Consider the following 144,179-nt stretch of genomic DNA (forward strand, 5'->3'; position numbering starts at 1 on the left):
TTTTTTTTTTTTGTGGATTGTTGATTTAAGCTTTTAAAAAACAAGATTAAAACTGAATGCGATCACATGGTTTTTTTAAAAAAAGTCAAGTAACCAGGGAGAGCACAGTAAATGTAAAGATCCGTCTGCAGTTTCCTTGGCCAGCTCCCGCTCCTGTCCATTTGATGTGCTGTAGAGCGTGATTAGAGAACACAGTGAATGGTCCCCCCACCCATCCCCAAATATCTTCCGCCGGCCCTGCCATACTGTACAGAACTCTTTGCTGAGCTGGAAAGGTAGCATATAAAGAGGCGATCATTTATTAACAACACGGCTTAAACTGTTTCATCCATGCACTTCTCGCTTCCGAGTTTTGATCAATCTATTTCTTCAGTCTAGAATGACTTCCCCATCCTATTTATCCATCCTTCAAATTTTAATTCAAACCTTTCCAGACGCCCCCCCCCCCCACCATGGTGATGAATCCTGCCTGCTTCCTGGAGAGATAGCTGATATCCTAGTGAGCATGAACTGTGTCTCAGTAGCCTCTATAGTACCCATTACGGGACAGTCTTTCAAACACAGTACAAGCTCAACACATGTTCTTGGACTGGATGTATTTAAGGCAAAGCGATTAACTACCCCTCCAGGGTGCTGGCTACCAGGACAAAGTACTCCTGCAATGCAGCCATCAGCCAAGTCGACTATAAATTGCCTACAGGGAAAACATTGAGAAATAAAGGTTATATTATGCAGAATAAACTTGGAAGCAAACAATCAAAGATGAAATACAATGTGCTGGGGGAGAGTGCATTGTTCGCTATGTAAAGCGTTCATGTTGGATTATTGTAGAGATTGCATTTTCTATCCCAGCAGCCACCCAAATGGCTCCCACCTCCTTCAGCTTCGCTTGGCCTCTAAGGAGAAAACAATGACAGAATTTTAATTTCCAGCCTACCCATTTTCTGCATCCACACAGAAGCAGATCACCTCCTACACTCCCAATCCTCTTTTCCGGGCAACTGTGGAACTAGCAAAACAAGATCCCTCTTTAAAGAAACCACAGTGTGGTTGGTGATTAAGTTATAGCATAGCTCTTTCCTCTGTTGACAACAACCAAATAGCTAATTAACTGTCCATGCATTACTTCAGAATTTTTCCTTTTTCAAAATTTTATTTATTTATTTGAGAGAGTGAGAGAGACAGAGGGAGAGAGAGAGAGAGAGCGAGAGCACGAGCAGGGTGAGGGGCAGAGGGAGAAGCAGACTCCCCGCTGAGCAGGGAGCCCCAGGCAGGGCTCGATCCTAGGACCCTGGGATCATGACCTGAGCCAAAGGCAGATGCTTAACCAACTGAGTCATCCAGGCGCCCCCAGAATTTTTCTAATAATCTACTTGTTGACAATTATAAACAGGGACAAATGTCTTTGCAAATAGCAGTTAGAAGACCCTGACCCAGGCTGTTGATGAAATCACTTTCTAACTGCTGTTTCTTCTCTGACCCATGACGTTCACTCCCATTCCATCCTCCCTGAAGGAACGAAGAAACCCTTTGTCTACTCAACGGAAGGGAGCACACCATGCCTGTCTTGCCATAACTTAAGGAATTGGTTAATCATTTCACTTGCTTCCCTACCTCCCTGAGCATGTTGGGGATATGTCAGTCCTCACTGTAATTCTGCAAGGTTCAGCATCGTTCACCCCAAGGCTCAGGGAAATTGAGTGACTATTCAAAGTCTATAAATAGAAGGAGTAGGAGTCCAACCTACTACGAGGTCTAACTTCAAATGAAATAACTGTGCCATTTTAAGTGCTGATCATTTACAGTGGAGAAAGGTAAGCCCACAGTCCCCTCTGCCACTCAGACCTATACCTGCATCCCATTTGCAGCCCACAGCTTTTCCCTCCTCCATCCTGCAAACTTCCCGATTGCTTCCTTTTCTCATGTGATCAGTAGATGCCCCAAATTAGCCCTGGGCGGACAGGCAGGTGGAAGAGAAAGAAAAGGAGAAGGAGGACTGTGAGCAGTTCCACCAACGCCCTCCTTCTCAAGAGTAGACAATACGTCCTGCAGATTGCTCACCATCCTACACTTTTTCTTTTTCTATCCATTCTCATGACTAATTCTCCACACAAGCTCCCCATTAATTCATGTGTTAAGCCACGGAGCAGACCCCAAAGCGCTATAGAATTGATGGCATTTTTGTTGAGTCAGATTGTCACATGCTCTAATTACTATGAAGGTCGTTATGTGATTTACAGCTGCCTGTAGAAGAAAAAAAAATCTCAATAGCATTGTTTTCCCATTCATCCTCGCTCGGATGCTGGCAAATCGATTCAAGCACAATCTGCTCTCAAAATGAGAAAAATCTGCCCAGACATACAAGTTTCATATTAATCATGTTGGAACTGGACCCTTTCCCTGGCTACATAAAAGGTTTATGAAGGTGTTTTTTTTTTTTTTTAAGATTTTATTTATTGATTTGACAGAGAGAGACACAGCAAGAGATGGAACACAAGCAGGGGGAGAGGGAGAGGGAGAAGCAGGCTTCCTGCCGAGCAGGGAGCCTGATGCGGGCTCGATCCCAGGACCCTGGGGTCATGACCTGAGCCGAAGGCAGACGCCCAACAACTGAGCCACCCAGGCGCCTCTTTACTAAGGGTTTTAACCCAAAAGGTTTCTAATTTCCTCTAAATTTTATTTCAAGTCCACAGGTGTGGGATTTTATTCTTAGTCAATAGATACAGAAAGATGAGGTGAAGAAGAAAACCATCTAAATGATTGTTTCTCCAGTAAAAGCCATCCCCTCAAGTCAAATGGAAACCTCTTTAGAATTGAGTTGGGAATACTTCTGAGTCGTCTACTTGCTGATGCCTGTTTTCTCTGTGCCTCAAGGCTGTGTGCTGTGGGAACGTCCTGTGGGGAGACTCCCCCTAGGCTCCGTTGCTGTTGTCACACGCAGACAGGCGGCTTCACGACTTCACTGTGTGTTTCGGGTTGTGCTCTCTTCCTTCTAAATCCATGTGTTGAAGTCCTAACTGCCAACACCAGAGGATGATCTTATTTGGAGATAGGATCTTTCTCTCATTGGGAGATGGGTCATCACTTTAAAGTGAGGTCATTAGGGTTCAATAGTACTTCTGGGAAATATGGACACAGAGCCACACTGGAGAATCCTTTGTGAACGTGAAGATCTACAAGCCAAGAAGAGAGGCCTGGAACGGATCCTACCCTCACAGCCCTCACAAGGAACCAGCCTTGCCGACACCTTGATTTCAGACTTCTGGCCTTCAGATCCAACACAAAAAATGTCTGTTGTTCAAGCCCCCAGTTTGTGGGACTTGGCATGGCGCCTGAGCAAACAGATACACTGTGTGCTTTAATGTCCACGGTCACTGTAGAGCTGTGAGTAATAAATGATGAGCAAACTGAAGCTTTGAATTCTCACTGGTTTAACAGCACCTTTTTCAGAAGAAAGGAAATACCCTCATATTAAGCATATTTACCACTAATGAGACGATTGTAATCATATTAACTAGCATTTCTTTGAGTGCTTATGGGTATCAGGCATTGTTCTAAGCTCTTTATGTGTGTTGACTAATTTAATCCTTACCGTAATTCTATGAGGGAAGTAAATGATCACCCCCATTTTACAGATGAGAAAACTGAGGCACAAAAAGGCAAAGAATTTGCCCAATTTCACATAAATATGGCAGAGCTGAGTTCGTTCATGTGCTTATAAAGAAGTTAGAGGAGGCAAAGAAATGGCCCACGTTCGGTAGCTGTTGTCTTAGCTGAGCTGAGAACCTATGTCTTCTGATTGGATGTCACTTCCTTTCCACATCACCACATCAGATAACCATAATCCTTGTAGATATAATCTTCATAATGAGGAAGTTAAATATGTATCTGATAATTGGTAATAGATTTGGGGGTGGGGGAATATGATATTATATATACTTTACTGCATACACTAAAGTGAATTCCTAATGACTTAAGAGTGTTTAATGTAAAGAATTAAAACCATGAAGGACAAAGAAAAAAACAATGGAGAACATATGTTTGTTCTCAGGATAGGAAGAACTTTTTGAGAGTAAAGGCATAGAAAGAAACCATAAGAAAAAAAAGATTGATAGATCCACATATAGGACAACCACACACCAATGAATACATAAAACACATAGAAATAAACACAATGCAAAATCAGCTTGGAATATATATCGTGACTGTTGGGGGAAAAATTAAAATGAAATCTCCAGTCCATCCTGAGAAATATTCTCCACACCTATACAGAATAAAGATAACAGGTTTATTATTGAATTCACAACGGAACAGACTACCACACACATCACAGAGAATACGCTCATGACATTATGAAGACAGAAAGGAATGCCACCTTGTATATAACCTAGCAAGTGAAACCCATCACTCCCAGGTTCTCAGGATTTGTGGTTTTCTCGGAGGACGGCCTGACAATATCATTTGTTAAATATTCACCTGGTAATTGGGGTAGCCCTCTGTGCCTTTATCTGAAGGGAAAGGAAACTTCCCCTTGTATTCCTATGACAAGCAGGAGGTTTAGAGCCCAGAGGCCAGGTTAACGTCCCCAGGCGACGGAAGTTAAAGGCATGCTCTTCCTTGATATTTGCATTGCAAAAAGAGGGCTCCAAGCCCTTAAGAGAAACATTCCTGAGTCCTAAGGCTGGCAAGAGGCTTATTTAGCCTCTAAAAAGATTTACATAGACATCAAAGGAATAGAGGAAAGAAGTTATTTCCAAGGAAATGCTCTGAAAAAAGAAGTGGGGGAAGTCTTTTTCCTTTTTAACAACAGGGAAAATTCAGTGTTGTCTTTTGTGTTTTGTTTTTTACCTTTACATAGAGCAATGATAACATCCATATAGAGAGAGCTCTTAAAATCAACCAGAAAAAGATAAGCATACCAATAGAAAAATAGGCAGATGATTTGCAGATTCATGAAAGGACAAATTTAAATGGCCTTTCAATATATAAAGATGGATTCATGTCACTAATTACCAAAGAAATACAAATTATAGGACGCCTGGGTGGCTCAGGCGGTTGAGCGTCTGCCTTCAGCTCAGGTCATGATCCCAGGGTGCTGGGATCGAGTCCTGTATCGGGCTCCTTGCTCATCAGGGAACATGCTTCTCTCTCTGCTGCTCCCCCTGCTTGTGCTCTCCCTCTCTGTCAAATAAATAAATAAAATCTTTTTAAAAAGTAAAAATAAATAAAAATAAGAAAGAAATACAAATTACAATGAGAGTTCATATTTGACAAAAATCTGGCAATTTGACAAAAATTGGGGGAAAAATAGATAATACTTAATAGTGACCTGAGTGTAAGCAAATAGGGTGCCTTTATAGTCCTTCTGGTAGGGGCATACATTAGCACAACTGTTCTAGGGGACAGTTTAGCCGTGGGTGTCAAGCCTTATAAATGTCCAGAATCTGTTTTCAGTGGCTCATCCAAAAACAGTATCAGAGATGTACATAAAGATTCATGTATGAATGTACTGAAAAATAAGTGAAATTTCAATAACAGAATTAGTACTCTTTCAATATATCCATATGATATAATACTGTGTAGCTATGAAAATTTAATTTTCTGAGCTGAGCAAGGAGCCTGATGCAGGGCTCAATCCCAGGACCGTAGGACCATGACCTGAGCCGAAGGCAGTCGCTTAACCGACTGAGCCACCCAGGCACCCTGAAAATTTGATTTTCATAAAACATTTAATGACAGGAAAACATTCATGATGCGAGGTTGGTTGAAAAGAACTTGAGAAGGAGAAAAATACTTGAATCTATTGGCAAGTGCTATCTCTAAGTAATGGGAGTGATTGTCCTATTATTTTCCCCCCTCAAGTTTCCTTCCAATAAATACGTATTTATAATTAAAAAAAAAAAACCCACATTTTTTGAAAGGGTTGTTTATACAGTAACAGCAACACAAAAGGATTCAGCTAGCTGACATCTGCTGTTCACTCCAAGCTTCTATAAAATGCAGGCTCAGGTAGACGTCTTGGTAACACTTTTATGCCAGTGATCTCTCCACAGAGCTGGGACTGACAACTCCAGACTGTGGTGACCTCTCTTCTTTCATATTCTTGGGGCATTGCTGTGTGAACTATCCACCTTGTCTCAATACTACCTGGTGTCCAAATAAAAATCACAGCTATAGAGAATTTAAAGATGATCTGGCTCCATCCCAGAATGCTGCAGCTGGGATAAGTGAGCCCAGAGAGACTGATGAAGTCAGCGTTCATTTCTCTATCAGGATTTTTTTTAGGATGCTAGGGAAAGGTGAGGTACTTAGGTTATTTCAAGGTAGCCATCCATGGGTCAGCTCAAGGGAAGGACAGTGGCAAGTAAGAAACACAGTGGACACCAGATATACTTAGGTCATTTAGAAGGCAATTTGGTGACCAGCTTATCTGGAAGTGTCTTCGATGACCACCAGCTTCCACTCAGAACTTTAATACTTGATATCCCCATGACTCAGCCACTCTATTTTTAGTCATGCTCCCCCTACTATCCCTCTCTTTCCCTGATGATTTCTACTTATCATCTTTTCTACTGCTCTTTGTCTCCCACTGTCTTTCTAGGTATCATTCAGTATCTGGTGGCCCCATTAACAGTTATGTTCTTTCTTTTTTATTTTATTTTAGTTTTTAAGATTTTTTAATTAATTTATTTATTTAGAGTGGGGGAGGGGCAGAGAGAGAGACTCTCAAGCAGGCTCCACACTGAGTGCGGAGCCCAACGTGGGGCTCTGTCTCACCACCCTGAGATCATGATCTCAGCGGAAACCGAGTGTCAGACGCTTAACCAACTTGAGCCACCCAGGCACCCCAGGTTATGTTCTTTCTATAGAACATTTGACCTCCTCCTCACCCACCCTGGAAAGGTCTGATTGACTCAGGAAGTTACCAGATGTGCCAAATCCACTTTTTCAGGGCAGTAGGGCATTTGGTATGCTGAATGTTTACCAACGCATAGGAAATTCCTCAGAAAGGAGCTGAGGCCCACAAGTATGGAAGTTCTCCAAAGAGGGCAATATGAGGTGCAAATTCCTTCTTTGACCTTTTCAATACTAGATCCAACCTTTTCCCAGTGTACATTCCCAAGGGGGCTCCAAACAAGCCACCATCCCATTCAATTGTATTCCTTTTCTTTCTCATTCAATTGTATCAGAAATGCAAAGCTGAGAGAGGGATGAACAGCTCCTCTCATTTACCAGTAAGAGCAATATACTTGCAAAATTTGACAACTCAAATATTACTCGGGGTGGTACTGAATTGGCTTGGCTGGGCCAAAGTATCTAGATATTTTGGGTTAGATGTTGCCATGAAGGTATTTTTTTTTTTTCAGATGAGATTAACATTTAAATCAGTAGACTTTCAGTAGACACTTCACCATAATATGGGTAAGCCTCATCCAATCAGTTGGAGGACTTAAGAGAAACAGACTGAGGTCCTTCAAAGAATAGGGAATTCTGCCATCAGACTCCTTTTGAACTTGAGTTGCAACATCTACTCTGCCCTGAGTAGATGCCAACCTGCCCTGAAGATTTTGAATTTGCCAGTCCACACAATCATGTGAGCCAACTCACATGAGCCAATTCCCTAAAATAAGTCTTTCTCTCTAAATATATATAATTAATGTATACTAATATATATCATATACAACTATATATTTATATAATATGCACTTATATATAATTAATATAATTCAATATAAATCATATACATACATATAACATATATATCTACATCAATTATATATATTCTGTTTTTCTGGAGAACCCTGACTACTACAATTGATAACAAATTACTTGGGACTCAGTCATGATTATGAATCAGTGAATTAATAACTTTTCCCAAAGTTGTCTAGTTTGTTAGTGGTAGAATCAGTACCAGATCTCGGGACTCCCAGCTCAGAGTTCTTTCTCATGCATCATAATCAAATCAATCAGTAATTCCATTTATAGGCCAGCTCTGTGCTATCCATTATTGAACTATGAGCTAAGATTATCATCTGAGCAGGTCACTATCTTTAGGTTCATAAAATCTGTTTGGAGTGACAAGGCAAACACAAGTGAAAAAATTAGAGAATGACAAAATCATATTCTAAAAGCAAGACCTGTGCTTTTCCAATTCAGGAGATGCTAATCACATGTGGCTATTTAAAATTAAGTTATTAAAGTAACATAAAATTAAAAGTTCAGTTGCTTCATTTCATTAATCAGTCACATCTCAAGGGCTCAGTAGCCACATGTGGCTAAGGACCACCATATTGGGCAGCATAGATAAAGAACACTTCCATCACCTCAGACAGTTCTGTTGGACTGCCCTAGGCCGAAACTAGAAAGCCAATGTGAATTCAGGGACAAAAGAAACCAAGCCATATTAAAAGTGTCCAAGGCATAAGCCTCCATACTTCTTAAATTTCTACAGAAGCTCTGCAACACTTTCTGAATTCAGTGCAAAATCCTTATCAGGGCAAAAGAATCCCTTAAAAATCTCATCCCCTGCCAAGGAGACTCCATGGCCACACCACCTTTTCCTGGATAGAAAAGGCTCTCCGGGCTAAATTTTACTTTCTTCATAAAGGCCCAAGGAGGTGGTCAGTTAAATGTGATGGATAGAAAACATGTATTTGTCTCCTATCCCTCCCCAACTCCTGCTAAGTTGACAGCAAAGGAGTTTTTAAAACATGAATGACTGAGTGAATAAACCAAAGGCATACATAGATAAGGGAAAAGGGTCAATGTACTAACCCACTTTTAGAAGATGGGAAAGTGATGGACAAGTGGTTAGCAGTGATGGACAACTGAGTTAGCAGTCAGTTAGCAAAGATGAAACCTCAGCCTGTTGGAGGCAGCGTCTGGAAGTCAACAGGACTTCTGCTGGTGGCAGATCTAGAACCTTGGAAAAGTCCCACACGGAAGCACTAGGTAAGCACAAAGGCATGAGTGCCTGGTGGTGGTGAGAACTAGGAGACCTGACTAATGTCTTTGGAAGGAACATTCCCCAGATGCCTATCCCCGCTCTATAAAACCAGGCTAATATCTCCCTCATACCATAGAGCTTATGAGTAAACCAAGACATTTTTGGAAGAGGGGTAATTCTTCCTTGTTAATGCAGAAACATCAGCATGGTCCCATGACAATGTCCTGAACACTGTGTTGGCACCAGAGTCATAGAAGAGATATAAAATGCAGTTCTCGCTCTCAAAGAGCTTTCAACCAAGAACAACTAACATGTAATGATGCAGCATTCAACCAATTACACCGATCATTTATGAACTCCATTGAGTATGCAAGCCCTGTGAATTTTGGAGGCATTTAGAAACAAACAAAAACCCTGGAACCAAAGTGGCCAGGGAAAGTTTGGGAAAAAAGAGTGATCGAATTTTGAAGATGGTAAGATTTGGACAAAACAGTCATTTCTATTACTTATTTCTAAGAAATCAGAATTCTTTAGTGGAACTCAACAGGTGTTGACTTGCTTGCTCAAGTGGTCAAAATGAGCAGCCTATGTTCTATGTCACCCGTGAGGACTGAATTTTTTAAAGCCGGCTTCAAATCTGACACACCATTTGGGGGATTTTACAAATCAATACAATCTTAACATTTTGCGATATTTTCTTTTTTGCAGAGAATTGTTTTGCTTTGAAGGTCGTCCGTACCTCTTTTCTACGAAACCACCGGAGCTAAATGTGGCAGTTCAACCAGGGCGAGAAGATGAGGAACAGAAATGGAACTACTTGAACTCAAAGGGACGCCAGGAGGTATGTCAGCACAGAAACCTGGAATGACTTCTACCCACTGAAGACCAATCACCTTACCTGTGAATTCAATTTCAGGATAAATAACCTAGTGCCAAACGGTCTTATATCATGGCAAAATATGTCTGAAATTTTTTCTTTATAATTTTTTCTGTTTGGGGCTGTTTTTTATTGCTATTTTTAGTTATGGTAAAAAAATAAAACAAACCACACTCTGTTTACCAATTTACCATGTTAACCATTTCTAGGCGTACAGTTCAGTAGTGTTAAGTATATTCGCAGTGTACAACAACAGATCGCCAAAACGTTTTCATTTAGCAAAACTAAAACTCTCTACCCATGAAATAACAGCTTCCCATCCCCCCCTCCCCAACCCCCAGCAACCACCACTCTACTTCTGGTTTCTATGAACCTGACTACTTCAGATACCTCATAGAAGTGGAATCATCAAGTATTTGTATGAGTGTAAGGTGATACCTCACAGTGGCTTCTATTTGCATCTCTTTAAAGATAAATGGTGTCAAGCATCTTTGCATAGGTTTGTTGGCCGTTGGCATATCATCTTTGGAGAAACCTGTATTAAGATCCTTAGCCCATTTTTAAAATTGGGTCCTTGTTCTTTGCTATTGTTGGATTATAGCTCTTTATACATTGTGGATGTTAACTCCTTATTAGATTCATGATTTGCAAATATTTTTCTCCCATTCCAGAGACTGCTTTTTCACTCTGTTAATTATGTCCTTTAAGGGACAGAAGTTTTTAAATTTGATATAATCACAGATTTTTAAATTTGATACAAAAACAGAAGTTTTTAAATTTGATATAATTTGCCTATTTTTGCTTCTGTTGCCTGTGTTTTTGGTGTCATATCCAAGAAATCCAGGCCAAATCAAATGGCATGAAAATATCCTCCTCTTGTAATGTATGGTGATTAACATAACATAATAAGAAAAAAAAGATATCCCCCTCTGTTTTCTTCTAGGCCTTCTTTAGTTCACCTCTAGTGCTTAGGTCTCTAATCTGGTTTGAGTTAATTTTTGTATATGGTGTAAGGATCCAACTTTATTCTTTTGCGTGTGGATTTCCAATTTTCCCAACGCCATTTGTGGCAGAGACTGTCCTTTCCTCATGGAGTGGTCTGGGCACCTTTAAGTTCATCTGACCATATACTTGAGAGTTCGTTTTTATTCATGTTCCTAACCTGCTGAAAATTATTTTTTGAGATTGTCTAATGCCAAGGAACAAAGAATGTTGTTTTTTTTTTAATTATTCAAAGTTGTTCAACAGATGCCATTTTCTTTGGCAGTTTTCTTTCTTTTTTTTTTTATCTCACAGAAATATAAAAGACACATCAGGATGAATTACACCATTTAAAAGTTCATTCAGATAGAAATGTAATTCTCTTTAATCAGACTCAATACAAATTTGGTTTCCACAGATGGCAAATCACGAGTGATCATTTGTCTTACTGAATGAATTACTTAAATTCCTTTTAAATATCAAAGGTATAGCCATGAAGGAAACATTGTGGAATTTATACTACATTCTAGGGACATTTAATCTTACTTCAATCTGAAGCAATGACAATATGGGGGTTTTTTCCTCAAATAGTGAGGGCATATTTGGCCTATGTTTCTGCAAAAAATACCCTGTCTTTTTAAAATTTTCCAAACCAATAACATTTGAAACAAAGAGGATGGCAAAAACTCAAATCATCAGTAACTCCTATAGTGGTTAGGATTATATTCAACTACACAGGATAGTACAAAATAATTGTGGCTTGAACAAGATGAAGTTTACTTTTCTCTTACATAAAAGAAGTCTAGAAATAGGTATCCTAGAGGGGTGCCTGGGTAGTCTAGTGGGTTGAGCATCCAACTTCAGCTCAGGTCATGATCCCAGGGGTCCTATGATCGAGTCCCATATGGGGGTCCCTGGTCAGCGGGGAGTCTGCTTGTTCCCAGCCTCTTCCTCTACCCCTCCCCCCTCTAGTGCTCTGTCTCTCTCAAATAAATAAATACAATCTTTTTTTAAAAAAAAGAAACAAGTATCCTGGAAATGACATTGTATCTGCACAGGGGTGGGACCGCAGACTTCTCTTGGTGTTCACCATCCACCTTCCAGCAAGCAGTGAAGAAAGGGAAAGACAAGCCCCTTCCCTACACACTGTTGCCCCTTACACCCTTTTGGCCAGAGTTTAGTCACCTGATCCTGTGTAATTAAACAGTGGTGCAAGTCAGTAGTTAGAAAAGGTTTCAACAAAATGATAAATCCTTAATGTTTTATTCCACAAATGCTGACTAGTATAGGAAAATTATTAAAACCTCTTCCAAACAGTCTCTTTGAAGCTGGGTCACCTTTCCCTTCACTGCAAAGTATAAGGAAGTCTATCCTCATACCTGTGGAGTACTGGTCTGCTGGGAACTTCTTTTCCCACCAATCACAAGGCAATTCTTAGGCTAATTCTTAAATTGAACTTGTCTATTGAATGGACTAATGAAAAGTTTATTTTAAAATCCAGTTCTAAAGACTTTTTTACACCACAACACCTGGGTGTATGGGAGACTGTAAATGTAGTCATTCTCCAGCTGTCCACGGATTCTATTGCTACGGAAGAAAGGGATGACCCATGTTAGGGGATAATTAATCATCTCTTTTATAACCCCCCCCCCAAGTGTCCTGTCCCTTGCTAAAGTCCAAACAAGGACAATAATAATAAAGTCCCTTCTTGTGATATATCTTTTGGCACATCCTCAATGATACAGCAGAGGATTTTCAAAATAACACAAATCTCGGCATGTTCTTGTACTTAAAACCTGTCAGTGGCTGCCCAGGGCTCTCCGGGATAAAGGTTTATATTACTTGACAGCCAAAGCCATGTTCTTTCTTTACATTGCCCACCTTTTCTACTGCCCTGACCTTATGTCCCCTGATGGTCCTGCCCTGTGCTCACATTCATCCCTAGTCTACTCCTGTCCTTACATCTGTCCCTGGTCCAGCCCTGTCCCTACACCCATCCTTTCCTCCAGCCCCATAGAACTACTTGCAATTCCTCAAAACCACTCTGCTTTTACCCCTGGACCTTGGCATATGTTCGTCCCTCCACCCTATCCCTTGGCTGAATAAACACCACCTCATCACAGACCTTTTGGTATTGATTGAGCTCACTGGGATACTTGAGGAAATCATACCAATTACTTGTACCGGAGGGAAATGGTACCTCCCCCAAACTGCTGACCCAGAAAAACTAAATCTCAAATAGGATTTCCTGGATCTGGCAAAGGATACTGTGGCCTCTTTATCATTCTGGTAAATTCCCCAGGCAAAGCAGGGATAAGACCAAACACTGTGTTCTAGAATGTTGTGGACCATGTACCCAAGCAGTGGTGGGATGGAGTGAGGTGGGTGCAGAACGAGGGTCACATGGCAGGTAGGGAGTTGCTGAGGGCTTTATAATACTTCACTTGCAATTCCAAAGTCAAAAATGATCTGAAAACTTAACATTTTTTCACAACTCATTTGGCAACAAATTCGAACCTGAAATAGTATGAGGCTACTTTAATCTTCATCCCATTTAGTGCAAATATTCATGCATTTTACAGAAGACATGTTAATGTATTTGATTTCTGGGTTCTGCCTTGGGCCCTGTTGGGGTATTATATAATATAAAACCCCCCAAATAATAAGCTGACTTATAGCCTCGAGGGCTTTACCTAAGGGATTATGGAACTGTGTTTCATTTCTGCACAGTTAATACAATACTAGCCCCCAATATCGCGTCTATATTTGAGAGGAGTACATGTATACCTTTCAAAGGAAGCAGAAGGAAGGGAACTGGTCTGCTGGGAATATAAAATAAGAACTTGACAGGAGGATTCATATCCACCCCTGACTCTGTGACCTGATATCAGTATTCCCCTGGGTGTACTTTTGTCTTTCTCCCTTCGGAATGAGTTTACTGGCCAGACAGATATGTTGAGAGGTGAACCTTATTTCCTGAGGTCCTGGGTGTCTCAGTCCCTAGGAATCAATCATCAGCTCCAACTCATTCACCCTTTGTCATGTCCCCATGCCTTGCCCCCTGGCTTCTGGCAGAATGTGCTCAGGCATAAGCAGGTAGACAGGTGGGTTTGCAACTCCTATAAAGCTTTGCTTGTCTTCTGAGATGTGGTCCATACCTTCGAAAAGAAAAAAACAAAACAAAACCAACAACACACCCTGCTAGATATTTACCTGGCTAGAGACTTAATTTAGGTATTGCATGTTTCATTAATAGCACTCCATTAAATTCATGGGATAAATTGGTAACTGTATTTAGGTATCATCATGGGTGTATGGGATACATGATGATTAGGTATGATCATCATAAAAGGTAACATTTATGCATTTAAAAAATCGATACAGGGCACCTGAGTGGCTCAGTAGGTTAAACATCTGCCTTCGACTCAGGTCATGATCCCAGGGTCCTGGGATCGAGCCCTGCTTTGGTCTCCCAGCTCAGCAGGGAGCTTGCTTCTCCCTCTCCCTCTGTCACGCCCCCTGCTTGTGCTCTTTTGCTCGCTCTCTCCCTCTCTCAAATAAATAAATAAAATCTTTAAAAAAATCGATATGATTTCTGTACAGGACCTGGAAGCAAAAAATCGCTTTTTTATAGATTTACCCATGTTCAGAAGCACACTACTTTCTTGAACCTGGCAGTATTTGACCAAGGCAAAACTGATTAACATATTATTAAGCTATCATAGAAGGACAATTATGAGATTAAATTGGAGTTGTAATTCTATTTCTTCTGGTTTCTATGACTTCCAGACTTAATAACTGTTCCTAAGAAAATGAGCTATTTCGGATAATAAACGATGATCACAGTCAAAGATTTGCCAATATTTGACAATACTGATTCTAATTTCTTATTAAGAGTAGTTACTTAAAAAGCCAGAGAACATTTTCAATTTTGCATAGTACTGGCCTTGTGCCTGAAAAATGAGATGTTTGCTCAGAGGTAGCCTTGGGTTTTTGGAGAAATGAGTTCATTTCTTCAATATACTTTACTGAATTTTTACCATGTGTCAGGCATTGGAAATATAAAGAGGAATGAGACAACAGCACTTCCCTTGAGGCGGGATGGACCTGAGAACACTGAAAACAAAAATAGAAAGAACAAAAAACCTTTAGGATTTAATGATACAATGTGTCAAACTGTTTTCATTTCCTGCCACAGGTAGAGACCGTCTTACTTCTGTTCCCTTAGTGTCCGGCAGAATAGAGCTGGGTTTACAGAATCAGGTTGGGCTCATTCATTGAAACAGAAAACTGCAAAGAAATTAATAAATCCATCATTAAGTGAACTAGGAGGAAAGTCCCTAGGGGCACGGAGCCTTTCTCTTTTTCTCTTTTCTAACTCATTACCTCACTTCTGAGCTTTGCCCTCACCCCAGGGAGCTCTCAAAAAAGTACTGAGTTGAGTGAATGGAATGAACCCAGGTTGTCCTGTTACTGTCCCCAGAGTTAGGTCACTAAAGCCTGTTTGATGCATAGAGGCACTGTGGTGGTATGACTCTCTTTTCCCCTTTTGCAGGCTCTGGGTTACCACGGTGATTACAACCAATCACTCCCTTCCAGTTATTTATTTTTCTTCTAGTTGCACTATAACTGCTTCTGTGTTCCATTTGTGGGAGAAGAGCTGGGAATACGACAATGACAGGTCGCCACTCAAACGCCAGTGCCATTTCAAAACCAAGAAATAACATTCAAAATTGAAACTTCATGTCCTTATAATGAGTCTTACACTGTCCTTTTCATCGCTAATGCTAGTCTCCATCTATAGTTACAAGTACACAGAAATATACTGAGGTCCAAGGGCGCCTGGGTGACTCAGTCAGTTAAGCATCAGACTCTTGATTTCGGCTCAGGTCATGATCTTAGGGTGGCAGGATCGAGCCCCGAGTCAGGCTCTGCACTGGGCATGGAGCCTGCTTGGGATTCTCTCTCCCTCTCCCTCTGCCCCTTCCCTATCCCCCGTTCATACTCTCTCTCTCTCAAAGAAAAGGAAGAAAGAAAGAAGGAAGGAAGGAAGGAAGGAAGGAAGGAAGGAAGGAAGGAAGGAAGGAAGGAAGGAAGGAAGATACTGAAGTCCAGAAAATAATACAAACTATACTATTGACATACAAAGAAAAAGTCTCCTCTGGCACCTCCAATCATTAGGTGGATTTCAAAAACCCTAAAATGAGAGCAAGTTGGGATGACAGTATTTGAGGAGGAGAATTTGGTTATAAAAGAGAGCCAACCCAGTATGTGTTCTGTTTGAATTGCAGCCTGTAGGAAATCTGGATGGGATGACGACCTTTAATATAAGTGCATCCAGATTTGCAAACCTCGGAAAGAAAAGCAATTTCCTCTGTAGCCAAATGTGGCCAGGTTTAAAGCAGTCCGCTCATTTTCCCCAGTTAAGAATCAGGAAAATAATTTCAAGGCAGAATAACAACTTCAAAGTTTAATTTCCTGGTTATAACATCAGACTAAATGTGCTTTCAATATTACCTTTTTGAGGGGCTCCCAGTTTCCCAGCTTCACTATAGAAAGCCATTTAGCCCGGATTTAAGAGATTATAATCAAAGAAATGGAGGAGGATGAAAGGAAACGGTGAGGGGAAGGGGGAAAGAGGGCATGGAGGTAAAGGGGAAGAGGGAATAAAAGAAGGAGAGATGAAGAAATTTATAGGTCACATCACTCAGTTTAGTGCTTTCCTTGAATAGGGTACCTTGATTAACATTTGCTGTTCTGCTGTTTCAAAACAACCAGGAATCAAGTGTAAGCCACAGGATATAAATACACCGCCAAACCTTCTTGCAGCTTCTCTGCCTCGCCCAGGGACATAGAGCTACAGATAAATACTTCAGTTCCTTGGAGCAGAGAGTCCCAGGTTGTTCCGTTAGGTGTTGCAGCTTCCAGAAATGGTAATAAATAATAGCTAATACTTCTATAACTCCTACTGTGTGCAAATCCTTCCCTAAGTGCTCTATGTGGTGTCAGTTAATCCCCAAAACAACCCTAAGAGATAGTTTTACCATTATTGCCCCCATCTTACAGATAAGAAAAATAAGGCACTGAGCAATTAAGGCCAAGAAGTTGGTAAGTAGAACTGGAGTCTTGTTCCGGTATCCTGGCTCTGAACCACTATGCTATTCTGCCTCTCAGGAAGGCTTGTCCACTGGACATCCCCCAGGTTCTGGCCCCAGTATTCAACACTGAGTTCCAGAATGTAAATATAATGAAGAAACATAATAGAAATAAGAAAGGTTTTTCCTGGATTTTAAGAATACCTAAGATCCTTCTTCATCCTCGATCTTGGGAGCCAAGTAGTACTTTAAATGTCCCATGTCAGCAATTTTATACTCTACAACAAGGGGTACATCTGCACACATACTCAGTGTTACTGTAGGAGAGAGCTGAGTGGCTGTTGTAAAAGTGAGTGCAAAAGTTAGCTGAAGTGGCTCATTCATCTCTATGGTAACAGCTTCCTCCTCCTTACTGACATTGCTTGCCAACACGTACTTGAGTCTGTCACCAAATTTGTACCTCTGAATACATATGTAGATATCTTCTGTAAATAACCTATTTTTTCCTTCATTCTTTACAATTTGTTTAAAGAATAAAGTCCAAAGTCAAATCTGGTCTTGTTAATCTAGGAATATTTCCGCCTTACCCAAAAATGCTTGTGATATTCGTAACAAAAGGGTTTTGACTCTTAAATACAGTTTTAAGATTTTTTTCAATTTAAATAAAAGTTATCTGAATTTCAAACATCAAAAAAAAAAGAAAAAGAAATAAGAAAGGTTTGAAATCACAACGGATAGTAGGAAATTTGGTTTACATTCATTTAAAATTTTCCATAATGAGTTGCCTTTGCACGTTTTTTGGTTTTTGTTTGTTTGTTTGTTTTGCTTTGACCCTGGGTCTCCCCCTGACCATGAAGGAAGTGTGGGGGCACTCCAGAATATAAATATTTAGGAGCAACGTGGTAGAAAACCTTCCAAGATCTAATCAGAATTATGTTCTCTGAAGGATCCTATTTCTCCAGGACCTCCAGAGTATTTATATCTTGAATATTCTAAGTAAATGCAGGTAAATATAACTTGTAGTATTCACAGAACATAACAGTTTTCAAAGCAGAGAAACACAATTTTAAGCAATTTGGTGAAAGAGCTCATTGGAGCGCTAAATACCTGGAGAGGGTTGATAGTGAGTAAAGCCGAGACAGACCTGGGTTTCAGGATTCAATAACCAAATAACCAGTGTATCAAGGACTTACTACATTAAAAGCGCTGCTAGGAACTAGAGAGTACAAAACTCAGACTTCAAGGACTTTATATCCAAATATAAGGGAGGGGTAATGTATTTTCTGAAATTTTGTATACCTTATGAACATATATTCCTTTTTGAAAAATTAAACTCAGACTTTGGTTTTATTTTAACAGTTGGCAACTCGACTGGAATTTAGTGGGGATTGGTGGGTCAGCCATTACTGCAACTGAGATCTCTGTGTGTCCCTTGGATTCTTATAAATACACAAAACTCATTACAGTAACAAGGAACGGAGGCAAACTGATTCCAATCGTCTTCTTTGGTCTTTCTCTCGAAGTTTCTACAGATTTATAGTTTGCATCCTGCAGGGTTGCGCTCAACTAGATGTCATATTGTATTACTTGTTCGTTAATCTTCCTCCCACAAAGTGTTAGATACCCTGATTGCAGAGACCATTTATTCAACTTCTGCAATATTTATAAAAACATGGCTGTTCTGCTTCAGTCTCAGAAGGTGGTAGTCCACACATCAAACAAGTATTTTCAACCTGCTTGAGTCTCTTACCTTTTTTGATTAAATGTCATGAAGGAAACACAGTTTCTTTTTTTTTTAATTTTTTTATTGTTATGTTAATCCCCATACATTACATCATTAGTTTTAGATATAGTGTTCCATGATTCATTGTTTGTGCATAACACCCAGTGCTCCATGCAGAACGTGCCCTCCTCAATACCCATCACCAAGCCAACCCATCCTCCCACCCCCCTCCCCTCCAGAACCCTCAGTTTGTTTTTCAGAGTCCATCGTCTCTCATGGTTCATCTACCCCTCCGATTTCCCCCCCTTCATTCTTCCCCTCCTGCTACATTCTTCTTCTTTTTTTTTTTCTTTCTTAACATATATTGCATTATTTGGGAAACACAGTTTCTTAACACTCCCTCTTTCCCCCCTCACACTCACTGCCATCCTGCATTGCTGCTTCCTCTGTCTCTTATGGAAAAAAGCGAACAAACGAAAATCCTCACCGCTAACAATTCTAACTCTTACGTCTATCGGAAGACTCTCCTTGCCTTCCTTTTTCCCCCTTTCTCCTTAAATTGATGTATAATTCACATACCGTGAAATTCACACTTTAAAAAAAGTGCGCAATCCAGTGGTCCTAAAAAGTATATTCGCAGAGTTATTACAGCCACCAGCACCCCATCTTTCCAGAACATTTTCATCACCCCAAAAAGAAATCCTGTACCTATTAGCAGCCACTCCTTTTCCCCATCCTCCAGCCCCTGGCAACCACTAATCTACTTTCTTTCTCCATGGATTTGCCTGTTCCAGACATTTCATGTAAATGGAGCCATATAGTAGGGAGTCTTTTAAATCTGGCTTCCTTCTTTCCTGCTTTCTTTTAAGATTTTATTTATTTATTTGAGATAGAGAGTGAGAGGGAGCGCGAGCACGAGCGGGGTGTGGGGGGTGGTGGACAGAGGGAGAGGGAGAAGGAGGCTCCCACTAAGCAGGGAGCCCAATGCGGGACTTGAACGCAGGACCCTGGGATCAAGAACTGAGCCGAAGGCAGACGCTCAACCGGCTGAGCTACCCAGGCACCCCTCGTCTGGCTTCTTTCATTCAGCACATTTTCAACATTGATCTATAGTGCAGCATACACACTCTCTCATCGCTGTGTATGACTGCATAGGATTCCACATCCGTTTACTCGTTCACCAACTGATGGGCATTAGGGTTGTTCTTGCTTTACTTTTTTAAATAAAATTATTAAATAATGATATCAGCTACCTGTTGGTGCAGAGCAAATTGCCCTAAAACTAGGCAACTTAAAATACCAAATATGAATAATCTCACAATGGTTTCTGAGGGTCAGATGTTTGGGAGCAGCTTGGTGAGGTGGTTCTGGTTCAAGGTCTCTCATGAGGGTTTAGTCAAGGTCTTGGCCAGAGCGATGGTCATCTGAGGAGGTCATCATTAAGAGACCTCAGACTACTACAGTGCACCTCTGATCCTTAAAGATGCACACCTGTCCCACATGCCAAATATGTTCACCCCATCCCAACGACCCCCAACGTGGCAGCCTGTTAAAGTATGAACTCCAAAGTCCAAAATCTCATCTACATTATCTAAATCAGATATGGGTGAGACTCTGGCTGTGATCCATCCTGGGCCAACTTCCTCTCCATTTTTAGATCTGTGAAACTAGAAAATGTTTTGTTTTCCCCAAATGCAAGATGGCATAGGCATGGATACTAATAACTGACATTCCTGTTAAAAGGTGGGGGTGTGGGGAGGGGGAGGGGGAGGGGAGGGAGGGGGAAAAAAAGGAATCCTCAGTCCCAAGCAATTTCAAACTCCAGCTGGGAAAACAACATTAGGTTTAAGTCCTGGAAATAATCCTTTGTGGTTCACAGCTCTGCCCTCTGGGCTCAGGTTTTACTGTCTGGGCTTTCAGCCCTGCCCTCTGAGTCCTTTTTTTTTTTTTAAACAAAGGTAGCATGTATTAGAAGCTGAGTAGTTTTACCAGCCTGTTTCCTGTCTGTAGAATTTTAAGAGTCTGATAGCCTTCTTTCATTTTACTTTTGTGTCCCTTTTGGTCCAAGGTATCAGTGTTTCTGGTGACATAAAATTTTCCAGAACCTGTGGGTCTCCTGCATGGGTCATAGAGAACAATTCCATTAGACAAGAGGCTCATCCACCGGTCTTTTCTAGATGATCCCCCCTCTATTTTTGGCTTCTGCTGAGAGGGCTAAGGAGATCCATGAGTCACATACCCAATCCCTTCAAAGAATTCTCCGTGTGGCTGATTACTGAGACCTTTTGTTCCTCCCAGGCACTAGCAAAATGCTGTCCAGCTACTCTCTTGGCTTCCACTCCGGAGCACACTTTCCTCCAAATCTCCAAATTCTGGCATTTTTTTGCAGTCTGGAATAACTGTGAATTTCCCAAATCATCAGGTGTTAGAAGGCAGAGGAAGGACTATAAAGTATCCTCCAGACTGAGAAGGTACTTTGAGACAGGAAAACAACACAAGCCCCTCTGTACCATTTACAGAGTTTTATTCAGGGTGACTTAGTGATGGGGGTGGGGGGTGAGATCAGATGGACAAGCGATCCAGGCATTAGGCAGCTCTTCTTCTGCCCCCATCTGGACCTTCATCCACAGGTTTTACAGAGCGAGGGGCATTGTGGTGAGGTCAAAGTGGTACCACCTGGGCCCCAGTCAGCTCTACTAGTTATCTAACCACCTGTGTGTCAGGTTAGGGAGGCTCAGAGCAAGCCTTCCTGCATTCCAGTCAGGACACACATTAACCTCCAAGGGGCCTGGAACACGGAGCCCCAAGGAAGGTCACTGCGTGCGCATGAACAAGATGGCAGCCCAAAGATGGACTCAGTGTTGTCAGCACTCCTATAGTCAGGCACTGATTTAATTTTGCTTCATAGTTCTTCCCTCAGTTGATCTCTTTCCTCTCACGTTTTCCTGTGAGAAGAAGAGAGCAGGCTGCACCTTCCATACTTTCCTTGGAAAGCTGCTCTGTTAATATCCGAGCTCATCACTTACAAGTTCTCCTTCCACATAACTTTAGGTCACAATTCAGCTTAGCATTTTACCGCTGTCTGGGTTCTCTTTTCTTCCCGTTTCCAAAAACATGTTCTTCATTTCTTTCTGCTCTCAGCAGCAGCACCATTAACATCCGTATGTCTACCAGCAGCCTATTTATGATGATTTACATACTCTGTAACATTCTAGGATTTCTCTGCGATGCTCCTTACTTCTCTCTGTATTCTCGCCAGCGAGTCATTTATATCCATGTTTCTACCAGCAGTCTGTTCAACGCAGTCTAGGCTTTTTCTGCCATGTTCCTCAATTTTTCCAGGCTCTACCCACTGCCCCATACCCAGGCCCCTTCCATTTTTTAGGCGTTTGTTACAGCAGCGCCCCAATAATGGTACCATTATATTGCATCTGCTTCCTATTGCTGTTCTAACAAATTATCACAGACATAACAGCTTATTTGCTTATAACAACACAAATTATCTTGCATTCCCAGTGTCAGAAGTCCAAAATGGGTCTTACAGAGTTAAAATCAAGGTATCAGCAGAGCCATGTTCTTTCTGGAGGTTCTCAGAGACAATTCATTCCGGTGCCTTTTCTGGAATCCAGAGGCTTCCTGAATGTGTTGGCTCATGGAATTCCTTCCTCCATCTTCAAAGCCAGCAATGTAGCATCTCTCTGATCCTGCTGACCCTCACGTCTCTTTCTCTAACCATAGCCCAGGAAACCTTCTCTAATTTTAAGGACCCATGTGATTATATTGAGCTCACCTGGATAATCCAGGATACCCTCTGCATCTCAAAGTCCTTCATCACTTCTACTAAGTCCCTTTGGCCATGTAAGGTTCCAGGGATTAGGACACGGACATCATTAGGGGGGCATTATTCTGCCTATCATAACATGTTTCATTATATTTATTGCTAGGCATTGAGTGGTTGGGTTTTTTTTAAGATTTTATTTATTTATGAGAGAGAGAGGGAGCTAGCAAGAGAGAGCATGAGTGGGGACGGGGAGAGGGAGAAACAGGCTCCCTGTTGAGCAGAGAGCCCGACGTGGGGCTGGATCCCAGGACCCTGATCTGAAGGCAGATGCTTAATCAACTAAGTGACCCAGGCACCCCAGCATTTAGTGGTTTTTGATACTACTGGAAATGTTTTTATAATTTCGGACTTCAAATGTTTCTAGTAAGTAGAAATTCAGTTGATTTTGCATATTAACCTTGTATATAATGACCTTCCTAAAATCATTTACTACTTAATGTGAACCATGGACTCTTTTGTATAATCTGTATACATAATGACATTATTTATGAATAATGATCGTTTTAAAGTTTATTTCGTTTACAATTTAACATACATTTTTTTTCTTAATGCACTAACTAGGAACTCTAGCACAATGTTAAATAGGAGTGATTAATGGTGGACACCCACGTCTCAACTCAGGGGGAAAGCATTCAGTGCTTGCTATTACTTATGTTGTTAGTGATGGGTATTTTTTTAAAAGATCTTATTTATCTATTTGACAGAGAGAGAGAGAGAAAGCACAAGCAGGGGGAGGGGCAAGGGAGAGGGAGAAGCAGGCTCCCCGCTGAGCAGGGAGACTGATAAGGGGGCTCGATCTTTTTTTTTTTTTTTTAAAGATTTTATTTATTTATTTGAGAGAGAGAGAATGAGAGAGAGCGAGTACATGAGAGGGGGGAGGGTCAGAGTGAGAAGCAGACTCCCCGCCGAGCAGGGAGCCCGATGCGGGACTCGATCCAGGGACTCCAGGATCATGACCTGAGCCGAAGGCAGTTGCTTAACCAACTGAGCCACCCAGGCGCCCCAAGGGGGCTCGATCTTAGGACCCTGAGATCATGACCTGAGCTGAAGGCAGAAGCTTAACTGACTGAGCCACCCAGGCACCCCAGTAATGGGTATTTTGTGGATAAGCTCCCTGGAACACCTTTCTGGCTATTTCCTGCTATTCCTAATTGTTCTGAGTTTTCATCATAAGACAGTGTTGGATTTTATGAAATATCTTTCTGCGTTTATTGAAACGAGCATGTGCATTTTTTCTTTATCTTATTAATACGGTCAAAACACTGATTGATTTATAAATTCATAGAATAAACCCATCTCGGTCATAAGAAATTATTCTTTTTATGCAAAGCTGGATCTGATTTGCTATCATTTTGCATCTGTGTTCCTGAGGAATATTGGCATAAAGATTTTTCTTTATTGTAATGTCCTCATCTGGTTTTGTGTCAGAGTTACACTGACCATATAAGGGAGTTGGAAAGTGTTCCTTCATTCTGAATTCCCACTGAGACAAGCGGAGAATACCACCTCTGCTGGGCAGGCTCAGGGCTGGCCTCCAGACTTGCAGAAGCTGAGCCCATATCAGGTTCATTCCCACCACTTGTGATAAAATGTAAAAGGAGAGAGATAAATTGAGGAAAGAACTATTTCACAAAAAAGGAAGGAAGACTGAGAGATTTAAAAAAATTCTCAGCCTCTTCAGATGGCGCCAGATGCTGCAGCGGCTGTCAAAAATCATGTCACGGAGAAACAGGGTGAGTGTGGGACTGACAGCACAACTTCTGCTAAACCACAGGAAGGTCAAGAGAGGGCACAAAAGGCCCTTTCAAAGAGATCAAGGGTGTGCCTCAGAGAGCCTCTCAAACAAAGCAGATGTCCTCTGGAAGCCTGCAGGGCTCTCAGCCATCTGAGCAGAAGCTAAAGACAGAGAGGGGCTTATCTCAACAAGATTTGTGGGTGTGGATTTTGGCTAATGGAGTAAATCCCCGTGAAATGAAAGCAGTCTGCAAAGTTCTTGAGAAAAGTTGTTTCAGCATAAATACTGTGCAAAAATTTGTGATTTTTTGGTACAAAAAGGGACAGAGAGAATATAATGAAAGGGAGGACGTTGGACCCCCAAAATCCAACTGGTAGGAAATAGGCTGATAATATTATTCAATTATAAACAGCTACTACATTTCATGAATAAGGAAGGATGACTCAGAGGGTGGAGCCATGAACCCACAGTGAGGAGCCAAGAACACAAATGAGGGAGCCACGAGGCCAGAGGGTGGAACCAAGAGCCTAGAGGGTGGAACCAGGAGACCAGAGGGTGGAGCCATGAGGCCAGAGGGAGGAGCCAAGAGCCCAGAGGGTGGGGCCGCTAGCCGGTCAAGCCAAGTGCCGCAAAGGATCATTCCTAGGCCTGGAGACCTAAATCAAGAACAGTTCGCCTTTTGCCCTTCTCTATTTCAGAGCTCATACGGTGTAGGCCCTCCATTTTACCTTCCATTCTCTCACTGTTTGGGCTGGAATGTCTATACTTGTTATCCTACACTGGTCCCACAATTATATTTTCAGTGTATTGGGGTCAGATAACTTGCTCTTTAGTTCCCACAAGCCCACAAATGGATTGCACCCAGGAATCTCATCCACCCTGAATTAGATAATTTGAATGATTTTGTGGACTTTGAGCAAATGCTATTAACAGGATAAGACCCTAGGGAATCTTGGGAGACCATGAATGTATTTTGCATGTGGGAGGGACTTGAATCACAGTATGAGCAGTGGGAGGGGGTTGGGAAGGGACTTCCAAAAAAGTGGTAATGGTTCTATTTGCTAAGTTTGGGTGCTGAATGTATCAGTTTCCATTCTACTGTTTCACTTTATACCTTATACATATAATAAACAATTTCTTACTTATGCAATATTTAATAAAAACAACTTATTTTTAAAATATGAAAAATTTAAGACTTTTAGCTTAGTGTCCCTGGGTAGTGGGGACTTCTAGGTATCTACCAAAATACAGTCTTTCCTTTCTCCATAGTAGATTGATAGCTGGGCTTGTGGAAATCTCCATCGCCTATGCCCCTGGGAGTGCATTTATCACTATGAGTTCTCCAATGGCAAGAGAGTAGAAGTGAAGAGTGCCGCTTTCAGGTCTGGACCTTAAAACATTGCCCGTGCACATTTCTCACTCCCTCCACTTTTTCTTGTGCTGGAGTACAGAAAAGAGAGATTTATTTCAAAGAATTGACTCACAGAATTGTGGAGGCTGGCAACTCCGAAGTCTGTAAGGCAGACTGACAGGCTGGAGACCAAGGAAAGAGTTTATGTTGCACTTTGAGTCTGAAGGCCATCTGCTGGTAGATTCCCTCTTTGTCCAGGGTTCTCAGTCTTCCATCTCTTAAGGCTTCAGCTGATTGGACGAGGCCCACCACATTATGAAGAATAATCTGCTTTACTCATTGTCTATTGATTTATCTTTTTTAAAGATTTATTTTAGAGAGAAAGAGAGGGCACACAAGTGGGAGGAGGGGCAGAGGGGGAGAATCTTCAAGCTGACTTCAAGCTGAGTGTGGAGCCCAATGTGGGGCTCAATTCTATGACCCATGAGATCATGACCTGAGCCAAAACCAAGAATTGGCTGCTTAACCAACCACCCAGGTGCCCCCTCACAGTCTACTACTTTAAATGATAATTATATCTAAAAAAATATATTCACAGAAACATTTAGACTACTACTTGACCAAATAATCTGGGTACTGTAGCCTATTCAAGTAAAATTAAACATAAAATTAAACATTTCCCCCAAGTAATTAAGAGATTCTTCTGTTTTCCTTTTTAAGCTTTATGATTTTAGCTTTTATATTTAGACATAAGGTCTATCTCAAATCAATTTTTGTGTATGGTAAGAGTTGAGTTGAGGTTCATTTTTTTTAATATGGACATCCAGATATTCCAGTATCATTTAATAAAAACATTTTCCTTTCCCATTTATTACTTTGGCTCCTTTGTCATAAAGCTAATAACTATATAAGTCAATCTTTATCAGTTCTCTGTCAGTTCTTTGAACTAGTCGAAATATTGTGTGAGTTTTTTTTAAGATTTTATTTTTTTTATTTGAGACGGAGAGGGAAAGAGCATGAGCAGGGGAGTAGCAGAGGGAGAGGGAGCCTGTCGCGGGACCCGATCCCAGGACCCTGGGATCATGATCTGAACTGAAGACAGACACTTAACCAACTGAGCCACCCAGGTGCCCTTGAAATATTGTTTTTATACTTAATGTGTTCTGTGCCTTTCTGTGTGTGTATGTGTGTGTGTGTGTGTGTGTTTTAAAGTATAGTTGACACACAATATTACATTAGTTTCAGGTGTATAACATAGTGATTCAACATCTCTATACTTAATGCTGTGCTCACCATTAAGTGTGACTACCATGTCTCACCATACAACACTATTACAATATCATTGATCATTCCCTATATTGTACCTTTCATCCCAGTGACTTATTCATTCCATAACTGGAAACCTGTATTTCCCACTCCCCTTCACCCATTTTGCCCATCCTCCCACCCTCCCTCCCTTCTGGCAACCATCAGTTTGTTGTCTGTATTAATGGGTCTGTTTGTGCTTTTTGTTTGTTTATTTATTCATTGGTTTTGTTTTTTAGATTCCACATATAAGTGAAGTCATATGATATTTGCTTTTTTCTGTCTGATTTATTTTTGATTAGCATAATACCCTCTAGGTCCATCCATGTTGTCACACATGGCAAGATCTCATCCTTTTTTATGGCTGAGTAATATTCCATTCTTTATCCATTCATCTATCAATGAACACTTAGGTTGCTTCCATATCTTGGCTGTGCAGAAGCTTTTCATTTTGGTATAGTCTGAATATTTTATTTCCGCTTTTATTTCCCTTGCCTGAGGAGCCAAATCTAGAAAAAATTTCACTAATGCCAAGGTCTAAGAGATTACTGCCTATGTTTTCTTCTAGAACTTTTATGGTTTCAGGTCTCACATTCAGGTCTTTGGTCCATTTTGAGTTTGTTTTTGTGTATGCTGTAAATGTGCCTTGTGTTTCAGATGCTTGTTATACAAGGAACTACAGGGAAAGGGGACAGAATCTAGGCTGAAAGTGGAAATTGAACAGATACTACTATGCTTCTTAGTTATGACTATCTTTTTAATGTAAATTTATGTAGAATTCAAAGAATATTCAATTGAGTTGAAACAGACAGCAAGAGGACAGTAAGAAAAATTGGACTAAGTTCAATAAAGTGCCTGGTCTAAATCCAACTCAGTTTGGTAGTGATCTAATTATCATTTCATGCTTATTCATGCTTTATATTTCTATTGGATTTCCATAGCAGAATTTCTTAATATAATGTTCATGGGTTGTCCAAACCCAATTCCTAAATGACATTTTGTTTTAAAATTTCTGTCCACTTGACAAGTTCAGGCAGGAATTTATAGATAATAGTGGTATAATTATTAAAGCAGAATAAATTAAAATTACATTTAGGTCCGATGCACTTCAGCGAAGTAGGTTTCGGGTTGGAACAACATATTTAGGAAAAGCCATCTGCTCTCTGTCAGTGTAACTAAAGGACACACATGTACACATATATATGTAAGTGTATGGGTATATCTTACACAAGTTATATAGAAAGACTTATTAACCCTTTATAGATAATAAATAAATAAATAAATAAATAAATAAAATATATAATCTTGTATAAAAGGACTATACGTTCCATTAACCATATTTCTGTTATTTGTTAATATTTCTAATGCATGTGGAAAAATGATATCACTCTTCTACTTAAGTTTCTACTTAAGTACTTCTACTTAAGTTTCTCATGACAAATGTAATCTCTGCCAACTGGTTGGTTTGAAAGCATGGCCCAGTTGAATGTCTGTATTAGATTTTTGCTTCAGACCTCCTGACCTTATTCCCCTACCTCACCAGTGAACCTCTTCTAGAGAAAATCCCCAATCCATCGTTAATGCTAAAACCTGCTAGAAATCTTGAATGCTCATTATTTTGAGGTGAAGGAGAATAGATAAATGTAACAACCACTACAAAGACTATAAACACGCCCTGAGGTGATGATGACTGGCCAAATATTCATGTCTTTATATAAATTATCTCTGTTAACTTTGTAGAGAAATGTAGATGTGAGGATGATTGCCATTATCTCTTTATTTAGCGATTAAAAAATACTGCACTGAACTTGTTACACCCAACTAAAGCAAAATGTTTTCTGGAATCCACTGCTAAAACTTATTTTCCTGGAAAAATCTCTTGTGAGTGAAACCAATACACTTACCAACATGCGTTTTAAGTATTTTCAATGATGATTTGATTGGAAAATGCCCAGTTTGATAGAGCTGGCATTTTAAAAAAAGGCAAATCTCACCCACAGTTTAGAATAAAGTTCAATGCAGTTGATTAGTAAAACGGGAAGGTAATTCCTTGCTTCTGATGGAGACCAACTTCCTGTACAAAACATTTTGCAAGTGTAATTTCACAAATGAGAAATTTACCGTTAAAAACTCAGCATCAAAGTTTCCATGGCAATATTCCCTTAGTCTCCTTGTGCATATATATATGTGTAATCACTTTTCATGATATGGTCTAGCTGACCATGGGACATATTTTTATATAATTTGAAATGCTATGACTAATTCCCCAAACCGGGTATAATATAGAACTGGGGGAGAAAAAAAGGATATTTTCTTCTTATTCACTTTTAACTCTAGAAAAAGCAATGAAAAGAGAGGACATAACTTCTAATGTTTATTTACCACTTAAACTACTGGTGCTTAGTTCATAAAGAGCAATAATGTATTAATTAATGATAGCTGGATTAAGAATTTCTTGGGGAGGAACTCTGGGGGCCTTAGATCCAGTCTCTTTCCTCTAGAAATAACTCGAAGAGCATGTTCTGGGGGGGGGATAGGAGTGTCAGCCCCAAGGATCAAGAGCAGAAGTGTAGGTTCGTGGGGAGTAGTTGGGCCTTACGAGTTACCTGTTTGGAGGAAAAAAGAGGATACTGACCAAGAAGGTGAACAGAAGCTTTTATTTTTTAAGACTCCCACAGAGAAGTGTGTGTCATTCACAGGGGAGATTCTAACCATCTTATATTTTAGATAAATATTACTTTGAGTCATATGAAATTGCTTGTATTCGACCATCATTTTACTAACAAACAGCAATTTCATATGATTGAACTGAATTTTTTTTAAAGATTTACTTATTTATTTGAGAGAGAGAGCATGGGGGGAGGGGCTCAAGGGGAGAAAATCTCAAGCAGAGCGCAGAGCCGGATGCAGGGCTCAGTCTCATGACCCTGAGATCATGACCTGAGCTGAAACCAAGAGTCAGATGCTTAACCAACTGTGCCACCCAGGCACCCCTCAACTGAATTTTTTAAAGTACTTTTTTTTCTTTTTTTTTTATTATGTTATGTTAATCACCATACATTACATCATTAGTTTTTGATGTAGTGTTCCATGATTCATTGTTTGCGTATAACACCCAGTGCTCCATGCAGAACGTGCCCTCTTTAATACCCATCACCAGGCTAACCCATCCCCCCACCCCTCCTCCCCTCTAGAAACTTCAGTTTGTTTCTCAGAGTCCATCGTCTCTCATGGTTTATCTCCCTCTCCGATTTCCCCCCCTTCATTCTTCCCCTCCTGCTATCTTCTTTTTTTTTTACAGATCTGTACCTCTGAAACAAATAATACACTATATGTTAAAAAAAAAAATTAAAGTACTTTTAAAGTATTTTTAAATACTTACTAGAAAGCCCAAGTAAAAAGGGGGGTCATTACAAAGTTTTTAATGATTTATATGCCAAATCCTTAATCTTTATCTTTGCACTTAAAGGGACACTTTGGGCATTTTTACTTCTTACCATTCTGGCCAAGTTTGTTTTGATAATTGAAAACCACTACAAAAGCCTCCCCTTCCCTGATCTCCAAATACATAAGTGCTACATCTATTCTAAGAGTTGCTCATTCAGGGAGGTTTTTGCCATTTAAAAATCTGGATTGAAAAGGCAGTCTTGGGCACCTGGGTGGCTCAGTTGGTTAAGCGTCTGCCTTCGGCTCAGGTCATGATCCCATGGTCCTGGGATCGAGTCCTGCATTGGGCTCCCTATTCAGCAGGGAGTCTGCTTCTCCCTCTACCTCTGCCCCTCCCCACTGCTCGTTTTCTCTCTCATTCTCTATTTCAAATAAATAAAATCTTTAAGAAAAAAAAGGCAGTCTTTTAGAATTATAAAAATCTTAAGGCCACTGACTTAGGTCTATCAACTTATTTTTGAACAACTACTCTACTATTGTCTTAGACACTAAATATGCTCATTGTTTCAAATGCAGCTACCACTATGAATCATTTTCATTATTGATTATCTGTCACTTGCATCTGCACTTATGTGGTTTTCAGCAAGGAACAAATATATGTCTCGGTGATTTAGAAGTCCTTGAAAGATGACAAAGTAATAGTGACAAGAAGCTATTATTACCAAGCCCTTAGGTTTCATTTTTAAATATATCACCAAACACATTATAATTATTTTGTAGGCATGTTTCAGAACAGCCTTATAAGTATACTCCGTGACTTTGCCTTCAAAGGACAGACCGCTTGAAAATACTGAAAAACCTTGAACTAAGATGTCCTTTAAAAAGTAGTTCACAAGGGGCACCTGCGTGGCTCAGTTGGCTAAGCAACTGCCTTCGGCTCAGGTCATGATCCTGGAGTCCTGGGATCGAGTCCCGCATCGGGCTCCCTGCTCAGCGGGGAGTCTGTTTCTCCCTCTGATCCTCCCCCCTCTCATACTCTATCTCATTCTCTCTCTCCCAAATAAATAAATAAAACCTTTAAAAAAAATAAAAAAATAAAAAAAAATAAAAAGTAGTTCACAAATTCTTAATTTACACATCTGGAAAAACTGGATGGTAATGGTTTACCTGTTTCCACAGTTACTGTAAGAAAGTTACTCTAATGAATGATTTATATGGAAATGATCTACAAACTTTAAAGTACCCAGTAAAAGTGGGAAAAAAGTGTAATATGAAAAAAAAGTAAAAGATATTTAAAAGAAAATAAGTGCTCTGATGGGGTGCCTGGATGGCTTAGTCAGTTAAGCGTCTGCCTTCGGCTCAGGTCATGATCTCAGGATCCTGGGATCAAGCCCCGTGTTGGGTTTCTTGCTTAGCCAGGAGTTGGCTTCTCCCTCTGCCCCTCCCCCTGCTCAGCTTCTCTCTCTCAAATAAAATATTTTAAAATAAATAAATAAATAAAAGAAAACGGTGCTCTGAAATTAAGTGAATAGCCATTCTAGAATGAAAACACCTAGCATGCCACCTACATTCAAGCATCAGTAACAAAGAAGGGAGGAAGGCTGGTGTTTGGTTTACCGTGACAATATTTCTCAAGTTGAAGGTGACCATGCTCTTGCATCCAGAGAGCAGTGGGGAGCTGAGGAGAAGCAGAAGGCATTGACTGGTGGCCAGGTTGACTGCAAGCCAGGGCGATACACTCTTGAGCTTCAGATGCACCTGCACCTGCTTTGGATCACAGTATGTTTTGAAACCTTGAGACCAATTAATTCTGCTCTGCAGCATTTCTCCATCTTTTTGGTCACCTTGTGAAATGTAGGCTCCTTTCTATATCCAACCTCTTTTGTGCTCTCATCTGTAGTTTGTTCTGGGCTTCTTCTCCTCTATCTGTAATTTCCACTGCTCCTCTCCCGTGCAGAGTTTCTCATTTACCCTCCATGACCTTTACCAAAGCCACTTCACCCACCTACTCCCGCATCGGGCTCCTTGCTCAGCGGGAAGACTGCTTCTCCCTCTCCCTCTGCCTGCAGCTCCCCGTGCTTCCACTCTCTCTCTCTGTCTCTGGCAAATAAAGAAATAAAATCTTAAAAAAAAAAAAAAAAAGAGCTTGGCCAGGGGATGAAAGATGCCCCTGAAGGGAAGACAAAGCAAGCCAGCACACCCCCTGATCAATCCTCCCTCACCCCAGCCCCATTTCTCCCTTCCCTACCCTTGGCTGCCTCGTGGTTCCTCCATTTAGTCATCTCACAAATATTTATTTCACATCTACCCCATGACAGGCACCATAAAAGATTCTACAGCTTCCACATGAGCACAATAGACACAGTGCCTGCCCCTGTGGAATTTTACAAGTGGAAGGATTTATAGAGCCCTTATTCTGTGTCCCATGATGTGCGTGCAAAGCCCTTTACATGCAATGTCTTATTTATCTTCCCAACTCCAAGTGCTTGGTACATTTATTATTCTCATTTGTACAGAGAAAGAAGAAACCAAGGCTTAGAAAGTTCATAGAATTCTACAAAGTTTGCATTAATAACAGGTGAGGGAAATGATATTTGAACCTAGATGATCTGACAGAAGTCCAAGCTCTCATTCCTCACACAAGTGTGTTGTCATCGTTTACCCTACAACCTGTGTGTTTGTTGAGGACAGGGACTCAACATTTTTAAATACCCAGAATATTGCCTTATTTTTGAAACGGAGTAGATATTTAATACATCTTTTTCATTTCACTTTTTTTTTAAATGTTTTATTTATTTATTCATGAGAGTCAGAGAGACAGAGAGGCAGAGGCAGAGGGAGAAGCAGGCTCCCCTCCTAGCAGGGAGCCCGATGCAGGACTCGATCCCAGGATCCTGGGATCATGACCCGAGCCAAAGGCAGACGCTTAACCATCTGAGCCACCCAGGCGCCCTTCACTTTTAAAAATCATTATCGTGGTATAATTTACATATAGTAACATTCATATATTTAAGCATACAGATGATAACTTTTCCAAGCATATACACCTGTGTAACCACCATTCCAGGCAACATACAAATATTTCCCTCTCCCCAGAAAGTTCTTCTTGACCCTTTGCAGTCAATCTCTCTCCCACCACAGGCAGCCACCAATCTGATGGCTACCACCGCAGATTACTTTCACCTGCTAGAACTTCGTATTTACAAAACTATATAGTACATGTTATTTCGTGCCTGACTTCGTCACACAACTTATTGTCTTTAGATTCATGCATGCTGTTGTGTGTATCAGGAGTTCATTCCTTCATTACTGGGGACAACTCCATTTATGAATTCATATAATTTAAACAAATTGTATTATAAATAAAGCTACCATAAATGTTTGAAAACAAGCTTTTTGGTGACATTTTCCTTCTTTGTTTTTAAGAGCTCTTCCTCATTTATTTATTTATTTATTTTAGTTTTGTTGAGATATAATTGACAAATAAAATTGTAAGACTTAAAGACTTTTTAAAAATTTATTCATTTGAGAGAGAAAAAGAGAGAGAGAGAGAGCACGAGCGGTGGGGGGCGGAGGGTCAGAGGGAGAAGGAGAAGCAGACTCCCTGCTGAGCAGGGAGCCCAATGTGGGGCTCGATCCCAGGATAAACTCAGTCCCAGGATCCTGGAATCATGACCTGAGCTGAAGGCAGATGTTTAACCAACTGAGCCACCCAGGCGCCCCTAACTGTAAGATTTAAAGTATACAGAGTGATGATTTGATAACTGTATACATTATAAAAGCCTTCCACCCATCAAGTTAATGAACACATTCAACATCTGACATATTTAGTTTCTTTGTTTCTGTTTTTGTTTTTGTTTTATTTTTGGTTTTGGTGGAAATACCAAAGATCTCCTCTTTTAGCAAATTTCAATTATACAACACAGTGTTTTCAACTCTAGTCAATGACTAGAGTTTTCATATTTTTGGAATATATACTTAGAAATAGAACTGTTGGGTCACAGGATAATTTGCATGATTAACTTTATGAGGAAGTATCAAAATGTTTCCCAAACTGGTTTGCAACATTTCATATTCCCAGCAACAGTGCAATGAGACTCCCAGGGACTCTACATCTTTGCCAACACTTGATATTGCTAGTCTCTTTCTCTTTTAACTTTTCATTTTGGAATAATTTTAGGTTTACAGAAAAAGTACAAAATAGCACAGAGAGTTCCTCTATGTTCCTCATTCTGCTTACCCTTACGGTAATAGCTTGTATAACCATGGTACAATTATTAAAAATTTAGAAATTAACATTGGTACAATACCATTAGCTAAATTACAGACTCCAAGAGAGGAGCTTGGGAAGATGGTGGAGTAGGAGGACCCTGAGCTCAGCCCGTCCCACGTTTTCAACGAGATATCATCCACATCCAAGTCAACAAACCTGAGAGCAATCAGAAGACTGGAAGAACAAATGCCACAACTCAATACAAAGAAAAGCTGCAGCTGAAAGGTGAAGAAGGTCAGAAAGGTGGAGGGAGGCTACCCACAGTGGGGAGGGAGCTGTGCACACGGAGAAGGCAGAGAAACAGGCCCTTGCACCAGGGAGCTCACATGGGGAAGACAAATCCCCATAACATTTGGCTTTAAAAACTAGGGGGGCTGGCTTCCATGAGTTTGTATAACCAGTGGGATTTGGGGCCTGGAGCTTTAAAAGTCAGCTGACTCAGCACTGGGTGGGCTGGGAGGATAAGTGATCGCTGGGTCCCACTCTTAAAGAGACAGCAGCCTGCATGGAAAGGCAACATATAAAGGACAATTTGCACAATGCCAGGGGCAAACAGGAGACATATCTGTTCATACTCATTTCAGAGCATGTTGGGGGACTTCTCCAGAAATGAGGGAGCTGGCGGGGCAGTGCCGTTTTCCTCCCCTGCCCTAGCATAAACAGAGCCACCTGCAGGAGGCAGCACTGCTCAGACAGTTGCTACCTAGCCTGCTAGCAATGCGCCCTGCCCACGAGTTCTCCAGAAGTCTTGCCCACTCCAAGCCTGCTGGCCTTGGCCCTGGGCTCACAGCAAATTTTGTTAAAGCTGCACAGGTGTCCTACCCAGCCGACCTGTGCATAGCTGCCATTGCACACTGCTCACATCCACCGCTGCACCACACCCAGCCCCCAAGCAAGACCCGGCCACCACGGCACTTCAGGGGATCCAACGCAGGACTAGTGGCTCAGTGCAAATTTTGCTAGAATCACCACCTTGCTCCCAAGTTCCCCAGCAGCCGTGCTCCCCTCCCCCACAGCTGCCCTGCCTGGGTCCCACTAATACCGCACAGAGCAACAGGCAGAGGGTGGGTGCAGATGGCTGCGCTGAAAGGAAAAGTGACTCAGACACAGTAGCAGAGCATGAGCAACGCACACAGGATAGTCTCCCAAAGAGCTAGGTTCTGGGGAACAGGGGACACTGCCCTACAGGGCAATCCAGGACCTCCTCTTCATTAAAATCACTACTTTCAAGAGCAGAAGACACAGTTGACTTTCTTAACACAGAAAAACAGACACAGAGAGGCAAAAAACATGAGGAGACAGAGGAATTTATCCCAAATGAAAGAACAGGACAAGGCCACAGCCAGAGATCTAAGTGAAACAGATAGAAGTAACAGGCCTAATAGAGAATCGAAAGCAATTATCATAAAGATACTCACTGTACTTGAGAAAAAAAGTGGAAGACATGAGTGAGACCCTTAGCACAGAAATAAGGAATAACATAGCAGAGATAAAGGGCACAATAAATGAAATGAAATGAGAAATACACTTGATGGAATGAAGGAAGAAGTGGAGGAATGAATTAGTGACCTAGAAGACAGAGTAATGGAAAGTAATCAAACTGAACAAAAGAGAAAAAAATTATGCAAAATGAGAATAGCTTTAGGGAACTCAGTGACCCTATCACACATAATAATATTCATATTATAGGGATCTCAGAAGAAAAAGAGAGAGAAAGAGGGGCAGAAAACTTACTTGGAGAAATAATAATTAAAAACTTCCCTAATCTGGGGAAGGAAACAAAGACCAGGTCCAAGAGGCACAGAAAACCCCCAATAGAATCAACAAAAACAGACTAACACCAAGACACATTGTGATTAAATTTGCAGAATATAGTGAGTAAAGAGAAAAATTTAAAGGAAGCAAGATAAAAGATGTCATTAACTTACAAGGAAAAGCCCATAAATCTAGCAGGAGATTTTTCAACAGAAACTTCACAAGCCAGAAGAAAGTGGCAGGATATATTCAAAGTGCTAAATGGGAAAAATCTGCAGCCAAAAGTACTCTATCCAGGGGCGCCTGGGTGGCTCAGTCGTTAAGCATCTGCTTTCAGCTCAGGTCATGATCCCAGGGTCCTGGGATCGAGCCCCACATTGGGCTCCCTGCTCACCAGAAGCCTGCTTCTCCCTCTCCCACTCCCCCTGCTTGTGTTCCTGCTCTCGCTGTCTCTCTCTCTGTCAAATAAATAAAATCTTTAAAAAAAAAAAAAATACTCTATCCAGCCAGGCTATTGTTCAGAATAGAAGGAGAGATAAAGAGTTTCTCAGGCAAACAAAGGAGTTCATGACAACCACAAAACCAGCCCTGCAAGAAATATTAAAAGGGACACTTTGAGTGGAAAGGAGAGACCAAAAGTGACAGTATAAAGGTAGGAAACAAAAAAGCAGTAAAAATGAATTTTTCTGTAAAAAAAATCAGTGAAGGAGGGTCACGTAGGTGGCTCAGTCTATTAAGCATCTGCCTTCAGCTCAGGTCATGATCTCAGGGTGGGGTCCTGGGATCCAGCCCCAAGGTGGGCTTCCTGCTCAGAGGGCAGTCTGCTTCTTCCTCTCCCTCTGCCCCAGCCCACTACTTATGCTCTCTCTCCCTCTCTCTCTCTCAAATAAATAAATAAAATCTTTTAAAAATTTTTTTAAATTTCAAAAAATGAGTCAAGGAATTCACAAGGAAAGTAAATAAAATATAATAACATATACCTAAAATGTGAAGAGGAGAGGAGCAAAGAATGGGTTCAAACTTAAGTGACCATCAACTTAATATAGACCGCTTTATGCAGAAAAGGTTATATACAAACCTATGGTAACCATGTATCAAAAACAACTAATAAATATGCAAAGAATAAAGAGAAAGAAATTCAAATATATCCCTAAAGAAAATCAGCAAAACATGTAAAAAAGAAAGACAAGAAAGGACCAGAGAAAATCTTCAGAAACAACCACAAGACAAGTAATAAAATGGCAATAAATATTTATCTATCAGTAATTACTTTTAACATAAATGGACTAAATGCTCTAATCAAAAGATGTAGGGTGGCAGAATGGATAAAAAAACAAGACCCATCTATATACTGCCGACAAGAGACCCATTTTAGACGTAAAGACACCTGCAGGAGTGCCTGGGTGGCTCAGTCAGTCAAGTGTCTGCCTTCAGCTCAGGTCCTGATCTCGGGGTCCTGGGATCAAGCCTCAAGTCGGGCTCCCTGCTCAGCAGTGTGTCTGCTTCTCCCTCTCCCTCTGTCCCTCTCCCCGCTCATGCTGTCTCTCTCACTCTTTCTCTCTCAAATGAATAAATGAAATCTTTAAAAATAAATAAATACATAAAGACACCTGCAGGTTGAAAGTGAGGGAATGGAGAAACATCTATCATGTACATGGATGTCAAAAGAAAGATTGGAGTAGGAATACTTATATCGGACAAAACATACTTTATTTATTTATTTTTTTTATTATGTTATGTTAGTCACCATACAATACATCATTGGTTTTTGATGTGGTGATCCATTGTTTTCGTATAACACCCAGTGCTCCATGCAGTACGTGCCCTCCTTAACACCCATCACCGGGCTAACCAGTCCCCCCTCCCCCCTCCCCTCTAAAACCCTGTTTGTTTCTCAGAGTCCATAGTCTCTCATGGTTCACCTCTCCCTCCAATTCCCCCCCCCCATTTTCCCCTTCCTTCTCCTAATGTCCTCCATGTTATTCCTTATGTTCCACAAATAAGTGAAACCATATGATAATTGACTTTCTCTGCTTGACTTATTTCACTTAGCATAATCTCCTCCAGTCCCATCCATGTTGATGTAAAAGTTGGGTACTCATCTTTTCTGATGGCTGAGTAATATTCCATTGTATATATGGACCACATCTTCTTTATCCATTCATCAGTTGAAGGGCATCTTGGCTCTTTCCACAGTTTGGATACTGCGGACATTGCTGCTATGAACATTGGGGTGCATATGGCCCTTCTTTTCACTACATCTGTGTCTTTGGGGTAAATACCCAGGAGTGCAATTGCTGGGTCATAGGGTAGCTCTATTTTTAAATTTTTGAGGAACCTCCACACTGTTTTCCAAAGTGGCTGTACCAACTTGCATTCCCGCCAACAGTGTAAGAGGGTTCCCCTTTCTCCACAACCTCTCCAACATTTGTTGTTTCTTTCCCTGTCCATTTTTGCCATTCTAACTGGTATAAGGTGGTATCTCAATGTGGTTTTGATTTGGATTTCCCTGATGGCTAATGATGATGAACATTTTTTCATGTGTCTGTTAGCCATTTGTATGTCTTCTTCAGAGAAGTGTCTTTTCATATCTCCTGCCCACTTTTTGACTTGATTATTTGTTTTTTGGGTGTTGAGTTTGAGAAGTTCTTTATAGATCTTGGATACCAACCCTTTATCTGTAGTGTCATTTGCAAATATCTTCTCCCAATTCTGTGGGTTGCCTCTTTGTTTTGTTGTCTATTTCCTTTACTGTGCAGAAGCTTTTTATCTTGGTGAAGTCCCAAAAGTTCATTTTTGCTTTTGTTTCACTAGCTTTTGGAGATGTGTCTTGAAAGAAGTTGCTGTGGCCGATGTCAAAGAGGTTACTGCTTATGTTCTCCTCTAGGATTTTGATAGATTCCTGTCTCACACTGAGGTCTTTCATCCCCTTTGAGTTTATCTTTGTGAATGGTGTTAGAGAATAGTCGGTTTCATTCTTCTGCATGTGGCTGTCCAATTTTCCCAGCACGATTTATTGAAGAGACTGTCTTTTTTCCATTGCATGTTTTTTCCTGCTTTGTCAAAGATTATTTGACCATAGATTTGAGGGTCCATATCTGGGTTCTCTATTCTGTTCCATTGGTCTATATGTCTGTTTTTGTGGCAGTACCATGCTGTCTTGGTGATCACAGCTTTGTAATATAGCCTGAAATTGGGCAACGTGATGCCCCCAGCTTTGTTTTTCTTTTTCAACATTTCCTTGGTGATTCGGGGTCTTTTCTGATTCCATACAAATTTTAGGATTGTTTGTTCCAGCACTTTGAAAAATGTCATTGGAATTTTGATCGGGATGGTACTGAAGGTATAGATTGCTCTGGGTAGCATAGACATTTTAACAATGTTTATTCTTCCGATCCATGAGCATGGAATATTTTTCCATGTTTTTGCGTCTTCTTCAATTTCTTTCATGAGTGTTTTGTAGTTCCTAGAGTATAGATCCTTTACCTCTTTGGTTAGGTTTATTCCGAGGTATCTTATGGTTTTTGGTGCTATTGTAAATGGAATCGTTTCTCTAATTTCTCTTTCTACAGTTGCGTTGTTAGTGTATAAGAAAGCAACTGATTTCTGTGCATTGATTTTGTATCCTGCCACATTACTGAATTGCTGGATGAGTTCTAGTAATTTGGGGGTGGAGTCTTTTGGGTTTTCCACATAAAGTATCATGTCGTCTGCGAAAAGGAGAGTTTGACTTCTTCTTTGCCAATTTGAATACCTTTTATTTCTTTTTGTTGTCTGATTGCTGTTGCTAGGACTTCTAGTACTATGTTGAACAACAGTGGCGAGAGTGGGCATCCTTGACGTGTTCCTGATCTTAAGGGAAAGGCTCTCAGCTTTTCCCCATTGAGGATGATATTCGCTGTGGGTTTTTCATAGATGGATTTTATGAGCTTGAGGAATGTTCCCTCTATCCCTATACTCTGGAGAGTTTTAATCAGGAGGATGTTGTATTTTGTCAAATGCTTTTTCTGCATCAATTGAGAGGACCATATCGTTCTTCTCCCTCCTCTTATTAATGTGTTCTATCACACTGATTGATTTGCGAATGTTGAACCACCCTTGCATCCCGGGGATAAATCCCACTTGGTCGTGGTGGATGATCCTTTTAATGTATTGTTGGATCCTATTAGCTAGGATTTCGTTAAGGATTTTGGAATCCATATTCATCAGGGATATCGGTCTGAAATTCTCCTTTTTGATGGGGTCTTTGCCTGGTTTGGGGATTAAGGTAATGCTGGCCTCATAGAATGAGTTTGGAAGTTTTCCTTCTGTTTCTATTTTTTGAAACAGCTTCAGTAGAATAGGTATTATTTCTTCTTTGAATGTTTGGTAGAATTCCCCAGGGAATCCATCAGGCCCTGGACTCTTGTTTTTTGGGAGGTTTTTGATCACTGCTTCAATCTCGTTACTGGTTATTGGCCTATTCAGGTTGTCAGTTTCTTCCTGTTTCAGTCTTGGCAGCTTATAGGTTTCCAGGAAGGCCTCCATTTCATCCAGATTGCTCAGTTTATTGGCATATAGTTGTTGATAACAATTTCTAATAATTGTTTCTATTTCCTTGGTGTTAGTCGTGATCTCTCTCCTTTCATTCATAATTTTATTAATTTGGGTCCTTTCTCTCTTCTTTTGGATAAGTCTGGCCAGTGGTTTATTGATCTTATTAATTCTTTCAAAGAACCAACTTCTAGTTTCTTTGATCTGATCTGCTGTGTTTCTGGTTTCTAATTCATTGATTTCTGCTCTAATTTTAATTATTTCTCTTCTAATGCATGGCCTAGGCGTCGTTTGTTGCTTTTTCTCTAGTTCTTTAAGGTGTAGAGTTAGTTGGTGAATTCGGGATTTTTCTATTTTTTTGAGTGAGGCTTGGATGGCTATGTATTTCCCCCTAGGACCGCCTTTGCAGTATCCCATAGGTTTTGGACTGATGTGTTTTTGTTCTCATTGATTTCCATGAATTGTTTAAGTTCTTCTTTGATTTCCTGGTTGACCCAAACATTCTTGAGCAGAGTGGTCTTTAGCTTCCAAGTGTTTGAATTTCTGCCAAATTTTTTCTTGTGATTGAGTTCCAGTTTTAGAGCACTGTGGTCTGAGAATATGCAGGGAATAATCTCAATCTTTTGGTATTGGTTGAGACCTGATTTTTGACCCAGTATGTGGTCTATTCTGGAGAAAGTTCCATGTGCGCTCAAGAAGAATGAGTATTCTGTTGTTTTAGGGTGGAAGGTTCTGTAAATATCTATGAGGTCCATCTGGTCCAATGTATCATTCAAAGCTCTTGTTTCCTTGTTGATTTCCTGCTTAGATGATCTGTCTATTGCTGAGAGTGGAGTATTGAGGTCTCCTACAATTAATGTATTGTTATCAATATGACTCTTTATTTTGGTTAACAGTTGGCTTATGTAGATGGCTGCTCCCATGTTGGGGGCATAGATATTTACAATTGTTAGATCTTCTTGTTGGATAGACCCTTTAAGAATGATATAGTGTCCTTCTGTGTCTCTAATTACAGACTTTAGTTTAAAATCTAATTTGTCTGATATAAGAATTGCTACCCCAGCTTTCTTTTGAGGTCCGCTGGCATGGAAGATGGATCTCCATCCCTTCACTTTCAGTCTGGATGTATCTTTAGGTTCAGAATGAGTCTCTTGTAGACAGCATATGGATGGGTCCTGTCTTTTTATCCAATCTGCAACTCTGTGCCGTTTTATGGGAGTGTTTAGGCCATTCATGTTGAGAGTGATTATTGAAAGATATGAATTAATTGTCATCATGTTGCCTGTGAAGACGTTGTTTTTATAGATTGTCCCTGGAAATTTCTGTTGTATATCACTCTTGGGGTCTTTCTCCTTTTATTGAACACCCCTTAATATTTCTTGCAGGGCCGGCTTAGTGGTCACATATTCTTTCAGTTTCTGCCGGTCATGGAAGCTCTGCATCTCTCCATCCATTCTAAATGAAAGCCTTGCCAGATAAAGTATTCTTGGCTGCATGTTCTTCTCATTTAGTACCCTGAATATGTCTTGCCAGGCCTTCCTGGCTTGCCAGGTCTCTGTGGATAGGTCTGACGTTATTCTGATGTTCCTCCCTCTGTACGTGAGGAATCTCTTCCCCCTAACTGCCCTTAAGATGGTTTCCTTGGTTCTAAGATTTGCAAGTTTTACTATTACATGCCGGGGTGTTGGCCTGTTCTCCTTGATCTTGGGAGGGGTCCTCTCTGCCTCTAGGACTCGAATGTTTGTTTCATTCCCCAGATTAGGGAAGTTCTCAGCTATGATTTGCTCAAATACATCTTCTAGTCCTCTCTCTCTCTCCACTCCCTCCGGGATTCCAATTATTCTGACATTGGAACGCCTCATGGTGTCACTTATTTCTCTGATTCTATTTTCATGGATTCTGAGTTGTTTTTCCCTGGCCTCCTCTTTTCCCTTTTTATCTATTATATTGTCTTCCAGGTCGCTTATTCACTCTTCTGCCTCAGTTACCCTAGGTGTTAGATTATCTAGATTGGATTGGATCTCATTGATAGCATTTTTAAGTTCTGCCAATTCACCTTTTATTTCTGCCCTTAGAGACTCTATGTTGCCATTAACTGAATTCTCCATTCTAGCCATTGTCTTCACAATTGCTAGCCTGAATTCCCTCTCCGACATCTTGGTTATATCTGCATCCATTTGTAAATCTGTAGCATAAATCATAATCTCTGAGTCTTTTCTATTTTGGGGGCTCCTCCTCCTAGTCATTCTGTTGATGGGTGTTTGAGGGAATGTATAGAGTCCAAATTATTGACCAGAACCCAAGCAAGATGCACCTGTTTTCTTGGGACCTTAGGATTGCTGGCCTCTTGTTTTCCCAGCCTGTCTTCTGCAGGAGGGGCCTGCCGCGCTGTTACTCAGGCAACCCTGTTTGGGCGGAGTTGCCCTGCACCCCTGTGGCGGGGGATGGGCTCAGCGGGAGTCAGTTTTTGGGGCTTTTGTTCTCTGGCAGCTTTCCCTGGCGGCTTTCCGTGTCTCTTCCGCGAGTCAGAGCAGAAGAGACCGTTTCCAACCCTCTGCCTCAGAGCAGAGAGACCGCAGTCTGTTCTTCAGTGAGCTCTCCAGGCCACACTGTCTCCGTTTCTGTCCGTGCTGCTATAAACTGCAGCGTCCTGGGTTGTGTGCCCCTTCCCAGCGCTCCCAGTCCTGCCTCCAGGTCGGAGCTCCTCTCTGCCCTTTGTGCTTCTAAAACCACAGGGGCGACCCCGCCGCTCCGGGTTTCCATTCCGGGGGCTGCCCTAAAGTCCTTTCCCCGCTGCTACCGGTCTGCAAGTTTGTGCCCGTCCCCAGCGCGCGAGGTTGTCACTCACCGGTGGTGTAGGATCCCCAAGGCCAGGCTCCCTCCCGCTGCTGTTTATCCTCCGATATCTGCCCGTGGAATCACGGCTCCCTGCTTCGTACCTCGAAACCAACTGCCTGCGATATTCTGATTGTAGAGATCCAGATTTTCTTATATCTCAGGCTGGTTTCGTGGGTGCTCAGAGTGGTCTGGTAGATATCCAGCTCAATTCCGGGGACCAGTTGAAATAGGGTCCCCTACTCCTCCGCCATCTTCCCCCCCCTCCACAAAATATACTTTAAAACAGACTGTGGGACATCTGGGTGACACAGTCGGTTAAGCGTCCAACACTTGATTTCAGCTCAGGTCAGGATCTCAGGGTTGTGGGATCGAGCCCCATGTTGGGCTCCACACTCAGCACAGAGTCTGCTTAAAGATTCTCTCTCTCTCCCTCTGCCCCTCCTTGCTGTACTTGTTCTCTCTTTTGCTCAAATAAATAAATCAATCTTTAAAACAAAGACTGTAATAAGAGACAAAGAAGGACACTATGTAATAATAAAGGGGATAATCCAACAAGAAGTTCTAACAATTGTAAGTATTTATGCACCTGGCATAGGAGCACCCAAATACATTAAACAGTTAATAACAAACATAAAGGAATTAATCAATAATAATACAGTAATTGTAGGGGATGATAACACCCCACTTACATCAATGAATAGATCATCTAAACAGAAAACCAACAAGGAAACAATGCTTTGAATGACACCCGGGACCAGATGGATTGAACAAATATAATCATAATATTCCATCCTAAAATAGCAGAATACACATTCTTTTCAAGTTCACATGGAACATTCTTCAGAATAGATCACACATTAGCCCACAAAACCAGCCTCAACAAATTCAAGAAGATCGAAGTCATACCATGCAGCTTTTCTGACCACAACGCTATACAACTAGAATTCAACCACAAGAAAAAATCTGGAAAGACCACAAACACATGGAGGTTAAATAACATGCTACTAAACAATGGATGGGCCAACCAGGAGATCAAAGAAGAAATAAAAAATTACATGGAAACAAATGAAAATGAAAACACAATGGTCTAAAACTTCTGGGGTGCAGCAAAAGCAGTTCTAAGAGGGAAGTTTATAGCTATACAGGACGATCCCAAGAAGTAAGAAAAATCTCAAATAAATAACCTAACTCTACACCTAAAGGAGCTAGAAAAAGAACAACAAATAAAACCTGAAACCAGCAGAAGGAAGGAAATAATAAAGATTAGAGCAGAAATAAATGATATAGAAACTACAAAAACAATAATACAAATCAATGAAGCCAGGAACTGGTTCTTTGAGATCAATGCAGTTGAGAAGCCTCTAGCCAGACTTAGCAAGAAAGAAAGAGAAAGGACTCAAACAAAATCACAAACGAGAAAGGAGAAATAACAACACCACAGAAATACAAACCATCATAAGATAAAAGTATGAAAAACTAAATGCTGACAAGTTGGACAACCTAGAAGAGATGGATAAATTCCTAGAAACATATAAACACCAAAATTGAAACAGGAAGAAATAGAAAATTTGAACAGACAGATAACCAGCAAAGAAATTAATTTGGTTATCAAAAAACTCCCAACAAACAAAAATGGAGGATCAGTTGACTTCACAGGTGAGTTCTACCAAACATTTAAAGAAGAGTTAATGCTTACTCTTCTCAAACTATTCCAAAATATAGAAAAGGAAGGAAAATTTGCAAATTAATTCTGAGGCCAGCCTTACCCTGATACCAAAACCAGATAAAGACACCACTAAAAAAGAGAACTACAGGCCAATATCCCTGATGAACATAGATGCAAAAATTCTTAACAAAATACTAGCAAACCGAATTCAACAAAACATTAAAAATATCATTCACCATGATCAAGTGAGATTCATTCCTGGGTTACAAGTGTGGCTCAGTATTCATATTATCAATCAATCTGATAACATCACATCAAGAAGAGAAAGAATAAGAACCACATGATCATTTCAATAGACACAGAAAAAGGATTTCACAAAGGACAACATTCATTCATGATAAAAACCCTCAACAAAATAGCTTTAGAGGGAGCATATATCAACGTAATAAAGGCCATCTATGAAAAACCTACAGCTAGTATCATGCTTAATGGGGTAAAACTGAGATGTTTTCCTCTAACATCAGGAACAAGACAAGGATGTCCCCTCTCACCACTTTTATTCAACACAATACTGGAAGTCCTAGCCACACCAATCAGACAACAACAACAACAACAACAACAACAACAACAACAAAAAGGAATCCAAATCCATAAGGAAGAAGTAAAACATTCACTATTTGCAGATGACATACTATATATAGAAAACCCGAAAGACTCCACCAAAAAAATGCTAGAACTGATAAAAGAATTCAGTAAAATCACAGGATACAAAATCAATGTACAGAAATCTATTGCATTTGTATACACCAATAATGAAGCAGCAGAAAGGGAAATTAAGAAAACAATCCCATTTATAATTGCACCCAAAATAATAAGATACCAGGAATAAACTTAACCAAAGAGGTGAAAGACCTATACTCTGAAAACTATAAAACACTGATAAAAGAAATGAAAAATGAACAAAGAAATGGAAGGACATTCCATGTTCATGGATTGGAAGAACAAATACCGTTAAAATGTCTATACTACCCAAAGCAATCTACACACTGAATGCAATCCCTATCAAAATACCAACAGCATTTTTCACAGAAATAGAACAAACAATCCTAAAATTTGTATGGAACCACAAAAGACCCCTAACAGCCAAAGCAGAGTTGAAAAGAAAAGCAAAGCTAGAGGCACAATTCTGGACTTCAAGTTACATTATAAAGCTGTAGTCATCAAAACTGTATGGTACTGGCACAAAAATAGACACACAGATCAACAGAACAGAACAGAAACCCCAGAAATAAACCCACAATTATATGGTCAATTAATCTTCAACAAAGCAGGAAAGAATATCCAATGGGAAAAAGACAGTCTCTTCAACAAATAGTACTGGGAAAACTGGACCACAACGTGCAGAAGAATGAAACTGGACTACTTTTTTACACCATACACAAAAATAAATTCAAAATGGGTGAAACACCTAAATATGAGACGTGAAACCATACAAACTGTAGAAGAGAACACAGGTAACTTTTTTGACATCAGCCATAACAGCTTCTTTCTAGATGTCTCCTGAAGCAGGAGAAACGAAAGCAAAAATAAACTGTTGGGACTACAGCAAAATAAAAAGCTTCTGCACAGAAAAGGAAATAATCAACAAAACTAAAAGGCAACCTATTGAATGGGAGAAGGTATTTGCAAATGACATATCTGATAAAAAGCTAACATCCAAAATATATAAAGAACTTATAAAATTCAACACTCAAAAACCAAATAAACCAATTAAAAATTGGGCAGAAGCCATGAAGAGATGCTTCACCAAAGAAGACATCCAGATGGCCAACAGACACATGAAAAGATGCTCAACATCACTCATCATCAGGGAAATGCAAATCAAAACTACAATGAGATATCACATCACACCTGTCAGAATGTCTAAAATGAACAACTCAAGAAACAACAAATGTTGATGAGGATGTGCAGAAAAAGGAACACTCATGCATTATTGGTGGGAATGCAAACTGTTGCAGCCACTGTGGAAAAAAAAATATGAAGGTTCCTCAAAATATTAAAAATAGTACTACTTTATGATCCAGCAACCACAGTACTGGGTATTTACCCAAAGAACAGAAGAACCTAATTGAAAGATTTTATTTATTTATTTTAGAGAGAGAGAGAGAGATTGTGAGTGGGGCAAAGGGGGAGGGAGAGGGAAAGGGAGAGAATCCCAAGCAGACTCCGTGCTGAGTGCAGAGCCCGATGTGGGGCTCGATCTCACAATGTTGAGATCATGACCTGAACCTAAATCAAGAGTCAGACAAGAACATGAATTCAAAGGGATACATGTACCCTTATGGTTATAGCAGCATTATTTACAACAGACAAGATATGGAAGCAGCCCAAGTGTCCACTGATAGATGAATGGATAAAGAGGTGGTATGTATACACAATGAAATATTAGTCAGCCATAAAAAGGATGAGATCTTGCCATTTGCAACAACATGGATGGACTTAGACGGTATTATGTTGACAGACAGAAAAAGACAAATACCATACCATTTTACTAATATGTGGAATCTAAAAAACAAAACAAACAAATAAATAAACAAAAAGCACAAACAAACCCATAAATACAGAGAACAAGCTGATGGTTGCCCAAGGGGAGGGAGGGAGGGCCAATGGGCAAAATGGGTGAAGGGGAGTGGGAGATACAGGCTTCCAGTTATGGAATGAATAAGTCACCAGGATGAAAGATACAACAGAAGGAATATAGTGAACGATAGTGTAACAGCATTGTATCTTGACAGATGGTAGCTACACTTATGGTGAGCATACCATAAGTATGGAGTTATATATATATATACATAGTATAGTATAGAGTTGTGGAATCACTATGTTGTACACCTGAAACTAATGTGACATTGTGTGTCAACCATACTTAAATAAAAAAAAAAGAATAATAAAATAATAATGAATAAAAGAGAGGGGTGCCGGGGCGCCTGGGTGGCTCAGTCGTTAAGCGTCTGCCTTCGGCTCAGGTCATGATCCCGGGGTCCTGGGATCGAGCCCCGCATCGGGCTCCCTGCTCTGCAGGAAGCCTGCTTCTCCCTCTCCACTCCCCCTGCTTGTGTTCCCTCTCTCTCTGTGTTTCTCTCTGTCAAATAAATAAATAAAAAATCTTTAAAAAAAAAAAAAAAGAGAGGGGTGCCTGGGTGGCTCAGTCAGTTGAGCATCCAACTCTGGATCTCAGCGTGGGTCTTAGTCTTGGGGGGCGTGGGTTCAGGACCTGTGTTGGGCTCCATGCAGGGTGTGGAGCCTACTTAAAAAAAAAAAAAAAGAAGAAGAAGAAGAAAAGAGAAAGATCAGGTGGGAAAGAGAGAAGAAAGAAAAAAATATTGGAAAAGAATCAAATAGGAAATATGAATGAAACAGTAAGGAAAAAAATCGATGTGTGTGGCTGTACACATAATTTTAAAACAAGGCTATGTGTGTGTGTATATATGTTGTGTATAGGTATGCATGACATATTATATGTATATAATAGGCTATTACATATATAATTAGGTTGTGTTATACATATGAATTAGAAGTAGCAAGAAATAAAAACCTATAAACTTACCAATTTATAGAAATATAAATATTTTATATCATAAAGTTTCTGGCAAAGACTTGAATCTCTTACATTTTGCAAGTAGAGGCATTTTTTGCAGATTTCTGCAATTATAGATATAAGGATGAGATGAAATGACAGAAAAAGGGAGGCTACTGTGTTCAGCAAACTTTTCTTATTCTCAGTTCTGTCACTAGGAGCCTTTTGGCCTCAGGCAAGTTACTTAATTTCCTTAAACCTCCATTTCATCAACCTTACGGGGATGACTGCTCCTACTTACGGACTTGTTGGAACTGAAAGAAGTAAAATAGAAATCATTTAGATTCCACATAAAGCCTCCAACTCCACTCAAGTCGTGATCTCAGGGGGGTGAGATCGAGCCCTGCACTGGGCTCCACACTCAGTGTGGAGTCTGCTTGAGACTCTCTTTCTCTGCCCCATGTCCCATGCTCGCTTGTGCTCTCTCTCTCTCAAATAAATAAATAAATCTTAAAAAAAAAAAAAAAAGAGATCATTTAGTCCAATGCCTATCTCTAAATAAGTAATAGGCATCATTATTATTACTATTCATTTATTTTAATCCTGCTATTTTCTTGCTGGGCAATGATCTAGGGATGAGATCTCAGCCAGTAGGTCTAGGTCCCCTTCTGACTTGATAGAATGTAGCATATACTTAAAGCTTACAAGTTCTCAGTAAGTCTAAAAGAAATTACACTTTTTATTTCCTGGGGATTTATGTAGGTGGCAAGCTGAGTACATCTGCTTACCATTCAGATCTACATTCCCTGAGAAGTATGAAAAAGGTTTGCAGAGGTGGGGAAGGTAAGAAATAAAGGACTTCTCTCCTCCTGAATACTGAAATGACAGAGGATTGGGGTAACAGCTCTGTCCTTAGTGATAACCAGCACCTCTATCCTAGCTCTTGGTTTACGAAATACTTTCACGTTATCTTACGTAAGGCTTGCAGACCAATACCGTCCCCTCACACGTTCGCTTTCCAACCCCGTGAGGTCACATTACGGCTGTCCTTGTTTCCATCTCAGGAAACGGACTCACGGGGTCACACAACTTCATAAACCTTACACAGATCCTCAGGGCCTGGGTCAGCCTCCTCTGCCTAGTCTCACTGGGCCCCACTGAGGTTGTCACCAGGGCTGTGCCCCTTGCTGGAGGCGCTTGGGAAGAACGTAGGCAGAACCTGATTCCTGGTTGACTGAGGTACCCATTTGCAGACTGGCTGTCGGGTGAAAATTGCTCTCAGCTTCTAGAAGCATCCATGGTTCCTGGCCGATGAATCCCTCCCATGCTTCAAATCTCCCTGACCTCTCCTTTGCCTTGTCACCTCTCTCTCTGACAGACTCTTTGACCTTCCTTTTCTGATTTTCAGGGCTCCCATGATTACACAGGGCCCTGCTGGATAATCCAGGTTGAGTTCCTTGTTTTCAGGCCACCTGATTAGTAACTTTAATGCCATCTGCAAAGTCCCTTTACAGCAGTTCCTAGATAAGTGTTTGATGGGATAGTCCCGGGGGGGCCAAAACTCTCAGGGGCTGTCCTTAGTGTCCTGATGCATCACTGCAGGTGGTGACTGGTCAGCAGGGGGTGGCCACTGAGACAACAGCTTTGCTTAAAAGCAAGTACAGGGCGAGCATGCAAAATACTAGAGCAAAACTCTGAATTCTTGCAGTGACGAAAACGTACCACAGCAGTCCTACTAATTTCGAATTCTGTAGGAACAGCTCAGATACCACGAGGAAGAAACACAAAGCCTTTTTATTCGGGTGTCTTAGTGGATTCGGGTGTCAAAAGAGAGCCAGTTATGGGATATGGTTTCACCAAAATCCAACGAGGCTGACTGGGAGGTGAGCTTTGGGCAAGGGGCTGGTCCGGGCACCGCCTGGCTCTGATGTTAGCTCTTGATACGATGATTTATCTGCTGGGCCTGCGGTAAACACACACGTGTCGCAAACTCTCTTCCTATTACTTTGACATCCTGATGATTCCATTTATGTCCTCCTTTCCCAAATTAAATAGATGCTGATACCGCTTTATACTGAAAAGACTAGACAAAAATTGTCTGTTCTGTGGAAAATGAAACCACATGTTTGATCATTAAAAAAAAAAAGCAGTGGCAGATCTATATACCTTTTATTTCTACTTTGTTTATTTACTTATAGTCTCCCTTCAATTAAATGTTTGTTTTCAGGTCAATATGTGGCTTGCTAATTCTTGTCTCAAATATTTTCTTTTTCTTTTTTTTTAACTTATTTTATTTTTAATTTTATTTATTTATTTGACAGAGAGAAGCACAGCGAGAGGGAACGCAAGCAGGGGGGAGTGGGAGAGGGAGAAGCAGTTTTCCCGCGGAGCAGGGAGCCTGATACGGGACTCGATCCCAGGACTCTGGGATCATGACCTGAGCTGAAGGCAGACGCCTAACCATTTGAGCCACCCAGGAGCCCCTCTTTATTTTTTTTTAAATACAGATCTGTATCTACCACCTGGTATTTGAAGTCCTAGCTCAAGAATGACTTCCCTCAAGAAGACACTTTGGATAACCCAACACAGTTCACAATGTGTCTTTCATCTTCTAAATACTTAGGGCTTTTAACACAGCTCACCTGTGAAAACTCATTGCAGCCATGTCTTACTTTTCCATAGTATCAACTTGATTCTCACTGTAGGTAGAGACAGGCGATGAGTTATTATCACTCCTCTTTGTTCTTATTCTTTTTTTTAAGCCCATGAAGAAAAAGACATCCACGTGGGTGTCCCATCCAGCAACCAACATCTATATGTTCTTGACCTTCTTTACGTCAATAATCTTATACCTTTACTAAAATTCAGTCACTTGCTTCCATTGTAAAGCCAAAACTGTCATCATCTAGAAATGTTCCATAGATGAATGTTACATTGGATAACCCACCATTTTGACTTCCATCTGCACCAGAATTCACCAAGCTCTAAGCTTGTATATATGACTGCCTAGTGGACATGTTCCCTTGCATATCTGAAGAGTAACTCAGACTCCACTGAGATCATGAGCTTCTCTTGCAAACCTTATTCTCCTCCCAACTTCAGTTAATGGCACCACCACCATTTCTGCCCACAAGCCAGAAACCTGATGCCTTTCTTACCACCTACACCCACCCACGCACTCAGTCCAGCCCCAAATCCTGGAGACCCCTCAAGTCTATGCCCTTCTGCCCACATTCATTCATTCATTCATTTTCATTCCCACAAGCTCTCACTTTGTGCCAGATCCTGTTCCAGGTGCTAAGGCTACAGGACAGTGACCCCTGCCCTTACTGCATTTACCCATGGAGGTAAGCTGTCATCATTCGCTTTCTGGAACACTTCTTCCCAATCCAGTGGTTCTGTGGCATCCACTCCTGCTCTACTCAAGCCGATCCTTCACACTGCAAAGTGGCCATTTTGAAATGTAAATTCTTATGCTGGAAACCCTTCCCTAGATTCCAAGAAAAAGACCCATATTCCTAATCTGCCCTGCAAGGTCCTGTTTGATCTGGCCCCACCAGCTTCATAGCCTCTTTTCCCATTAGTTCCAGATTCTCCCTTGGTCCCACCTCTTTGTTTTAGTTAATTCCAATCATCTTTCAGCTCATCTCAAGTAGCATGGATTCAGGGAAGCCTTTCTGATTATCATATTCATTTTTTTTAAAGATTTTATTTATTTATTTGAGAGAGAGAGAATGAGAAAGAGCACATGAGAGGGGTTAGGGTCAGAGGGAGAAGCAGACTCCCTGCCGAGCAGGGAGCCCGATGCGGGACTCGCTCCAGGGACTCCAGGATCATGACCTGAGCTGAAGGCAGTTGCTTAACCAACTGAGCCACCCAGGCACCCTGATTCTCATATTCAGACAGACCTCCCCGTTACCCGCCTTATAGTTCTCTGCACCTTGTTCTTCATATTTAGTTAATGTTTGACTCTCTCATTTGAATATGTTTAAGACAAGAAACATAATCATGTTGCTCACTGTTACATTCTCTGAGCCTAGCACAAGTCTTGTTACATGGCAGGTATTCAATCTCTATTTGTTAAATAAAGCAATAAATAAATGAATGAACAGTCCAAATATTTGCTTTCTCTTTGTCTACTTCTATGCTATGGATTTCAGTCCTGCCTACTTCCTCTGGAACTATTCTTCATAAAATGTTTCTTCTTTCGTCTCTTGCTTTAAACCCCACTTCTCCATTGGCTCCTTCACGCAATACACAATCATGCTCAAGTCTCTCCCAGTCTCTCCCGTCTTAAGCACACAACATGTCCACACAACAACCACCCCCACCCCCATCCTACATCCCCTTCCAGTGGCTCCCTTTCCTCCCACAGACTAGCTGGAGCTAATGTTCTGGGCTTATGGTGTTCACTTCTCCACCTCACTACCTCACTCTTCTTTTTTTTTTTTTTTTTAAAGATTTGAGTTATTCATTTGAGACACAGAGATACAGAGAGAGAGAGAGCATGGGAGGGGGAGAGGCAGAGGGAGAGGGAGAAACAGGCTCCCTGCCGAGCCAGGAGCCCGATGTGTTGCTCAATCCCAGGACCCTGGGATCATGACCTGAGCCGAAGGCAGACGCTCAACCATCTGAGCCATTCAGGTGCCCCTCCACCTCACTCTTCTTAACTGTAGTAGCTCCCAGGCCCTCTAGAACTACACTGGATAGGGTTTCCAACAGCTCCTTGATGGTCACATCTCACCCTTCCCCTTGTGTGTCCCCAGGCAGCATCCAACACTCTTGAGTGTTTTCCTGGTTAATCTCTCTCCTACTTTGTCTTACAGGTCACCATTCTCCCCTAGTTTTCTTCCTGATCCACTTCCCAGTCCCTTTCTTGATTGTTTCCAGTGTCTTTCTGTTAAAATCTCTCTCATCATAAAATAATAGATAACATTCTGTATGTTCCTCCAACTCTGTTCTTTCTTGTCCTTTTGCACAGTCGAGCATTTTGGGGGGCATTGTCTTACCTGGCTATTTTTTTTTTTAAAGATTTTATTTATTTGACAGAGAGAGACACAGCGAGAGAGGGAACACAAGCAGGGGGAGTGGAAGAGGGAGAAGCAGGCTTCCCGCTGAGCAGGGAACCCAATGCGGGGCTCGATCCCAGGACCCTGGGACCATGACCTGAGCTGAAGGCAGGCGCTTAATGACTGAGCCACCCAGGCGCCCCTTACCTGGCTATTTTTGCTTGCTCACTCCCTACTGCTCAAGATACACAATCTCCCTCTGCCTCTCTCATTTCACTGAAGCTTGCTCTTGTCTTTTCCTTTCTTATTTTTCACACAGGCAGTTTTCTTCTCTTACACCTGATCCTTTTCAGCCACAGTGCCCACTACTGCCTGAGAATCTCCAGTGGGTGTTCAAATAATTGCATGAATCTGATTGGTCACAGACAATCATTGGTTGACCAGCTTTGGTTCAAGCTCTATCGTAGTCCAATCAGTCATGTTAGGGGTATGGTCATGGCCATAGTCCTGCTCCTTCTAGAATCTGTAAGAGTGTGTTGTGTTTTATTTCAAAGGTGATGTGAAGGGCAAACATTCAAAATTAAAGTCTAATAGACAACCTTTGCCTTCCATTGAATAAAAAAGAACCTGAAAAGTCTTCTTTATATATGGAAAATCCTAGAAACCGATAGAACAAAATTACCCCCAAAATAAATCACTTCCCTGTCTAGGGCTTCTCAGGCAGGTCCTTGTGCTAAGAACCAGCTTCCTCACATTGAAAACAATGCCAAATACTTATTGCATAAGCACAGGGCAGTTGACCACGGTTCTAAAAATATTTCTCACTGAACAAATTTTTCCTGCCTTGGGAAAGTGTAATCATTGTGATTATTTATTAATTAAACAATCAAAAGGATTTATGGTACATACATCATGTGAAAAAAATTGTACCGAGTGCTATCAAGGATACAAAGAACTAAGAGACACAGGGATTCTTCCTAAGAGTATACACTCTCATAGAGAGACAAAGCATCTACAGTTGACACTTGAACAGTGCTGGGGTTAGGAGTACCAATCCCCCGTGCAGTTGCAAATCCACAAATAACTTCGACTCTCCCAAAACTTAACCACTACTAGCCAACTACTGACTAGAAGTCTTACCAATAACATAGTCGGTTAATACATATTTTATATGTCCTGTGTATTATATGCTGTATTCTTATAATAAAGTAAGCTAGAGAAAAGAAATGTTATTAAGAAAATCATAAGGAAGAGAAAATATATTTATAGTACTGCATTGTATAGAAGAAAATCCATACATAAGTGGATCCTGGAAGGGGTATGTTAGGGACCTGGAGACTTGAACAGATCATGTGTGTAGCATGAATTCAGGCAGGGAGAGAGATTGAGAGGGGAGGGGGATTTTATGTGTTTAGATAGGGTTTTTTTTTTAAAGATGTATTTATTTATTTGAGAGAGAGAGAGAGAACAGAGGGTGGGGCAGAGAGAGATGGGAGAGAGAATCCCAAGCAGACTCTGCGCTGAGTGCAGAGCCCGATGCGGGGCTTGATCTCACAGCCCTGAGATCATAACCTGAGCCGAAACCAAGAGTCTGACGCTTAACCGACTGTGCCACCCTGGTGCCCCTATTAAATTAAAATAGATAGTTTAAAAAGGTGGCCTAAATGGCAGATCTGAGTGGAGTCTTGCAATACAGGAAATTTTAGGTGGAAGTGGCATGTGCTATGGAAGGAATTAAACTATTCCAGGACAGAAGGGAGGGACTAATATAGCAAACTCAGAAGTGTATGGAGTGAGCGTTTAGACTTCATTTGGAATCTTGGCCCTAGAGTTCACGGGGATTCGGTGGGGGAATCCCAGTGTGCCCAGATCTGAAGATTTTCTCTCTGAGTAGGTAGGTTTTGGAAAAGGTAAACCAATGACTTTTGGCACGAAGCCACTCTCTGCTGGAGAGCTTCCTGGAAGACACTGGGTGCCCCACGTGCACACACAACAGTTTATGAAGTACATTGTGCCGAGCCATCAAAGAACTTGTGGGCCAGGCGCTGTCACACGGAGGGGGGGCACTGATGATAACCAGCACCCAGGCTGGATCGCACCCAGGCTGGATCACTCCAGGAGGCAAAAAAGATATTGCCCAACTCTTCTTTCTCTCTCTTCTCTAGTATTAGGGCCATAACTTCCCCCACTGTAATAGTCTGAGATCATGGAATAACCAAGCCTGGGGGAGCCCATTCCATGCTGCTGAGACACATGACCTGGTTTTGGACAATGCTAAAGATCTGGGTGAACAGTGACGTGACCACAGCTCAGGTCAGCAGGACCTCAGAGGCAGGGGATGGTGGGGGGACAGTGGGGGGGACCATGGGAGGACCACGGGGGAGGTAAGTGCTGCTGGGGGTGGGAAGCACCCTCCCAATGTGCATGGTAGGGTACAGCGGGGGACGTCATTACAATACTCTCTAAAATGGCTCTTCTTTTAACTAAACAATTTTTTTTCTGAGCTTCAGCTCCCCCCCCTTCTATTTGATCTTTTGCTTCCAGGAGAGCCCCCATCTGCTTTCCCCTTCCCTCCTAATTTCTTGCACCCATGGAGGGGGTGTCGAGTAAGACGTGAGCAGGGATCCATTCTGTTTTGACATTCACAGGTAAAGTGCGATCGGCAGCATGGTTAAGAGACAGAGATGAGAGCAGGGAAATTACGAGCATCGCTCAGGCCAGGGTGGACAGTGTGTCCCAGGCATGCATGGGCAGGAGGACCTGAAGGGGAGTCATCTGGTGCTTGCTGCTCGACCACCAGACCCTACCTACAGGCTGCAGCTGATCTACATTTCTCACAGGGTGGACACCTCCCACCGCAGTAAAAGGACATGGCAACACCCTTTGCCAAAGATGACAGAGAAGCTGGCTGTCTGCTCTGTCAGGGTCCCCTGATATGTGGTCATGGTACCACCAGGAGTTAGCCGCTCAAAGGCTGGAGCATGTTGGGATTCCTGGTTAGGCATCTGCAATTGTCAGAGGCACCTCAGGGTAACTTTGTATTTCACTGGCTTCACACCTGTCCTCCCCATACACTTGACCTTGTAAATGCTGCTCCTGTAAAATCTCAGACTTGGAAAGAACTTTAATAGGCTAAGTGCTCTCCATTATATCTTTCTAATTTATGACTGTTTGCCTTCCACTTGAACACTCATGGCTGGAGTTCACTGTTTCTAGAGGCAGCTCATTCCACTGGTAGTCAAGTCATAATTCAAATGTTCTCGCTTACACTGATTTCTAAGTCCTATACCCTGTATCTTCCACCCGTTAGTCCTGGCTTTGCCCTTTGAAGACACACAAAATAAATTCACATTTTTTTTCTTTGCATGTAGCTATCAGATCATCCCAAATTTTCTTTCCTCGGGGCAGATGCTTGGAATACTCCTGCCATTTCTCCAAGCTGAGTTTCCAGACCCATCACCAGACACATATATCTCATGGGGGTATGGGCCAGGTCACTGAGGTTCCTTGTACTAAGCAACCCCACGCCCCAGATTGTCCAACACTCTCTGGAAGTGAAGGATGCCTACTTCAAAGACCCACATCAGGGATACAGGCTGAAGCTCGCTGGCTGGTGAGATAGCTTCAGCCCATTCTTAAAGAACTGCCTCCCTACTATCAACCCAAATGCTAACTATTTTTTTTAATTATGGTAAAAGACACATAACATGAAATTTACTATCTTCGTCATTTTTCAGGGTGCAGTTCAGTGGCATTAAGCACATTCATATTATTGTGCAACCACCATCATGACCATCCATCCCCAGTATTTTTTTTTTTAACTTGCAAAACTGAAACTCCGTCCTTATTAAACACTAACTCCGCATTCCCCTTTCTTCCCAGCCCCTGGCAAACACAATTCATTCTACTTTCTGTCTCTGTGAATTTGACTACTCTAGGTATCTCATGTAAGTGGAATCATACAGTTTTTATCCTTTTGCGATTGACTTATTTCACTTAACAAAATGCCCACATGTTCATATATATTCTAGCGTGCATCAGAATTTCATTATTTTTTTTTAAAAAAGATTTTATTTATTTATTTGAGAGAGAAAGAATGAGACAGAGAGAGCATGAGAGGGGGGAGGGTCAGAGGGAGAAGCAGACTTCCCACCAAGCGGGGAGCCCGATGCGGGACTCGATCCCAGGACTCCAGGATCATGACCTGAGCTGAAGGCAGTCGCTTCACCAACTGAGCCACCCAGGTGCCCAGGATTTCATTCTTTTTTAAGGCTGAAAAACACTCCATTGTAAGTTTATACTACATTTTGCTAATCCATTCATCTGTTGAAGGACACTTGGGTGCTTCCTCACCTTGACTATTGTGAATAATGCTGTAAACATGGGTGCACAAATGCCTCTTCAAGTTCCAGCTTTCAATTCTTTGGGGTATAAACCCAGAAAAGTAATTACAAACCCTAATATTTTGTACTTGCTGCTGATGGGCTGGGTTTCCCTCACACTGTGTTTGTGAATTTCACTTTTTGAAAGTGGAAGACTTTCCTATAGAGCTACCATCTCTACAAATTGTTCTCATCATCTCAACCTGTTGAGAGAATTAAACCTATTCACAGAAACTGCTTGCCATTTATGCCTAATTATCATACAGCACAATAGTGATCATTTACATCATTATCTCTATGTCTTATTAACTTGCAAGGCTCTGTGCCAAACGCAAGGTTTATTTCTCACAAAGCTTGGTCACTTGTCTCCAAATTATGTCAATTAACGTGAACACCAATGCAGAAAGCAGTCCCACCTGGTCTTGCGCCCACCGCACTCCCTCCCATCCCAACCCTCGCTCCCCTCTTGTGAATCTTCACCCTTTCCCCTGAATTTTCTTCCATTTTCCTATTTTTTTTCTGGGAAATGCGTGGAATGACCTCTGCCATGCTTAGGTGGGGGTAGGGTGTCAGAGATGTCAGTTCCAGTTGGCCTGGTCACAGGAGGGAAGTAGCCAGTCGACAGAAATCCTAGTCCTGACATCGCTGAGATTGTTAATTTCCCCGATGACAGGTGAACAACATGTCCAGAGCATTGGGCCAAGAAGAGGAAGGGAGACAGCCAACCTCAATCCTCAAGATTCAGGTCCACTCTGGGAGCCAAAACCACAGAAATACTTGGGCTACTCAGCCCACCTCCACCTCCAGGCTCCGCTAGACAGATCTCACCCTGCAGGGCAAGACCTAGGTCCGATCCCTACCAGACCACTCACATAGCATTTCCAATTTCTATCAGTAGTCTGATTGTAACATATGATTTAAAAGTATTTGGGATCCTTGGCCCAGCTGTAATATGGACCTGGGGCAGAGTCTACGTCAGAGAAGTGACATACAGGAGACAATGACAAAGTCATCTGAAGAAACCTTCTAATGATCATTTGTCAAGTTCAGCATAAACGAGATGCATGCTGTTCCGGGTATCCGTCAGTACACAAACAGCTACCTCAGAACTTAATGGCTGCAAACAGCAACCATGTTATTTTATCTCATGACTTAGGTCAGGTTCAGCTGGGAGAATCTCAAAGATATAAAATATTTGTATTTTGTATTGTAAAATAGAACCCTATCTGCCTAATAGATTGACTGCATGGAAAAAAAAACATTTCTGCAAAAAATTTGAAAACTATAAAAATGTACAAGAAATAAAAGTCACCTATGTACTCCACTATCACTCAAAGACAACTGTTGGAGCCAGTTGATGTATTTGAGATTCTAAAAATAAGACTGTGTATCTTCAATACATAAGATTGCGTAGGCTTCAATAGTCTTCAAATACATCTTTTATAGCTATATGATATCCATGCTGTAGAGATACCATAATTTATTTAACCATTCCCCTACTTGAAACATTTTGTTACTGATTCTTACTCATTTCATAATATATACACACATATGTATTGCATATATATAATATCCATTTGTTATTTATGAATAGCCTTGTCTATAAATCTTTGCCTGATTATTTGTTCCTAGGACACATCATGGAATCAGAGTACAGAAATGCTTCAAGGCTCTGGAAATGTATTGCCAAATTGCCTTTCCAAAAGGGTGCACCAGTGTTTACTCTCAGCCCCAGTAAGGTGGCTCACTGACCCTGTCACCTTAAAAAGAACACTTGGGAAAGCTCCATTTCTTGTTAGTTGGCACACTGGGACCTTGCTTCCTTCTTCATGTCTTAAATAGCGAGAGGTCAGAAATGTGACTTTTCCCAAACTCTCCTTTACTCTCAGATTCTTTGGGGAGTGGGCGGTGGGAGGAGACTGCTATGACCCAAGGTGCCTTCCAACCCTGAGGTTTTGGTATTTTCACCATCATCTTGGCACCAGATTGCTCGAGCCTCGGGCCAAAAATGCAGACGAAGGAAAGAATTCTAGAGCTCGCTGTTTTGTCATACAAGATCTGATTAAGAAAAAATAGGTGGGAAACTGGTGTAGGTGGGAACGGAGGCTTGGACAGGCAGCGCACTGCCACACAGTCTGTCACACCCCGCCCGCAGTCCGCCCGGGTTTGGTTACAGAACCTGGGAGGGAGCAGGAGGTGCCTGCGGCGGCGGGGCCGGGAGTCTGGGCGCCAGCGACCCGCGCCCACTCCGCCGGACCACGCGATGGGCGGGGGCACCCGGGCCGCCCGGGCGGTCCAGCCAAGTTTGCCACGCGGTCTCGGCCGACTCTCGGGTTACCTGAGCCGGCAACCACGTCAGCGCCACATCATCAGGGCCTTTATATTGCCGGGAAACAGGAAAAGAAAGAAGAAAAACCTCTCCGAGGCGAGCCAATCCCAGGCAGACGGCGCCGCCGGGCAGCGCGGAGGGCGCGCGTGGAGGAGTGGGCGGCGGGAAGCGGTGGGACGCGGCGGGCCCGGGGCGGGGCTAGGGGGCGGGCCCGGGGCCGGCCGGGGCGGGCCGGGGCGGGGCCGAGCGGCGGCGGGGCCGAGCGGCGGAGGGGCGGCGGGCCGCGCGCGGGCCGGTCTGCGGTGTGGGCCTCGGCTGTGGCGGCGGCGGCGGCGGCGGGGGAAGATGCTGCAGTCCCTGGCCGGCAGCTCGTGCGTGCGCCTGGTGGAGCGGCACCGCTCGGCCTGGTGCTTCGGCTTCCTGGTGCTCGGCTACCTGCTCTACCTGGTCTTCGGCGCCGTGGTCTTCTCGTCGGTGGAGCTGCCCTACGAGGACCTGCTACGCCAGGAGCTGCGCAAGCTGAAGCGGCGCTTCCTGGAGGAGCACGAGTGCCTGTCGGAGCAGCAGCTCGAGCAGTTCCTGGGCCGCGTGCTGGAGGCCAGCAACTACGGCGTGTCGGTGCTCAGCAACGCCTCGGGCAACTGGAACTGGGACTTCACCTCCGCGCTCTTCTTCGCCAGCACCGTGCTCTCCACCACAGGTAGAGGCCCGCCGCTGCGCCCGCCGCCGCGGCCACTCTGGCCCCGTGCCCCGGCCGCCCAGCCCGCCTCCCCCCTGCCCCGGGCGCCCTGGCCGCCCCCCCCCCCCCCGGGGCCCTCCAGCGGCGCTCACACCCCGCGGAGCCGGAAGCCGGCGCAGTGGTCACAGAACACGCCTTGGGTGTTGCCGCCCGTAACTCCTGGGGAGTGGTCGTCCCTAAAGCCTTCGGCCTGGGGGGCTAGAGGGGCTTCAAGGGCTGCGTCGCGTTTTTCGCGGTACCCTAAACCTGACTGTCCGGTAGGAATCTGGAGCATCTTGGCCGCCGGGCGGCGAGGCGAGGGGATGCTGGAAACTATCCACTGCTCCGAGTGCGCTCACCTTCCTCCTGATCCCATCCCGCAGGATCGAGGCTGCGCTGTAGGGTCACCTTCCGGAGGGTGCCCTCTCTTTTGGTGATGCATAGATTTCTCGGCTCCTTGCTATTTTGGGGGGCTGTTGTAGGGGTAGCCGAATGACATCACTCTGCTCTTCGCAGGTGACCTCTGTCTGAGCGGACAGGCGGATCTGGTTTCTTTTCAGACTAGGAGGAAGGGTGAGGGAAGGGAGCATCCGATCGCCTCGGATCTGGCAAAATGGGGGCACCCTGATTCAGCAGTTTTTTCAACTTTAGGTGTGCGAGGCCACCCTTAAACTTCGCAGCGACACTTCCCCCCGCACTACTCACCCCGCAGGACGCTCACGAATGGAGGAGCGTCCCCGGGTGAGGGCGGAGGCCGGCGCGTGCCCCAGGGCGCCCTTGCTGTGCCGGATTAGATGAATGAAGGCTGAATTTTCCCAGCGGCTGAGTGAGGCACACACACTTGGTTGGAGATATTTATAAATTGATATTTGAACCCTGGAAAGTATCTCAGAGAACCTTCAGCGAAGTCCCCTTTTTTATCCAGGAGATCAAATCTTTCAACAGTCCATATTGGCTTGAACAAGGTCACACACTTCTTAGTTACCAGGGTAGTCCTGGAATCTGGGGCCCCTGTGATCCCTGCTACGAATACTGGACCCGCCCCCACCCCACGTCCACCTCCGGAGCAGGTGAATCAACTTTGTGTTGGAACAATTCTTCCTTCACTCCACCCCCTCGGCACCTCCCAGGGTTTATTTGTAATCCCCTTGGGCTAAACCCAGTTGATTGTTTTGGTAATAAGTGGTACCGAGTAATAGTACACTTTACATATAGATCCTGTAAAACAATGATTTAGAAGTCTGGAGTGCATTACTAAACTGCAGTAAACAATTCCAGCTTGCATGGTGATATTCTAGAGACTATGTGAGACTTAGCGCTAAACAAGCCCTGCTATCTTTTCAACTTTGCCAACACCAGTCTTTAGTTTTATTTTGACAAGGGCTGCTTCCATTGTCTTTATCGGGCTCCCATCCTCGGATCATTTAGAAGTCACCATGCTTTTCCTTTGCAGTACATTGGTTCTAAATTGAAAATCATTCATTCTCTGGAGCAGTGTTTCCATCTGGCTACAGAAGGTCTCCAACTGGGTCACAATGTTGAGTAAACATTGTGAAGAGTAATTATCACTTTTAGTGTTTTCTAAGTAATGGTATTTTAAAGACAGAACCCGATGGGAACAGTGTTATGAGGAAAAGAATGTGTTTGCTTTTACTGGGTGCGATTTTCCATGACTGACACAGCTCATGCCTAATCTCGTTATATTAAATTAAAGCCAATTAAATCTCAAAAATAGGAGTTTACATCTTGAGTAGAGTTACTTCCCAGGTTCCCTCTCCTCCCTTTTTTAAAATTAGGAAAACTGCAGTTCCTGTTTAAAAAAAAGTGGTACTATTATTGGTATTCAGATTACATTGTAGTTCCCAAGAAAGGCTGTTTTAATGCAAAACAAGAGTTCACTTAGGAAATCAGTGCAAGGAGCACTTAAGGATACACTAGATAAAAAATGTGCCGCTCCGGTTTGTAAAGTCAGCAAATCAATGAATTCTTATCATTGGTAGAATTGACTTTATTCATTCAAATAGAGTTCCATTAGAATTCTTGTCATTGGTAGAATTGACTTTATTCATTCAAATAGAGTTCCATTAAGCTTCAGAATAATCTACATTTTTGTGTTGACCCAGGATCTGGCATATTTTGATGTCCCAGGTGGTATCAACACACTGGTGTGGTGGCAGGGGGTCAGTTTGTCGAATGAAGCCAGTCTGCTTCATTACTAGAAAAATGTTTTCTGGAAAAATACCAGACAACTTGAAGTGGAATTGTGGTTCATGGTTCTCTTTCAGGGAGATATAAGGCATGCTGTGGTTTTGTTTGTTTAACTCTTCTAGCACTGTCGATGGCAATCACTGAGCTAATTGCCCCCCCCAGTCTATCAGTACAGTCAGCGCTGGCTTGTCCAGAGCCGTAACGGTGGGCATCACAAAGTTGCTGTTCTTGGTAGAAATCACTATAACACAGGAATACGAATGGGCTTATGGCAGAAAGTTCTCATCTCAGAGAGTACAAGCTCTCATTTCTGTGAGGAACTGGTAAAGTCTTCAGGGTCTCTTTAGAAGAAGACTTAGGCTGGTGATGCAGGGATGTTGTCTTCAGTGTCTGCTCAGCCAAGGACTCTGAATTATTTCAAACAACCAAACATCTCTTTACTTCTCTTGGATTAAAAAAAGATACAGCAGCACCTACGAGGGAACTGTATGGGGATGGAAGGAGAAAGTGTGGTACCCTTTTACCTTTCCAGAGGGAAGGGCTGTATAAAAGCAAAAGGAAGGGCGCCTGGGTGGCTCAGTCATTAAGCGTCTGCCTTCCGCTCAGGTCATGATCCCAGGGTCCTGGGATCGAGCCCCGCATCGGGCTCCCTGCTCAGCGGGAAGCCTGCTTCTCCCTCTCCCACTCCCCCTTCTTGTGTTCCCTCTCTCGCTGTCTCTCTCTCTGTCAAATAAATAAATAAAATCTTAAAAAGAAAAAACAAAAGGAGGCGTTATAGACTGAGGTATTTCCCATATAACTTTGATTCTCTGATTTTTATTTATTTTTTTAACATATAGTGTATTATTTGTTTCAGAGGTACATGTTTGTGATTCATCAGTCTTACACAATTCACAGCACTCACCATAGCACATACCCTCCCTAATGTCCATCACCCAGCCACCCCATCCCTCCCACCCCCCTCCCCTCCAGCAACCCTCAGTTTGTTTCTTGAGAGTAAGAGTCTCTTATGGTTTGTCTCCCTATCTGGTTTCGTCTTGTTTCATTTTTCCCTCCCTTCCCCTATGATCCTCTGTCTTGTTTCTCAAATTCCACATATCAGTACTGTGATTTTTTTTTTTTTCCCAAGGATGAAGGAACATCTAGGTGACGCTTGGGAAGTAAGAAATAACTAGGAACAATTTGTCATGTCCGTGTACTGTAAGTTTGCTTCTTTATTCATCCCCCTAAGCAGGGTTCTATCATGCTGATGTTTGGTACAAATACAGTTTTGTGTGCAGGAGACTCTCAGGCCGCCACTTCCTTTTGCTGTGTTGTAAATAGGGATCCAGGTGATAGCTCAGTCCAGTTGCTGTCAGCTTGGTGCCTTTTATCAGGATGCTGCCTTGTCCCTTTTTACGAAGAGAGGTTTTAGAACTCTTTATTTAAAGTGCTCAGAGGGGCGTCTGGGTGGCTTAGCTGGTTAAGTGTCCAATTCTTGATCTCAGCTCCGGTCTTGATCTCAGGGTTGTGAGTTCAAGCCCTGCGTGCCCCGCACTGGGCTCCGTGCCAGGTGTGGAGCCTACTTAAAAAATAAATAAAAATAAAGTGCTCAGAAAAGGAACTTAATTGGGCTTGTTTTGCAGTGGCCTTTGATTCAGTCAGGGAGCTGCTACAGCATTGGCTATTGTCAGGAAGAGAAGGTGGGAGAAGGAGATGGGGGTGCCAGGTTGACCCTGAGTTTTCAGACTGTTTTCAGTAGGAGAAACGGGTTATTGTTCACAAGTACGTATTGAGCTTTCGGAAGCTAATAGCAGTGAGCAAATGATAGCTTTTGGGCCAAACCTGACCCACCACCTGTTCCTGTCCGGCCCCAGCTAAGAATGGGATTCGCATTTTCAGATATCTGAAAAGAAATCAAAAGAAAGGGATGCCTGGGTGGCTCAGTTGGTTAAGGGTCTGCCTTCAGCTCAGGTCATGATCCCAGGGTCCTGGGATTGAGTCCCACATCGGGCTCCTTGCTCAGCAGGGAGTCTGCCTCTCCCACTGCCCCTCCTCCCTGCTCATGCACGCTCTCTCTCAAATAAATAAATAGAATCTTTTAAAAAAAGAGAAAGAAATCAAAAGAAAAGTAATATTTCCGGATGCATGAGAGGTTTACGAAATTTACCAGATTTCGGTGTCCATAAAAGCTTCATGTCTGTATACAGCCCTTTGTTTTTGTGCCATTTCTGCCTGCTGCCCAGCTAGAATGGCAGAGTTGAGTCTCTGTGACAGAAACCACGTGTGTCCACAGAACCTAAACATTTTCCTGCTTGGCCTTTTGCAGAAAAAGTTTGCCGAACCCCACTTTTCAGATGAGACCTGGAAGGAACTTGGAGTCAGGGGTGCTAAGTTCTGTACTTCCGTTTGGAAAACTTTTTCTATAAGACAGTTTAGCATCTGAGACTTCCTTGTGGTGTTTGTGTTTGTTTTTTTTTCCCAGTGGTATGCAGCATTTAAATTAGTTGCTACCATCCCAAACACTTCCAGAGCAAATGATTGTTTATCATAGGATGTCACTATCTTCTGGTCAAATTTATGACACTGCCTCTTTTTTTTTTTTTTTTAAATGCTGACAAAGCCACACCTCACATTAGAATTGCCTCATCTAAGGTCGGTGGCAAATGTTGTATTATATCTGGAACAGAAATGCCAAGGAGGAAAGAAATTCCACCAGAAACAAGCAAACTATCAGCTGAAAGAGATCTGAAATCCCATGTGCTGAGGTTTGCGCTCTTTATTCACAGGAGAGCTTTTGGTCTTGGTCTTGGTTTTGAGCCTCTCTGTCTAGTTCTAACAAATATAATTATCTGGTTTTGAACACCCTAACAGATTAAAGAAGGAAAGGCACCAGCTATGGGCAAGCCTAAGGGAAAGGTCACATCCCTAGTAAACTAACACAGAAGTACTGTTTTGTGTGGGGTTTTTTTGTTGTTGTTGTTGCACTAAAACAAACAAACAAAAACATATAGGAGCACAAGAAACAGAATTTTTTATTTTTTATTTTTTTATTTTTTTAGATTTTATTTGAGACAGAGAGGGAGAGAGAGAGCAGGAGTGCTGGGGAGGGGCACTGGCAGAGGGAGAAGCAGATCCCTGCTGAGCAAGGAGCCTGACATAGGGCTTGATCCCAGGACCCCGGGATCACGACCTGAGCTGAAGGCAGACGCTTAACCGAGTGAGCCACCCAGCCGCCCCAAGAAACAGAATTTTTATGTCTTAGCCATTGCAACCAACAGCTTCATATGCACGAATAAGACATCATTATTTTAGAACACAGCAGAATAATTGATATCCCTGAATTATCAAGAATAATACTTCAGTATGCCTCTATTTAAGAAGGCAGAGAAACGTGTAATAAATCCTAGATACATTTCCACCCAGTGATGGTCAGAGAGAGTATGCCCTAGTGCTTACTGTGTAGGCCCATCCCTGTCTATAAAACATCAGTTCTTTAGCATTTTGAAGGTTTTTTTTTTCCCCCAAAACTATAAATTTACTGTTATCTATGCCTATCTTATGACCCTTGGAACATTACTGTTGCCATTGTAAATGACAGTAACTCGAAAGAAATTATGCGTTTGCTTTTATGACTTAAACTGTAAATCTTGTCAAGAATATAATTTTCTGTGGTCCCAGTAACCTAACGGGATATCTGGTGCCTCTCAGGACAAGTTGTTTTATGACGCTGCTCCTTGGACTAGTCTTGGAGGGAAGAGCATCTGCTGTCCATAGTGCAGAAGAGGACTCTAAGCTTGGAGCATGTGAAATTGCTGGTGCTTGATTGCTTTGACCCATACGGCGATTTCACGTGGTTCAACTACCTACAAGTCGGTTTTGGGCACAGAGACTGTCTATATCCTACCCTCTCTTGGGCATAGAATTGCACTGTGCTAGATTTTATTCTCAAGAGACATCATTCGATCCCAACTGTAGCCAAATCCATGGGATACTGGAGTGTTTAACTTCTCTGCTGAGTTTGCCATGATCACCTTGTCTGTTACTGGTGGGAGATAAGGGTTGTCCCCTTATCAAAAAGCAGGTAACTTTGGGGGTATCCTCTAGGCTTCCGTGATGCTTCTGTCTCCCAGACTCAGTTTGTGCTCTGACTTCTTTATTCATTCTGGGCGGATTCCTTGTCCTCAGAGTTGGTGGGCGCTCTCTGTGGGTGCAGGGCCATGCCCCTGACCCGAGGTCAAAATGAAGAATGGGGAGAAGGGGGATTTGGAGGCATAGATAGAGGAAGTACAGCTGAAAGGACTGTGATTCTGTCCTTGGGCATGAGTTAGACCAGCAGTCTCGTATTTTCTAGTTGTAGTCATGTTTCCATTCTTTAATCTGTGAAACGTAATCAATTCTTATACCAAAGAGATTAATTGGGCTGTGGTTGACATTGGCAGTGTTTCCTCACCGGCTACTGTCTGCCTGCTTCCTCCATCAGATTCTAACTGTTTGCATTGGGTACTCTGGCTAGGGTTGACTTGCTTTGTGAAATGAAAACCTGCATTCTGAAGCCTGTGTAGCTTTAGTTGTTGGTACCTGGTGATGAGCTTTAGGCAGAAAGCTCCCCAGGGACTCAGTGACCCTGGTAATGTAAAGTCAATATGGTTGGGCATGGTTGGTGGGTGCAGAGCAGAGAAAAAAAAAAACATGCAGTAAAAAAAATGCTCGTTTTTTATTTCTCTGAGTGTGGTCAGTGGATTGCAGGTTAGAAATAAGAATTAAAGTATAGATTTGTCGAATCGCTGTGTTGTACACCTGTTAGTAATGTAATGTTGTGAATGTTGTGTGTCAGCTGTAGTTCAACTAAAAAAAAAAAGGAAAGAAAGAAAGAAGGGTTGGAGGCCTAATTAGAATGCATGTCCCTTGTTAATGCTTAGGTGGCATGGGGACCCAAGTTAAGCTGTTTACTCAGGGTGACACCTTAGCTCCCTCTCCATTCAGCTTTATGGAGGCCTCTTGAGATTTTTTTCAGGCTCTGGTTTGAGTATGCAACACGGTCTGAGGGAGACCTCTGGTCCAAGCATGCACTGAGGAGGGGAGGGGAGGGGAGGGTGGAGAGGTGCCTGTATCCCAGGGAAGAGTGCCGCCCTGGGGCATGCTGAGCTGGGCACCCACAGGCCCAGGAGCTGCACAGAGGTGGGCTGTGCTCCCTGTCTACCCACACCCACACCCCCTTTGTTCTTGCTCTTTCTCCTCTGCCTGTGGGTCCCCATGACATCTTGTATACCACCTTATATTGGAATATTCCATTCTTCCTGTTACAGCACTTACCACCTTGGATGGAAATGATTTGTGTTCATGTCTGTCTCCCCGAAAGAGAGGTCTTGAGAATGAGCACTGTCTTGGCCTCATGTTGCATTCCTAGCACTCAGTAGGTCTTTAATAAGGGCAAAGGAAGGGACATTTTCTTCCCGTGTCCGAATCTATTTCCTCTTTTGTAAAAGGAGGAAATTTCTAAAGATGTTACTCATTTTCAAGAGACCTTAGATCTAATTTCATTGTCTTGATAAGGAAACAGGCCCACGTTGCTTCAATAATTTCTGCAGGTATTTATGTAAAGACAGTTCTGAGTGCCTCGTATATCCTCAGTACACTGTGGAAGGCCCTGAGTGATCTAAAGAGAGGAGAGAGGCGTGCATTCTTGAGCAAATATTTATTGAGCACTTAGGTTCACCAGGTACTTCTCCAGGCACTTAGGGATCTTGACTTCCGGGATGTCTGTCTAGTAGGAGGAAGGACGTACGGTATTGATGACTAAGTGGGAGATAATCGAAGATATCTTGGTCTCTGCCCCGTGGTTCCTGGCACAGAGCTCCTAAAACCTTTGTAAGTTCCTAATGAGAAGGGCGCCTGGGTGGCTCAGTCGTTAAGCGTCTGTCTTCAGCTCAGGTCATGATCCCAGGGTCCTGGGATCGAGCCCCACATCGGGCTCTCTGCTCAGCAGGAAGTCTGCTTCTCCCTCTGCCACTCCCCCTGCTTGTGTTCCCTCTCTCGCTGTCCCTCTCTCTGTCAAATAAATGAAATTAAAAAAAAAAGTTCCTGTTGAGAGCGCCAGGAGAATCTTTTGTTCTCTAAGGCAGCTCGGCCTGTGCTCTGGGATGGGGGCTGGTCACCAGACAGACCAAGGCGTGATTAGAAGCTTGGAATTTTCAGCCCCACCTTCATCATCCAGAGAGTTCGGAAGAGGGGCTGGAAATGCAGTTAATCCTCTGTCCTGTCATCATGAGGAAGCCTCCGTAAATATCCCAAAAGCAAGGGATTCGGGGAGCTCCTTGGTGGTGAACACATCCACACTAGGAGGTGGACGCGCCCAAACTCCACAGGGACAGAACCTCCTGCACTTGGGACCCTCCCAGCCTTGCCCTATGTACCTCTCTCCCTCTGGCTGTTCCTGAGTTACATCCTTTTATGATAAGCCAGTGACCTAGCAAACAGACTGTTTTCCTGAGCTCTGTGAGCTGCTCTAGCAAATTAATTGACCCCGAGGCAGGGATCGCGGGAACTCGGATTTATGGCTGCTAAATCAGAAATATGCTGACCGCCCGGACTTGACAGGTGTCTCAAGTGGGCCAGTCTGGTGGGACTGAGCCCTTCACTTGTGGGATCTGATGCTGTCTCCAAGTAGATAGCGTCAGAATGGGGTTGAATTAAAGGGTGCCAGCTTACAGCTCTCTGGGGAACTGTTCTAGAACAGAGTCCCCGCATTGGAGGTGTGGCTTAGAAAGCCATCATGGCTGGCACTGAGTAAGTCAGCGAGTGACGAGGTCAAGGACAAGGGAAGGGGGCAGAGGGGGTGGCATGTCCTTGGCCACCGCAAAGCTTTGGGCTTTTCTCTGAATGAGGTGGAAAGCCCTGGGAGAGCCTGAGCGAAAGGGTAACGTGATCTGAGCCATTGTTCTACCAGGTTCACTCAGGCTGGTGTCGGAGGGCAAGGGTGGAAGCCGAAGGCCCAAAGCGGAACATTTAACGATACCCCAGATGAGGCCTGTTGGGTGGCTTTTAGAGCAGGCGGTGGGAGTAGGTGGTGAGAGGTGGTCAGATTTCGGATACAAATGGATGGTGGAACCAACAGGACTTGCTGATGGACTGGGTATGAGGTGCTGGGAAAAGAATAATCAAGAATGACTCCAAGGTTTTTGGTCTGAGTCCCAGCTGGAGACAGAAGGCCAGGGTTCGGAGCAGGTTTTGGATGGAGGGTCTGGAGCTCAGTCGTGGGCCCATCAGACTTGAGGTCACTACTGAGTATTTGGGGTCCAAACGAGGCTGCACTCATGCTGATGTGGCCTCATGAGGGCCGGGCTTGTCCTGTAACAGCTGTGATGTCAAGTTGCATCCCGTGTGCCATTCACCTGACTGCAGAGTTGAAGAAAGCTTTTGAGGGGTGATATCTGAACTTGGCCTTGAAAGAGAAATAGTGTGTCCATAGGTAGAGAAGAGGGAAAAGGTGTTCCAGATGGAGTAGGTGAATTCTCTGGGCCAAGTTGCCATTTGATAAATACATTTAACAGTAATTTAAAATACTTCAACTTCTAGGCTAAGAAAGAGTATCTGAACTGAATATTGTTTTCTAAATTAATATTATCTAAGTCTGTATGGAAAACTGGGGGGTGGGGGAGAAGGATTTGCTTCATTTTTTTTGTTTGATTTAACAACAGGGTATTTAGTATTTGACCTAATAGTTCAATTTAAAATTTGCATTATATATAGTCCAAAGAATAACAATAAATAAATATCTTCAGTGCATTTTTTAGGAGCAGCTAACATTAAATAAATTACCAGGGAATCAACGTAGGTCTTTTCTGTTTTTAGGAAGTAAATAAGAAAAACATAATTTTTTTTTTTACCCACGAGGGCTCCATCTAAGCATTTTAGGAGGTCAATCAGCTTCAAATAAACACATTTACAGTTTGTAACAGATGGTGAAATGATCATGTGACTCTACAAACCACCTGAGTAATTTTCATTTCTCCTACTTGGTTTTAAGTTTGCTAAATTACCATTTGAAATGATCCCATTTGAATAACATGGCTCCCAGCTACTCACTGATGATCGGAGGTGTGTGCCTTTCTGGTCCCAAATACCATATTTTTAATGTCCCCTGAGCCTGTGACCAACAGGAGGGAAAGCTGAATATTTGAAACCAGAACTGAAAGGTTAAAACGCTCTTGTAGCTAAAATTCTTTAAATGTTTGAACGCTGGTTACCAAGGTGTTCAATTATTTAGACTGTGGTTAGGGGGATTAAGTTAATTCTAGGCGCCGGGGAGGCTGTCCTCCCTCTGCCTCCCCGTCACAGGGCCCCACCGAGTTCTGAGCTGGGTGAGGAGACCTCGCGTCACGACCTACCTGCCCCCCAGGGCCGGACATGAGCCCCACCCACGGGCAGCCTGCACAGATGCACCGCTCTGCGGGAGGGGGCAGGAGGGGGCTGGAGGGGGCGGATGAGGCCCACGCGCGTTCACACCCCCACACAGCAGGGAGGAGTCCTGCTGTGTGGACGAGCAATCTGTCATCCGCTAGGCTGGGCCCATGGTCCGCTCCCCCACCTCTGCAACCCTGCAATGCGTCTTAGGTTTAAAAATTGAACCAACAAAGGTGGAAAGAAAGAACAAAACTAAAATTACCAAAAAAAAAAAAAAAGGCAGAGTGCTGTTAGTTGGTAGTTTCTGAAACGTGACCTAAATCTACATTTGTTCTTCCAGCAACTCTGGCCGAACAGCTATGATTTGTGAAGGTAATCGGAATGAGGCTGAAAAGACACATTTGCACCTGAACTTGCTCGTCCAGTTTCCCTCCTTCGTGTCACTCAGCTGCGTTCTGTGTGTTGATAGTCATCTCCTGCCTGGCAAGGCTGTGTCCCTTTACCTGGGGCTGGTGGGGCAGCAGTGTGTGTCCGGGGAGCTGCTTCTGCCATCCCGTGCTGTCCCTCCTCCGTGCCCCAGGCCCCCCCCACAGCCTTCCGAGGACAGGAACGGTGCAGAGCAGTGTCCCCTCATAACCGGGGGCAGGGATGGATTTTCCCTCAGGAGCCAGGGAATGCAGTTGTCAAGTACAATTGTCCTGCTATCAGACTGAATTAATATTCAGTAAGTACAGCCTGATGGAGTGAAAAGTGAGAATCGTGAATTCTTTTTTTACTTTTATGTAATGTTCCCTGGGGAATGTTTACTTTCTGATATACTGAACAACCCTACATAGACTAAGTAAAATGTCACATAGAAATGTTTTTCAGGGAACTTTAAGAAATAAGGCCCAACGGCATAAGTGAAGGGTAGTGGACATAAGAGGTGCAAAAACATTGATCTGTGGCTTGGGGGGTCTGGGTTCTCTTCCAGCAAGTTGTTAGCAACACAGATTCAGTGATAAGGTCTCCAGAGTTCAGTTGTTTCATCTCGATTCGATGAAAGGGCTAAGAAGGATCCTCTTCGGGCTCTAAGCTTCTATGGTTCTAGTCTCTAGAAGGTTGGCTTGCCTACCCTGTGCCCAACAGGTGGTGACACATTAAAAAACAAAACAAAACAAAACACATAAAGGGATAAGCCCTGACCTTGAAAAGTCTGCAGTCCAGGGCGGGGAGACTAAAATATCAGACTCGCGGAGAGCTAACTGCTGAATTGAGTGGGGCTCTGGCAACAGCTATGGGATTTTGAAGGGGTGACCACTGTGGGCTGAAGTATGCAGGGAGGAGGGGACACAGGGCAAACAAGGAGCATGGGGGCACAGTTCAGTCGGGTGGTGCGGATGAAAGAGGACAGTTAAGGAGAGGGACGTAATGCTCAGCACGACAGAAGAGGAGTCTAGCCTGACCGCAGAGTGTGAGTATCCCAGCCTCACCGGGCGAGAGCTACGTGTCGGCCAGTGGCAGCCAGGAGGCAGAGGGGGAGGCAGAGGGCTTCGACCGTGGGAAGCAGCGTTTGCTCTTCACTCCGCGGGCAATAGGGAGCCATGTAGCTTCCCGAACTGCACCATGACAGACAATCTGGCCTGCAGCCTGGCTGGAAACAGGAAAAGCTGGAGTTGGGCGGCATGGCTCTGAGGCTTTGGCCGTCACTCACATACAGGGCACCTGGCTTGTGGAAGAGTGAGCAAGGAGAGGAGCAAGAACTGCCCAGAGGGCCCCCGGGATGTGAAGGCAGAGTTGCAGGGATGGGGAGGGGAGAGCCATGGGAAGACCTCCCACAGAACGCCTGAGCGGACATAAATGGGACCTCCTGGGCCCTGGGGCACTGTGGGTGGGATAAGGGAGATTATCCTGGGCTGGCATAGCAAGACTTTCTCAGCGCAGACGCCGAGCCTCACCCTGAGGCCTGGGTGAGAAGCCAAGTTGTTGCTGTAAATAAGACTGTAAGGGCTTTCCAGGTGTGTATGTAGCAGGGAACATTGAAGGGAACCAGCCCCAGTTCTGTGCTCTTTCACCTCCTCACACATGCGTGGTCGGCCAGACCCCAGACTTGCAGGTGTGCCTCTGGGGACCACAGGGAGCTGTGGGGAGCTGTGGGGAGCTGGGTCCTCCACCCCACATTCTCACGGATTCAGCCAGGAGATGATGAGTAAGCCCTCGAGGCTGTATTATTAACGTGATTTGTAATTAGGATTTCAGTTTGTTACATTTCTAAATAGTTTGAGAAAGTTCTAGTAGAATAGCCATTCCCTACATCATGTTCTTGCTGTTAATCTGCTTTAAGTAAATTCTTCTTTGACCTACTAAAATCTCCACTGTAGCCCACTTCCCGGGTGACCAATCTGTAACTTAGTGAAGATGTTGTGGTAAAGAGAAACCCAGGTATTGTAAATATAGTTCTTTGCATTTTGTAATTGCTCAAGGTAATTTCTTAGTGCATGGGACCCAGGATAAGGATGTCTGGCTTCTCTTTAATCTCTCAGTATTTTTATTTTTTTGCTTAAGGGTGTCCAGTATTCCAGGTCTGTTCTGACTTCATGGGGAAGCTGGGGTGAAAGAACTATATGAGACTCATAAATGCTTTGAGGAAAGGGCACCACTTAGCGTAAATTCTTTTATTTTTTAATTGGAGGAGGGGCCAAGGGACAGGGAGAGAGAATCTTAAGTAGGCTCCACACCCACCGTGGAGCCCAACATGGGGATTGATCTCACAACCCTGAGATCATGACCCAAGCTGAAATCAAGAGTTGGACAGTTAACCGACTGAGCCACCCAGGCGCCCCTAGCGTAAATCCTTAAATTTATAATCTTACTTTCTTTCTCATCAGATGTGTGTTTTTTTTTTTTTTTTAAATTGCACACACGGTCATAACTGCAGAGTTTCCTTTTTTCCTTGTCACCTTATTTGAATGGTGTGGACTCAAGAACTAGGTTCCATATTGAACCCACATGTGCACAGGTAGTTCTTTTAGCCAAGGTTTATTGCCCAAAGGACCTGAGAGATAGACCAGTACGTGGACATGTTTGACAAGCAAAGCAAAGTTGATCGTGTTTCTTAATCTCTTCAAAACCTGCCATGTAAGCTCTGAGCATCGGTTCTGGTAAATCTCGGGGTCGGACACGCCCCCCACTCCAAGGCTCCTGGGTCACATGCACTCTCAGAGCCATAAAGAGCCCCATCGAAGACTGATAACGTAGCTGCTTGTGCAAGTGAGCTTTGGTATTTCCAAAAGATTTACTTGAAATATTTAGAGTAGGTTGATTATTCCTATAGTAATGTCACCCTTCAATTCTAACATGCTTTCTTGAAAAGGAAGACACTTGGCCCCGAGAATCAGGCATCATTCACAGTCTGTCTTATTTATACATCTGGTTGGTAACTAGTAATTCTAATAGGTGTGATGGTTATTGACGATCAGCATGCTTCCCATTGCCACCAAATGGTGGGGTTCTGACAGCATCGGGGTATGGCCACGAGAGTGAGCCCCTCACTGGATAGCTAGTGTTTGGGTAGCTGTTGGGGGGAAAGGCTGAGAACCAGGACTCTAGGCACACAGTTTGATTAGGTCCACCTCATTATGTTTCTCCTTCATGATAGGACTTTAAGCTCCACAGTTACCAGCTCAGAAGCAAAAAATAAAATAAAATAAAAAATAAAGTCTGACTGTGCCTACACCTTGAGAGGTCCATGAGCTCACCCTGAATTTAATTGATGTTCTCCTGGCTTGTATGCAGGGTGGTTTTGAAAGCCTTCTCCCTTCTGTCTAAGAGTATGATCAAGTCACCCATCCTCACCTGTTTGCTCTGTGTGTCTTAAGAGGTGGCGTGTATTGGGGTACACAGTGAGACCATTTATTTGTTTTTAGGTGTTTCCAGCCCCCACTCATTTCTTCATCTGTGAGATGAGGCTGGGCTAGAATCTAGCTGTGTGTTCCTAAAGAAGGATCCTTGATGTTCTCACACGTTGGGCTTTTTCCCATGTTCGCTCTCATTAAATTCCCATAAGGTCTATCTTTTCCCCAGCAGGTTGTGCGCCATTTCCCATTAAATGGAGAGGTAGAGAGAGTTGTGCTTTCTAGAAGCTTTAGCAATGGAGACTGTCTTCTGGTTTGGCCCCCTTTGGTTGGGGCTGGAGGAACGGCTGCTCTGGACGCTACAGAGCCCTTGGCCCTAAAAGGCACCTGGGACCTCCCGCAGCACAAACCCGGCAGCGTCTGCCCAAGACGCCGTGACAGGAAGTCCCCCTGGTTCTCTGCTCCTGTGTGTGTACCGCTAGCTCGTTCCAGAAGGAAAACACAGCTTTGTGTTCTGCTCAGTGCGAAAATGACATTTGGCTGAAGAGCTTCTTAGCATTGGTTACTTGGTGCTCTGCCCACTCAGTTCCGGGAATGTTCTCCCGCTGCTGCCCAAAGGAATGATTCCTTTCACGGTGTGTTCTGCACAAATTCACGTTTACATGGACAGAGTTGCCCTGTTTTCTCCTTTTCTCCCCCGTAAACATATCAGCTCTGATTTGAAGCTAATAACATTTTGACATGCAAACAACCGAATTACCTGATGATATCACAGAGAATGTTGGATTAGTCATTTTGACCAGGTAGGAGGGTAAGGCCAGTTAATGGACAAGAGGCTTCAAGGGTGCATTTGTTCATAATGCTACCAGTACTGGATTTTTATCCTTTTTTTGAGGTCAGTGCAGACGCTGCTGCTGGCTCTCCTGGCAGTGGTTTGTCCCCTGCTTGCTGCTTGGACTTCCCAAGGGGTCTGGTCCGTGATTCCAGTAATTACTACTATTAGCTGACCACATGCTGTGGGCCAGCCACTGGACATGCTTCTTTGTCCTTCACTTAATTGGGGGCCTCTGTTGTCCATGTGTCAATCTCAAGGTCACGGCCACTCTTTTCTGATTACCCTGGGTTTGTGCCCCTTCTCCCAGAAGGCGCCCCGGGTGCACTTCCTGGCCTGCGTCTCTGCTTGGTTTGCCTCCAGCATTTCTTCCTCATCAGGTTCCCTTGCAAGTCAGCTCTCAGAACTTAGTTCCGGGGGTGGGGGGGGCGGGCAGCGTCTCATCTCTGAAACAGTCTTTTCCTCTAAAGACGGGAGCCAGGAGACTGTACTCTCTTTTCTCAGAAATGTTAAGAAAGCTGGCTTCCCAGCGTCTCGTGTCCACCTGCTCTGCGGCAGAGCTTCCTTGTGGGTCCCTGCAGAGGCTGGGTTAGCTGTTGTTAACTTTGGCTTGATTCCATATGTCATCTCAGTGAAAATGGTACTGATGAATGCATGAACTGTACGACAGTAGCAGTGAGGTCCTTGAGAAGCTGGGCTGGAGAGCATTACAGCAAATACTGGTTCATTCTGTGACCCTTAGAAATCTACCCTATATTAGATGGACTTGTCATTTGCATCCTTCTGGCAGGTATGAAACAGTAAAAACATGTTAAAAAAAAAACCTGACATTTTTAAGAAGAAAACTTCATTAGAGTATATATTTTAGGGCTCTTCCCCAGGGCATTTCCCTGTAGGTCAGTACATTAATAAAGCCAGATTAGCATAATTATACTTGGGAAACGTTGCTAGCCCATTTAAACCTCGTGTTTGTTTTTCTGAGGAATTCGAGAAATATTCTTGAATCTAAGAATACTTGACTTTATACGTTCCTTAAACTGCCAGTTTTGTAAGAATTTGGAGTCTATTTGATCTTTCTCTATAGAAGAATAAATTGTGGAGCTAATTCGTCCAAAATCTTGAATAATACCCTGTAAAATAGTAAATTTACCTAGTGTTTAGAGACAGTCTGAAAACGAGACGAGTTTTGATCGTTTCCAGTGTCTAAAATTCCATGTTTTGTTTTTTGGGGGGATTTTTGGTTTGTTTTTGAGGCTTGGGGAGATGATTAGAAAGGAGGGGTACAAGAGGCATGTGATTGAATCGTTAATGGTGGGCGCCAAGGGAAAACCATCGTGGCTTTTAGGAGGGGCTGGTGGGGTGGCGTGTTAGAATACTCATCTGTCCATAGCAAAACAGTAGTCCCATTTATACACTTACAGAGTCTCTTCTGGGTGCAAGACAACAGATGTTTGGCACTGACAATAATATAAGGAGGGGACAGAAAGAAATATACACTCCATAAGAATATTTACATTTCGATACCGCTTTGAAATTTTTCAAGCTGCTCTCATTAACGTTACTTTCTTTGATTGTTTAAAACTTCTGAGTGTGGATAGCAGAGCAGACCTTCATCAACTGGGTTTTACAGATGTGAAATTGACCAGAGAATGTGTCTTGTTTAACCAGAAACAGGAAGTGGCAGAATGCGGGCTCAAGTCCAAATGCTCTGACAGTCCTGGGAGGACTTTTGAGAGAGTCGGACAGATTTTGAGAGAGTTGAGGAGGTTTGGTGGCAGGGTATTCAGTAGAAGCAGGGCTCATGGGATTGTTACGGCCACGGCTGCCCGGCATATGGTGACCTTCACACTCTATGAGGTGCCTCGGGTTCCTCTCTGGTAAAAGGATCACCAGAAACCTCTACTGGGGCTGATGAACCTGTACTTACGCTTCCTTCAAATCAATTAATGAAAAGCTGAAGGAACATCAAGATCATCATTTCCTGGGAGTACACAGATGCCTGATTACGGTTTTCACTTTGCCAGTGTGTCCCGCTCAGGCATCTGAATACGAAGTGGTCATTTCATCCAGATGGAACCCTTTAAATAGGAAGAAACAATTGTTTCCTTCCAAAGTTAAACTGACATATTTTCACCCTCATTGCTACTCAACGCTTCTGCCCCTTGGCCCAACTCCAAAAGAAGAAGGTGTACATGTAGGTAATCCTCTGGTCTAACCTGTCCTTTGTATAGGCCAGTGCATTAAGGTGGAATTATCTTGAGGTGGGGGGAGGGAACAGTAGGTGGAGCGCAGAGGATTTTTAGGACAGTGAAGTTACTCTGTATGATACTGTAATGATGGATGCGTGTGATTGTACATTTGTCCAAACCCATAGATCATACAGCACCAAGAGTGAGCCCTAAGAGAAACTGTGGGCTCTGTGTGATGATGATGTGTCATCGTAGGTCCATCAGTTTAATAGATGCATCACAGTGGAGGCTGTGGATGAGTGGGGGCAGGATGTGTATGGGAACTCTCTGTACCTTCTGCTCAATTTTGCTGTGAATCTAAAACTGCTCTAAAAAGTAAAATCTTTTGGGTGCCTGGGTGGCTCAGATGGTTAAGCGTCTGCCTTCGACTCAGGTCATGATCCCAGGGTCCTGGGATCAAGCCCCACATCTGGTTCCTGGCTCGGCTGGGAGCCTGCTTCTCCCTCTCCCTCTCCCTCTGCCTCTCCTCTGCTCATGCTCTCTCTCTCTCTCTCTCTCTCTCTCTCTCTGTATCTCTCTGTGTCAAATGAATAAATAAAAAAAAAAAAATCTTTAAATAAATAAATAAAAGCTGACAGGTAAATACCCTTTTTTTTTTTTCTATTTCAGGAACCGTTTTAATATTGTTAATAGCAGTTATCAGCCTTTGAATGGAACAAAAAATATCTTTTCCACAGAAATGTTTTACATGTATTACATGTATATCGGCATAGGTGGGAGTAGCCCTGCGTACCCCTGAGGGTATGTTCAGCCTGGCATACGCAATAATTAATGACATCTGACCAAAACAAAAGCCACATTTAGTGTTCATTCAAGCCGCAATTATACTCCTTGCCCAAAGGGAACCTGGCTCCAAGACCATCCCATTTTTGTTGCTTTTCGTACTTCTAAGTGGTTAAATAAAATGGGGAGTTTAAGCCAGTAGAACATCACAGCTGTGTATATTTTATTTGAAATTTTGATACTTCTTCCCATGTGATCTGGTTAATAACACGTCAGTGAGGCCCCAAACCTAGTAACTGGGGTTTTTGTTAAAGATTAAGCTATGGATTTGATTTGATTTACTCTCTCATTCACTCATGCATTCTTTAATACTTGCATAAAAAAACCTTTTAGGGGGCGCCTGGGTGGCTCAGTCGTTAAGCATCTGCCTTAGGCTCAGGTCATGATCCCGGGGTCCTGGGATCGAACCCCATATTGGGCTCCCAGCTCAGCGGCAGGAAGCCTGCTTCTCCCTCTCCCACTCCTTCTGCTTGTGTTCCCTCTCTCGCTGTGTCTCTCTCTGTCAAATAAATAAATAAAATCTTTTAAAAAAAATAAATAAACCTTTCTGGCACCTATTTTGTGCCAGGCACATTTCTAGGCGCTGAAGAACATTAAGGAACAATGTAGGCCACAATTCCCACCATGGAATATACTTCCTAGAAGGGAAGAATGACAGTATTATCAATATAAGTAAATAAAATACATGCTAGGGAAAAAAATAAAACAGGGAAGGGTGAGGTAAGGTTTGAATTTGAGGGGATCATTGATATTTTCATAAGGTGGCTTGTGTAGGCTTCTCTGAGTTAGGCAGCTTTTGAATAAAGACCTGAAGTCAGTGAGTAAGCCAACCAAATGGATAGTTGAGGAAAGACCATTCCGGGCAGCAGGGACAGCATGTGCAAAGGCCCTGAGTCAGGAGTATGCCTATCGTGGAGCTCGGAGGCCAGTGTGACTGGAGCTGGGTGAACAGCAGGGTATAGTAGCTGATGAAGTTCGAGAGATGTGATGTGGGGGGTCATATCATGTAAGACCATATGGACCGTAATGAGGACTTTGGGTCTCATTGTGAGTGAGAGACTGAGCACCGCCAGAGGATTTGAAGCAGAAGTGTAATACAGTCTGACTTTTTTCCTAAGGTTGCTGTTCTTCTGTTTGGGGAACAGAGTATAGGAGGCTGGACAGATCAGGGAGACCTGTTGGTAGACCGTGGTCTTCAGAGAGATTTCCATGGCTTAGACCATAAGCGTAGAGTGGGGGATGGTGAGAATAGGTCAGATTCCGGACATCCTTCAATGGTAGAGTCAATATAGGATTTGCTAATGGATTAGACATAGGTGAAAGTGAGGAAACAAGACGAGTGAGCATGACCGTAGGGTTTTCGGCGTGAGCCACAGCAAGATGGAGGTGCCGAAGAGAGGACAAACCCAGAATTGCAGGTTGGGAGGTGGTGAAGGAGACCCCGGAGCTCACCTGGGACGTGGTAAGTTTAGATGCCTAGGGGCAGGGTGGGGGGGCAGCAGATGTGTGGGTCTGGGCAATGCAGCCTCACAGGTCAGAAAGAGGAGAGATCGATTGAGAAGCCAGAGAGGCAATTGGTGATGTCATGGGAAAGCCAGGTGAGCGCCATGGCCTGGAGGCCAAGCAGTCAGTAATGGAGATGTTGGGACGCCTGGGTGGCTGAGTGGGTTAAGCGTCTGCCTTCGGCTCAGGTCATGATCCCGGGGTCCTGGGATCGAGCCCCGCGTCAGGCTCCCTGCTCAGTGGGAAGCCTGCTTCTCCCTCTGCCTGCCGCTCCCCCTGCTTGTACTGTCTCTCTCTCTCTGACAAATAAATAAATAAAATCTTAAAAAGAAAATAATGGAGACGTTGCAAGGAGGCGTGCGTGAGTGGTGTAATGCCACTGTTGGGTCAGCAGGTGAAGGCTAAGACCGCCATGAAGATTTAGCAATGGCAAGGTCCTGGGTTGGTGGGGGTAAAAGCCCAACCTGAGTTAGATTCAAAAGAAAATGAGAGTGTCCTTAGGTAGGTGGGTGAGTACATAAGCTGTGGTCCATCCAGAATGGATGGATTTATTCACCACTAAAAAGAAATGCTCTACAAAGCCATGGAAAGACTTGGAGGAACCTTCATGTTGCTAAGTGAAAGAAGGCAGGCTCGAAAGGCTGCATAGTATATGATTCCAACTGTAACATTCTGGAAAAAGCAAAACTTATGGGAACAGTAAGAACAGCAGTTGCCAGGGGTTGGGGGTGTGTGAATGATCAGAGCACAGAGGAGTTTTAGGGCAGTGAAACTAGTCTTCGTGACACTCCAGCAGTGCACACATGTCATTATACATTTGTCTAAACCCATAGACCATACAGCACCCAGAGTGAACCCCAGTGTAAACAGCGGACACTCTGGGAGAGAATAATGTGTGGGTTCATCCACTGTCACAAATGTACTCCTCGGGCGGAGAGCGCTCCCAGCGGGGGAGGCTGTGTATGTGTGGGCAGGGAGTATATGGGAACTCTCTGTACCTTCTGCTCAGTTTTGCTGAGAAACTAAAACTGCTCTAAAAAGTAAAGTCTATTAAAAAAAAAAAAGAGAAAGAGGTGATGATCTGAAGGCAGGAGGTTGATACTGGTTTCTAAGGAACAGAAGAATGGGTGGTATCTGGGAGGGCAGTGGTGGATGGGAGAAGGGTCATACAAGGGTCTTATTTATACAGGACAGGAGAGCGCACAGCGTTTGTGGAGCGCGGGCAGACTTGCTGGCCTGTGTCCTGGGCTGGGTGAGTGGGTCTGGGACCTCATGCTCTTGGGGAGAGCTGGCCTCAGAAACCCAAGAGAAAGGCTGGGAGTCATTGTCACGGGCTGCAGAGATGGGCCAGTGCATTCTTGTGTGAGCTCTTTTCTGTGGGCTTCTGTTTTCTCAGTGAGAGGACAATGTCAGGAGAAGTGGAGACAAAAGGAGTTTGAACAATTCACCAATTTCCTTCCCCAGTTTTTCTGCCAGTCTCTCAGTTTTCACCATCATTTCTTCCAAGCTAGCCTCTGAGCTCTTTCAAATCAAAATTTCCATCTGGCGGCGGGTGCGGCAGGTGGGTTCTTCTTTTCTTTTCTTTTCTTTCTTTCTTTCTTTCTTTTTTTATTATTTATTTTTGACAGAGAGAGACACAGAGAGAGAGGGAACACAAGCACGGGGAGTGGGTGAGGGAGAAGCAGGCTTCCTGCGGAGCAAGGGTTCTTCTTTTCTTAAACACAGAGTTACCACACTTTCAAGTGGGATCTTCCTGACTGTGGCGTGTTTCCCAGGGCCTGGCCAGTGATGAGATTTTCATCTGTATGAAACCTACGCCATAGGAATTCTGCTTTTTTATTTATTTTTTATTTTTTAAGATTTTATTTATTTGTTTGACAGAGAGCGAGAGAGGGAACACAAGCAGGGGGAGTGGGAGAGGGAGAAGCAGGCTTCCCGCCGAGCAGGGAGCCCGATGCGGGGCTCGATCCCAGGACCCTGGGATCATGACCTGAGCCGAAGGCAGACGCTTAAGGACTGAGCCACCCAGGCGCCCCAGGAATTCTGCTTTTTTAGAAGGTCATGGCCTTTTGGGAGCCTCTGGATTCAAAGTAAATTCAGTTCAGTCGTTTGAGGCACAAGAAACTCATTTTACATTTTAAATGGTTCTATTTATTGGGCTGATTCAACATTTAAGGCCCCTAAGAGCAGAGATTCTCGACAGCTCTGGGGGAAGGGAGGGATATATAGTGTGAGTACTAAGTATTATATTTTAGATTTATTTATCATGCAAATTAATAGAAATTAATGCTTGACGGAATGTTCAGGAAAAACAAAAATCATAAAGGGTTATCCGCCCTCCCCTAACCGGAGAAGCCAGACTCTCTCCCATGATGGGTTTACTTTTTCCTTGTGTTGTTTATCCAAAGGGAGCATTGCTTTTAAAAGTTAGTATAGTACTGGTTTGGATATCCACCGCCGATGGCTTACATGTCTTACGTAGTAAAACAAAGCCCATGGAGAGTCTGATTGAGGTGCTTTCAAGTGGGGGGACCCCATGTGCCTTCACTCCCCCTGACTCTACAGTGTGCCTGCCCTAAACAGAGGAGCTGTTTCCTGATGTCACACGAAGCTGTGGGTTAGGAAAAGAAGAAAAAGTGACTCTCTTCTCTCTCTGGTGTGTGTGTGTGTGTGTGTGTGTGTGTGTGTGTGATGATCAGTTTCAAAAAACGAAAGAAAAGAAGTGAAGTGACTCTCTTCTCTCTCTGGTGTGTGTGTGTGTGTGTGTGTGTGTGTGTGTGTGTGATGATCAGTTTCAAAAAACGAAAGAAAAGAAGTGACCAGCCCTAGAAATGATGGTATAGCACACACGAGACTGTTTCCCTTTCCTTAGATGGGACCAAAGCACTGCAGAATAAACTCTCTTGTACAGCAGCTTCAGCCTCCTCGAAGGAGGGTCTCCTGACCGGCCCTTCTAGCCGGGCTGCCGGATGGCACAGGTGTGGGGCTGGGGGGACCCAGCTGGTGCAGCGCAGGACGTGATGCATATACCAGCCCTGCAACCACGGGCTCGATGACTAAGTTGAGCCATGCTCGGTAGCGTTGTATGCCAGAAAGTAATATTTTTAGAAAGGGAGGAATTCACATGATTCCTCCAAGCAGCTTGTGCTTCCTACGTTTGGCTCAAAGGGGGAGTGTGTGTGTCCACAGAAGTGGCAGATAGGTTTTTCCTGCTACCCCAGGGTAACGGCCCACAAAACCAATGATACCACTCACTGTTTGCGAAAGTAAGCCATAAGCCCGATGATAATTAGTTGGCTCTGACCAAAAGTCTTCAGACGCCTTCTCCCCACATTTTTGCACCCACGTTTGTATTTACGCATGGCTTTTGGCTCCACAACTGGGCTCAGGTCCTGATGCACCAAGAGAAGAGGCAAATATACAGGATTTGAGCTGAATATACAGGATTTGAGTTTTGCATTCATGGGACCCTGAATCTGGACCAGATCAAAGAAGGGGCTAACCTGCCTCTTTCTCTCTTATGTGGAGCGTTTTTCACTACTCAGTTGACCCCTAATAATACACTCTTTTGCATTTTTTAAGATGCTCTTTTTCTGTTTCCAAATCTTTATTTTTCATAAGATGAGAGGAGCGTGGCTCTGGACCTGTATCGTTGAAGAACCTGCAGCATCTAAAGCATCTAAAAGCCTTTGGCACATTATGGGTGTGTCCTAGAGACCTGAAGATCACAACCAACACAGTCAAACTCTATTCCTGCTTTTTGGGTGTAGATAGGAGAGGGATTGATCTTCCAACTTTATGTTACCTAGTGGAACCTCTCCCACAAGAGATACCCTCCTTTCCACCACCAAACTTCCTGCTCACTTATCTGCCAAGAATCTTTAAAGTTAGAAGAATCTAACGTCTGACAAAGCATTGAACATTCTTTGTGTTTTTGGGTCGAATACTTGATACTCCTCCCGAGGGAATCTGGAGACAGGTATCAGTGCTTTTTAAGCTGATCCAGTTTTTTTTAAAACCGCGGGCTATCAGTCATCCCATGAATTTGACATGGTGGTTTGTTCGCATGTTTGCTTGGTTTCAGTTTGGGTTTTCACTTTGTACTCCTGGATTTTATCCTGAAAACTCCTTTCTGCAAAGCAGTACCAAATGCAGATTCCTTCCTACACATGGGCCAGGTTGGAACTCACCCGATCATGATCCTCAGTTCTTGCTTTATGCCGTCGCTGACCTGGGGCTTTGGGGAATGAATGGAAAAGAGAGATTACAAATTAAGCATTTGTTGGGGAGCACTGCTGTTACTTCAATATTCTTGTTTTTCCAGTGAGGATCTGCAAAGGGGACTTTGCAAATGCATCCAAAGAGAGATCTGAGTTGAGAATTCTCTTCTCCAAACAGAAAGACTGTAATCCCCCAACTGTGTGGGAAGCAACAGTGAGAAAAAGCCATATGATACTTGTATGAGGCATTAAACATTTTTGGTAACATTTAAATAAATTGGAAACTAGTTCTTTGATAAAATTTAACTTTTTTTTTTGCACCACTGGTAGATTTGAAAAGGCGTGGAAACACTTACAAGGAATAGCAATTGCACAGTATCAGTGTGGCTATGGGCTTAACTCAGGCTGGTTTATCGCAGGCTGACCAGGCAAGGAATAAAGGAGTAATTGGCATTCTCGTTGCTGAACCCTCTCAGGGACTCTTGGGAAGCCCAGCCTCGCTTTTTGACCTGGTGATTAGCTTGAATTCAGCAGACTCATTATCTTGCTAATTTCATCTCCATTGAAAGAGAAAGCAGACATGGAAGTCATTAGTTATAGTTCGATGTTAATGGTAAAATGAATTGGCCTCAAAAATTATGTTCTGATCATGTGAACTAATTTCCCCATGATGGAAATCTGGTTACGTTTTACATATGTATTTTTAATCTCTTGGGGAGGTACCCCTGTACATTGTTCCAAAGGAGGTGGTTTTCTGGGAAAATGTTAAGAGTAAAGGTCAGGACTGTCTCGGGTCTGCCGGTAACAGCCTTTTAGGACTGCTTTCCTCCTGGGCAAGCTCCTAGCCTTTCGTAGCTGTGCGAGCTTGCCACCTGCAAGGCTCTGTGCTGGGTTCCAGAGTTAAAGAAATAAGCTAAGAGCCCCAGGGATCAAGTATATCTTAAAGAAACATGTAAACTGATCATTATAATACAAGTCACTGTACCAATTAAGATTGCTTTCAGCTGTGGTCAACCAAAGTTCCAGTCTGGCCTGGGAGCTGGTGTTGGTCTAGCTGCTCAGCCTGGCTGGTCCCTTCATCCCAGGGGGCTTTCACCCTCACGCCAGCCCCTGAGAGTCACAGGATGGGCACCCAGCTCCAGGCATGCTGTCTGTAATAAAGACAGGAAGAAACAAAGCTTTCCCCGAACCAGCTTCCCTCCAGCGGACTCCCACTCCTATCTCCCTAGCTGGAGCTATGTCAGGCGGTCAGCTCCTGGCTTCTGGGGTGGCAAGGAAAGGTGTGCAGCCCTGCCGACCTCTGGGTCCTGGGTGTCACCTGCTGTGGGAGCCCATGCAGGGACCGACGCCTGAGGGGCTTGGGAGCAGGTCAGAGAGAGGTAAGGGAGCAGCGTGTGCAAAACCGTGCAAGTGTGAGGGGGCAGAGGGTGTCCCGAGAACATCCCCGGGTTCCCTTTGATCCAGCCCTGTGCCAGCAGGGGGCTGGACACGTGGGCATCAAGCATTCACCTGAGGGATCTGAATTTTATCCTTTTGCAGTGAGAGATGGCAGTGTGGGGGGATGGGCAGAGTAGGAGAAAAGCCAGCAGGGGCTCTTCGTACAGGGGGATGGATGATAATACAGGCCTCATCTAAGACATCACGGGGGTGATAGAGAAAAAGGAAGAAATTGGGGAAATTCTTCCAAAGTCAGTGGCTCTTGGCGTCCACTCGAATGTTAGGGGGGAGGCCTAAATTGTTGGGGATTACTGTCAGGCAGCTGGTGGGTGGGCAGGGGAACTGTTCTCTAACCTGGGGAATGCAGGTGCGGGAGCTGGCCAGTCCGTCTGGATGCTGGGTTAGAGGTAGCTGTAGTCTGTGGCTAGGTGGGTGGGAATGGAGGGCTGGGTTTGATGAGAGAGGTGGGGGCTTGGAGTATATATGGATCCGGGACTTTGGGTGGGGGGGCGGGGGGGTGCATGTAAGTATTAGTTGAAATTAAATGGCTGGTTGGGAGTTTGGGGGGTGAGAGAATGGCCCACTCACTGCATGCTGACTGGAAATCATGTCTCAGTTTTACTTTTCCTTCCATCCTGCACCATTTTCTCTGACGAGCTCCTATTTTTAGCACTTTTCCCTTTAAACGCTGTGCTTCCTCTCTTGGTGGGCTTCGCTTTCCTGATCTTATCCTCAGACAGTGATACCAATTGAGGGGTGAATGGAGACCTGGATTTCTTAAATGGGTGTGGGCTGCCCACCCCGCTGGGTCTTAGATCAGGTAGGCAGGAGTAGCTAAAATTGTCCCACCCAGCGCCCCCATTGCATGGGTGTGATGTGGCCAGGTCCATATATGGGCACTTCTAGCATAATCTCCAGACAGGGCATTGTTCAAGGTCACCCCACATCCCTCCCCACCCCACCCCCCAGTCATGCTCAGTGTGGAATATTTAGAATGTGGAGGGACAAAATCACCCCTGATGGTACAGTCCCCAAAGAGCTATTGCATTTTACGTTTCTTTACAATAAAACTGTTACACATCTCAGGGGGTTTTATGATGCTCCTCAAACAGATACCCTCCTGATTCACACAGTCAACAAACATGTAGTAAGTGCACTCTACCGGCGAAGTACCTTTTCTCGGTGCTTCGGCATACAACAGTAAACAAGACTAACAAGGGCCCTGTCTTCATTTAAGTTGGGGAGGCAGTCGGCACATAACTAAGTAAGAAGATGTTTGGAAACTGCAAGAGGATAATGGGCTTCAGTGACTGGGAGGGGATGGAGCTACTTTAGGGAGGGTGACCTGGAAGCCTTCTCTTGAGGTAGTGATATTGAGTCTGACACCAGAATGAGGAGGAGGGTACCAATCCTGGAAGCCTGTTGGAACAGCACGGGCAAAGGCTCTGGGGTCAGAGCTTGGACTTTCTGAAGATAGACACAAGGCTGGTGTATCCACAGGGTAGTATGTGAGGGAGATAGTAGTGGGAAAATTTGGTCACAGAATTAGGAGCCAAATCCTAGAGAGTCTTAGAAAACATAGCAAGGAATTTAAGTTCACATTCTCTTTCTATTACTTGGAATGAAAAGTCATTGGAGCATTTTGATCTAATGAGTGATGTGATATAATTTTCATTATTAAAAAAATACAGTGTTGTACTGGGTTGATGGCAGCCCCCCAAATTTGTGGTTGTATCCTAACCCCTGAGCTGGGACCTTATTTGGAAAAGGGTCTTGCAGATATAATTAAGAATTTTTTTTTTTTTTTTTTTTTTTTAAGATTTTTGCTTATTTATTTGTCAAAGAGAGAGAGCACAAGCAGGGGGACCAGCAGGCAGAGGGAGAAGGCGGCTCCCTGCTGAGCAGGGAGCCTGATGTGGGACTCGATCCCAGAACCCTGGGGTCATGACCTGAGCCGAAGGCAGACACGTAACCAGTTGAGCCACCCAGGCATCCCTCATTAAGAATCTTGAGATGAGATCATCTGAATTACCCAGATGGGCCCTAGAAGCAATGACGAGTGTCCTTGAAGGAGACAGAAAAGAAGGTGCAGAGGGGAGGTCGCGTGGAGTTCGGGCCAGAGAGCGGAGTGATGTAGCCACAGGCCAAGGAAGCCACCTTCCTTGAAGCCTGGAGCCACCAGAAGCTGGAAGAGGCAAGGAAGGACCCTCCCCTGGAGCCTTTGAAGGGTGTATAGTTCTGTTGATACCTTGATTTCAGACTTCTGGCCCCCAGAACGGACACACACACACACGTCTGTTGTTTTAAGCCACCATGTTGGTGGTAATTGGTTAGAACAGCCATGGGAAACTAACACAGGTGTCTCCTAGACTCGGCATATGTTAGAGGGTGGAGGAGGAGTGGGTTCATGGGGCTCTTACAGTCATGCAGGAAAAAAATCATGTGGCTTGGGTTAACAGGCGTGGGAATGATTAAAAAAAAAAAAGTGCCCTGATTTAGAACATATTTTGGAAGTAGAACCAGTAGGATTTGTGATAGATTCGATGCTGGGGACAAGGGAAAGAGGAGTTTTTAAAAATCTAGCTGGTATTTGGCCTGAAGAACTAAACAGATACTAGTACTGAAATGAGGAAAACTAGGGGGAGGGGCAGGTCTGGGCTGCAGTTTTCACCGCAGGGGTGATGGTGGGTCAGGTGGTCCTTCACGTGACACAATCAAGAAATATTTTGTGGACCCAGTAATTTGGAGGTGCCTATATCACATCCCAAATAGGATTTTGAATCGGGTGTTGGGCATGAATTTGGAACTCAGGAAAAAGGTGAAGGCAAGTACATTTGGGAGTCCTTAGTGTATAGATCAGTGGTTCCTAGCCCTAACTGGTGACTCTTGGGCAGCTTTAAAAAAAAAAAAATACCACTACCCACAGTTCATCCCAGAGCAGTTGAAAGAAAATCTCTAAGGTATTTAAGATATCCCCGGGCGAGGTTAATGCTCAGCCTGGGTTGACAAACCACGGGGATTGAAAGGCACAGGTCCGGGGCGCCTGGGTGGCTCAGTCGTTAAGCGTCTGCCTTCGGCCCAGGTCATGATCCCAGGGTCCTGGGATTGAGCCCCGCATCGGGCTCCTTGCTCAGCAGGGAGTCCAGTTCTCCCTCTCCCCCTCCCCTGCTTGTGTCCCCTCTCTCGCTGTGTCTCTCTCTGTCAAATAAATAAAATCTTAAAAAAAATAAATAAATAAATAAATGAAAGGCACAGGTCCAGATGCTATTGCCCAGGGCAGAGCTGCCTAAAAGGCAGGATGCTGCTAATAGGTCACAGGTAGCCTAGCCGTTGATCCCATTCAGCTCTTAGGTGGTCATAGTTTTGGGGTTGGCACCATGTTTTTCTTTTTGTGGGCCATGAGGAAGAAGAGTCAGGAAAGGGGGTGAGTGTTGGTGGAATGGATTATGAGGGCTCTAGCGTGGTGGGCCCACTGAGGAGGAGAGACCAAGGGAGGAGACTGGATCTATGCTCCGGGAGACCGTAAAGGAGAGTCGCTGTGACTCAAGCCAAGGAAGAAAGTGGTTCAAGGTGGAGGAGGACACAGTTTGGTCATGTGGTGCTTAGAAGTGGCGAACCAGGAGGATAGCATTCGTTTTAGGATTTTGCAAATCACAGGTGCCCTTGAGAAGGCAGACGTGACTCAACAGAGTGGTTTGGATAAAAGCTCGTATGGAGCTGGTTGAAGGGCGTGCGTTCGAAGCCTGCAGAGATCTTCCCGCCAAACATGAAGCAGCCCGTGAGGTCTCTTGTAGGCTCACTGCTTCTGCCTTGCCCGCCTAAAATGCGGCATATCTGTGAGTTTGAGACTTTTGTTCAAAATGACTCTGTTGAACCAAATATTTAATCTTTTGGAATGTGGTACCCGAATCCCCTTATTAACGTGTCAGTTTCATAAACGGTATGTCGTCAGCACCTCTGTTCCTTTCATTTAAATCTTTCTCCTTTAAATAGGACTTTGCTCCAGGTGATACCCTCTTGGTGTTTCCCTGGGTATGTTTGATTGTGGAGCTTTGCCCGTCCTTTCTCTTGAGCGAGGTTGTGCTGGCTCAATGACTCACGGCGGCTTGGTTGGCGAGTGTAAAGGGTCTTGTCAAAGCCCTTGCCTGGGCTCAGTTGGGGCTCAGCCAACATTTGTTGAAATTTAGGGCTAAAATGACCGTATGACAGACACAGCTGCCCGGTGGAGAGCCAAATGAGCATCGTGAGGTCCCTTGGGAGAAGGGTGTCTGTGCCCCGGTGGATGGGAGAGTTTCTGCCCTGCTCAGCAACCCCCCGCACTCCTTACCCTGCTCGCCCTCTGTGATCCCATTCAGGGCCGATAAGCACAAGTGTTCTCAAGGAATCCTCGTGCACTATGGTAGTCCCCTAGGATGATGGAAGTCCGGCTCACCATGTGTGGGGGGGGGGCGGTGTTGTAGCTGACTGCAGTTCCTGCAGCCTTCGGGAGATAGCATTTTCCGGAACACTGCACATCAGTGACAGGTTGGTAAGACCCGGAGGTGCTCTCTGGGCTGCACCCCTCCAGCCTGGCAGGTGGACCTGGGCTCCTGCAAGAATTCTGTCTCACATACGGGAGCCGACAGCTGACTTGCTTTAAACCCCTGGAAACTCTGTGAGAAAACCCCCAACTCTATCCATTCAGCCCCTGGACTTGTGGCTTGCCCATGGCCCAGGAGTGTGTGCCCTCAGAGAACAAGCTGAGATTTCAACTCCTCTGGCTGAGGAGATTATGGGATTGTTACAGGTTTGGAGGGCATTAAATTAAGAAATCAAAGTTGGCTGTACCGGAGTGTTTCTCAGTGCCGTACCTCTGGGTTCTGGTTCATCTTGTTATACTTTTATTTATTTATTTTTAAGATTTTATTTATTTGAGAGAGAAAGAGTAAGCAGGAGAGAAAGCAGCAGGTAGATGGAGAAGGAGGCCTCCTGTTGAGCAAGGAGCCCGACATGGGGCTCGATCCCAGGACCCTGGGATCATGACCTGAGCTGAAGGCAGACGCTTAAAAGACTGAGCCCCCCAGGCGCCCTTGTTAGACGTTTAGTACTGACTGTGAAAAGCAGGATTTTAAGGAGCAAAGAAAGCCTAGAACTTCCTCAGAGGTTGTCTAGAAAAGCTATTCTTACATCCACATTTCAAAACCTCGACTCTTTTACTTTTTATTATAGGTTATTACGAAATCGATACAAAATTAGAGAATTGTGTAATGAGTACTCCCTCTGCCCACAGGCTATCCACGCTCAGTTCTGCCATCCTGTTTCCTCCGTCCCACACGCCTCCCCCACCTTCTCTTTATTTTTTCCTAGCATCTTAGTCAGTTTTTGCAAGGCGGTACTGTGGTGACGTGGCCCCCAAGTCTCGGTGGCTTACAGTAACAAAGGTCCGTGTCCTTGGTGGGTGCGAGTGGCCCTGCTCCCCACCTGCTTTGCTCTGGGGCCAAGGCAGAAAGGTTGGCCTCTACCTTGTAAGTCTGTGCAGAGAAAATGGCTATTTTGAGTCGCTGCCCGAGCATTTGACGGTATGACAACCCTGCTCATACCCAGAGTCTAGACATTTAAATAAGAACCTGAGCTTAGGATTCCTGCCCCATGTTCCCACTTTGCTTTTTCTGGGACACCTTTTAAAGTAACCAGTTAGAGGGGAGCCTGGGTGGCTCAGATGGTTAAGCGTCCAACTCTTTGATTTCAGCTCAGGTCATGACGTCAGGGTTGTGAGATGGAGCCGCACGTCAGGCTCTGCGCTGGGCATGGGGCCTGCTTGAGAGTCTCTCCCTCCCTCTCCCTCTGCCCCTCCCCCCCGTTCATGCGCTCTCTCTCTCTCTCTCTCCCTCTCCCTCTCTAAATAAATAAATAAACCACTTAAGAGTCGAGCCGATGAAAAAAATGAAAAGTTAGGGACCTCTGTTTGCTACCCTGCTTTCTATCCCTCGCTCCCTCAAGACCTAGGATGAAGGACTGCCCTTCCCCTGGTTTAGTCCCCCTGCCTTTTTCCGGCATCTGTAGGCAATAAGTCTTGTGACTTAACTTCCTCTTGTGTGAGTGTGTTGAAACTGCACCTTCCATCAAAATGGCCCTGTGGTTTTCACCTCCCCAAGGAAGAGCTTGGATGCTGAGGGAGCTCCCTGCCGACCCCAAATGGGTGGCTTGTGCCCCCTCAGGCTGCAAATCATAATGTGTATATTCTTAATCTAACGCACCAGCCGCCAGCCTCCCAGCACGAAGAACCCACTCATGGTTGTTTCTGAAGGGGAGCCTACCCTGCTTCGGCCATAACCCAGAGCCCAGAGCAGGAAGATTCCGTAGAGGGAAAGGTCTGTCAGTTGTCAGACACTTAGAAGGAAGAAAGTGTTGTATTTTAACACCTAGAGAATGTGATTAGCGCTCTTACCAATGAATCTGCACTCTAGGGGCAGGGAGGTACCCGGTGAAGTGATGAAGTTTCTAATCAGGAATAGTAGAGGGAAAGTTACCATTTGAAAGACTAACTAGAAATCTCCTTTCCTAAGCCTGTCTCAGCAAGTACCTAAACAGCTAGACCAGAGAGTCCATTAATTAGCATAAGGAGTCCTGGGGGTGTTTTGCATAGGTAAGAGTGGGGGTGGTCAAGTTATGTAGACTAACTAGAGATGTAGAGATGTTGTTCGTCTGCTCTTGCACGAAGTGGGTATAAGATCTTTGTGCACCCAGCAAATGGGTATTTAAGGCCTAGGACTTGGTCCTGTTCTGTGCTCTGCCACTTAAGGAAGGACCTGAGGATTTTGTCACCTGATTTGACCAGAAGGTAGTTGAATCCGGCTTCGAGGATAGTGTTGCATCTGACTCCGGCAAACCTTTCAACTAAGACTTGTTCAGGGACCTAAAGGAGAGAGAGTGGGAATTGCCCCGAGTTTACAACATGTGTGTAACTATTTTGTGCCTCTTGTTGTTGTAATGTGCCACCCCCGTAGAGGAGTTTTGTGGGAGGGGACCCAGTTTTCCCTACCTTTGGTCATTGGAATCTACTGGTATCTCCCCATGAAAATGGGACTGTGGTGAATGGCCACCACATTGGGTCAGTTGACAATGGAGGGAATGAGAACCTGAAAGGGAGTCTTTGGATGTTTCTCTTGGGGGGTCATTAGTAGCCCCCCAAATTGCACAGCGGCCACAAGTTCCTATATCTGATTGTTCCCTAAGTGCTGTTGTTAGGTCTTCAATCATGATCAGGGACTGCTTCATCCATCAGTGTGGAAGAAAATGTCTTGAAGGATGTGAGAATTAAAATGTGTGCAGAAAACAGAGGTGAGAGTACAGACAACTTCTAACTAGCATGCCTAGAAAGAGTGTGACCCACCCAAAAGAGCATACGTATTATCGAGATGATTCCATTAGCTATTTCTTTCAGCATCAGAAGAGGAGTTTACCTTCACTGGACTTAGTACGTACCTGCATCTGTGTAATTGCTTTATATGGATTATTTTATGTAACCCTCATAACCCCTCCATGAGGGTAGGAAGTATTACTCATACTTGACAGATGAGGAAATTAAGGCATAAAGTTTCCCAGGGCCTCACAGCGAGTAAGAAGCAGAGCCAGGATTCAATTTAGGAAATCCGATTCCTCAGCCTGTTCCCTGAAGCTCCACTTAGTTTATAAGCGTGGTATTGCATAGGACCTTTTTTGTTTGCACCTTCCTCCCTGTGTTCTCAGAGTTCAAGAGCCTTGAAGTCTTTACGGTCTGATGGAAAAGAAAAAAAAAATGTTTATTTCAGGAACCTCTCCCTCTAAAAGGTGTGGAGATTTTCCCATCAAGCCAGGAAGACACCTGTGTTTTCCTCCCAGAGTCCCTAGAACCCTTGGGACATCACCATTTTGAGACCCTGTAAAGGGAGGTGTGGAAATGTGGTTTGATTGAGCAAATGTCTAGGTGTCCCCCACCCCTTTCCACCATCTGAGAGTTTAGGACCACTTTGGCTTCTTCTAGTCTGGAGTTAAGCTTTGGGCCAGGCAAGATCTACATTGATGATGCGCAGGGGTGGGGGTTGGAAATTCAGCATCAAGTAAATGGTTTGTCTTCTCCTTGTCATCCAGCATTTTTTCTATTACCTTTTGAGCCTGTCTTCCACAGGGCAAGGTGCCCAACTGTTCCCAGGGGAAAAGAAATTGAAATCCTGAGTTGTCTGCACAGCATCCATGCCCGGGGAGAAATGCCGACAGCATGAATTTTAAAAGGCTGTTCTAAAAGTGCATCACTGGGAAGCCTTTCCAATATAATCACTTTTAAACCCCATGGTAGTCATGGCTGCAGGATAGTTATGTCAAACCTGAAGGCAAACCTGAGCGAAGTGGCAGCTAGAGGAAATACCGCTTTAGTTAATAGATCAGGAAACCTCATCTAAAATATTGGGGCTTTAGGAAAAACTAGACCCATTGTTCTATTGCTTTCTTCGCTTCACTTTGTTGTCCTGCTGCCAAAATTCCTAAGAAATGGTCAGGAATGAGGGAGAGGGGAAATAAAATTAAATAATGAAAAACACAGACAAGACTCTAATGTGTGCATCTTCGGCTGTGCCATTTTCCGCACCGATCAGACTTTGAGTCCGTTTTAGCTCTTTCCGCAAGTGTCCCAGCGGTGGAAGGCTGGGTCCGTGTGTGGCAGACAGGCAGGTGGGAGCGTGCGCCCCAGCAGGTGTGCTGACCCCACTACAGGGGGTGGGGAGGTGGATCAGAAAACCGCAGTCTCAGGTCCAGCAGGAGATCGGGATGAGGCAGTGTTCTGCGCCCGTAGCCTGGCCCTGGTCAGGGGCCACTGGGTCACCAGGGCTGGGGAGTTTCTGGAAGCCCTGGCGTGGCGTAGCCAAGCCCTGCGGTCATTGTCCTAGGTCTGTTCTGTCTCAGAGGATTCCTTTCTTTGGAAATATCCGGGGATTTCTCCAGCCAGTGTACCCTGCCTTGCCTGTTCCTTCCTGTAGAAACCACAAGAAATGTGACTGCTTGGAATTCTGGGAAAGCTGTACTAAAAATATGACATAATTTGGTTATAACCTCATATTGGGTAGTGGGTCATGAGCTCCCTTTTCCTTCCTCTAGGAACGTAACAAAGACCTTAAATCGCAGTGCTCAACGGATGGTACAGTTAAGCTGGAGTTTGGGCAGGTGGGGATGATCACCTGCTTTTTTTCCATAGGGAACTGGTGTAATTATGACAATTAGCAAAAAATGCCCTTGGCCAACTATTTCCTGGGCTCTACTACTGCAACCTAGAGTATCTTCCTGAGAACGTTACCAGATTAAAACCAAACGATGTGATTGGCCCTGTTAGCACCTTGATAGAGTTAGGCTCTCTCGGGAAGACAAGGTGTGTCGGAAGCCGGACTGTCGGCCTGGTGCTCGCCTGCTCATCAGGAATGGCAGAAAGGAGGATGGATAGTTTGAAAAAGTTATTCAGTGCACTCTCTTCTCTCCGAATTTCAGTTTTGTGAAGCAGGGCTTCATAGGGGATCTTGGCTTGCAAGAATTATTCAGAGGCTGGTGTGAAAGAAGACATTGCAGGGATATATGTCTTTAAAAAAAGATGGAGAGGGGCGTCTGGGTGCCACAGTCGGTTAAGCATCCGACTCTTAGTTTCAGCTCAGGTCATGATCTCAGGGTGGTGAGATCGAGCCCCGCATTGGGCTCTGCGCTCAGTGCAGAGTCTGCATGGGTTTCTCTCTCCCTCTCCATCTCCTCCTCCCACTCATGCTCTCTCCCTCTCCCTCTCTCTCTCAAATAAATGAATCTTTAAAAATAAATGAAAATAAATTTTAAAAGATGGAGAAGCAGTATTTATTTGGGGCGTAGAATGAATAAGTACACATATTAGAGTTGCAGGAAATTGGTAATGCTTCGGAAAGAAAGCATCCATATTAGGAGTTCCTAAGTTGGCCAAACTCTTTACCTAAAGTTTAATATGAGAAAAATGAAATATTTTTGGTTGGGTACTTCGGGACAGCCAGTAACAGGTAGAATACAATGAAAAACTGCCTGTTGAGTCAGAATCATCAGAACAAAAGGAGTTGTTTATATGTGAAAGAGTCTATGTCGACTCTGGAAGGCCGAGAGGAAAACTACAGTGGTGTTGCCAGGGCAAGAAACAAAAACCGTACCCACATAAAAATGCACCCAGGTGGAAGGGAGGGGTAGGAGAACCGTCAGGGCAGAGGGCCAGTTCTCCCTGCAAGTCTGCGTACTGCACACTTGTGCCAGAAAGTGAGCACTGTTGTGCAGACACCACCCAGGAACTGGGTGTGCGAACTCCTAGGATGGCCTCTTCTGGGAGCTGGTAGATTTTGAGTGCATTCGAGAATTTACTTTTAGGTTTCTTCTAATGAGCTTTCTTCTGAGCTGGACATTCGTGTAGCACACAGGGGGATCACAGGCATCACGAGATCCGCCGTGTTACACTCTCACCAGGGACCCGGACACCTAACCTGCCTTTGACCTGATATTACCAATAGTGAAGAATTGGAAACACCCTAAGCGTCCACCAGTTGGGGGGGATGGTTAGATAGGCTAGGGTGCTAGCATAGTGGAGAATGTGCATTTAAAGAACAGGTCGGTCTTCACGGTTCGACATGGAGCCATCTCCAGAACATACTCTTCAAAGAAAACTTAGCAATTGGAGAGCAGCAATACGTGTGGTATACTGTTTGTGACAAAACCAAAATAAAACCGTGTTTTTCTGGAAGCATTTATGTATATATCTGAATCCTCAGAAAAGTTTCAGGACCTTTTGGCTACAAATTCCTAGCAGTAATGTCCCCAGGGGAGAACTGGGATCGAACCAAGGGATGGGTGGCCAAGGAAGGAGATTTCTCCTGCGCTGGTGTTCTTTGAAAGTTTCACCGTGAAATGTATTTAGACATTGGGTAATTGATCATTTTTACTTTTGCCTGATATTTACATGATAAATTCTCTCTATATGTATATTCTACATTCTTTGGAATATAACCAGTCCTGCCTTATTTGACTGGTGTCTCTGCAATGATATGTTTGTTCACAAACAGGGATTGCAAATGGAATTATCAACATGTGAGTTTAACAGTTGAACAGGAAGGTAAGAATTTTATTGGACCTTCTGTTGTGCTGATACCTCTGATCTTAGTTACTGCCTCAGAGACTCCACTTTCTGGGGTGACCTCCGATTTGTTATGATTTCATGTTTTTCTCTCATAACTGGAGGACACTGTTCTATCTTTTTCTCCCTTGATGACCCTGCCATTCACCATGGTGGTTCCTCCGTGTCGTTTCTAAACCGGAATTCCAGGACATGGGGCTCACCCGGCTTGTGCTCATGTTCTCTGGCCCTTGGTAGGTTTTGTGCAGACCTGCCCCCCGATACCTGCAGCAATACGCAGGCTCTGCATTCCCCTGCCATCACTGTGTGACAGCCATGCCGTCCTTTGTCCACCTTGATCACTGTTTCCCCCGCTCCTGTCCTCTCCTGAGTCTCATGTCCTGGGCAGCTCCGTGGAGCCACCAGAAGGACATGGTGCCCTCCTACAGTGATGGCCAACACTGCCTCTTGGCTACATGCCCTTGAGAAAGAAGGTCAGGACTTGAGTTGACTTGAGAAGCATCGTTGGCCTTTGCACCACGTAACTGATCCAGGTGGCACAGTGGAAAGATTCGGGGCTCTCATTATTTTTCTGGCTGAACAAATTGTCTAAACTCTCAGAAACTCAAAGTTCTCCTTTATAAAATAGAAATAGTAACTCTTGGATTTGAATCTTGTCATGAAATTCACAGTTCTGCATATACTCCAGCACACACACGGCAAGCAACAAGCAGTGGCTGCTTTTATTGGGTATTTTGAGCTCACCTACATCCTTTCCAGAACCTCTCGGCCTCCCCAGACTGACGGATGCACGGCAGGTGCCCCTTGCCCAAGTCACCCTCTCTGGTTGTTCTTTCTCAATACTGCCGTGTGCAAGGTGCTCCCGTCTATGACATTCAGGCCATTTGCTAGGATCCTCTAGTTTTTAACTGCAGGGTATTAATGGGGCACATCACTCAGAATGGCCACGCTAAGGTAAAGAATCCTAGCAGTGTCCTAACTAGGAAGGCCATTGCCACCCCCACCCCCCCCCCCGGATGTTAACGAGAAACCGTCCATGATGGAGCAGAAGCAACAAGAAGTGTTTGAAAAGTACTAAATGAATGGGACAGAAAGCGGTGATGCCTAGGAAAGCATAGGCATTTGCATGTCCTGTGACTTCTTCCTGCTGTCACCTCTCGCCCTCCGTGCCTCCTTCCTCACACACACGGAATGGAAGCCTCTTTCCGTTTTTCCCAATATTCCTATTCAGTCTCTTCAGACTCCCCTTGAGTCTTCTCTCCCTCGTAAACAACTTCCATTGTAAGCAAAGTAAGAGAAGCCAGACGTTCCCTGTCCTGTCGATGACCGGGATGGAAGGGATGAACCAATTTACCCACGTGTGAGTCTTTGAAAAGTACTGCAGTAAAACAAGGAACTGTGAAGACCTGTTGTGTGTGGGCGTCCAGAAGCTAACCACGTACTGAAACCATGGAACAAAAATTTATTGCAAGCATAAGAGAACGATGAAAGTAGCAAAGTCAGCGTGACCAGAAGCCTATTAATTGCCACAGTGAATTTGTGGCCCTCCTAGACTTGAAGTCACAACCCCAGCATTCTTGCTCCTGTGGATTGGATGGCACCGTGGTTGGGGAGCCTGGAGAGCCTCATCGTAGAGGAGGACATGATTTCCTCCCCATCAGGGGCTCACAGCCCAGCGGGAGAGGGATAACAAGTAAGTGAAAGCCCAGGATTGCAAATTAAAGTCTGTTTTATAGGAGAGGAAACATTGTAATTTATTTCAGTATCTCTACTGGCGTTGACTTCAGAGGTTGAGATTCTTTTGTAGATGGTTTTTAATCAGGTATCAAGCTAACTTAACGGAAAGCGTATATGTTGTACTAGATCATACTAAATAATGTAAATAAATGACAATATGTATTATATGTGCAGGATCACAACAAGAAGTGTAGCAATAAACTGCACCTCTCTCAAAAACATCTGATACGTGGGAAGAAGTTGCCAGTCGGTGACTTGCTGTAATGATCTGAATAGGAGCCCACAAAGGTTCTCTGTCTTGGACTTTGTTCAGGAGGACTTAAATACCAGAAAAACCGGAAGGCCCCGATCCAGCATGGCATAGCCCCAGATTGGAGGTTAGCTAGCTGTTGTAGTTAGAGTAGCCAGCTGGGAAGCCATAGTTCCTAGGACACTATCCTTAGTACGACCCCTCCCCCCCATGATGCATGTACTCTTACAGTGTCCCGGAATTATATGACTAGCCTTAGAAAAATGTAAAGAACACCAAATAGGTAAGGTTTGTTAATATTTTGCTCTATTCTTCATGGTTTGTAATGGATTTTAATAGAAGATTTTAAAATAAGAGCTTTGCTTCGTGATTCATCTGGGGGTTCAATTGACTGAACTTGAGTAAATTATTCACCACTTCATTAAAATTCAGTAGCACTGAAGTTTTCCATCTGATGCATTCAGGGCTGTCTATTGCAAAAGAATTGCTGTGCACCCTGCGTAGAGGCTAGTTTTCCCAGTATGGCCCGCACCGGAAGTGTAGACAGTACCAATGGAATGTAAATTTAACACTTTATTTTCCATTAACCAAAATTATCTGTGTAACCTCAGGAGAAGAAACAGGCTTCCGGTGAGTGATCTACACGTTGGTGATTCTAAATCTCTTAGTGGGAACGTATTACTGGCATAAAAATGCATTACTGCAGGGGGGAGGCTTAGAGTCTTGTCACAATTATCGCCATTGCTCGGAGATAACGTTTTAGTCAGTGAAGCGTCAGTTAACACCCTCATGGAAAGAGCTGTTGTCATTTGAGAGTAGAAATTATATCCTATAATATTTTAAAAGTAGACATTTGTTTACTTTTTTTTTCCTGCTAGAACCGAAATCATGTAATTTATTGGAGCAGATGGCACAGAAGAGGTGGGCCACAGGAAATCGGTGTGTTCTGCATTTAGAAAAGATAGTTTATAAAAATACTACCACAAAGCATAATAGTCATGGACTTACAGGCTTTTTCGAGTCCGGCTGGTTCAACTCCTCTCCAAAATTCCTGCCATGGTGGAAGGCCTCCCTGGTGTCCCTGCTTGAGCTCTGTGGTCTCCTAGTACTTTGACACCAGATTCACGATCGCTTTCCAGTGGCTTTGTCACGGTCAGGTGAAATGTCCTTTCCAGAGATCTCTGACCACAAGAACATCCCTCCTGATGCCTCGCCTCTCCCCTGGCTCCGGCGACATGGCTGCTTTACTCGGGCCTCACGAGTCAAGAGCCGAATTTCTCCTGCTTCCTTCTGTGGCGAGAGCATCATTGGCCCTGCCGTCCGCCTCCTTCCTGTTCTCTGGATGCTCCGACTTGCCCACTTCCCTCGCAGCCGTGCCCAGAACCCGGCACGGCATGCCAGGAACAGCTGCTCGGAACAACCGTTCTTCACCCTTTTGAGAATCTAAGATTCCAGAATCTCGTCCCAGAAAAAGGCACATGGGGACGTACGCGCTGCAAACAATCTTGGCAGATTTCTGGGACTCCCTGTAGCTCATTCATCACCCAAGGGCCTCCCCCGACTGTTGTGTGGACACTGCATGGGAACCCCCGGGGAAGCTTTTACTGACCACCCATCCCTGGGCCCTATCCCACGAACTGTCATAAAGCCGAGAATCTGGGGATCCTAAGCAGAAGGGTTTTCAGGGTTGTTTCTTTTTAAGGAGGAGGCTATGTTGTAGAAATCAGGTTTTGAAATCATGTTTCAATCATAATCGTGTATGTGAGGCTTCTTCAGGATCCAGTTTCACACACACACACATGCATTTTGTTGGCTTTTTCCTGAACTGACTTGTTGGGGCATGTTAGGCCTTTTAGGATGAAGTGCTCGTGAAACTTTAAAAACCATACGCAGAGCCTCAGCCGCCTGGCTTCCCTCTTGCTGGTACTTGTTGGATGAAGACTCTGTTGAATGGCTTAATTTGGGAGTGACTCAAATCTAGTAGAAAGTCAGACAGACATATGTTTGGACCACTGGGGCCTAATGTGTTTTTTTAATGTTTGCTTGGGGGGAACTTACCGCATCTTGGAGCCTTGGGAAATGACAAGGGGGAAAGAAGTTATGGTTTCTGAATATGCCGTTTAGCCAGGTAGCTGAGCAAATAAAAGGAATCTCAATCCTGCGGCTTGGTGTGCCTTAATCTTCATTTTTCTTCTTTTGCCATGTCTGTATATTCCTCGAGTCTCCTTCGCCTGCCCACAGTTCGGCCACCCCTGTCAGAACATTCCATGAATGGTTTGTTTTGGACGCAAGTGTAGACTGGTGTTTGGTACTAACGAGGATCCCTGCGGGGAGTGAGGGCGAGGGGGCGTCAGCCTGGTGTCCTCTGATTCGTTTGCCCGGCTGGTCTCAGCGAGCAGCACCAGCCCCTTCGCACACAGAGTTTCTATTTCAGCCTGACGGTGAATTCAAAACCAGTCTCTGATGTGTGGGAAAGATCTGGTCCGATTTCATCAAGGGCAGTAACATCCTCTGTGGAATTTTGTTGCAGGAAATATTGTGATCGAGCCTTTAAAGTATCAGACCCGAGGTCTGACTCTTTGCCTAGGTTGAGGGGGGCAGGGGCGGGCAGCAGGCAGCCATGTGTTTACAGGTGTATACTCTGCCCCCCTCTTCCTCCTCACCTCAGTTTACCTCCTCCTCCGTGCAGGTTATGGCCACACCGTGCCCCTGTCAGACGGAGGAAAGGCCTTCTGCATCATCTACTCGGTCATCGGCATTCCATTCACCCTCCTGTTCCTGACGGCGGTGGTCCAGCGTGTCACCATCCACGTCACCCGCAGGCCTGTCCTCTACTTCCATGTGCGCTGGGGCTTCTCCAAGCAGGTGGTGGCCATCGTCCACGCCGTTCTCCTCGGCTTTGTCACCGTCTCCTGCTTCTTCTTCATCCCGGCAGCCGTGTTCTCCATCCTGGAGGATGACTGGAACTTCCTCGAGTCCTTTTATTTTTGTTTCATTTCCCTGAGCACCATCGGCCTAGGGGATTACGTTCCTGGAGAAGGCTACAATCAAAAATTCAGAGAGCTCTATAAGATTGGGATCACGTGTGAGTATCGGGGCTCCCGGACCCCACCCCCTTTGGCCTCTCTTGCTGTTCCATGCCCCACTTTGCCTACCAATGAATAGTGTCATTCATAAAAACCCTGATTGATAAATTTTCAAGCTCTTTATGCAAAAATCTCACTGCTGAGACTTAATTTTTCCAGGTACCTTAAAACTGCTGATCAATTTCTTACTAACAACTAATGATCAATTTCTTACTAATAACGTAATAGGCATTATAAATTACAGTGTAAAAATGCACCACATAGAATATACTGGATTACCACCTTTTAATTAAAAAAATTTTTGCTGTTTTTATTAACTATTTTAAGTTCCAGAAAACTAGGGCTAGGATGTAGCCTGTTACTATCAGTCGTGTTCTTTAATTTGCCAGGAAAATCTTAAAAGAGTTGCTTATCTCATTTGTCCATCTGGTTCTTTTTCAGAGAAGTTAGAATATATGTGAACGATTTTTGGAATTTTGTGTGTGGAAAGTAGGCATTCAAATTCAGATGGCCTGTGGTTTATAATTTTTAAACAATTTTTTTTGAATTGGATATGGATATGGAGAACGTAGAAATCTGTTTTCAAGAAACTCTTAGTTTTTGCATCATAATACATACACAGTTTTCATTTCTGCCGTCTCAAGAATTTTTCAAGATTCAGCTCATGTCACGTTTCCTGGGAGAGCATAGTAGATACTCAGGCAGTCAGATGCTGTGTCCTGGACCTGTCTTATAGTTTTAACCTGACAGCATGCTTAGTTGAATTATGTATATTTTAACATTTCCATTAAACCAGGGGCTCACCCAGGACAGAGGCCTCAGTCATAAACCCCAGTGCTTCAAACAGTGCCTGGCTACCATACAAGTTCCAGAAATGTTTACCAAATAGTTACAAGCACGAGCTCCTATTTCCTCCAGTTACCATAATTCTCTGTAATGTCCACAGAAGATTTCAGCACTGGCTCTACCATAATCTAACCAGGCCTCTGTTGTTGACTGTTTCGATTGCTTCCAATTTGGGGACGTTATAAACGACACTGTAGTTGTATTTGTATATGTTTATACTTTTTCTACTTGGATATCTTTCCAAGAAGTGGGATTGCTGGCCCAAAGTGAATATGCCTTGTGACGCACAGAACATACTGAGCCTGCGCTTTCCAAACGGCGTTCCGGGCTTCCACTCTCCCACTCTCACCGCAATGATCTGAGCATTAATGGTTTCAGCCCTCACGGGATGGTGTGGGCCAGTAGCCTGAGGGGTGTTTTTGTTGCAGATTTGGTAGCTCCGATCAACATTATCTCAACTTCTTTTTTCATGTATTAGGTAAACTATTACCTCCTTATTTTAATTTAGTTTTTTTAGGACTTCAAGAAGTTGGATGTTTCTGCGATTGTGTTTTCTAGTTCTACTTGTCTCTTGTGTTCACTGTCGTCTCATAAATTCTGCCCAACTGTTGAACTCCCTCAATTTTTCATATAATGCTAAATCCTTGCAGATCATCTTAACACTTGTTACAGTGTGAACCAGCTTTTTTTAGGTGGCCTCCAGAGCGTATGTGCTGAACGGAGCAAATGAGTATTCCGAAAGTGTATTCGATTATGAATAGGTTAAAATCCCACAGCTTTTGCCTGAAACCCCATGGGTATTTTTGTCAGCGTTCAAGGGCTTGACTAAACACTGGATAAAGGAAAAGAAAGGGAATTGTCAACTAGTCCAACAATGTCGTTGCTATTTCTTTAAGATTTATTTATCTGTCTTAGCGCACGCGCCCGTGCACAAGCCACGGTGGGAGAGGGAGAGAGAGAATCCCAAGCAGACCCCCACTGAGCATGGAGCTGATATGGGGCTCAATCTCAGGACCCTGAGATCATGACCTGAGCCGAAATCAAGAGTCAGATGCTTAACTGCCTGAGCCACCCAAGCACCCGTTATTGCTATTTCTAAAATATACCGTGTTATCATCAAAACTTAATAGCCAAATTCTAAAGATGCTAGAACCGTGTCTCTCTGCATTCTTGAGATAATCAGCCTCCTTGTTCCTATTATGCTGCTCATTCTAGCTGGTTCACTTATTTTCTGAAAATCCTCTGCAAGCATTTTGCCACTGGGCCATGAAATTGGGATTTTTCTTATTTTTAGTTTTCATTTTCACTACCCTGTTCCTTTCCATGATGAATCTTTTATTTCCCGGAAACTGATTTTAAATGTGTTGGAACTGACTTAAAATCACCACTACTGTCTCATCACTGAATTCAAGGAATAGCATGTGACCTGAATCCACCCGTTATCTTATATTTCGGAGTAAGAAGCTGGTAGAATTAATCAGTGAATGGTCCACGTGCCCCCAAAATGACTGTCCCATCATGGACAGCTTAGTGTGCAGTTGGATCCCGGGCAAGTGCGAATCGCCACACAAAGATCGGTTTCACGTCAGCATCCATTCTTAGAGGGATTTTTATCTAGCTTAAACTGTAATTTCTACTGTTATACTTCTTACTGTTTAGTGGAAAAACTGATAAAAGTATTGAGTCCTTAAGAAGGTGTCAAGCTCTGTTCTGAGCGCTCATGACAATCGAAAACTCTTAGGACGTGTCACTGGCTTTTTTTTTTTTTTAAGATTTTATTTACTTATTCGAGATAGAGAGAGGGTGTGAGAGAGTGAGCATGAGCTGGGAGAGCAGAGGAAGAGGGAGAAGCAGACTCCCCGCTGAGCAGGGAGCCCAATGCAGGGCTCGATCCCAGGACCCCAGAATTATGACCCGAGCCGAAGGCAGACACTTCACCGACTGAGCCACCCAGGCACCCCGACATGTCACTGGCTTTTTGAGAGCAGCTGATTATGAAGCAGAGGTGGATAGCCCTCTCCCTAAAGGTCACTCTTGGGGAACGGTGAATGCAGGATGGTATTTCTCTTTATAATGCCACGTCAGCCCCAGCTTTTTCTTGTTTTCTCAGAAATTACACCCTGATTTGGAATAATCCCAAGGTTGTAGAAAGTTAAGTCATTCTTCATTTTTCTCTGGGTAGTCCCTCTTGGAGCCACGGACCTCCGAACGTTCCTAGAAATTCGGAAAGTGGCAGGGAATTGGTTCATCAGCACACTCTTGTGTCTCCACTGGAATCATCCGTGACTCAAATCCCATTGAGACACTGTCTTTCTTCTCACTCAGGTTACCTCCTACTTGGCCTCATTGCCATGTTGGTAGTTCTGGAAACCTTCTGTGAGCTCCACGAGCTGAAAAAATTCAGAAAAATGTTCTACGTAAAGAAGGACAAGGATGAGGATCGCGTCCACATCATAGAGCACGACCAGCTGTCCTTCTCATCCATCGCCGACCAGGCCGCCGGCCCGAAGGAGGATCGGAAGCAGAACGAGCCTTTTGTGGGCCCGCAGTCCTCGGCCCACCCCGATGGCTCCGCGGGCAACTGAGGGCTTTGCCGCCTTGTCCCCAGAGCACCAGGGTCAGGGCAGGGAGAAAGAGCCTTTGTCTTGTTTATTTGTATGAGAATGTAGAAGCCAAGATGATCTTTTAACAAATATCTACTGTTTGAAATATTTACAAAAAAAAAAAAAAAAAAACACCACAAAAAGACCCACAAAATAATGGAACAAAGCAAGCTTTTACTCTGGAGGACTGATATCTGAAGAAATGAGATATGTACCTATAATTCACATGTGACAAAATTACCTAGACTTTACAAAGAGGTAAGGAATACTTGAAGAAGGGTGCTGCTGGGGGTAGAAGCAGATTTTATACTTTTGATTGGGGACTTTGGGATTTGCATTTAAATCATTTTAGCTGATGGCTAAATAGCAACATTATATTTAAGGGCCAAAAAAAGTAAAAGAGAGAGGCATAGAGATGTGTTTTATAAATAAGTTTATGTGTACCTGTTTGCATGTGCCCATCCCAAATCATTATTTTTGTAGAATCTAACTTAAACCTACTATTTATAATGAATAGGCAACCGTTAACTGTGTACATACAAGTATAAATATGTTTATATCTTGTACATACGGTTTAGTCACCAGATCTTAGCATCCTTCTTAACCCAAGATTGTAGATATTTTTCCTTTTGATTTCTCTTTGTACTAAAGAATCGAAGAGTTGCTACAATAAAATAAGGGAAATAATACACTTAAGAGTGAGTTACTATGGTATTCTGCTACAGTAAATGTTTCTACCTTTTGTAAGAGTATGATATCCGGTGTCGCAAATGTTTGTAAGCCTTTCTCTGGAAGGGAACAGCTAATGGAGAATACAATTTGTAAAAGAAGTTATTTTGTTTTGCAAGTGCATTGTGATTTGTAGTCACCTGGTCTGCAAAGCCCAGGACGTGAACCGAGAAACCCCGAATGAACAGATTCTGTCAAATTAATCGGAGAGTTTTTAAATTTACAAGCTGAAATCAATAAAAGTCATAGCTGGTTGCAATCCTATGCTTTTATATATCAAGGAAAGCCTTCCTCCACGTAGACACTGTATATGTACTCCTTTATAGAAACCGCACTTAAATGGTATACACAGGACACGATTTGGGGAGTTTTAGAAGAGAAAATGAAAAAGACCCTGCATGATCACTGAGCCTTGGGGAGCTTGCTCAGAAACATCTCCGTGACGTGCCGCCCTGAGCACACCGCTCCCAGCTCTGTCCTGCTGGCTGCTGGCCCTCTGTAAGCAGGGCCCTTCTTTATTGGAGGAGACCCCATCTGGCCTCAGAGCAACAAAACCATCAGAAGGAAGTCCCTCAGCTCCGGAGCCTCCAAGCCACTCCAGAGCTCCTATGATGCCATCAGTAGACCCCCCCCCCCCTTCCCAGTGTTGGATTCCAGATGTGTTCTGTTCCTCTGGATCTGGGTGACATTGCCTTGCGAGCACATTTCTCTGTGCGTCCCCCGCTGACTGTAGGCAGGGGTTGGTGATCGGTTAAAGAATGGAATAGAGACTCTTTAGCAGATAGGGACGTGCATCAAGGACACGATTGGGTCTGGAAAGTTCGCAGTGACCACGCCCTTGGGACGGTGCCAGGGGCGTTGCAGGATAAAAACCACGGAAACGGTGGGTTTTACGCAGGGAGAGTGTCTATATCCCGTGCGGGCAAAGAGGACGGATGTGCCACCAGTGGGTGGCTCCTCTGAGAGGAGTGCAAAACACCGAGAAGGAGAAAGAGCAGAAAGGGAAAATTCTGAATCAGGATGTCATCACGTCGTGCAAGTGTCCAGTTAATTTTCAAAGCATAATTTTACGAATCTACAGAGAAGGCCCTAACCCTTAATGCCCTTCAAAAACGGGAGCAAGTTTTGCCTCCCGCACCCTGTGGGATGCAAAACGTAAGGCAGAGTATCTTCCCTGCGCTTGTTCTTTGTCCTCGGCCGATGGGCAGATGCTGTCCTGTGGTCCTGAAGGAGGAGCCAACTGTCAGAGAACAGAAGCAGGACCTGCTGGGGCAGGACAAGCCGAGGGCAGCAAGGAGATGACCTTGGAACCTTCTAGTTGAAGGTGAGCGAGGGTGAAGTTGGAGGTGGGGGTGAATACCGTTCGGAGTGATGAGTCGAGTATAAGCCCAACGATCCAACTCGTGGGCAACAGTGTCCTAGATTGAGTTCTTAAGAATCCTATGGAATGCCCTCAGGATAGAGAAGCAGCAGAAACCCTTGTCTTTCAAGGAAAGGACTCCAGTGTGTGAATTTAAAGTCACGTGTGTCCAGCAGGTATGTTGATTTTGGAGCAGCAGATACACTCAGTGTGAGCAGAGAACAGAGTGTTGGTGGAGGAAGAGTTCTTGACCTCCCAGCAGTCCAAGGCACTGTAGAGCAAGGGCTAGGAGCAGTCTGCAAAAGAAGCTAAAACAGGAAATAGAACAGATGAAGTTGGGCCCAGATGGCTCCATTCATGAGACTAGTCTCTGCAGTGATCACGCCCCCAAGAGATTTAAAAAGCGGTTTGTTCAAAAGTCAAAGAGGAAGATGAGAGGGTGGGAAAAGGGGATGTTTTCTGAACAGATATATATGGTGTGACTTAAGGCAAAAATGGGAATGATTTGATTAGTAAGACGGGGGGTTGCTTTTCTTACCTGAAAAACAGTCATGCCCACGCTCTACAAACCAGCCTTCTGTGTTTTTCGGAAGATGAACAGGGAGATATTTACAAATCTGGCGAAATAACTGAAATATTCAATGCAAAGCCTCTTTAATCCTTTAAAGTTATCAGTAGTACATCTCCCTAAAAGGAGCGGGTATTTGCTTGAATTAAGAGTTCATTTTAAGTTGGCACAAGCATGCACTGGAAGGAGACCGTAAGATTCTCTGTCTCTTACTCAGAATGCAGTAAGCAGAACTTCCTGACTGTGTGGCATATGATACACGCATTTTGTGATTCGTGGTCAAAGCCTCCATGCCCAGGAGAGCTGCGATAAATACTGATAGCCTCCATTCAGGAAGGCAGTCCTGGGATAGAGTTTCCGAAATGTGTACACGCTCAACCAGATGATTCCTCGGCAAATTTAGAAACAAAACTGCCTTACAATGCTGAACCTGAAATCATACAGAACTTACCATGTATCTGCCCAGTACAATTTTCAGTCTGTCTCTTTAATACATTTAAAGTTTTCCCCGTAGTGGTGTATTATTTTCCGAGAGTTCTACTTGATGAAAATTTGGTACATCCAAGCCTTTTGTGTGAAGGCAAAACAGGAGATGGTTTGCTGAAGACAATTTTCCAAACATCTCACTTATCTAATAGGTGCTGTCAGGCAAACTCAACTTTCAAAACCACAGTAAGGAGCCCAGAAGTAAGTAAAGACATTTTTAAGTATTTTTGCAGCCTGGCAGTGAAACACATTTAATAAGAAGTAAGCCCCTTCCTTGCTTCCCTCACTTAAATTTGCACATGGTTCTAATAAAATGACTGCTCTGGTTTCCAACCCAAGGGGAGCGGTGCTACCCAATAGTTCTCAAATTTTGAGTTAGCGCACTCCTCATAATTTTTAGGTGGCAAAATATTAAGTCTTGGTGCAAATTGGCAGTACCCTCTGTGTAATCATTTGGGCAGACTCAAGTCAGCACCGTATCTCCGTTCCCCTAAAAGCGTCCACGGTTCCTGCACCACCCACCTCGGCCTCTGGTGCCATTCAGAGTCTGGGGACAGTTTGCTGCCTGACCACCCTTTTGTATACTTAAAAAAATGATCAAACACTCCAGAAACATGACAACAACTCTCTTACGGCAAGTTTTTCCATTCTGAGTGAAAACGGCAGGGCACACTCAGGCCAGCACGATTGTAAAAGTATGAATACTTAATTGGGAAAATGGGTTTTCCACATTGGTAAAACTTTGCCCAGCCGCCTGTGTGTGGATTGTGGGTCCGAGTGCCCTGTGCCACCCGCTTTGAGAACCACATGCTAACTGCTAGCAAGTGCACTGAGGGGAGCCTAACATGAAAGGCAGAAGAAAAGAACTGCCTTCTACAGCCCTCCCAGTGGGGACAAACCGCCCCCAGGACAACACACATTTTTTTGTTTCTTTAAGATTTTATTTATGAGAGAGACCTTGAGCACATGAGTGGGGGGAGGCGCAGAGAGAGAGGGACAAGCAGGCTCCCCGCTGAGCAGGGAGCCCAATGCGGGACTCGATCCCAGGACCCCGGGATCATGACCTGAGCCGAATGCAGATGCTTAACTGACTGAGCCACCCAGACGCCTCCAGCACTTTTTAAAAAATGTTATTTCAATATTGTGATTTTCATAACAGTGTTAAACAACACTTAATATACTGTTTAAGGAGACCGAGTAAATGAAGATGTATTTCCATTCAAAATGATTAAAATTAGGGAGTATTTTTAAAGATTTTATTTTTAAATAATCTCTACAGTCAATGTGGGGGCTTGAACTCACAGCCCCGAGTTGAGTAGTCACATGCTCCACCAACTGAGCCAGCCAGGCGTCCCATTCAGAGGCTTGCTTTTTAAATATAAGTTCCATTGTCCGAAAAATTCACTTAGGCTCAATATCTCATTTTACAACATGAGGTAGCAAGTTCCTGAGTGTATAGCCTTGCTCTCATTTGAGTGGCTGCTAAAATCGTCTGTAAGTAAATTAGACATATATTTATTTTTAGTTGGAGAAGTTGAGTTTTGAGGGGTTGTTTTCATCCTCTTCCATTATTTATATATAAATTGTGACCATATGCATGATATATATGATCATGCATATAACTCAGGGATTCATTTCCATTTCTAAGCAATGGGTGGAAACCCAGAGCCCATTGACAGTCAGATATTTAACCTACCAATGAGTCCGTAGGTGCTCAGAGACATCAGCATAATTTACCTGAAACTCTTGCATTACTTTGTTCTTGCTTTGTGTAAACATTATTGCTTTAAATTGCTACATTAATGTGGGAAGAGTGCCCTTTTTTATGGGCTCACTTGAATAATGAAAGCCTTCCTCTATGCCCTTGTTACCAACTTGGTACACCACGTGGTGATTGCAGTTTCGAACAATGTGACCTTAACATTGGGACTAAGCTTGTTGCCACCCATTGGGCAGTGACCGAGCCAGATTTTAAAGGTCACTGCATAATTTATGGCACTTGAACTAGTGGTTAGAAGTCTAACGAAGTAAAATAGTAGAATGTCTCTTTTTTTTTTTTAATAATTTTTCCTGGGCAGCTCCCTCTGAATTTTGGGAGCTGAGAAAGAGATCAGGCTGCCCCAGGCACCCCTATCTTGGGGCAGAGAGCAGCAGAGCCCGGGGCCATGCCAGGTGTTGACTCCACATGTCCCTGTTGGTGATGTGTTCCTAGGAAGGGGCACTGTCGGGGAAGGACAAGCCCCATACATCAGTCTGCAGAAACCTGGCTGTGCCACCGAGAACATATTTCAGATCATTGTGGAGGGACTTTAAGAAAAGAACCAAATAGGGGCGCTTGGGTGGCTCAGTGGGGATGGAGCCCAGAGTGGGGGCCCCCTGCTCAGCTGGGAGCCTGCTTCTCCCTCTCCCACTGCCCCTCCTCCCTCCCCCCTGCTCTCTCTCAAATAAATAAATAAAATCTTTAAAAAAAAAAAAAGGAAAGAAAAAGATCAAGTAACCTATATTTGAAATGGTTTCTTTCTGGCTGATGGGTGAATCTCAAGTTTTCATGGCTATATCGAAGGCAGAAAGAAAAGAGGCATTTTATGCATGTTAGGCAGAGTATCAGGTCAAGTGATCGTAAATAGCTTTTTACCCAGGTTGTAAAATGGTAAAATCATGTGTGTTTATTTCTCTGCGTATGTAACGTGAGAATCCATGTCAGGATATCCCACTCAGAGTGTCAGACTTGCTGGCAAGAGGGACATGTAAGTGTCATCTCCCATCAGTTTTGCCTGTGAGCTAAGGAGAAAGAAAGATGCGATCCTGGGGGTAGAGAAAGAATGCAGAGTTGGCTGAATAAGTTATACACTGTTTTGTTTTGTTTTGTTTTTTTTAGTTATACACTGTTTTTATAACAAAAAAATCCAATGTAAGTTACCAAAATCATCTGAGAGCTTAGATTTGTTTCTTTTTTTTAATTTATGATAAGCAGTGACCGAAAAATAGTATATTGACAAAACTATAAATAACTAAATATAACAGTGAATCATTACCCTTATAGGTAAATAGATGGGATCTCTGAGTGTGTGAAAAATTCAAGATCATTTGACATCATTTGCACACTTAGGTTTTGGACTCTCCCTACCAGTTTGTAGGTGGCTCAACATCCCCAAGCCCCCCCCCCCCCAGTTCACCCGTGGGGCCCCCAGTCCATGTGAAGAGACTGTGAAGGGGGGGCTCTCTCCTAGTCTGGTTCTAAAAAGACCTGGTTCTTGTGGAAAGAGAGGAACCTAAGGGCTGTCTGCAGGTGTTACGGCTCAAGGTTTACAAGAGGGTGTTTCCTGGGGCGGAAGATGATGAATCCAAAGCAAGGAGCAAGCACCTGGCACTTAGGAAACACTTTCATGACTGTTAGCTGCTACCATTAAAACCAATTTTAGAGCCACCTGGGTGGCTCAGTCAGTTAAGTGTCTGACTCTCGGTTTCAGCTCAGGTCATGATCTCAGGGTCTGGAGATCGAGCACTGCATGGGGCTCCATGCTCAGCGGGGGGAGTCTGCATGAAGAGTCTCTCTTCCTCTCCCTCTGCCCCTCCCCCCCACTCACGTGCACTCTCTCTCTCTAAAATAAATAAATCTTTAAACAAAAACAATTTTAGGCATTTTCCTAAAAGACAAGGTTATACTCACTTTGGGCCAACAATCCCACTTCTTGGAAAGATATCCAAGGTGATACCTAGTGCTGTAGAAGTGATACATGGTGCAGCTTCTCAAGGAATTCACCTGCTTTTTAAGTGGAGAATAAACACCAATTAGCAATACAGGGCCATGAAATTCCAGTGCTACGTGGTGTCTTGCAGGTGGAAAATGATCATGAATTCAGAGGAAGTCGTCCCTGGGAGTTGGGGTAGATGGTGGCAAAAATCCAGAAATAGGGAAAATTGAAAACTAGATAAGTAAAATCGTATTTAGTAAGAGTGTATTGTGCATATAACAACAGTTCGCAAACTGGGAGCTTTCAAACCCAAAACTGATACGAAGCTCAGAGGCATGATGTTACAGAATGGCTTAGAAGGTGAAAAGGAGGGGCGCCTGGGTGGCTCAGTTGGTTAAGCGACTGCCTTCAGCTCTGGTCATGATCCCGGGGTCCTGGGATCGAGCCCCCCATCGGGCTCCCTGCTTGGCGGGAAGCCTGCTTCTCCCTCTCCCACTCCCCCTTCTTGTGTTCCCTCTCTCGCTGTCTCTCTCTCTGTCAAATAAATTAAAAAAATCTTAAAAAAAAAAAAAAGTGAAAAGAAGGGAGTTGTTTAGCCTTGACAATGATTGGTTATTACAATGGAGGTCTCCAAATGACAGGCGGTTGATAAAAAGTGCTTATCTCATACCAATTTAGCAAACGAACAAATGAATAATAAGAATAAAAGTACAGGTTGAAGAGGGAGGATGAGTTTGGTTGGGGATAATGTTGGGTTTGGTGTAATGCAGACCTTCACACAGATTCCATGAGATGATGTGTGCAAAAAACCCAGTACGGCGCCTGACATTTGGAAGGAAGGTATCGAGACACAGAAAATGGTCAAGAGTCAACTGCTAGAAAATTCCAAATGGGCTAAAGAAAAGGACATTGGATTTACCTACAAGGTGGACATGTTGGCTTTATGAAAGCAGAAGTGGGATAAAGAGACGAGGAGAGGCTCTCGGCATAGATACCCGGAGTTGCGGGGGGCTGGCCTTAATGCCTATTACATGGTGGGTCTGATAAACATTTTATTTTATTTTTTAAAGATTTTATTTATTTATCTGAGAGAGAGAAGGAGAATGAGCGGGGGGGCAGGGCAGAGGGAGAGGGAGAAGCAGACTCCCTGCTGAGCAGGGAGGCCGATGCGGGGCTCGATCCCAGGACCCCGAGATCATGACCTGAGCCGAAGGCAGATGCTTAACCGACTGAGCCACCCAGGCACCCCAAACATTTTAAACAGTATACATAAATAATCAGAAACAAAAGACATATGCCTACCTGTACCTTCTGAAATATTTAGCCATAATCTAAAAATATTTTTGTATCCTGCATAGAATTCAAGTTTTACACACACGTGACATCGAACGCCAATCTATTTTATTCTTATGTGGCTAGAGTCTTAATTTTAGGAAGCCAGTTTGGTAAAACGATGGCTAATTACAGAACCGATTGCATCTACAGCTGTTTTATAGTAATACGTTATACTACACATTTTGTTTTTATTCCACCCCATGTAACTGGTGAAGGTTATTTGTCAAATGTATCCAATTCCAAAATCATTTCTAGTCCAAGAGACTCCACGGACTAAATGTTAGTCGTGTGACCTCCTGGGAAAACCCAGATTTAGAGGTTGCCCCCCACCAACCCAGGTCCGGCAATGAGCACTGACTCCTCAGTGGGGGCATGAGACCAGATCGCGGTGAAGATCATTTTCAAATCAGTTACCACGAGGGAGAGAGTTTCCCACATAATTCTGAAACATTTTCTTGTGCCTATTTAAATGTGGCAGTTTATGACCTCCTATGTCCAGGTAATAACAAACAAGCTAGCAACTAGGAATTTTTTTTTAACTGGCTCTTACTCTACAATGATGATCAATGCTTACAACAGTTACCCCGGGACTGTGCAGAAGATTTTAATGCCTTCTGAATCATCAAAGAAAGACGAAATCATCTCCACTAAAGTAGTTTTGCATGAACCTCCCTGCACACTGATGCTTAGTTACTCCATTAAATTTACACACCATTTCCCAACTGTATCTTCATAAAATAATAGTACAAATATGCATTCTGGTGAACATGCCTTACAGTTAGTCAGTTGTGCAATGTTTCTGATTTTCTTTCTTTTAGTGGATGTCTGTAGATGAATATCCCTGAAACAAAGGGTATTTTCATCTGTAGATATGTCAGCACGTCAGGACACTTCTTATTGCCGCTCTCAAAATCCTAGGTCTGCGTGTTGTGTGATGCCGGACTGGCTGCTCATCTATCTCTTCAGCACTTTAATTTACCCCCCTTAGAATGGCACAAGTACCACTGCTCTCCACCTTCATCAGGAGCATCAGCAGTCAGAATTAATTAAATTCCCATTAGATACATTCATAAGGAGTGGGAATTGGTTGAAAAATAAGTTATTTCTTTGGTGAAGTGCAAAGATAAGAGGGTTATTGAAAGGCTGTGACATTTAGGTCAGAGGCCCAGCACTGAAGTGAGAAGGGGATATTCTTATTTTCATTGTTTTGATCTTTCGTGTGAAAGTGAAGTGGACCAATGGAGCCAAATATCCTAGTTGCTGAGAAACCCAAGACCTCTGCATTTCAGATTTTATCCTAGGAGCCTGCATTGGAAATGATTACAGAGATCAGATATTCTAACGGGGGACCAAACAGTAGAGAGCCCGATGCTGTTCTTTGCAATTTTTTCTGAGAAAATTCCCAAGCTTTTTTTTTTTTTTTTTTTTTTTTTTGGTCCCTTCACTTCTCCGTGTGGATCAGACTCAAAAGGGCAACATGGACCACACCAACTTCTCCGTGGCCTTGGCCTGGATCATTCTTTCCCTGATCCAGGCCAGCCTGTGATTCCCACTGAGCCTACAGTTTTGAAAGGACACAGTCGTTCCTTTGTGAAGCAGCACCTAACGTGAGACAACCTATCATGCCATCCCCGAGTTTTCAAATGAATGGAGAGAGAGCGGAAAGAGAATGAGAGATGTCCAAGTGACAACAGGATGAGCTAGACCAGCGTGTCCTGAGATTAGGAATCTGGACGGACCTGCTGGGTTACAGGAATGGCCAATGCTGTACAGAAGTAGGTCAGAAACCAGAGGCTTGATATCGAAAAGGAGTGGTAGGACCTAAGTCTTATGAGCAGAAAACCTGAAGCAAAGTCAAGGTCTGTCTCCTCATTTAAGAGCAAGCAGGGTAGTGACAGAATTCCAGCCAGCCCCTGCCAAACAGACTGTCGGTAAAGTGAGCCAGAAACTATGGTAAACTCTGGGGGCGCCTGGGTGGCTCAGTCGTTAAGCGGCTGCCTTCGGCTCAGGTCATGATCCCAGGGTCCTGGGATCGAGCCCTGCATCGGGCTCCCTGCTCGGCGGGAAGCCTGCTTCTCCCTCTCTCACTCCCTCTGCTTGTGTTCCCTCTCTTGCTGTGTCTCTCTCTGTCAAATAAAGTCATTAAAAAAAAAAAGAAAAGAAACTATGGTAAACTCTGTACAGGGTCAATGAAAAATACTTAGGAATATTAGGGGTTGGGTGACCAGTTGCCCCAGTTTTCCTGGGACTGATGGTTTCCCTGAGACGTAGGGCTTTCATTGCCAAAACCAGGACAGTCCTGGGCAAACCTGGAAGGTTGGTCATACAGACTGGATTCCTTTGTTCTTTCACAAGCGCTTACTGAGATCCTGGACTGTGACAAGTACTATACTAAACACTTGAACAACCGAAAGACGCTATCCTCAAGAAGCTTGCACTATGGGGGCCCAGAGAGGCATTGACCAAACACACAATGGCTGTAGTGGATGCTGTCATGGGCCACCCAAGACCTCTTCTGGGACTGAGGTGCTTCCTCCCCTACCCCGTGCCCGCAGTGTCGCCAGCTGATGGCTCACTGCTGAATCCCCAGTTGTTGTCTTCTGCTGAAAAACGCTGCCTAGCCCAAGGTGACATCTCCTCCCTGGACTCTATCCAATGACAGTCAATGCCAGGTTCAAAGGCCCAGCCCTCTGGCCCCATTGCGGAAAAATTCCAAAGGCCATCCTTGCTGCAGCATGCCCCCTGCAAGCACTCGCCAACATATGGCTCACAAGTGGACTTCAGGGTGTCCAAGGCAGTTTCCCAGCGAAGTGGCAACTGTGTAGGGTGATCTGGAACAAAGGTGCAGAGTGCTCCGGGAGCTGTGAGAGAGATTTGGCCTAGTCAGGGGTTGAGAATGACCAGGTGAACAAGGAGGGGAGGACGGTCCAGCCATGAAAGGGACTATAAAGATGATCCTGGGGGATGAGTGTGGCCCCAGTAGAGAAAGTAAACGGGGGGTGTCTGCTGGGAGCTAAGGCTGGAGGGGCAGACCCATGGGGAAGGGAAGGAGCAGTGTCTGTGGCCTAAGAGCAGCGAGAGGTCACTGAAGGGTTCTAGGCTGGCGAGCAACAGGATCCTGTCCAAGTGTGGGAGATCGGATTCGCTTAGATGAGAGCTGGGAGCAGGCTGGGAGCAGGCAAGCATGGCAGATGCAGGAGGCTGTTCTCTTTCTAGTTTGTGTTGTGAGCAGCACAATTAATGACATCAGGAAACTGAGTCAAGTTTTCTGATTGACATCAAAGGTCTTCCTCCATATAGAACTAGACTGGCCCCTGGCTGATGAAAAAGCACATGTAGGCCAAGAATTGTTTGTTTGTTGCCCAAATCACAACTGAAAGTCGAGTCAGATCATGTTACATAGTAGAACACTGCGTTCATTGTATGAAAAATGACTTAAGATCTAAGTCTCTTTATGGGTGGTAAGCACTTCACATACACTGCATAATAATTAATGCCCATGGCATTTCCTTGAGATAGGTCAGTGTCACTATCTTGGTGGAGGTAAAGATGTTCCAAAAAACACAAGATAATTTTATCCTTAGCAGTAGATGTTTGTGTGGTCTTGGTTGAGCTGACACATTTAGAGTAAGTGATGTTTTGCCTAAAGGCTTCTTTCCTTTAGTGTTGATGATGACGGGCCATCTCCAGGCTGAAGAAACGGGAATTTACCTTACATCCTTAGATCTGATCATTAGATCTTCCAACGCAACTACTTCCTGGAAACTGAATGAAAGAAACTTTTTCTCTTCAAGGGAGGCATTATTCAAGTTTCTGAAAAACTCTCTGACTTCTGTACCATTCATACTTCTCTTTACAGTAAGTTTCTTTCCAAGAGAAGGCAATAAAAGTATGTTAATTTACCTATTGAAATGTAAGCCTTCAGGCGCCTGGGTGGCACAGTCTGTTAAGCGACTGACCGTTGGTTTTGGCTCAGGTCCTGATCTCAGGGTCAAGGGATCAAGCCCTGGGATGGGCTCCACTCTCAGTGCAGAGTCAGCTTGGGTTTCTCTCTTCCTCTCCCTCTGCCCCTCCCCCCAAAATAATAAATAAATACATCTTAAAAAATAAATAAATGTAAGCCTTCCTTCAGTAAAACAAAATACAGGTATCTTTTTTTTTTTTTTTTTTTTTTTTTTTTTTTTTTTTTGGTGTAACTTGAAGCTCAAAGTATGTTATCAGGGTCTAAAGATTCGTGGCTGCAACGAAGCAGTGTATTGGTTTCCCAACCACAGCAGCTTCTGTGTGATTCCAATTACCTGTCATGGCAGAGGAGTGTTCCCCCTCATCACCACCCGCTGCCTGTCCCCCCAGAATGCTGAGACACGCTCCTGTGAGGCGTTCAAAGAATTGTCACTGTTCTTTATTTCAGAAGAGAACTCCAGTGTGGCAGAAAGGAAGGCTGAAGTTTCTGTCAGCTCTTCAAACCACATCATTTCCATTCTAGGCCAAGATTTGGAATGACTGTGGCATCTGTTGAAGGGTGTTTGATAAGGTGAGCGGCTATAACCTCTCCTCCTCATTATCCTGGGAACCTGAAGGCCCTGGGAGCTGTGACCTCACTTTATTGACACATGGAGAGACTCCAAACACGGCCTGGTCACTCCACAGCTCAGAGATGTAGAGTTGGGGCTGTCACACCCACTTGCCTTAACTCAGTGTCTGACTCCAGCTAAAAGAATTCTAAAGTGGGGGGAAGGGCGCCTGGGTGGCTCAGTCGTTAAGCGTCTGCCTTCGGCTCAGGTCATGATCCCGGGGTCCTGGGATGGAGCACCGCATCAGGCTCCCTGCTCAATGGGGAGTATATTTGCCCTTCTCCCTCTGTCCCTCCCTACTCCACTAGTGTTCACTTTCTCTCTCTCTCTCAAATAAATAAATAAAATCTCAAAAAAAAAAAAAAAAGAATTCTGTATCCAGGAAGATAGAATAGAGGTATTTTCCCCTCTTCTTCTCACTAATTACAACCCTGGACATTATATATAAAATAAACACAAGAAGACTCTGAACAGTGGAGCCAGGAAGACACGGCAAGCAAATATCACAGAGAAAAAAAAACTGTGGTCCCACCTCATCCATGCCAGCAAAGGCAGATTGGGAAACCTAGACTTCAGTCCTTACCGGGCTATAGTGAGGCACCCCAGGTAATGCAAGAGGAGGGGCTGGGGACTGCAAACCAGGCAGTGAGCCTTCTCCCCCACCCACCTCCCTCCCTTCCAACAGTCTCAGTAGAGCCTGACTTCTACCTGACAGATGCCCCTCCCTCTACTACTGGGATGGTGTCAGAGGAGGCTTAGCGGACTTTAATCACCACCCATGGTAACAGACCATCCGCACAATGGTGTCAGTGGAGACCACATAGAAAGCTAGAATTCCTACCCCCATCCAGAAGTAACATTGAGCTCCCTTCCTGTCAGGTGTCAGTGAAGCCAAATGGCAAATCTGGACTTGCACCTTCTCCTGTTAGTAATGGGGCCATGCCCCTCCCCTTCCCCTGTCTAAGCTGTATCAGAGAAAGCCAATTAAAACAGAAAGTTTAAATAAGAGAGAGTCATATTATATAATACAAAAATGTTCAGGTTTTAATTGAAAAACACTCATACCGAAAACTCAGAAGATCTCAAACTGAATGAAAAAAGATTCAGCAGATGCCAATGACAACATGACACAGATGTTAGACTTATCTGACAAAGATGTTACAGTAGCCATCATAAAACACAGTTATGAACACACTGGAAACACATGAAAAAATAGAAAGTCTCAGCCAAGAGGAGCATTCCCTCTACTAGATAAAAAGCATATACAAAAACAAAAACAAAAAAACCTTCAGCTAACAGTATGCTTAATAATGAAAAACTAAATACTTCCCTCCTAAGATAGGGAACAACACCAGGATGTTTGCTATCACCATTTTTATTCATCATAATTCTGGACACTGTAATGGTGCCCAGTGCAACAAGGCAAGAAAAGGAAATAAAACAAATAAGTATCTAAAATGAAGAAATATAAGTATCTAAAATGAAGAAATCTCTATTTGAAGATGACATGTCATTCTATATAGAAAATCTTAAGGAATCTACAAATACTTTCTAGACCTCACAAGCAAAAGAAGGAAGTTGGACCCTTACCTTAACACCATATACTAAAATTAACTCAAAATGGATCAAAGACATACATGTAAGAGCTAAGATTATAAAACTCTTAGAAGAAAACATAGAGGAAAAGCTTCATGACATTGGACTTGACAATTATTTCTTGGATACGACACCAAAAACACAGGCAACAAAAGAAAAAATAGGTAAATTGGACTTCTTCAAATTAAAGACTTTGTGCATAAAAAGATACTATCAAGAAAGTGAAAAGGCAACACAGAGAATGGAGAAAATATTTGCTTAAGACATATCTGATAAGGGATTCATATCCGGAATATACAAAGAACTACAACTCAACAACAAAAAGCAAACAACCCAATTTAAAAAAAATGGGTAAAGGACTTGACTAGACATTTCTTCAAGAAGATATACAAATGAACAACAAGCACATGCAAAGATGATAACTAAGCATTAGAAAGATGCAGGCAGAATCACAATGAGATACCACTTCTCACCTATTAGGATGCAATTATTGAAAAAGGCAAAACCTCACAGGAAACAATAGAGTTGGTGAGGATGTGGAGAAATTGCAGCCCTTGTAAACTGTAAAATGGCACAGCTGATGTAAAATACAGTATGGTAGTTCCTCAAAACTTATGCATGGAATTACCATATGATCCAGTGATTCCACTTCTGAGTTTATACTGAAAGAATTGAAAGTAGGGTCTCAAGAGATACTTGTACACCCATGTAGATAGCAGCATTGTTCACAATAGCCAAAAGTGGAAACAATCCAAATGGCTTTTGATGGATGAATGGATAAACAAAATGTGGTAACACATACAATAAAATATTATTTTGTCTTTGAATGGAAAGAAATTCTTCATTCCAGTAAGATGGCAGCTGCATCTATACAGTATCTTTTCTACTTTAAGAAAATTGAACTTAAGGGCGCCTGGGTGGCTCAGTTGGTTAAGCGACTGCCTTCGGCTCAGGTCATGATCCTGGAGTCCCTGGATCGAGTCCCGCATCGGGCTCCCTGCTCAGCAGGGAGTCTGCTTCTCCCTCTGACCCTCCCCCCTCTCATGTACTCGCTCTCTCTCATTCTCTCTCTCTCAAATAAATAAATAAAATCTTTAAAAAAAAAAAAAAAAAAAAAAAAAAAAAAAAAAAAAAAAAAGAAAATTGAACTTAAGGGGCACCTGAATGGCTCAGTCAGTTGAGTGTCCGACTCTTGATTTCGGCTCAGGTCATGATCTCAGGGTCGTGAGATCAAGCCTGCATTGGGCTCTGCACTCAGTCCAGAGTAAGCTTGAGATTCTCTTTCTTCCTCTCCCTCTACCCCTCCCCCTGCTCATGTGCTCTCTCTTTCTCTCTAAAATAATAAATAAATAAATAAAATCTTTTAAAAAAGAAAAGAAAATTGGTGTGTTTGCCAAACCAATGGGTTGTTTGCCTTCAAAATACTGGGCAATGATGTAGATCAATCTGAGGGCAGAATGAAAATGTCCATGGGTATTATAGAGGACTTGTCTTTGTATAATAAAATAATATAGACATCCAGATTGGTTAAAGAAGGAAACAGGAGAGAAATTCTAGCACATGCTACAACATGGAGCTTGCTTCAGCAGCACATACACACATGCTACAACATGGATGAAACTTGAAGACATGTTAAGTGAAATACGTCAGATGCAAAAGGACAAATAGTGTGTGATTCTACTTCCATTCTAGGATGTACCTAGAATGATTGAATTTATAGAGATAGATAGAGGTTGCCCACATCTAGGGGAGAGGTAGAGAATGGGGAGTTACTATTTAACTGCTACAGAGTATCAGTTTGGCGTGATGAAAAAGTTCTGGAGATGGATAGTGGTAATGGTGAATGTACTTAATGCCACTGAGCTATACATGTAAATATGGTTAAAATGGTAAATTTTATGTTATGCATATTTTATCACAATAAAAAAAATCTAGAACTAATGAGCTCAGCAAAGGCACAGGGTACAAGATAAACATCAATTGTATTTCTATATACCAACAATGAACACATAAACAACAAAATTTAAAATACAATTCCATTTATTTTTTTTATTTATTTATTTTTTTATTTTTTAAGATTTTATTTATTTATTTGAGAGAGAGAGAGAGAACACATGAGAGGGGGGAGGGTCAGAGGGAGAAGCAGACTCCCCGCCGAGCAGGGAGCCCGATGCGGGACTTGATCCCAGGACTCCAGGATCATGACCTGAGTCGAAGGCAGTTGCCCAACCAACTGAGCCACCCAGGCGCCCCAATACAATTCCATTTATAATCGACTCAAAATAAAAGTGAAATATGTAGATGTAAATCTAACAAAACATGTACAGAACTTGTATTTTGAAAACCACAAAAGCTAATGAAAGATATTAAAGATGATATAACTAGATGTAGAGATATATCACGTTCATGGATTGGAAGATCAACATAGTAAAGATGTCAACTTTCCTCAAACTGATACCCAAGTTTAATCCAAATTTTTATCACACTCCAGAATAATATTTTGTAGATATAGATAAAATTATTCTAAAATTTATATGGAGGGGTGCCTGGGTGGCTCAGTCAGTTAAGCATCCGACTTTGGTTTCAGCTCAGGTCATGATCTCAGGGTGGTGGGATGGAGTCCTACATCAGGCTCCATGCTGAACTCAGAGTCTGCTTGTCCCTTCCCCTCTGCCACTCTCCCCCTGCTCACGGGCACATGCTCTCTCTTTCTAAAACAAACAAAATCTTAAAAAAATAAAATAAAATTTATATGGAAATGAAAAGGAACTTAAAGAGCTAAACCAATTTTGAAAAACAATAAAATGGGAAGACTCAATCTACCTGATTCTTTAAGATTTATTACATAGCCAGTCAAATTGGGTGGTACTGATAGAAGGCTAGACATATCAATCAATGAAACAGAGTAGAGAACCCAGAAATAAACCAACACTAATATGACAAACTAACTTTTGACAAAGGTATAGAAACAATTTAGTTGAGGAAATACAGCTTTTCGACAAATACAAATGGGGTAATTAATATCCAGAGGCCAAAAAAACTATCTTGAGGTAAGTTTCATAAGAATACAGTTATACAAAGATTAACTCAAAATGGACCATGGACTTAAGGATAAAACACAAAACTATGAGACACTTAGAAAAAAAAGAAGAAAATACTCAGAGAATCTAGAGCTAGGCAAAAAGTTTTTAAACTTGACATCTGAAGCATGATCCATAAGAGGAAATACTGATACATTGGATTTCATCAAAATTAAAATTTTGCCCTCTAAAAGACTCTGCTAAGAGGAGTCCCTTTCTTTATATAAACCTATTCTTGTTTTTTTGGGTTTTTTTTTAAGATTTTATTTGAGAGCCAGAGAGAGCAAGAGAGAGATGGAGCACGAGCGAGGGGGAGGGGCAGAGGGAGAGGGAGAAACAGACTCCACACTGAGCAGGGAGCCCAACGTGGGGCTCGATCCCAGAACCCTGGGATCATGACCTGAGCCGAAGGCAGATGCCTAACCGACTGAGCCACCCAGGCGCCCTATATAAAAACTGTTTTTAACATCTGGAAGCACCATATAATAGAACAGGTAAAATATATAACTGCCTCAGATGCTTCAGGACAGATGGACAAAGAGATGGAGCTCCTAGGTCCATTGGGGCCGCTCCCTATCCACTTCCTCCTCTTCCAGGAGTGAAGCATACAGCTCCTTCAGCCACTGCTGCAGCAGAGGTCCTACATCTGGGCTGGGGGCCAGGCTGGGGGTAAGGGTCCTGCCAGCTGCAGCCCGGACCCCACGAGCTGGCCACCGGGATCGAGGAAGGCTGCTGTCGCAAAATTCTACAGCCCGCCGAAGCTTCTCAGAGCTGATGAAAATCAAAGTCCCGTTGCGCTCCTGGGGTTCCTCAAAGATGGTCTCAAAGGTCCTGCTGGTTGTAGGCGACTGATAATTCTTGTTGGTATAAATTTCTTCTAAGCTGAACTCCTTCTTGTTCAACCTGATTGGTCAAGGCAGCCCCATTGGAGTAAGGTTGAGCTGAGGATGGGTTGGTGTCCTGTGTATTCTGAATCGAGAAACCTTTCCCATGGTCTTGGTCTCAGGGTCTGAAAGCACCTGGTCCTCTGAGGCCCTTGGCTCCTTCCCCTTGGTTGAACCAGATGTTTGGGTAATGAAATGGGGTGGGATTCAAAGAAAGAGGCCCTTCCTTTACTATACATCCCAGCTTCCCTCGAGTTCCGTGGGGCCCATTGCAGAAACACTAGGGCTCTAAGAAGAACAGGTAGAGAACCATGGTGTGGGGAGGGAGCAAAGTAAATAAAGGGTATGCAAGCAGGATTGTATGGACATATTAGAAATGGAAATATTTGGAAAATAGGTGTGATCCTAGAGAATCAGTACAATTTATTCAAGCATTAAGACATCAGTTCCTTAGTGTTGAGAAATAACTCTCCATGAACATTTTCATATTTATCCACAGTCAGTCTTCTGAGCAAAAATTACTGGCAACTTGGATTAAAGGATTATTGAATGACAAACATGCCTCAGAAGTTAGAGATCGTGTATTGCTCTGGAGAATTTAAAGTCTTCTCTCCTTTGGAGCCATTTGCTTACATTCAAGTGGGTAATAAAAAAGTAGGAACATTCCCCTCCCTTCCCAGAGCGTATTTGTATACATTCCAGAGCAAAGGTCTCTCTCTCTCTCTCTCACTTTGTCTCTCAATCTCGCCCTGACTACCTACCCTCACCCACCCTGCCGGAACAGGAAACTAAGAACAGATGCTCCAGCCACCTACGCGTAAGCTCAGAGTTTCTTAGTTTCAAGGTTCCTCTCTTATGGTACAACCCTGCTCATGCAGGAACATAAGACCTTCGTCATGTCAGGCCATGGGAACTGGTATCACTAAGACGCTCTGTGAGCAACAGTCTCATGTGCGATCCAGAGACCTCATGGTTCCTGTCTCAATACATAAATACACATAGATATAACACTTAAACACTTAACAGACAGGTTCTCTTGCAAAGCAGGTCCTACCTTCTGAGAGCGATACTGCATTTTTATATTCTCTTTCAAAGTTGCGGGTTAGTAATAAAACCTTCCAGGTTGCACATTCTCACTTACCATGCGCTGACTGAACACTAACGATCTCATGCAGATCTCCTTCTACCTTCCTCTCGTTTCTTCCGAGCACTGATACACTCGTCTGTGATTCAGCTGCAGGACAGATCAGGACCTATAGAAAGCCCTATTGTTGCTACAGAACCATCCTCTTAGGAGGTATTGGTGTTCCCCTTGAAGCTGCTTCACATTTGGCATCCCAGACGAACCATAGTCCTAATTTCTTCTTTTGTTTATTCCTTTTAGGTATTTTTTTTAATATTTATTTATTTGGAGAGAGAGAGAGGGCAAGAGCACAAGCAGGGAGAGCAGCAAGCAGAGGGAGAACCTGGCTCCCAGCTGAGCAAGGCGCCCCACGCAGGACTCGATCCCAGCACCCTGGGATCATGACCTGAGCCAAAGGCAGACACTCATCCAACTGAGCCACCCAGGCATCCCTTATTCCTTTTAAGTATTTAGGGGAAATACAAACCTGCTGTGGAGGGGGAAAGAACATGCCACGTAAACCCTTCAACTGTACGTCTGTTTTATCAACACAGTCCCGGATGTCACGCTTAGCACAGGACCTACAGCACAGTAAGGACTAACCGTATTTCTATTGAAATGGCATGTGCATGAATGAATGAATGGGTCTTAGACTACATGTTCACCTGCCTAACTTCAATTTTATTGCCACTTCAGGTTCCACTTGCTTCCTTTTATGTGCTGTCATCGTTGGCGCTAACTCAGTGCCCATTTCTCCCGACTGCAATCAGCTGGGGTTCTAATAACCCTAACCGGGCTCCGGTGCCCGCTTTCACCTTTGGGTCTCTACCGATGCCAGTTATCGCTCTGCCCCTGCTTCTTCCAATTTTCTCTTCCTCCCTCCTCCTTTCCACCCCACCACCCGCTAGCTACCAATGTGACCTTCATCTCTAGATTCTTCTGTTGTTGTTTCAAAACTGCTCCCTTGAGTAATGCTGTTCAATGTCAATGTTTTCTCCTAATCCCTTCCCTGATGTGGTGTGGCTACATCTCACACCATATTTTTCTCTTTCTCCCAGATGGATTTTTATATTTTGCTATTAAGTGATTTTGTCAGGCCATCGAATAGGAGCCATGTCTAATCCAGCCTTATTTCTTGTGTCTGGCAAAAGTGACCTGAATATATGCCCAAGACAGGCAAGCTACATGGGGAGCAGAAGCCTCTTAATGGTGTGTTCATGCGTGAAAATGTGGAAATGAGGATAGTGACTTTATTTTAGCAACTTTAAAATAACTTTATTTTAGCAACAAATATGTCTTGAACTTACATTTAGGAGGATACTTACCATGTGCCAGGCCCCACTTAGATAATTTACATATGTTATCTGATTCCCAGATGGTGTTAAGAATGTTCTTTTGACTGAGTCTTCCTTCTCCCTTCTGTGATAGGTGGTTAAGGTCTGCCTCATAAGGTAAATGTTAGGAGAGGACATTAATCATTATTGGACACCTACTATATGCTTGGCATCTTTGCTGGGTTCTTTGTAAGCTCTTGTCTCTATTTTCTGGTTAAAAAACTCAATTATCAGAACAATAGGATAACTTACCTGAAGTCACATAGCTCCTAAGTGGGAGAGATTAACTCAAACCAACTCCTGTCTGATTCCTTATGCTAACTCAGAAATGGTTCTGGTGGAAGTTATTGTTTATTGAGTATCTTTTATGTGAAGAGTAATATGACAGTACCAAGACAGATTAAAACTGCAGAAATGAAGTTTCTGCCATAAATAACTTCACGATCTCATGGGGGAAATAAGTTTCATCCCAACTGTTACAATTAAAGCAATTTATTAGGCTCTGGAAAGGTAGAAGAGTCCAGATGTATTGATTTAGGACGTGTGGAGGTTTGCTTTTCATCCCGGGCCCAACACAGACTGGTTTTGAGGGACATTTCCCAGTTATCAGCCAAAAGACAATTAAGCATATGGGTCTCAGACAGGAGATCCCGGCAAATCTGTGGCCGTGGGAGTTGGAGCTGTGGAGTGGATGGAATTGTCCTGGACTAGTGTGTAGAGCAGTAGGGAAAGGAGCTGGTCCAGACAGGAGAACCCAAGGGACACCAACATTTAAGGCAGTGGTCCTCAAACTTGACTGTGCATAAAAATTGCCCAGGATGGTGCTTCCCAAACTTTCTACCTCTTGGCATCCACAGCAATGATCCTATTGGTAAGAGACCTGGGATGAATGAAGCTGTTGATATAGGAGAAAAACCAGCCCAGGGCCTGTGGCCTTTGTCACCAGCCACTAGAAAACTGGGGGGGCAGGGGGACTGGGGGCATCTGTATCTTGTTTAATTCATTCGTGGCAGGCTGGTTGGGAAGTTCTGACCTAAAATGTATGCTAACAATTCAGATTCTTAGGCCATGTCCCCAGTGATTCTGCTTTATTAAGTCTAGGATTCCAAATTTTTCATTAGCACCTACGATGATTCTGATCCAGGTAGGCCGAAGATCTTCCTTTAAGAAACACAATTTTAGGGGCGCCTGGGTGGTTCAGTGGATTAAGTGTCAGAGTCTTGATTTCGGCTCATGTTATAATCTCAGGGTCGTGAGATCAAGCCCTGTATCGGGCTTTGCGCTCAGCACGGAGTCTGCTTGAGATTCTCTCTTCCTCTCCCTCTGCCCTTCCCCCCATCTCTCTAAAATAAATAAACAAAATCTTAAAAAAAAAAAAAGAAAGGAACACAATTCTAAGGGTCATACGGAAGGGGAACGTTCAATTCTCTGAGAAGAGGTGTCCAGAACAACAAGTATAAAAACAAAACAAAACAGAGGGATGTGGTGTCATGAAAGCCAAACAAATAGTGTTCCAGAATGGAAACAGAGGCCAACAGTCATGGATGCCAAGATGCCAGGGAAGATACAAACTGAGAAGCGTGCATCCAGTTACCAGCAAAGGGTAGTGACTGTGACTTTGTGGAGCTCAGAGGGGCAGTGAGCAGAACGTCGGAGGTAGAGGAGTGGAAAGAAGGGGTGGAAAAGCAAACCTTGTCTGGTTAAAACAAAGCTTAGCTGGAGAAAAGTATAGGGTTGAAAGATTTTTTGTTGTTGTTTTTAAAGATGGAAGACTAGAACCTGGTAAATGCTTATGAAGGAACCAGATGAGGGGAAGAGGGTACAATTTATGAGAAGGATGGGATAATGTGCTCTCTAGAAATCTCTGAGGGGGTGAGAGATGGAGGAGGGACAAGGGGCTTAATCCGGAGAACAGCTGTAATCATTTTAGGAGGGCTCTTCAGGGCTGCATTTCCCAAATGCATAATCATCAGAATTACTAGGGAGCTTAGAAAAAAATCAAATGTTTCCCCTTCTTCCCACCCCTGCAGGATCTAATTTAATAAATACGGAGATTTCAATATAATAAAAAGGCAGTAACAGATATTATTTTAAAACTCTCCAAGGAAGTCTGATAATTATCCAAGCTCCAAAACTATTGGCTGAATGTTCATTAACTGATGAAAATTTTCCCAGAAATTTCCCAGAAAATTAACACTGTTAACACTTCCTTGGGGAGAAAACAATACATTCTGGGTCTGAGTACTTGGAAGCAGAGAGCCGGATCAGTTAACCTCTGTTCAAACAATGTTCAAAGAGCAAGGCTGATCAATTTCTAAGACATAGTAGCAACCTTCATTACCTTCGGGCGCCAACGACCTTGAGCATGGTTGCATTTTGTCATTTTGTGGTGGTGGGAGCAAACGAGATTAGCAAAATCTTTTTAAGAAAGTATAGATGGGGGCGCCTGGGTGGCTCAGTCGTTAAGCGTCTGCCTTCGGCTCAGGTCATGGTCCCAGGGTCCTGGGATCGAGCCCTGCATCGGGCTCCCTGCTCCGCGGGAAGCCTGCTTCTCCCTCTGCCACTCCCCCTGCTTGTGTTCCCTCTCTCGCTGTGTCTCTCTCTGTCAAATAAATAAAATTTAAAAAAAAAAAGAAGAAGAAGAAGAAGAAAAGTAAAGTACGGCATAGGGAGGGACCTATCCTGGATTTCACTGTAGAAACACAAAACGAGCCTGGGGGTGGGATGATGCCAACAGGCGATCAAGAACCAAGGACTTCAGCATCTGGGGCCAAAGACCAGGGCAGCAATCAGAAAGCTCTGGTTCAGTTTCCAGCCCTTCCAGTACCTGCACATGTCGTCGTCAGGAGCCAGACATCAGTTTTCTCATCTATATAACTGTAGGGAATAGTTCCAGTCGCTAACTGCCTTTTGGGAAGGTCAGAGCATGAAAATGATAGAAGAGATGCTGTGGCATTTGCTATAAACAGCCCTATAGACGCAATAATTGTGCTGGCCAATGGCCTCCATGAAAAATTTACCGCTTTAAATAGTTTGTCCGAGAAACTGGACTGTAAATCTTGAAGAAACTCGGTTTTCTAGATGACACGCCAATTCCATCTTACCTCCTATTAGAAGGAAAGTAATATAGAAGCATTTTCTGGCACTTTACCAGTTTACTGACTAAGGACACATGGTATGCAGATGACATAAAAATATGTATAAAAAAAAGCAACGTTAACCTTATTCAATTTCTTCAGCTAACAATTTCTTGGACCCCTGGTTTCCCGATAGACATGGAACAAAAGGCTTTTTATAAGCCTTGAGTTTTGAATGAGTATTAAATCTCCTTTTAACCCGCCGTGTCTTAATTGCCACTTAAAATATATAAGATCAGTCTAAAATGTACATCTTGGCAAGTTCAAAGTCTCTCCTACCTCAGCAGAGGGCATCAGCATCATACCTTTATGCTTTAAGACAAAAACCCAAGATTTGTTCTTTTACCTCCCGAAACCTCATACCTTTTTTCTCTTTCAATTCACTAGCTACAAACCTATCAGATTATTTTCAAGTGCTCAAACCAGCCAAGCTTTTTTTTCACTTCCAAGCTTTTGCTTTGGTGTATTACATTGATGCGAAGTCATAAATTTTAACACATTTTAATATCTCTGGAATCAAAATGTGTTTTGCAATCAATGGTGATTTGCAATGATAATTACATTGCTTTTTTACTTTCTTAGTGGTGTCTTCAATCCAGTGGGAAAAAAATAAAGACAAAACCAAAACCAGCAGTGCCCTCTTCATTGCCCAGATCTTTGTGTGATTGGCTTGGTCCTGGCCTCCCAGCTCTAGCCCAGGCGCTCTGGCACCATCTTCCCTGAAGGTCTCCTCCCACTCCCATCTCATCTTACTGTTCATTTTCTTTCGTTTCATTGCTTTTTTGCGATTTAAAAACACATCTAGTTGTTTACATGTTTGTTGTCTGTCTTTTCTATAGCATGTAAGCTGCACAAAGCAGGGGTTATGGCTTATTCTCCATTTCTTCCCCAGATCCAGTGGGTGATCAATGAATATTTCTCGAAGGAATCCCAAAGCAAGGGCGTCTCCTTGAGAGTATGTGGCCCCTTCCCACTATCTCAGTATCTGAGATGAGCAACTCCTACCCCTTCCCCATTGCCTCCCATCCCTCCACCACAAGCAATTGCTGTTTAAAATCTCCACCATCTAAAAAGTAGCAGGATTTTTGGTGTAGTGGATAATATCACAAATAGAATTCCTATAGGGAAAGACATTTGGCAAAAAATGTACTATTTGAGAAAGCTCTATCCTTAAATCCATTGTTGGGATGAAGGGTCAGGGAGTCTTAATTCTGAGGTCTGGGTAGCAGTGGGTGAGAAGAAATCTCCTCCTCTAACCTTGCATTCTGTGAGCTTGAGGCTGGCTGGTTTTATAAATCAGATGTAAGAAAGATATCCACAGTGTACAAATTAAGAAAGTTCTGTTTCTTGGAGGCTGACTGATAGAGAATCAAGTGGGTGCTCGAGGATTGAGATTCAGTTGGCAGGACTTGTGTCCCCGGCACCCCTCACCTGCTGACCCCAGCCAAACACATCCAGAATTCCTGACATTGCAGGCACCTGGTACAATACAAAGTCATGTCTGGAAACTGGAAAGTGGGACCACCATTCAGTGAGTGGACTGGGGCTGCAGGCAGAAGACCAGAAAGGAGAGCAATAATCCTTGCTATCTCTACTGGAGGGAGGGAAGCCAAGACAAGTGGAAATTAGGCTTCTTTATAAACCAGCAAGCTGCCACTGTTCCTTTGCTTCTTATGCACCAAAAAGTTGAAGATAAGATGGTTCAAGTGTTCTTACTTCAAGATGCCTAAGAGGGGCGCCTGGGTGGCTCAGTAGGTTAAGTGTCTGCCTTCGGCTCAAGTCATGATCTTAGGGTGCTCCCTGATCAGTGGGGAGTCTGCTTCTCCCTCTCCCTCTGCCTCTCCCCTTGCTCGTGCGTGCTCTCTCTCTCTCTCTCTCAAAAAAATAAACCAAATTAAAAAAAAAAAAAAAGAATGCATAAGAAAGTCTCCCTCAAAAGAAAAATCAGTTTCCAAATTCCTTACAGTGTGTGCTCCGTGGAGGCAAGATTGCATTCCTATCATTCCTTGGTGCGCTTACAGGTTAGTATGCAGTTGGCCCTCAGCCTTCTGCCCCCGCCTGTCTGCGGCGAGCCTTGTGGACAGCTTGGAACATTCCAGGCCGCCCAGGCTGGCTGCCGTGGCTGCTCCGCGCACAGAGCCACCCACCTCATGCACCTCTGGTGTGCTGGCTTCATTGCATCCCTGGACGGCCTGTTTTTCCCTGAGTCACTCTTGAGTCCTATGAAATGTGAACATATGCCACATTGCAAACTAAAATACTGAGAGTCTTTAGGACAGGTAAGGACAAGAGAATGGTGCCCAGCCTGGTGAGCAACCTGGGAAGACAGAGAGTCTGGCATGCTGGTGATGCTCGGAGGCTTGCCTGCCGTCCATTTGGTCCATTTGTCCCTGACCCAGTGGGGCCTGGAGCTGAGAAGTGCTGATTCTCACCCCCGGAGCCTCCTGCTTCAGGCTTCCCAGCTCTCAGAGGATTTCCTGATAACCGCATGCCAGCCCTGCTCTATCTGGATCGAGGGAGACAGCTCAGGTCTGGGATTATTTTGTTTTTAGGTGATAGACATTTTCTCCCACCCCATGAGCTATTCTGATTCAGTCCCCCACTCTCCTGTTTTGTTCTGACATTTAAGCCTGCTGTCAAACCAAACTGAGCCCCAGAATGGAAAACTAAAGCGGTCACCTTGACCCACAGCTTCCCCTGTGGGTTAGCAGTGATGGATGTGACAGCTACTCTGGGTCCTGGCTCCTGAGGCTGTGCTTTTTCTGTGAAATTGAATGACGGACCCATTCCTTACAGCTGAATCCCAGTGCTGCTGATGGAAGGAGCTCAGAGTTCCCCAGCGCTAGGAGGGCTACTGGCTCCCATGTCACTTTGCCCCTTTGCCCTTGGCTCCACCTGCATGCATCCCATGCTGAGTCTTCCACTGATTGTGGTGGCTCTGAATTCCCACAGAAGGAGCCAGCACTGCTGTGGCCCCTGATAGATCTTTCGGGGACATCAAATAGAAAAATCTCCTCTTCCAGACTCCATTGTCACGGTGCTCCCAGACCCCCAGGGGCCAGTGAGCAGATGGTTATAAATCACTCCCATGGCATTGCTCCCAGGGAAAAGGGGTTCCCGAAGACAGGCCCCCAGGAGTGGGCTCCGGCCGGTGTAAGACTTGGGGGCGCTTTAATACATCATACATGGCCGGTTTAGATCAAGTCATATCTGAATGAGTCACTTCCCTGCAGAACTCACCACTCCCTTGTGTCTGCAAGGCAGAGAGCCAGGGCGGAGGGTGGGGGCTGGACCTGGGCGCACGGTGCTACCTGGGAAAGTGCTGTTTGTTTAATGATTAAGGGAGCCTACCTGTGAGAACCAGGCCCACAGCAGCCTGCTCTGCTGGCCTGGCTGTGTCACCGAGGCCCCTGCACGTCCCCACGGCTCATCGCATGTCCTGCTGAGTGCCCTGCCCTTGGGGCAACCACTCTGCTGCGGTGGGTCAAGGTCACCTGCACCAACACTAGACATCCTGTGTCATTGGGAAAAGGGAAGTACTAACCCTGAGCAAATGAATCAGCCCACTTCACCTCCTTGTTTGCTTTCCATTTTAAGATAGGCTCCAAGGTCAGGGGAGTAAAGAAGTTGGTGGACTGTAAGGTGGGGGGGGCGGTCTTGCCCCTGCCGGAGCTGGGGGAGAGGATGATGGGCAGAGAGCTGGTGAGGACAGACAGAGACAAGGCAGGGAGCACCCAGCCATCCTGCCCCGGGAGAGCAGAGCTGATGTCAGGGGACCGGTCACAGAGGCTGGCACACCTGCCCTCCAGACAGCGGATCTCACGCCCTCACGGCTGTGCCCACCTGGCATCCTGTTGAGTGGGGGACCCCACATCCACCTGCAGGCCAGATGCCCCTCTGGCAGTGGTCCCGTCTTCAGCCCAGGTGAGGATACCCCACGTTGTCCTTGGAACCACCGGTGAGTCGCCAGTTGCTTTGGCCCCCGAGCCTCAGACGGGGCAGAGCGTCCCTAACTGGACTTCCATCTGCGCCCAGTCTCTCACTCCCAACCCTCTCCACACTGACCACCAGCTGACCTTCCTAAATACACATTCTAAGGTGTTGCTCTTCAGCTTAGAAAACCCCAGGGCCTGGGCAGTGCCTGTCTGATGAAATCTGCAGCCCCCCTCCCGCCCACCCCCCTTCCCTGCTCTGGCACAGGAGGCTTTGAGGGCTCCATCTCCCTGGCCTCAACTGCACTGATTTTCTCCCAGGACCCTCCGTGCCACTGCCCACTCCCCGCACGACCACGGACACCTCGTGCGGCCACATCAAGGGCAGGCCTGTCCTCCCCGTGGGGCTCTCACGCCGGATGCAGAGACCTCTGCCAGGGGCAGAATCTGTGGCTACGTTCAGGCAGACTGGGAGCCCAGTAGGCGCCCAAAGTGCCAAAAAAGATGCCCAACGATCTTTTTTCCTCCTGGACACACAGGAAACCTTTCCGCATGCCTCTGTTGTGGGAGGCTTCACTTGCATAACAAATCCAATCTCCCTTCTGAGCACTGAGTTCCTGAAAATTATTTCCCTGCCGTCCAGAGAAGGGAAAAAAATCCTTTCAGGGATTTTCACATTAAATACAACATGAGGTGACTGCTTCTCTCAGTCCTAAAGAAATTACTTTCTGCTGCTTGGAAACAAATCACTGGAAGTTTTCCAATAATGATGTATCAATGTAACAATATTATTTTTGGAAACAGCGGTTTTCTTTAACAATGGCATTCTTGCTCCAACCTGACTCTAATGGAAAATTCTTCCCTGAAACTGATTCCATAAGTACAGAAAAAATGTTTGATAAGGAAATGTAATATAATTTTAAATAAAAAATGTAAGAATGGTTTCAACCAAGTTGCCAAGTAGGGAAACTTTCCTTATTCTAATTCTTTCTTTACAATTTTCAAAATTTTACATTTCCAATTTCAATTTAATTTTAGTTTTAATAATAAATTTAGATTTTCCCCAATGTTTATAGCAGTAATGTCCACAGTAACCAAACTATGGAAAGAGCCAAGATGTCCATCAACAGATGAATGGATAAAGAAGATGTGGTATATATATACAATGGAATATTATGCAGCCACCAAAAAAACCAAAAAACGAAATCTTGCCATTTGCAACAACGTGGATGGAACTAGAGGGTATTATGCTAAGCTAAATAAGTCAATCAGAGAAAGACATGTATTATATGACCTCACTGATATGAGGAATTCTTAATCTCAGGAAACAAACAGGGTTCCTGGAGTGGTGGGGGGTGGGAGGGATGGGGTGGCTGGGTGAGAGATATTGGGGAGGGTATGTGCTATGGTGAGTGCTGTGAATTGTGTAAGACTGTTGAATCACAGACCTGTACCTCTGAAACAAATAATACATTATATGTTAAAAAAAAAAAAAAGAAGAAGAAGATAGCAGGAGGGGAAGAATGAAGAGGGGGAAATCGGAGGGGGAGACGAACCATGAGAGATGATGGACTCTGAAAAACAAACTGAGGGTTCTAGAGGGGAGGGCGGTGGGAGAATGGGTTAGCCTGGTGATGGGTATTAAAGAGGGCACGTTCTGCATGGAGCACTGGGTGTTATGCACAAACAATGAATCATGGAACACTACATCAAAAACTAATGATGTAATGTGATTAACAACATAATAAAATTTTAAAAAAGACATCCAGAAAAAAATATGTAAGTAAGCATCTGATTTCTGGATAGGCTTAAGGCAATTTTAAAAAAATTCAACAAAATAAGATTGATAGATTTGACAAAATAAAAATGATTAAGTTCTATAAATTAATGTATAATGAATAAAATAATAGGATAAACAGACTAAAAATGTGGGACTAAAAATTTTAAATGTTCCTTATATATTAAAAGATTATAAAATTTGGTAAGAAAAAACATCTCTAAATATGAGAAACTCGAACAGCTAAGTACAAAGAGTGAAAATACAACAAATGAACACTTTAAGGAATTCAGTGTCTACAGTAATCAAGAATGCAAGATAAAATGAGATAAAATTTCTCACTTAACAAATTTGCAAAAAATTACATTTTATTGTATTTTTTCTGTAAAGGTAATATATTCACATGGTTGAGAAACAAAACAATATGAAAAGGTATTCATTTAGAAATCACACCCTGATTCTTTTCCCTGTCCTCCCTGTATTCCCTCCACCCTCTTCTCTTTATTTAAGCAACCATTTTTATTACTCCTGTGAGTCCTTGACAGTTTCCTGATGAAATGCAAGAAAATTGAGAATATATACTTATATTCCCACATTCCATAATTAAAATTAAAAAAAGACTAACATTTTGCAAAAAAAAAAAAAACCCAAATGTGTTTTGATTGGGGGGGTGGTTTGGTGCTTCCCAGTTTTCCCAGTTTTATAATACTTCAGAATTAACACTTCAAACATAATTCACTGAAGTTGAAAACTCCAAAATGGATGTGCCTTGATATTATAACATTGGCATCTCAAAGTTCATTTGGGATCTAGAAATTTCCTAGAACCTACGATCTGAAAAAGCAAACACATTTAAATGAAGTCTCAAGGGGCACCTGGGTGGCTCAGTTAGTTAAGCGTCTGCATTCAACTCAGGTCATGATCCCAGGGCCCTGGGATCGAGTCCTGCTTTGGGCTCCCTGCTCAGCAGTGAGTCTGCTTCTCCCTTTCCCTCTGCCCTCCCCCCTACCCTGTGCTCTCTGCTGTCTCTCTCTCAAATAAATAAATAAAATCTTTAAAAAAATAAATGAAGCCTCAAAAAATTGTACTTCCCTTATGAACATTAATAATTTCCTGTACAAGACATGAATTTGGAGCACAGTTCAGCAGAAGGAACCCAGTCATGCCACTGCGACCATGGGAGTCCTGTGTCACTTGGAGCCAACAGCCCTGGCACAGGCTTTCTGATCTGTCCCCAGATTACAGCCAGGGTGGCACCATCCTGAAGCTACCAGTGAGGACTACCAGGGGCAGTCTTAGCAGTTCTTTGTCTGGAGGGTCTTTCTAGCAATTCTGTATGTACCTTGTTCCCTGTATTAAACCCCTTTCCATGAAAATACCTGGAGTGGTTTCTGGTATCTCCTGACTAATACAAAACGAATCCTTCCCATAATATGATAAAGCAGATGTTGTGTCCCCCATTTTAGAGACGAGGAATTTGAGGTGTCCCGGTGATTCATTTCAGAGAGTTATTCCTGCTTCTCCTACCCTCTCTTCTCATGGAAAAATACTTATGGATATGAGAGAAATTGTGTGCTTTTCATGCTTACGTGAGAAGCATGAAAAGTACTTAATCAGGGTAAGACAGTATGTGAGATGCTTATTAAATAAATTGAGGAAGTCAGCCTTGGACTTAGAAAAAGGACTGGCATCAGAATGTCAAACTACTCAACAGAAGGTAAATTCGAGGCACTCTAGGAGCTGGGCTCAGATAAAGCAGTTAAAACTGCAGGATTAGGGTGTGTATTTAAATAGTACCAATCTTCCTAAGAAATGTGTCTCCTTTATTAACCTTCAGAACAATATATTTATAAGATAGTCATACCTGGCAAAGCCATGCTATAGAAGTTGTTGGTGCTACCCGTTGAGGCAGAGGGATTATATATACTATGGGTCATGAGAATGCATTTCACAGATCTCCAACCACTGGGAGTTTAACCAATCAAAGCTTCCAGGTGCTTTTGCCAGGAAATCTACAACTGCATTTGCCCTAAAGCCGCCGATTTGGCCAGTAAATAGAGCAGCCCATTCCCAGGAGCCAAGACATCCCAGACATCTGATTTGGCTTGAGGACCCACAGTAGCCCACTGAAGCTTCCTTAGATGGCACTGGGCATGCCCCCCAACCTTCCCTTCCTCTCTGCTTCACTCTGTTGGATTCACACTATGGTCACACAGCCTTCCCAGACTTTCAGGGCTCCCTCCCCATTTCCTCTCATGGGTGCAGCCCTAATAAAGTCCTTAATGTTTAATCCCATCTTGGCATTGACTTCTCCCAGCACCTGGACTAATGCATTCACTAAGTCAAAAAAAAAAAAAAAATTATCTCATTCTCTGCAGGTGGGCCCAGGGAATAAGGACTCACTCATTTCTAAAATGAACTGTTTTTGATGGCCCATACATGTGGGAGGAACCTTAAAATGCCTTCTGGAACATTCATGCTGAGCCAGGCACCGGGAGGAGATATTCTGACATGTGTATGAGGTCATAATTACTCCAAGGTTGCAATTTAGATATGTAAACTCTCTATAAAAATTTGGTCTTCCTACTGAGCCTTACCCACCAAGTAGTAATAAAAAATTTTAACTTTATTTTAAAATTTAGACTGAACTGATCATTTATATAGTCCCATTCTAAAACTCTCACCCTTAGCCCCACCCCCACCCCCCACACACACACTACTGACCAAAGCCTGGAGAGAAGAATATCAAGACACATATGCCTGAATGTCTACAATCTCCCCAAGACCTAGTAGAGCATGCTTTCTCTCTCTTGTTATATCCTGTTTCAGACCTCAAATGTTTGACTAAGCCTTCATGGAGAGCAGTGAGCCCCAGCTCCAGAACGTATGTGGGTGGGACGTCAAGATGCAGAACATGCATTTGGTCGGGGCAGGTGGAGGTTGTGTGTTTAGGGAGCTCTCAATTCCTCAAAAGGCTTCCTCGTTCTACAGCTTCCTAATGTGGCAGGGGACAGTCTTCATAGAAGCTCCACTAGATTCTACTCTTCTGCTGGTGAGTTTGTGTAAACTGTGAATGCCCCCAAATAGATCTCTTCCTGCTTAAGGTAGCACTAGTGGATTCTGTCGTCTGCTGCTGAACACTGACCAGAGCAGCCCCATATTGAAAGTGAAATTGCTTAGTTATCTGTCTCATTTCACTCTTGAGTTCCTTGAAGAGCACACAATGCTTTCATTTCCATAGCCCCAGCAATGACTACCGAGCTCAGGACCCAGTAAGAATAAGAAAGAGCTCTTCCTATGAATGACATACCATGAAGATGTGGAGCAGAGTCAACTAGTAACTTTGTATCAGAGCCTGGAACGTAGCCTTTTATTCTTCATTCAGCCCTGGATCCCTGGGTTTCCAGTTCCTAGTTTGCTTTAGCACTTTATTATTCACCGTCTGTATTCTGTCTGTCATCTTGTAGGTTAAAAAAATATCCAACAAACTGTTATTCACTCGCTATGTAACTTCCTTATACTTCCTTAGATTTGTCAATTAATGAGGCTTATAGTTACTTTATTTCTTTATGTGTATTCATTTTGTCTTCTTTCAAGTGTCTTTTGTTCAGTTCTTCGAAAAAATAGATTTTTTTTAACAGTTGCAACAAATGTTAATCTTTCTCCCCCCAAAACGTCTTAAACTCAGATTCAAACATGGTAAAAAAATTTCATCTGATGTAGGTTTTAAAGAAATAGTCTGATATCTTCTCTGAATTGTTACTATCAAATGAAATTGTCCTCTGATTTTCTTGGAGGGAAAGAGTTGTTTTGGGGGACCTCTAAAGATTTTCACTTTATTGATGATGGGTACAAAGGTCAGTATTCTATATGGCAGTTGGGTATAATACTTTAAAACATCTAATATTGAAGAAGAGCTTTTATCTGTTCTAAAGCTCTGTAACGGTAATCCTCTAACTTTAAAACTAACCTTAAATCACCAGCTTGTAATCAAGACAAAATTCTCTGCTCAGGAGGCGATATTAAACCACCTTTCATTCTGTGATCCAATCCATGTTACTATGCTAATAGATTTAAAGATTTTAGAAGAGAGAAAAACAGGAGAAAGTGTTATAAAATGATTAATAACTTCTGGGTCTCCCTGACTATACAACTTGTGGTGTTAATTCCCTGACTACAAGAATATTTGTTGCAAAAAATGATCATTACACACCTGCATAATGTCCAGGGAGGTAGACTGGCTTTGCCAGGGATGGGGCTGGGCGCCTGGGTGGCTCAGTCGGTGAAGCATCTGCTCAGGTCGTGATGCCAGGGTCCTGGGATCGAGCCCCGCATCGGGCTCCCTGCTGGGCGGGGAGTCTGCTTCTCCCTCTCCCTCTGCTGCTCCCCCTGCTTGAGCTCTCTCTCTCTTTCTCTCATAAAAATAAATAAAGTCTTTAGAAGGCAGATGCTAGTGCTAAGTGTCAGGTTATACACAGAGCACTTTACACACTTGGTCAAGGAATGCCCACTACTCCTCCTTCCATCCCTCGCTCCATTCCTCTCCCTTCTTCCTGCCCTTCCCTGAGTTCTCCCTTTTTCTTACTCTCTTACTTTTTATTGCAAAATACAATTTTACTAAGCCGCTTTGAAGTCCTCAAACTAAGCAAGTTAATTCTGTCCTCCTTATAATTTTGCCTACTGTCTGCCATTGATCCACAGAAAACTTTATGAAAAGGCATATTTGCATATATATTAAAAACTAAACCTATGGAGAGGTGTACTGTGAAAAGCCCAAATCTTTCTCCATGCTCCCAGCTCTCCCAAGATCACCTGCCAAAAGTACCATTGTTAACCTTTATATTAATACATATATATATATAAAATATGTAAGAAAGAAATATGTATACATATATGTAAAGGTTAGATATATATTTGTGTGTATATCTGTAAGGATAGATTTCATTTGTGTGTATATATAAATAGATAAATGTAGATATAGATGTAGATTTACATATGTGTGTGTAAGGATAAATACATATTTTAAAGCTAATAATTATTAGTATATGGGCTTGGTGTTTTTACCTGAAACAATATTTTGGACTTCTTTGCTTTCTTCATAATTGCTACATAGTATCATTATATGGATACACATACCCTAGTGTGGGCTACTACTCTTTTATTTATTGGTTTATTTCCTGTTTATAAAATCATTTATGTCCATTACTGAAAATTTGGAAAATACAGGCTAGAGTAATGAAGGAAATGAAATCTGTCTACCATGGTGGGTCTGTGCTTTGGGACTACCTGGCAGGGCTGCCCATGGAGAGCTGTCTCCAAGGAGACCAACTGTCCAGCCTGAGGAGAGAGAATTCTTACTGAGAGCTCTTCTCAAGGATTCGGATGGGCCTCTGAAATGACATTGCCCCTCTGAAGTCACTACAGACTTGTACAAGTGATGAACGTCAAAAGGTTTTTTAAAAAGGCTTATCAGGGGCAATCATTCCTTTGACTTAATCAGTAATTAATTTCCTTCAGGGTACTTGAGGTGTTGGCCCTGGAGAGGGAAGTATGTGGAGGAGCAATCATTAGTTGGTCAAAGAAACCCAGTGTGCTGTGACAACAGATGTGTCTGGTCTTTGTCCCTGGTTGCCGACACAGCTTCAAAAACTCTAGAAGTTTCTGAGTCCTAGGAGTATCCTTGTTATGCTCATGACCTGACTGGAGATGGAGATGGGCCCCAAATAAGATCACGATGCAGTTCGGTCACCGGAGAGATGAAGCAGGTGATTAGAAGTTGAAAGTCCTCCAGGAGATTGAGCTCAATCACATGACCAACGATTTCATCAATCTTGCCTACGTAATGAAATCCCAGTAAAAACTCTAGACTCTGAGGCTCTGTGCCCACATTCTCTCCAAAGCACCAGCCCCCCAAATCATGTGTATGTAAGCTTTGCCTTATTCCTGGAGTGTGTAATATGGGTGCTTTACTAAATTTCTGCAATGACACAATCTCTGTGTGACTAACCACACAGAATTATACTTCCTGTTAGTGTTGCTAAGTATAATGGGAACTGGCAGAGCTGGTTTCTAATCCTGTGCTATTAAGAAGACTTGAGATCTGTGGGGTCACTTAACTTTCCTATGACTTTGTTTTCTCATTCATAATAAAGGGAATTAACACAGTGAAACTGAAGAAAAAGACAAAGTGGGGAAAGTGCTTTGAAATGTTCAGAAGTCTTAAGCGCTACAATCTTCATCTTCAGTGTTCAGATTATTCTAGCATTGACTCATTGCAGTGGATCCCAGGGCACTACAAGTCTCTAGGATTTGTATTTACATTGATTTCTTTCTGAGTTTACACATAGCTAAGGTAAAGGAGTGCTTACTCTTTGCTAATTTGCTGTGGAATTTCTTTTAAAATTTTATCTTATTCAATATTCACACCAGACCTGTGAGATAGATACTCTGATGGTTCTCATTTTATGGATGAGGAAAATGAAGCTTAGTAAGGAGAGAATGAAGCTACTCAAGACTATCTAATTAGTAACTAATGGAAACCAGGGCGGTCTGCCTCCAGAACACTTGACCTTGGCCACCATCCTCCCCACTTCCTAAATTAGACTCCATCATCCCAGATCCCCGTTCCTGTAACATAGTCAAGGAAAGAAAGGAAAACAGGCTGATTGTCAGTCATTCTATTCTTATGTTCTTCACTTTCCATATTTGTCCCCAGCAATAGTATATTCTTTTCAATAACATCGTTACTCTGTTTTGCTCAAGCACTTGGATGCTTATTTTTAAGGAGCGTTTCTTTAAGGAGCATTATTAACCATTTTGGCTATCAATTGCCTTTTCTTCAAAATATCAAAATTATGCTTGCATTCATTATTTTATTGCATTGGTTGTATCATAGTTAATTAGGTCCCATTTCTAAATTCCTCTGTAGAGGTTATTTTGTTATTTTCATGTGGTAGACTGTGTCAAATAGAAATTCTATCACCTGCTTAGGAAGTAATTCATATGCTAGCAGCAAAATACAATCTATGAATCCTATAACTACGCTATCTTAGAAATTACCCTTGATTTGTAAAGGATATTACATAGGCTGAAATTGTTTGACGTAAATATTTTTTGGCTCGTATGTCAATGTGCTTTCAACTGTAATAGACCAATTTTAAGAGAGCCTTATATTTTCTATATGCTGGGTGATCACACAGCGTGCTGAGGAGATCCACTGTCACCTACATAATGTTTGAGTTATCCTGCAACGGTGTCATTTGAAATAATATAATAGAATCCTTTCTTTAATCCTGGTCCCCCAACCTTCCCACCCCAATTATCAGGTATGGGAAAAGAGTAGGAAGTTTCTGAGCTTATGAAGAAAAGGGGTTTGTCAGTTTCCTGTATCGGCTCGGATAATTCAAGTTTCTCTACAAACCAGGAGACCCCAAATGCCAGAGGTTTGCAACAGCAGAATTTAATTTTTACTGATGTGACAGTCCAATGTGGGTGGGCTGGGTGGTTTTCGATGCAGTGACTAAAGATGGGGCTCAATCATTCTATTTTGTGGTTCCATGCTCTCCCAGGACCTTAGTATCCTTCATTTCCAGCCAGGAGAGAGCACTAGCATCCTAAAGAATATCAAACTTTGTTTCCGGGTCAATAGAAGCTGAATCAAGCAGATGACCTGGAGAGAAAAGAATAAAAGCAAGGATGTCAGTTATACGATATGAATATTCAGTGTCATCAGGCCCTGGCTGCCTACTATGTCCATCTTCACAGCAGGGCTCTTTGTAGGAAGGGGAATCTCCTTACAAACAGCATGAAATGTTGATGATGAACGCTGCCAACTCTGAGGTTCTCCTTTTATGAGCTTCCATTGCGAACCAGCTCCTTCTGACCCATCCATTCTTTCTTGTTAACACAGGCTCACCCTCTCTGGGAAGATTCAGGATAGAACTGTTGGCATCACTTGAAAGCAAGGGCTTCTTCCACTGCCTGCCCTTCCCCCCATCAAAGCCCCCCCGCCCCCCCCTACTCACTGTGAGTACCTATATGGATACGGGTCACACTCTAGGCCTAATGAGATTCATACTAAAACAATTCTAAAGAGTTTTTTTTTTTTTTAAGATTTTATTTATTTATTTGAGAGAGAGAGA

At 43.6% G+C, this 144,179-nt stretch overlaps 1 protein-coding gene across 1 annotated transcript; it reads left to right on the top strand.

The window, feature by feature from the left end:
- Positions 1-60,877: 60,877 nt before the first annotated feature.
- On the top strand, positions 60,878-106,594 carry KCNK1 (potassium two pore domain channel subfamily K member 1). The gene is made up of 3 exons (XM_036108659.2): positions 60,878-61,304; positions 102,583-102,978; positions 106,151-106,594. Exons 1-3 carry the CDS (start codon positions 60,950-60,952, stop codon positions 106,408-106,410), a joined length of 1,011 nt encoding a protein of 336 aa, XP_035964552.1. The 5' UTR covers positions 60,878-60,949; the 3' UTR covers positions 106,411-106,594.
- Positions 106,595-144,179: the final 37,585 nt, after the last annotated feature.

Source organism: Halichoerus grypus, chromosome 7 (genome assembly GCF_964656455.1).
Source record: "Halichoerus grypus chromosome 7, mHalGry1.hap1.1, whole genome shotgun sequence".
Taxonomy (NCBI): Eukaryota; Metazoa; Chordata; class Mammalia; order Carnivora; family Phocidae; genus Halichoerus; species Halichoerus grypus.

Excerpts from the sequence above, each read along its gene's own strand:
- KCNK1 (XM_036108659.2), top strand. The coding sequence starts at position 60,950 with ATGCTGCAGTCCCTGGCCGGCAGCTCGTGCGTGCGCCTGGTGGAGCGG. Across the intron at positions 61,305-102,582 it reads CACCGTGCTCTCCACCACAG|GTTATGGCCACACCGTGCCC; the intron begins GTAGAGGCCCGC and ends TCCTCCGTGCAG. Across the intron at positions 102,979-106,150 it reads CTATAAGATTGGGATCACGT|GTTACCTCCTACTTGGCCTC; the intron begins GTGAGTATCGGG and ends CTTCTCACTCAG.